Genomic DNA, 114,929 nt, shown 5'->3' with positions numbered 1-114,929 from the left:
ATTGGGATACCTGAATACTAATAGCTAGATGGATTTATAGTATATATATTTCTGTAGCAATGAAATGGAAGCGCACCTGAAGGAAGACAATTTACCTGTATTAAGGCAGTGATAAATTGTCATGGGCTGCTATGATCTAAATAGTGTCAAATTCAGAATGCACATACTCAGACAAGCTCAATTTTTGAAACATCAAGATTCCACAAACTACCTTTTGAATAAAACAGAAAAACATGCTAGTTGTGCCTTGCTGAAGATGTGGCACCAGACAGACATGCTTTGAAGTAGAGTTACCAGCCCAGATTTCTCCCATAATTATACACGATTGTCAGACTGGAGGAAATATTTTTCCTTGGGCAATATGGCACCTTCGAGGCCAGACACTATAGCCATAGACCCCTGGTGACCTCCCTGCCCTCCCCCGGGCACTACCTCCAACCCCCCCGGCATGTTACAAACTGGAGATGGCAGTTCTATTTTGTGAGATTTTTAAAAAGCGCAATTTTGTGAGATTTTTAAAAACCAACATATTTTATTATAAAATATATTTTAATATATTTTGTACGCTTAGTCTTGACCTTAGTTTCTAACTCCCTTGATTGGGACCACCACTCTGTTTCAGTGCCCAGACAATCCAGTGCTTTATTAATGGTTCCTGTCTATCTGCTGCCAAGAGACTCCACACAAAGGTTGCACTTGCTGGTAAGGATCTCTGAATGGTGTGCATCCAGCTCCGAAGTAGTATCGCAGGCATGCTTCCAAGCCACCAAAGGAATAACGAGCCCCCTGAATGAAAGTTTAGCCGTTAGTGTGCCCAGCAATGTGATTTTATTTATAACCAGGAGACAGTATTGGAAAACGACATTGTTGGAACAATTCTACCTTCCAAACCGAAGAACACGTCCCGCAATTCATCCTGAAGGTGCAGGCTGTACCTTGCCAGGTATGCTTCACAGCCTACTCTAATCCACGTTATATTCACGGGGCACCCCAGAGCTTTGCAAACTACAGTTACAAAACAGCTCTTCAGCAAATCCATTTGATCATGTAGCATGGGTGCCTGAAGACGCAGCAACTCCAATGGGAGTGCCGCTGAACACATGCTAAGAGGTGCTGCATTTATAAACATTTGCAATTTTATTTTAAAAAAAACATCACAACCATTAACATTGTTACATTTAGTTTTCCTCCTCCTGGTTTTCCACAGTTTTACTGAGCATGCTCACAACAACAGTTTCTCATTGGTTTTTTTTAGTTAAACAACCACTTTTTTAAAAAAGGAAAAAAGAAAAAGAATAACTCGGCACACTACCATTTGACTCTGCTTTAATGTTTCTCCACAAATGGTGAAAAATACTAAGTACAGACAAGGAATAATCATAATGTTGTGGTCAACATTATAAATATGGAATTATAAATTTAAAACATTTTCTGGTTTAAAAAATAAATCTGGTAGTAAATGCAGTCCTGCAGGGGGAAGGGGGTCGGCTGCCTCTAGTAGGGCCTGTCTCTGCGCTCCTGGCGATGCTCTCCCCTGCAGGGAAAAGAGAGACGGGGTCAGGCTCAGTTCATATTTCTGGGAAGGCCTTTCAACAAGACCGCCTAATGAGAAGGGGGGACGGCAGTCAACCACTGCAGCCACCCTCCCTGCCCCTTTGCTCTAGCTTTGAACATCCTCCTTCCTTCTCCCCTTTCTGTAAGCAGCCCTAATATACTTGCTATGCTACTCCATTGCCTCGCCCCCCCCAGGCATACTTGTCCATTTTTCCTGGTCCTCCGCGTCTGCCGCCTCTGCCTCCCATTTGCTCCATAAGGGGTCCGGGTGGGCCCCCAGGTCCTCCTCGGCGGCCCCCTCCAAAGCCTCCTCGATCCATGCCCCGGCCACCTCTGAATCCACCTCGGTCTCCACCGCGGCCGCCTCGGAACATTCCTCCAGGGCCACCACGATCCATGAGGCCTCCTCGGCCTCCTCTCATGCCACCAGGGCCACCCCTGCCACGGTCACCACCTAATGCAGAAAAACAGCATCATTCATTCGAGCAAAGGGTCACCAGCAGGGTGGCAGCACCAGAGGCTGCGGAAAACCTGCCCCCAAAGTATAGCAGAACTGAATTAGAGGGTTGCAGGCAAATTGGAGCCAAAAGTAGTGAAGCAGGCCGGCAGCCAACCACCTTAAGAAACAGGACATCTCTGTTCCATCATCCCATGACAGGGAGCAGTGGCAATGGACACAGCTGAAAAATAAACGTCAAGAACCAGAACGCCCAACTTTTGTGTTTACTCCCTTTATACACAGCCTCCACAAGGAAGATCCAAGAGGGAGAATATTTCAGTCTGGTTTCCCACAGATCTCTTGTAGCACTTAATTGCTCCTAATAGAAGCAAGTGCAGAAGGAGTGGCTCCTGGGAAGCAAATTCTTCCTTTGGTTGGAACCGGTACTCAGAATGCCCTACACAAATTACCACCTGCGCTACAGACATTTGCAGAGCCTCTTGCACTATCCTCCTCCTGGCACCTCCAAGTTAGGCACCGAAAGTCCATTAACGACTTGTGAAAGTAACTGAACATGGACAGTGTCTGTGTTCTATGAGGGCAACTTGTAGGTCAAAACCCCTCAGGAGAGTTTAACAATATGGCTTGGCACACAGACCTACTGTTAAATGAGCCCAAGGACAGAGGAGTGCAACCGGCTTTGGGCATGGGCTTGAAGGTGATATAAAGGCATGATCAGGCAGGCCTTAACTACAGCGCAAGGGGACCAATTTGTGTAACTCTTCCCCAGTCACAAGATTTTGTGGCACAGCAGCACCTAGGCCACACTGAACCATACCCTGACATTTCAAGCAGCCATCTCTACTCTGCTTGTTCAAGTCCCTGCACGGGGCTTCCTTCTTCCAACAGAAGGACCCAGTAATTGCCACAATTAACACCCAGGGACCAAGGTATCAACAAAGAAACTGACAAAGGAGGACAAAACCCCCATACAGTGGGCTATCAGAACGCACCATTTGATGCCAGGGAATGCACAGATTTTGAGGAACTGCACCACCAACTGAATGCATGAAACTCTTGAACGGCACTCTCAATGGAACAATCCAAGACAAGACCTTGAGGCCTGTTTGCTACTCCAGTTAGCAAGAGTGTTCGGCAAGAGCCACAGTGACACTGTAGGGTGAATTCCAACTTGACCAAGGCAGACACCCTTCAAGATGTTCTAAATTCTTTTAAAATATCTTCAATGTTTTAAGTTATATGAGCTGCTCTGACAGTGTGAAAATGACAAACAAGTGATTAACAAGACGCTCTCTTTGAATCAGTGCACCAAGCTGCCCTGGATGAGTGAATGGGACTGGAGCCAGGCAAGAGGAGGTGATGCGGGAGGGGAAGGAAGAGGCTGTTCCTGCTTACAAATGTTTAATATGCTTCCAATCCCATCCCCAGATCCCCCTATACCACTGATGAAGGGGGATCATCACGTGCTTGGCCAGGCCAAATTATTTTTCCAACTGTGGTCATATGCAAGATGGCTGCACAGAATTAATATTGCTGGCCCTGAAGCCTGCCAATAATAAGGTTTGCCAATGCGAAGCTCCTGGCTTAGAGGCTCACTCCTAATGCTACTGCCATGTAAGTGTCACAAGTGGTCTTGGGGGGTTAAGGTAGGACAAAGGTCACACACATGGTCAGGCCCCTGATGAATGCAGGTTCCTGCCCCCGAAGGCAACCAGTTGGGGCTGCTCTCCCTTCACCTCTCATCAGCCGCACCTTCCCCAGTCAGTCACATGAGTGTAGACCTTGTTCAGGGGTGAGGAGGACACATCACAAAAACCTGGAGCCTGCCCTGAGAACAGCATCACATTTCACCAAATGTAAGCTGCTGTTACCCCACCCCCCAGTACAAATTCCTGAAAAAGAACATGTCCATGGTCAGTGCTTCCAATCATCAAAATTGGCAGACTCACCTGCCCAATTATTCTTCCAGAAGTGTATACACAAACAAAGGAAAAATATACCACCTGTGCAATTCCCTTACCACTATAATTTGTCCCGGATAAGAGCCCTCTAAGTGGCAGCGGTTTTCCAAGCAAGAATCCAGGACCTTGTGAACATCACATAAGCAGAGATCAGTGTCAAATATTCCAACTCCCACCCCAGATCACTGACAACAGGTACATACCTGGAGGGGGAAAAGGTGGGGGAAGGAAGCCTTCCGGTTTAGGAGCCTTGCACTGGTTGCATTCTGTTCTCCAGGCAAAATTCTGGTTTCCACAGCCCCTAGAAAGAACCAGCAGTCAGTGAAGATGCCAAGCAGGTGCCTGAGCTGCACACACAAAAGCCAACAAGGAAAAAAAGAGCAAAAGATAGACAGGAACAGTTCCACTGGAGACAAAAGCACGTCTGATTATGGGCAACCAAAAACTGAGCTTGTTCCACTTGCAGAGGTGGTACTATGAAGAAATCCTTCCCTGCTAGGAAACACTGGATGCCAAGGGCATCCAGTAATAAAAACTGCCTTTAAGTCTTGAGGGCATTCCAGGCAACTCCGGATGAACTGACAGAAGATGAAGGAATGGGACAATAGTGTCATGTTGGTGAGGGAGCAAGCTTGTTTGCTGCTGCTCCAGAGACTAGAACCAAGCGTAATGGGTTCAAGGTGAAGGAAAAGTGATTCCACCTAAACTTCAGGAAAAACTTCCTGACAGCAAGGGCTGTTCAACAGTTTGTGGCACTATCTCGGAGTGTGGTGGAGTTTTTAAAGAAAGGCTGGATGGCCATTTGACAAGAGTGCTTTCATTGTGTGTTCCTGCATTGCAGGGGGTTGGACTTGATGGCCGTTGGGGTCTCTTCCAACTCTTATGTAGCAGAGAGCTGGACTAGATGGACTTTGGTCTGATCCAGCTGGCTTGTTCTCATGATAGTGGGTCTGACAAGAGAAACTTTACAAAATGTGGCTACCTGGAGCCACTCTCTCACTGGAAATAAATACCTTTGAAGTATCATGGGGTTCTAATGAATATAAACACAAGGGAACTGCTTATCCAGTTATGCAGTCACCCGTGTACATGAGTTTAAGGCAGAAATTAAGTGCATGACATACGGATTGGGGCACTGCCAATCTCCTGCTCGGTGTTGGACATTTCCTCCGCCAGAAGGGTTTCCTCTTGATCCTCGTGGTCCTCTTGGTGCAAAACCACCTCCTCTGTCACCTCTGCCTCCCATGCGGCCCATTGGACCGCCAGGACCCCCTGGACCTGTACAAATGAGATTAGTTATTCCACTGACACCATAGAGGCCCCTGGCTGATAACCAGTCAATGTTTTCAGACAAAGGAATATCATGCCCAATTGTTACCTCCACGAAGAGGAGGAGGCATGCCACGTGGCTCACGAGGCGGCATCCCTCCTCTGAGGCTGTTTAGTGGCATCTTCTTTCGAGCAAGAGAGACTTTCAGTTTGCTCCCCTGGAATTCTTTACCTGGGAACACATAAGGCAAAAATATTAGAAACAAAATCTTCAACAGGGGGTAGGACCTATATGGCATCTATAACAGGCTCATCTTTGAGAAGGGAGAAACCGACTTCAGTGTTTAAAGGGTGAAGAGTCAACAAATTATTAAATATAGAACTGAAATCATCATCCCAATGCAAAAGTTTTTATCAGGGAAAGAGCAAAGATTCTGAGGACTCACACCCCAACTGTTGGCACCCAAGATTTCAGCTGGCATTGCCCACATACATTCAGCCGCAATCACATTCTCATTCTCTCTCTCTCTCACTCACACTGTAGTGTTTTTGTAGAATCATGCCCGCACTCCCTGCCCAAGACCACCCATACATATCTATGCTTGCTGCATAATTACATCGATGTGGCACAACTATGCCTTTAGGTGTTTCTGACCTCTGAACCCTTCATTATCTCAGCCTCAGTTTAGTACACTCACCATCAAGCCATTCTACAGCTGCTTTGGCTGTGGGTGGGTCCTCATAGCACACATTAGCATCTCCTTTTGGCTTTCCTGTATCTTTGTCAAGGTAGATTGTTATCATTGGCTGTCCATTTCTTTTATTCATCTGTGTGGAAAACAGAAACACAAGCAACGATGGGACTGAATTCTGACTTGTGGCAAACCAGTCACCCCTTCTGCTACACACTTCAAGGGGAATGAAGCTGCAAAACTAAACTTAAAGATTACAAAAACATTCAAAGATCAAGTTTATGGCAAGACAGAACTGAACTGCCTAAAAAATTCACATTCCTTATTGCTGGCTTGGAGAAGAGAAGAAGAGTTTTAGATTTATATCCCCACTTTCTCTCCTGCAGGAGACTCAAAGGGGCTTACAATCTCCTTGCCCTTCCCCCCTCACAACAAACACCCTGTGAGGTAGGTGGGGCTGAGAGAGCTCCAAGAAGCTGTGACTAGCCCAAGGTCACCCAGCAGGCATGTGTGGGAGTGTACAGGCTAATCTGAATTCCCCAGATAAGCCTCCACAGCTCAGGCAGCAGAGCTGGGAATCAAACCCGGTTCCTCCAGATTAGATACACGAGCTCTTAACCTCCTACGCCACTGCTGCTTACATGGTTTTCAAATGCCTGAATGGAATGTAGTGCTGGAATGGTGAAAAAAGCAAAGAATAGCTGGTAAATAAAAATACAAACAGCTGCTTCAATATATACCAGCTCCACCCAACAGGCTCCATCTTAAATAGACCACAGCTGACAAGTCAAGCCATCACTTACTTTAACAACGCCACATTGTTTGAAGAAATCCGTTAGATCCTCCAGGGTCACACTGTCAGTCAGCCCCTGAACATACACTGAACTGTTGTCAGCATCATCATCTAGGTCTAAAGGTGGGCCTGTGGGCATAAAATTGATCAACACAGTTGAGTTATCACAAGGATATCCTTATGAGCCAAACACTCTTACAGCTCTTGGACATCGTTCCCAGCTTTTTCCTTAAAGTAATCCAACAGGCTGCTTCCCCACCTTCCCAAAGGGTATTCTGTATTTCCATGAAAGGCCCCAGCTAGACTAAAATAATCACAAAGCTAATGGAAGCAGCTGCCCTGACACTGAGGATCTGTGTGTGTGTATGTGACTATGATACAATAGTGTCAAAAAGCATTAAGACCAAAAAAGCCCTTCTGTTGCAGCTTAGCTGTTTGCAACACACCACTATCAGTGAGAAAAGAAATGTTATTTTTCTTTTTTTGGTTTATTAGTCCTGGAAATTTTAAAAAACCTTGAAAAATACATCTGCCTCTGAATTCCATGTGGGCTCGGGAAACAACAGGCAGTGCAGAGCTGAGCCCGCATCACCTGCTGTCCTGGAGACAGAACACAAAGTTTAAAGCTGAGCTGGCCAGGTCAAGCTCAGCATTGAAGTGTGTGCTTGGCCTAGCTGGATACAGCAATGAACTGCACACACCACCTCCGATATCCAAGTGGACTTTGAAGAAAGAGCCTGCAGTTGAATGTTGGATCCAGTCAGGCTGATGTGATGGAGGAAAGGGTTTTTCCCTTTCTTTTTTAAGGCAGCAGGCCAAACTGCCCAAAAAATGCCACCTAAAAAAATGGGGAATTTTCCAAGATCCATTTTATTATTGCTGCTTTTTTTCCCAGGTAAAACTCCCCCCAAAATACTAACAAGATATTTTTTCTGGTTCAAGTTTACTGAGCACCCCATGCAAACAACAACACCTCCTATTCTAAAAAAAAACCACTCCTGGAAGCTGGAGACCTTTCTGAATAGTACCTTATACAACATTGGGAACTGCAGACAGATGTGAATATAGGCAAATTGCCCAACATTAACTTTAGGCAGTTTGACATGGTCCCTCTCCAGTGAAAATACCATTGTTTTGAAAAGCAGTATTTACTACAAGCAAGGAATCATTGAGGCAAGCAGGAGAATTGGCTGTAGTCCACTAAGGGGGTTGAGATGGACAGCCCTTTCTCACTGTTGTAGCAATTTACCTAAATCGAGATCTGGTCCTTCATCCATGTGTCCTGCCGCCCAGGAAAAAAAAATCACAGAAGGTATTGTTAGTGCATGCCTTGCAGGCTATGTTACCAACATACAACAGCTACCTATTTACAACCACCACTTGATGGCATATGTTAAAACTCAAATTGACCTGCACTGCAAAAAAACTTGCAATGCACACCCTTTATTTGTTGCTGGGATCAGCTTGCTACTGTTAGCAGCCTTTTAAACCATGACCTGGTATTACACTTGGTTAAAGGGGCTTTCTTGGGCCAATCAGTGCACGTTTTTCCAACGTTATGTTATAAAAGTCCGAAACCTCTTAAGTGGTTCCTTCCCCAAATTACAGAAGTAGTTTCTTTCAAAACTTCATCACCCTTTGTTCTGTAACCGCAGGTTAAACCTCATAGACCCCTAGGCATTGCCGGCAGTACCCATTAAAAGTCATGTTGCATTATGGCATTTTAACCACTTATGAAAATAAATATTTATGGCTTTTATTTTCTGGCTGCATTTTTTTTTAACACTATCCCATTGTAATGCTCAAAAACTTACCACCAGGCTTATTGAAGCCACCTCGCTCTCCAGCGCTGCTGGGGGGATAAACGAAGAAATGAAGGCCTTTCCCTTTAATAAGCCAGTACCGCTCGGAGCCTCTGGGGCTCACTGGGAAGAAGGGCACTGGCTAAACATATCCAAACAACGCATCTGTCTGTCTCTGTCTTTCTGTCTCTCATCTCGTCACTAGGCCTTTCTTCAGGGCAGCTTGTTCAAATCTCCTTTACACACATAACCTTTGTTTGCCTGGGTTTGGATACCCCACTCTGGCAGTTGGACACTTTTGTTGGTATTAACAATGCAATATCTTGCCATGGAAAAGAAAAACTAAGCCTTTTAAAAAAATTTATTGTAAAAGCATGATTGCCCACTAGTCAACTCCCTCCTCATCATGCATACACAAAGTTGCACCCTCAGCCTCTCGGAAAAGCAAACCAAGTCCTTGGAGAACCTTTAAACATTTAACAGTTTGGAAAAAAACAAGTAGAAAACAGCAAGCCCTAGAACACAATTCTGATTGACAGTCGCTAAATTTTTCCATCTAACTCCATACATTCAGGTCTCACTACTGGATTTAACAGTGTCTGTGAATGAAGAGCTTACAAAATACACCAGGGTTCATTCAAAGGTCTGAGAGTGAAGCTTTGTGGATGCAACACACACAAAAAACACCACAAAAATCGGTGCCTTGAAATTAAATGCAGGATGATGTCACAATGTTTTAAATTTATGGGGAAAACCCAAGTCGGATTAGCACTGGGGAATGTGTGAAAAATAAACTATTTGTACAGAATTACGAGGATGGAGAAGAACAGCAATCAATGAGCAAGTATTGCACCTTTAATCCGTAAAAGATTTACTGTACACAATTCCAAGCTGTTGCATGCAGCTTTGCTTCTTTCGTTAAAGTATATTTACCATTATATGTAATGTTTCCCTTTAACAGATGTTTACACTTTAATGTTACACAATTCTAAAGTTTACACCTCCCCTCTAGTTTCATTACCAAACATCAAGTACTATATGCAGTTACCAAAGTTACAGAAGATTTCCATTTATACAATGAACACATTTGGTTAAAAATATTCTATGTATATTTTTTCCTCTCCATATGGACACCGTGTCTAGTCCCACTTTTCATTATGCTGCCGGCTGAGTATTGAGTACGGGTACTTTTTAAGTACTGAAGTGTATACAAGGCTCTCACTTTGTAACCTGTAGCATATAAATGCGACAAAGCATGTTAAAAAGTTTCCATGTTTAACAGCCAGTGAAAATATAAAAAATATTGAGGCAATGAAAAAGGGCAATGTTAAGAACATTGGGCTCCTTACCTGTAGGAGAGAGACACTGAAATGCATCACCACACCATGATGAAAGGGCAAAGTTCCTCACCCTGCCCCCCCAATGACTAATCTACTGCCTCACATAACAACTTGGGCAGTAGAAAAACGGCAGCCCCATAACAAAATGAGAACTCCCCACCCCAGTTAACAATCTAGACAATTGGCATTCATTCTACAGGAGCAGTTTTACTTCTAAATATGAAAATAGTGTTCCCTGGATTGTAAAGAGCTAAAGATGGTTTAAAATAAAGAGATGTGATGATGATCATTTCAAGTGTCTATGTCTACTTTAAACAATTCTAGGAATACCTTGCAGATGAAATCTTTATACACAACTATGGAGCCCTTTTCCATTCAAGCCAATCTGAAAGGGTTACTCTTCGACATGTTATAAAAAGGCTTGGTCATTAACTGAACAGGTTTTAAAATAAAAGCAGTTGGACTTCAGCAAAGATTGCAAACCATCTGGACGCATTTAGTCAAACTATGCAGAGTAGCTCCTTAGCAAATTTGTTAGCTAAAATGTGTTTGTGAGGCAAGCAAGAACTACCAGTTTCACTGCAAATTATCTTTCTTTACCCACACCCCTTCAACTGTTTTATTAAGTGAACACTCTGCATAGTTTAAAGCTATGTTATTTAGATGGATGGAACACACACACAAAGACACACTTCATTTAGTCCCCTTGACCACACCTTAACAAACCAGTAAAAGATAACTGACCTTGACCAAACAGGCTTCCCAAACCAGATTCTGCCAGTTACAATGGCCAAAATGGTTTAGAACACCCACGAGCTCCAATAGGGAGCTGAGTTCAGCTTGACAGATCTTTTGGCACCTCACTTGTTTCTCTTCTGGGTCTAAAGCAACCTGCATACACACAGTGGTCACACTAGAGTGCTGGGCTTCAAGAGAGTAATACACCACCATCCATTCAGCCTTGACACTAGCTCAAAGAGCTATTGCCAAGAACAAACACCATTAGGACAAGAAAATTCCTTATAAAAGCAATAGACACCATTGTACATACCTGCAATATCAATGCCGAGTGAAAGGGGGAGGGGGAGCATGACAGGTGGACTTCTTTGGAAGGGGTGTGTGTGTGTTCAATCCAAAGACTGTTAAACCAACAGAGGACTTCCCCTCTGTTTAACCATGAAGGGAGCTGAAAGCTTTGCAATTTTCATACCCAGAACTCTGCTCTCCAAGCCCCAATCGACTGCAGGCAAAATACATCCTGCTCCTAGTTCCCTTTGCAAGGCACTTCCATGGATTAAGTAGCAGTGTATTCTACTTGCTATTAATAAGATATTCTCCATGGAGTAGTGATTTTGCATTTACATCTTTCAGCCCTTCTTTGCTCTGCATGTCCTATAGGGTAAAACCAAATTAGGTGAGAAGAAGAAAAGGTTTGCTCTTACCCCATTCCGCCGCCACGGCCGCCTCCTCCCCGCCCACCTCTGCTCACGCCTCCACGGTCAAAGCCGCCCACTCTGCCCCTGCCCCGGCTATCGGGGCCGCTCATGCTCCGGCTTTCTCCTGGGCCTGAAAAGCCTCCAGAATCCTGGCCATACACACCCATGCTGCTGGGATGGTCCTGACGGAATGAACCTGAGGAATCGCAAATGTGGCAACGTTAGGGAAGATGCACCTGTTGTTTTTCACCCTGCACACCTCTTCAGACCAAGTTCTAGCTCAGGGGTCTGCAACCTGTGGCTCTCCAGATGTTCATGGACTACAATTCCCATCAGCCCCTGCAGGCATGGCCAAGCCGGCAGGGGCTGATGGGAATTATAGTCCATGAACATCTGGAGAGCCACAGGTTGCAGACCCCTGTTCTAGCTCTATTTATATTAGCTGCCTTGAATTCCACAAGGCAGAAACGCTTCAACCAAATAAATACACTTCAACGTGCACCTGCTACCAATGGTCCATAGTAAAAACAAGTTATTAAGACCATCACAAGATATGCAAAATGTCTAGAACTGGAAACCACCTGCAAAGTAACCACTTCAGCTATCTTTACATTCCTATACTTTGCTATGCCCACGGCTCTTCCTACAGATCAACCTGTTTAATACTATGACTAAGTTCAAACAATGGCACAAGCAGGCATCTTTTTATTTCCCCCCTCCCACAGTACCCTTCCCCCGAGGACTAAGTATTCCGGCAGACCAAACTTGAAGGTTATTTGTAAAATGCCTAGTTAGACACTACACAAAATTATAAATGGAAGGGTAAGGCTGGCAATTCAGCGGGACAAGCAGGGAAAAAAACAAAAATGCAAAAATTAAACACAGGCTAGCAGAAGTATGTGATCTTAATCACAAAAATACTGCAGGTTTTACCTGGAAGTACTACTTTGCGAAAGGGCCCGTTATGTACAGATTTAGAGGTTCTACCGGGCTCACTGTTAATACAAAGGACTGTTACAACTCACTTTGTTGCCCATAGCTGCTGCTCTGTTGGCTGTACTGGCTTGGAGCCTGGCTGTAGGATCCAGTTGGAGGTGGGTAACTTGTGGGGGGCTGCTGCCCGTAGCTACTTTGCTGCCCATAGGTGCTTTGTTGACCATAGGTGCTTTGTTGACCATAGCTGCTCTGCTGGGAGTAAGAGCTCTGATCGTAACTACTTGGCTGTGATGAGGAATAGCTGAAAAGACATTTCAAAGAATGAGGAAACAGCTCTCAATGAAACAAGAGACAGTTAAAACCATTTCAGCACGGGCAGGCACAAAACCTAAGTTGTTACCTAGGCTGATGAGACAACACAACACAGAAAACCAATTCATTAGCACCAGAGATTACACCATACAGAGATTACACCATACTGCCTTCATGAATCAACACAGAGCTTCAGAAAGAAAATCATTCCTCTGGTATGGCTACTGCAGTTGTTCAAACCGTGTGAAGAACTATTAATTGCTGGCTATACAAAGCAATGATCTTTTATGCGATCGTTTCAGTACCACAAACGGTATTGTTTGTATTTCAACATGGGATTTTGGGATTTTTTAACCAGTCTATTAACACAGCTATTTACCTCCAAGTTTTCCATATTGCTGAACATTTCTAAATACCTTATGATACCTTCCCACTTTGCTGCATTCGTCTAGTAACCAATTCCTTTATAACTTGGTTTCCCTTAATCTCAGCAAGCCTGAAGGCAGAAAAATGAGTGCTGAAGTATATCAGCTGACTGTAGCAGGCAACAGCTCTTTTTCACATCCAGAAGCCAAACTGTATCACACACTATAAGCCCTGAGACCCACTCCCTGAAAACCTCTCCACTGTCTGAGGTAAGAAACAAGGGGGGGGGGGGTGTCCAGAAGAGAGCATCATGGATACCAATAGATACTAAAAACAACTACAACTGATTAGCCTCCATACTGCCAAAGGGATATTAGATGTAAAAGAAGTTGGGTCATTTCTAATCAAGACTGTAAGCATCATCTGCATTTGACATAATGCTGGCCTACCGTATAAACTTGTGTATAAGCTGACTCGTGTATAAGCCGAGGCACCTAATTTTACTACCAAAACCTGGGGAAAGGTATTGACTCGCATTATAAGCCAAAGGTGGGAAGCAGGGCAGAGGGAGCTCCATATTTTGGGCAGTGACTCCCCTGATGTAATGGCCCAAATAAGGAGCTCCTCACCCTCCCTGGCTGGGTTTGAGGAAGCCCGGAGCAGCCAGGGAGGTGAGAGGGGCTCCTTATTTGGGCAATGACATCAGGGGAGTCACTGCCCAAATAAGGAGGCTCCCTGAGGCAGGTTTGAGAAGAGGAGGTGGAGGAGCTCCTTGCTTGGGCAGTGACATCAGGGGGAGTCACTGCCCAAATAAAAAGCTCCCTCTGCCTCCCGGGTTTGAGGAAGCCCAGCCAGCCAGGGTTCCCCTTCACCCTCCAAGGAGGGCAGCAACAAGTGGCTGCAGGGAGGTCGTCCCGGCCACGCCCCCAGCCTCGGCAGAGGCCTGAAGAGCTGGCTGGTAAGCAGGACTCGTGTATAAGCCGAGGGGGCATTTTTCAACCTTAAAACAGGGCTGAAAAATTCGGCTTATACGCGAGTATATATGGTATATCCTTTTCCACAAAGGAGCAGTGACCAATATTATATGTGGACAAAGTGAGAATTTAGGAAGACTTACCTGGTGGGAGGATAGGATGGTGGTGCAGTAACTGGCTGCATGGGATAACTGCCGGGCACCTGGTAACTGTAGTTACTCTGTCCATATCCTAGACTGGGTTGGCTGTAGCCTGTTGTGCTCGATTGAGGCTGGCTAGTCTCAGCAGGCTTACTGCCATCCTGGGGTCTAAAAATTAAAATTCAGGATTGAGACCACATCTTATACCAAGACTGGACATTCTGTTTATAGGTCTACCACAGTTTCACTTGCAGGTAGAATGTATGTCCCAAGTAGTAATCAAGTGCACATCAGGATTAGCTTTATAAATTATATAAAATCCATTAAGATTGTTTTGTAACAGTCAACACCCTGACTGCTAGTGAGCGACAAGGTAAAATTTTATCACCCTCTGAAATGCCTGTCTTAAGTGTCATTTAAATGACTTGATAAATCATAACACTAACAGTAAAACACAACACAATTTATTCACATTTATAACCTCCAGATAACTCAGGAATGGAAACTCATTTTAAATTAGATGTCCTGAGTGGGAGGGTTAGGCTGAGAGTGACTTCCTCAAAGCCACCCAGTGAGTGTCAAGGCACAGACAGATTATGCACTCACTATCTTCATCTAGTAAACCACACTGGCTCTCAGTTATTTCCTAGTTCTCTTTTTATATAGTATTAAGATATTCCAAAGGTTCAGCAATTCTAAACTGAGCCCTTCTGTACCTAGCAACATCTAATCTAGAGTATGATTCATCTAGAGTAATGCTCTTTTAACAATTTTTATAGGCAGATATAGGAAGTTAACAGGAAATGTCCCTACTGGCTGCAGTGCTTTAATTCTGTACCAATCATGTCAATCTAGAATTGTATGATGCACAGTAAAGAACCATTTTCCCACACTGCACTTAATAAAACTTCATATGTGGTTTATTACATCAATGCAATATTATGAGATGGAAGGCATTAAACTCCTTCATGAGAAAGCAGGTGGAATAGCAAAGCAGAAATAAAATAGAGGGGAACAAACTCAGAGAGGCATGTAATTGTTGGGAGATATATTTATCTCCCCGTGAGTAAAAACTTAATTGATGTTTGTTTATATGGTACCTTGCAGCTGTAGATGTTGCTGGCTGCTGTCCATAAGTGGGGTAGGCAGGTTGGGTCCCATAAGCAGATGGAGCAGCGTAAGATGCCTGGGTGGTAGTAACTGTGGCTGTGGTTGCATCATATGCAGCAGTTCCATACCCTTGGACAGGCTGACTGTAAGCTTGGGGGGCAGTTGGGGCAGTATAGCCTGGAAGACAGATAATAAATATACTTACATACTAGTACTTCTCTATACGCACAGATCAGATAAGATCCCCAATGGAACCTCCCCTCTGAAGTCAAGTAAGCCTGGAAACAAAGTATTTATGCTTTGGGTAGAAGGGGCAGCATCTTCCCTACTTTCAGTAAAAACAAAAATATCTAGCACAATTAATCAGAGAGATAACAGAGCCTCTAACTCCAAAGCAGAGCTATTTCAAAATGCTAACAAGACTCTTCCAAACTAGAAACCATGTAATGATAATCAGCCATTGCTGACACAGCAAGACTGGAGTCCTAGCAAACTGCAACCACCCAAAAACATATGGTTCCCAGGATGCCACATCCTCCACTTTTGCTGCACTGGAACAGTTTTAGCCAGTGCACAACACAATTTTCAATTATCTTACTAAATAGCACAGTGACTGAATTTTCAGCAGTTTGGCTTCGAACACAAAGTCGTAAAGTGTCCTTTGCCATTTTAAATGGAATTTCTGATTCATACTACTGGGCTCTATCAAACTGGGGTGGGCATGGGTTATTAATGAGCCAGTCCTCACCACGAGTTTAACAAAACACCCTTTCAAGTACTAAGAAAGCCAGAATTTGGCACAAGCATATCTTTGGTGCAACTGCATTCAAATTATGTATCACTTTAAAATGCATGCATGCAGGCGCAACAATCCAACTAAAACTGGCATGACTGCAGCCTAATGAAGTCCTTGCTATGTGGGTGGCAGCAGAACTATTGCAGGAGTAATGCAAAGACAACAATATCGTCTCTAAAAGACACTTTAGCCATTAAAACAGAAATGGGCACTTCCCTGCTTCTCTGAGAAGACCAACATGGAAGATGAAAAATCATATTATCAGAACCCCCACCCACAGTTCTCAGGTAAGGGCTGTAACATAGTCCTCATTAAAAGCACACTTAAAGCTGACTACCACTACATTATTGTGCAAAAACTATTCAAATCACAGTACTGTAAGCTACTGTCCCAAAGTAACTTCTTTGCTGAGGTGTGGTTTTAACCAGAGAACAAGTACAAAAAACATGGACTAGAAAATTCTAGAGGGGCCATTCATGCTGAGGGTAAAGATTTATGCAACACCGAACTCCAGAGAGAATTCTGACAAGATTACACAGAAAATTAAAAGATAAGCAACTGAAACAATTTCACCCACAAGACCCACCTCTATATGAAAACACTCTACTGAACATTTCTGTAAAGTAAATATCTTGAAAGGTTTACCCCAACTTCCAATATTATTTATATACAACATTAATATAATTCTTTAACCCACAATACATAAAACAAAGGTATAAATACTAAGAAAACTGAAACTATTAAATAAAATAGTTGCAAACACAAATGAAAAAAATTGAGCATGCATTAACTATCTAACTGCAATTTACTGTGATGTATTATAATGTTGCATACATTAATGATGTTTATAATGTTTTTTTCACCAAACAATTACCAATATTCTCAATATTAAAGAGATGATGCTAGAAGTGTTTATACCCTAAAAATGCTATAAGTAATTTGGCAAAAAAGGTTAAAATACAAACTATCCACATTGTGGAAAACACAAACAAAAAGGTTTATGACGTCTGAACTTAGAAACAGTGGCTGAAATACCAAGAACCACCATTCCCATACACCTGGGGGGGGGGGGGGGGGGGAGAGAGCTATCTCATATGCACCTAGCAGCAGGAAAAAGGACAAAAAATGCACTGTTTTTTAATATCCCAAAACGTGGATCTCAAAATTATCCTTCACAAATACTTGTCTTTCTAATGAAGCCTAAAATGTTCATATCCTTGCAATATATATTCTGCATTAAACATGGGTATCAAGCTTTATAGTACCACGGCAAAGGAAAGTGTGTCTCTGGACAAAGCTAAACCACTTCCCAACATTAAATAGTTTCCCACTAAATATCTCCATACTGGGTCCAAGACAAATGTTTTCCCAAATACTTTCACCCAGGGCTTTCATTCTCTGTGCATAAATTAAGGACTCTGGCACCTTTTGTTAGCAATTTAATTATTAAAAAAGGTAAACCACCTGTTTGAATCTTTTTAGAAAACGCAAGGTATTTCTTCGAAATATTTCACAGTTATCTTCGTGAACATTTAACCATCTTTCCTCCAGGCATACAAAAAAAGAGTCTGCACTGTGCCTGAGAATTTAGAAATCCCACTTCCTTATTCCTACATTATGTCTAGCAAGCATCCTTCCTTATGCAAATACAGCAGTAGACCATCAGGCCTATCCATCTCCACTTATTTGACAATATTCAGCCCTCTATTCACTTCGTCCCCTACTTTGGTTGACTTAGTGGGGGTGGGAAGGCACAATATTCTAAGAATCAAAGCCAACAGATATTCTATGCAGTAAATATCAGGAATTGTTTTGAAGGCACGATGCGGTCAAGACATCTCCCTGAATATTCTTCACATTCATCTCAGAACAAATTCCATTTCAGAGAACAGCCTTAGCAGGACTGAGGGTTTTTAAAAACTAAGCCTATTCAACTGCCTATATAAAATTAATAATAATAATAATAATAATAATAATAATAATAATAATAATAATAATAATAATAATAATAATAATAATTTTTGAAGACAAAAAAGTAAAGTAGTTTAAAATAATTATGTGATGGTGCAAGTTTCTGACTTAGTCCAAACTACCTCAGCCAATTCCATTTTTTTTTCAAAAAGTGCATGATCTCCTATACAGAAGTACTGGTATTAAGTACGAACGAACAGATGTGCTGTTTCAAACAGTAGCTGGATGTTATTAGCCAAAAATGTTCTGGCATGCATATTTAATTCAAACCATAGGGTCAAGTGGTGACTGCGCATCTTCAAAGTCTGGCTTTTTGTAGACATTAAAATGTTAGGATAAACAAAACTCCAATTTCAACAGCACAAGCAAAATAATTTACAGAACATTTATAATGACACTGAAATAGATGTCTGGAAGAGGAACCAACCACATGGAACATGCAGAAATGGTAGCAAGTGCTGAACATGTCTACTTATGCTGTTCACCCTTTAGGAAACTGCAAAGACCAGCAAGCTCGGTTAGGTTGAAAATCTTGGTCCACAATTGTCATTTTGATGGCACGAGTTATACTCATACGTATTCATAAAGAGGTCACGAATTGCATTCTTTACAAAGACAGCAAAACTGAATGGGCCTGCACAGAACACTATTACAAGATCTGCTACTAAAATAAAAACACCTAAAGGGTTAACATCATAAATTTAGACAGGAGGAACAGCATTTCCCATGCAAAAGTGAGCAGGATATTCAAACCTGTACTGGTCCCTTCTACTGTGGAAAGCACAAGACAAGAAGTAGAGGGCATTCCATCAAAACAGGCAAGCAATCCTCTGAACCACGCTATTCCTCAAGCAGTAGAAATATTTAGAAAACCACAGTACTTGCACAAAAGATAGCAGTACTCCATTCCCATTAGTCCAACTTCAGTATTTTGCCAGCAATGCGTCAATCTGCATGTGACTCCTCTTGCAACATTATTTACATTAAAGTGACATTTCCTTTCTAGCATAACTTTCCCACCCTTTCAAGAGTTTCACCTCCCCTACAATGAAATGGAACACAGGTTGTAAGGCAGGAAGCACAAACATACCAGTTGGAGGCTGCCCATAAGAACTTGCATATGCAGTCTGTCCATAAGTCGCAGTTGTCTGAGCCTGGGTGTAGCTGACATCAGTAGGCTGCCCATAAGTCCCATAACTTTGCTGCCCATAGGCCTGCCAGAAAGGAAAAGGATTTACTTGCTATTTCACACAAAACATTTTCAATGACAAACATCAAACCAAAAAGTCTGCAAGCACACGTAACAGGAAAGACATTGAGAAAATCCATTTCTATTTCACCTTGTCCAGGCAGATAGGTCAACAGCCCCATGAAAATACAAAGCCCCAGAAAGAACTACAAAACAGGTATATAGCATGAAGCCCGGCAAAAACTGAAAGTGCTCTTGGCCGACCCAATTCACTCTGTTTTGTCATTTACCAGCTGTACTGATCAACACCAAGTCATGTCATGCAAAAAAAGGCAAGAGTTGCATGCCAGGCACTGAATGTAAATGTAATAAAAAGACAATCTAGCCAGAGGTAACCTAGTTAGAGCTTAACAAACAAGCAAGCTGTAGTCCTTCAGTGGTTATAGGCTGCTCAACTTTAACTTCCCCAAAAACAAAATATTCTGGCTTTACAATAGTGTGTATCTTCTAAGGTATATAATTTATGCAGTGAAGTCTCTGTATGTTTTAATTTCCCATTTTGCATGGAAATGAGCATGCTGCAACTGGAAACAGATGTGACAGCAGTTACAGCAGCAGGGTGTTGTACTTCCAAAGATGAACAGTATGATGACTGTCACCGCTTTGCTTTGTTTCCCCCAAAGGACAGCCTTGAGGGCACCAAACCTTCCCCCTTTTAAAGATAGAAGAGCCAAGAGTGACAGCAATACCAGAGCAGCAACCTCAAGACTACAAAATACCATTTTTCAGAATGGCTACAAAAATGTACTTTTAAGCAGTTTTAATAATCCACATAATAAAATATTTTAGATTTGCAGGGACATTTTTAAAAATTTTAGATAGCAGTTTATGTTGCTTTCATGATGGAAACCGTGGACTGTTATATTTTACCTGGGTGGTCTGTGCATATCCTTGAGTTGGCTGAGCTGCATAGGCAGTGTAGCTGTAAAAAGAATACAAGAACTGTGAAGATGCAGAATGAATACAATGATGAAGATTTGCTTTCCAGACAGTGAAAACAAACAAAAAACCGTCTGTATCACGCACTCATAATTACATATCTACTGTGTCCTTAAAATGGGTATTACATTACAAGAAGCCTAAAGGTTTTCTTGTGGAACATGCTTTCATCCTCATAGAAGCCAACTTACCCCTGCTGGGCTGCTGCTGCTTGGCTGTAGGTACTATAATCTGTGGGTGATAAAACAGAAAAACCAAGCATAAGAGATTGGGGACGGGCGGGGAACACCAGTCAATATTTCCAAATGAGCTCAAAATCTTCTACACCCACCTTCTATTTTTCAACTGAAAAGCACCCCCCCATATTTGAAAATCTGTGTTATTTTTCAACAATAGAAGATGGACCAGGACCAATTAAAAATACCATTACCATAAAACTGAATTAAATCACAGAATCTTTAATCAAAGTATGAATATTAAAAACTGCATAAAAATCCATCCACCTTAGTTACACATATACTTTTCCCCAATGCAATTCTTTTTAACATGTATATGCATGAGGACGTTACACATTTACAAGCATCTTTCCTATGACCAGAAACGGTTGTTAATAAAATATATGTACACTAAATGGGTTTCAGCCATGAGGCCTTCTTCAGTGGTTTAAGTTTGTACAATGCATGCAATACAATGTATTTGTTAAAATTACAACATGCCTGACAAAAGCACTGGACATCCTGGGGGAAAAATAGACTGTGTGATTACTTTATAAAAATCAAAAGCAAAATATAGTTCTTTAGGTTATTAATTAAAAATAATTACACCTACCAGATATTAAAAAAACCTTTTACACTGAATGGGTATCTGTTGTTATAATTACCTATTAATTAGGTAATTCACATCCTTATATATAAATGTAATTCTACCAAAAATTCTACAAAATATTTATATATATGCAATTAAAGTGGATTTTTATGGACAGCTTTTAATATTCACAATATCATTAGGGAATTATTATAATTTTAGCTTTTTTGGAAATGACCTTTTTTAAACTTCTTTGTTTACCTGGTTTCTTTTCCCTCACCCCAATTCCTTTTTGCTAAACAATGTGACACAACCATAAAAATTATTTTTCAAGGCAAATATGTTTAATAGCACTCTAATCCTAGGTGTTGAGCTTTAAATTCCAAGAATTGCCAAAACTATTCTACACTCCCAACTCTGCTCAAAATGATACTACTGATTTTTCAACATTGAAGTTCAAAACTGGCACAGGAAAGACACAAAGGCACCAAAAGACAACACTAACTCATTTTCAAAAAACAAGAAGCTAGGAACTATTTAACCATGACCCCTTGCTAAACCATTTATTGAAATCCAAGGACACAGTGATGAGTGAGCAAATGTATTTTTCCATTTCTCAGTGAAAAATTGCCCAGCCAGTTTCTACTTTATTCTGTCGCCAACTGCAGAGACAGAGTTAATTATTTCTGTGTTGACAAAGCTCTAAGACAAACATTTTGATGTGTTTTCTTCTGGAAATGCTCTCCTGCAGAGATCCATTCTTTACCACATAGCTAAGACCTTGTACAAACTACACCTCTGAAAACCACTGCTATATCTATTGGGCTGAATCAAACCGATTGACTATTTGAATCTCAGGACAGAGAATAAATGCTTGAATGGAGGAAAAATGTTTATTGTTTTTAACGAAGCGGTTACACCAAGTTCGTCAAATATGAATTTCTGTTTATGCTTGTCGGTCATGCTTGGAACAACTTTTACCATTGAGAACTGTCAGTTCTGTACTACACAATTATAAACTGTTTGGGATTCAGTTAAGATTAACAAGACAGCACTTCAGCATATGACAGTGGCCCGCTTCTTAGAAAACCACTCCCTTTATTAAAGAAGTCTGGGGTTCTACTGATTAATTAGGAACAACCAATATAGTAATAAAAGCACGGAAGTCAAAAACTGCATTATGTCTGACTTGTTCTATTCGTCACTGGAGGTCTCGAAATTACACAGTTATTATCAAGTTGTCCATTTTACAATTATTGCACAACTGACCTATGGCACAGTCACATGCCAGAGGGTGCAATTTCCACCAACTTGAGCCAAGCATTGTGTGCAGTTTTCTAATGTGCTAGTTAACTGTTCAATGAGGCACCCGGCATGTTTAACTATGTTCTAATCCACTAGTATGTTTAACACAGAGACCATTTGTATAAGTGAGTCATAGGGCACCTTGATGAAGTATAATTGAATGAAATGGAATTACTTGGAAGTAAACAAGCTTAGGACATTTGCAAGGTGATCTTAATTGTAACCAGACTTTCACTTCAATATGAGAATGTTAGTTCCTCTATAATGTCTGCCTTTAGTTGCCACAAATTAAACAGAACTGAATTGGTTCATCTGGAACAAGCACCCCACAGCTCACATAAAATCAGCATCACATATATTCCCGTCTTTCCTGCCAACCATGCAGTTTAGAAATATTTGCACCCTTCCCCTAAAGGCCTAATCCAGGCCTGCCCAAATGGTGCCTATCAAGTCTTTTTAGGAAGTGGCCAAAGCCATGTAGGGCTTCTGTCCAGCAAAGTTTCTGATTGACTGGGCAAAATTTTTTCATGTTGCTTTGGCAGCAGTTGCCAACACAGCACAAGGATGTGTACTGTTTTACTGAAGTTAGACTGTGGCGGCCATTTTATTGTTGCACCTCCCCACAAATGCTACGTCAGAATTCAAAATGTGACCCCAGCCTAATCCATGCTTCCACAAAATGATCTACGTGACATGATTCCCCCCCCCACATCAGTTTTTCAGCTTATCCTCCAAGAAAGTCTCCTATCCTACATAACATTAGCAATCTTCAGTAAATATACACACAGAATGTATTTTGAACACTGTGACTCAACAGAGAATGATTGTTCAACAATAAAAACAAAACACCATGTCTATCTAGTGCAGGATATGTCAGGGGGCCTTTAAGGGACTGAAGTGTATTTGTGAGTGCAATAAAGGAGATGTCCACTTTCTGGTCAAGTGTTGCACGACAAAGGTCTCTCAAGCCAGCATGGTGTAGTGGGTAACAGCAGTGGACTCTAATCTGGAGAACCGGGTTTAGTTCCCCACTTCTCCACATGAGCAGCAGACTTCATCTGTTTCCTGTTTCTATACAGGCAGCCTGCTGGGTGACCTTGGGCTAGTCACAGTTCTTTGGAACTGTCTCAGCCCAAGGTGTCTGTTGTGGGGACAGGAAGGTAAAGGAGTTTGTAACCCCCTTTGTAAGTCTCCTTACAGGAGAGAAGGGGGGATACATATTTTATGCTCTTCTTTTAGGCAATACAGCAGTTAATATGCAAACATTTCAGATAAGAAGAGTTTGGATTTATACCCCACCTTTCTCTCCTGTAAGGAGACTCAAGGTGGCTTATAAGCTCCTTTCCCTTCCTCTCCCCACAACAGACAATTTGTGAGGTAGGTGGGGTTGAGAGAGCTCCGAAGAACTGTGATTAGCCCAAGGTCACCCAACAGAAATGTAGAAGTGCTGAAACACATCTGGTTCACCAGATAAGCCTCTGCCACTCAGGTGGAGGAGCGGGGAATCAAACCCAGTTCTCCAGATTAGAATCCACCTGCTCTTAAGCACTACACCAGGCTGGCTCTCATCTCCTATTCCACTGACATACCCTATTTAGCCAAAGCTACTTGGACGCACACGGATTCCCATCCACCTTTTGGTTTCTTCATCTTGCTGATCTGCTGTGTTGCATAACGTTTCATAACCAATGCGTCTATTACAATAAACATTACCAACGCTGAACAATTAAGACCTCTCTAAAGAAAGGTATATTGCGGCATCCGCACACAGTTATCCGTAAATTTCAAAAGGGGAGGAGAAACGAAAGAAAACACGTGCTTGACTTCGCCGCCAAGATCAATGGGGGCCTTTAGCACGCGGGCCACACATTGAGGCCGGGAAAAAGGTAACTGCGAATGGCGGCCTCCCACCATTGTAGCGCGGTAACCTTTATGATGATTAAGACTCACAAGGGGCCCCATCCAGCCCATTTTGGAGAGATTTCGAAACTTTTTTTTTTAAAGTCACATCTATTTTATTTAGCTCTTTCCTCTACAACCACATGGAAATAATGTGCGTCCAGGAAAACGAGCGGCGCGCACACACTTCACCCCCCACCCCCGCGCCCCAATTGATATTCTTAAAATGGGGGGTGGTGTCCCTTTGCGCTCTTTCTACGCCGCCTTTATGGGGAAAAGACAACACGGTCGTTGGATAAGAAAAATACATTGTTAAAAAAATGCCACGCGGGGACGCGAACCCACAGCCAGCAAATACATTGAGGGGAAATGAATAAGCTGTGATAACAAAGGAGGGCGGTGTGGGCGCCACCGCGAGGCCTCGGTTACGCGGCTCACGGGGGCGGGCGGCTCTGCAGGCCGCGGGCTTCCCGCCGCCTCGACCCCGCGAGGCCTTCAACGGCCGCCCGCCAACGACCTCCCGACGGGCTCCGTCTTTCTCCCTTCCCCGCCCTGGAAAGTATTTAGGGGCTCGCTATCGCTTTTCCCCTCCACCCCGGGAGGCTCATTGTGGCCCCACCACATCCCCGCGCCTCCCGGCCCGGCTTCGCCTCACCCGTCGACGCCATTTTCTCTCCCTCGCCACCGCCTCCTTCTTCCTCCTGCTCTTCAACGTCCTCCCGGTCTTTCTGCCGCCCGGCTCTGCGCATGCGCACAGCTTTCCCAGCTCGGTGCTGACCACTGTCGAAGTAGTAGGGGGTGACCGCAAATCCTTCTTGCTTCTTTTTTTAATTATCCTGCCCTTTGGGCCATTCCCTAAAAAGCACGGCATTGACAAAGAAAAGAAAAAAGCAAAGATGGGGGGAAAGAGCGCGAAGCGCCACCGGTTCTTTATAGAATAGGACGTGCCTTCACCACACCCCTGCCTTGCTGAGAGAATGGTTCTGGCCGAGGCACTTAGGGGTCCTCTGACAAGAAACTAGCAGTTTGAGAAACGTCCAATGTGTTGTTTTAAGGGACAGAAGACGAAGGTGACGGTTTAGTCGTGAGAGCGGCTTTATTTCATTTTTTTATTTCTACTCAGAAAGTTAATTGGGAGTTACTGCACTGCACATCATAAACGAGCCTCCCTTAGTATCTCAAAATGTTCTTATACTGCAAGCCTTGGATAATACACAACAAACACAAATTTAATGAATTGCTAAATTTTAATCAATTAGCTAAATGTTCTTCAATTGCTCCGGGATTCTGAGAAAGAACGGAAAAGACCTGCATGCAGTCCTGAACATACCCTACTAAAACTATGGGTTTCAGTGGATTAGAAGGGGGCAACTGGAGGACAACACAGCACTGCTCCAGGGCTACAAACACAGCAAGAATAAACAAAACAGCCCAGCCCTTTAAAAAAAGTCCTTCTGGGTTTAGTGACTCTCAATTAAAAAGCATGAAGTTTGCCCATCCAATCCTGTTTCACTTCTAAGCATGAAAAAACACGTGTCCTTGGGAAGATAATTCACTGCCTTCACTAATCAGAAACACACTGGGATTGGGGAAGCTTGCCGGGGCCCAGCTTTCTGTTTGGGGGAGTGGGGAGGATGAAATGGGGAGGCTTGGGCTGGGCAGGCATTGCGATAAAGGAGAAATGTGTTTTCTACTAGGAATGAGGAGATGAGTCATAAGGGAGGATGCTTGTGGCAGGATAAGATAAGACCACAAGATGACTAGACTGAAAGGCAAGGTTTGTATCAGATGGTACGTATTCAGCATGCTTAATTGGCTAATGCATATTAACTTCTCCTCCTGCTCTGGTGACAAACTGTATTATAATGAACATACAGGAAGAATATGGGAGGGGGCCACATATTAAGGAGGAACATGTAAATAGGCGGACCGGAAAGGTGTGACTCTAAATACCCTTAGCCAATGGAGGAACAGAGAGGGTGTGGCGAATTCGGGAGAAGGGAATACATGTGAGTGGATATACTGTTTCGGGGGAGTCTACCCATGTGGGGATGGCTCCCCTTTCTTTGCAAATAAAGCTACTTAACACTCTCTTCTGTTGGCTTGATATTTGGTAAAGCGGTGGGGCAGTGGATGGCAACTGGTGCTGCCCTGCCAGCTCAGCTTGCTGTTCGGGGGCTGGGAGAGGGTGGGCATGGAGTGGGGAGGCTTGGATCTGGCCAGCAGGGCAGCAGATGGCAACCCACCAATGACACACAGGGCCCGATTTACTCTGTGGGGGGTGGGAGACGGAAAGCAGGGGAATGGGGAGCAGGGGGAAGGCCAGTTTGCTCCTCAGTAACCGGGAAGGCAGTTGGAATGTGAGGGACTTACTTCTAACCCTCAGGCAATCATGTATTAGGATTTATGAAATGTACACGCCTATATAATAGATCAGTGAATGTGCACCTGTGTGGCATTCTGAAGCTCTCCAGTTCAATCTTGGAATCTTTTGTTAGATCTAAAAATGTCTGCAAAAGATTATCCTCTGCCGGAAGCTCTGGGGGGCCTGCTGCCAGTCAGTTTGGGAGGCCTACAGTCAAATAAGTCAGATTCATACCCATGATGTTAGCTGCAGATGTTTTGGTGGCTGTGAATCCATAGGGTTGTCATAAGTTCAAAACAACTTGGTTGCACACTGTTGTAGGTGGGAGCTCACAGACAGCACACTGACCTTAGCAAGGAAGGTGGTGAAGATCATAGACGCAGACCAACCTTGTGCGTGTGGGCAGAGATCTCCCATCCAAATTCTAACCAGGGCCAACGCTTCTTAGCTTCTGAGATCTGATAAGATCAGGCTAACACGGGGCTACCCAGTTCAGGGTAGAGATTCTCCACCACTGCCATGTTGACCATGTATACATTGCTAGGGGGCTTTGCTAAAACTGTATACAGTGCAAATACATTTAAAATACAGTCCCTGGCCACAAACTCACAATCTTCACTGTGCCACAATTTGGGGAAATAAAAAGCAAAGCTTTTACCCAGTTGTTGAATGTTTTGTGGAGAGGGGAGAATATAAGAAAAAATCAGCAGAATCATTTTCACTTTGGAAGCATGCTAAAATGCTCAGCTCTTCTGCACCTGCACCATTTCAGATGCTATTATGGGTTAACCGGCAACATTAAACAGGAACCCAGCAACACTCACAAAAGCTGCTTCAGTGTCACCTTCTTGTGAGTCAGAGCTCACTTCATCAGATGTCTGGAATGTTCATTGCTTCCATTTTCAGGATTTGGCTTTCTTCCCACAGATTAAAAAACTGGCAGGGCTAAAATCAAAAGGGGGCTCTTTTGCTCTGGCCTTCAGCTGTTCGCTCTGCCTCCCTCCATGGCTGCTCATGCAAGGACAGATGGTATCACTGAGCAACACCTTTTACCTACCTGGACCCAGGCCCCTTCCGCACATGCAGAACAATGCACTTTCAATCCACTTTCACAATTGTTTGCAAGCAAATTCTGCTATTCCCCACAGTAAAATTCAGCTGCAAAGTGCATTATTCTGCATATGCAGAAATGGCCAGTCCCTGATCTGTCAAGATCTTTTGCTTTCAAGGGTCACCCCATCTCAGGTTCTGTGCCTTAGTACACTGTTTTTCCTACTTGGTACAGATTGTCCTGTGCTCAAGGAAACAGAAAGGGCAGTGGTGGCACAGCAACGTGGCAACCACGCTCACCAGCCTGCTTCCCCCAAATACCAGAATTTTGGAAACCAGATGTTAGCAGCTCTATAATTAGACATCTCCAAACACAACCAGCGCTCTAGAAAACGTGCAACCGTTTGCAAGACCAGCGAGTCTCACCAATGCCATACATACTGTACATTATTAAGAACATGTTAAATAAATTTGGAAAAATATAAATTGCATTTTTCTGGATATGGGGGAAAGCGATCTTTTCCGACCTCCCCAAAACTCAGAGGAGTCTTTTTGCAGCGACGAAGCAGGCTCCGAGTTCGAATGCTCTGACGGGTTTATTCCCCACCCCCTGCCGCGGCCGCCACTCTGCAGCTTTCGTCCAGTTACACTTTAGCGACGCTCCCTCGCTCCTTGCAGGCTTGTGCAAGTTAATTTGCAAGCGGCCTTCATGGCAAAGCGGGCAAGTGCAAAATGGCTGAGCCGCGCACCGGTTCCTGTCGTGCAACTGCGGCCCGTCTCAGCGGACAGCCATCTTTGAACCGGGTAAAAGGAAGCGGCAGGTCGCAGGCTGCCGTCGGATCTTGCAGAAGTGAGAGGCTGCGGAGCAAGCGGAAGGGGGCGGAGGGAAGGAGCATCCATTTGGAAATAGTGACTCCCGTCATAGCATGCTTTGAAACCCCCCAATAGTTCTGCAGTGAGCGGAGTTGGTGTTCAAACGCTGCTTCGAAACTCTCTTGAGAATGTAAAAGGACTGGGTCAGAGCAAGGCCTGATGCTCTGGGAGAAGCTCCCAAGCAGGGCTCGAAGGCAACAACACTACCAGCCATTGTTTGTTCCTGGTGGTGTAGAGATAGAGTTCCCCTGAATGTGGAAGTTCTGAAGCTGGCTTGCCTTTGACATGCCCATTCTCCTGCATGAATATGTGAATCCCTTTTTAAAAGCCAGATGAGCCCTGGCTGCATAAGCTAGTTCCAGTGGCATGAAGTTCCAGTAGCAATTCAAAACAACCCTCCAATTGCCAGCCATCTTGCTTGGATGAACCTGAGATGTAGGAGAGGAGGATCTCCATCTTAGAAGCTCCGTCTGTTTATCTCCCAACATGGAGTCCATTCTTTGAGTGGTGTTAGAGGCACCTAAATATACTGAAATTAATACAGTTATTGGGTAAGATCATGCTGAACCTGACTTAATATGTTTTAGTTATTCTATAGCCACCTTTGAGAACCAGCGTGGTGTAGTGATTAAGAGTTACAGGCTCTTACTCTGGAGTACTGGGTTTGATTTCTCACTCCTACACATGAAGCCTGCTGGGTGATCTTGGACCAGTCACAGTTCTCTCAGGACTCTCAGCCCATGTGGAGGCAGGCAGTGGCAAACCACTTCTGAGCATCTCTTGCCTTGCAAACACTGCAGGGTTTCCATAAATCAGCAGTGATACAATGGCATGCATAGGCACATGTAGTCCCCTTTAAACTGCACTAAAACATGCTTCTAGGGACATAACGAGGGACAACTAGGTCACAGCTATCATGGTCTGCTGTAATGTTCCTGGTTCAAATCTCCCTTTAGCCATGGATTTAAGGAGTGGCCTTAGGTTTAATTAGATTCATATTTGTAATGTCAGAAATAAAAAGTCTGTGATATGGGTACAATCATTTTGGATCACCTTACGTTGCTGCTGTTAGAATTGCGTGTGTAAAGTGCCATCAAGTCAGAGCTGACTTACGATGACCCCAGCAAGGGGCTTTCAAAGCAAGCAAGAAGCAGAGGTGGTTTGCCATTGCCATCCTCTGCACAGCCTTCCTTGTTGATCTCCCAAGTATCAATCCAGCTTAGCTTCCAAGACCTAGTAAGATCAGGCTATACCATACTGCCTTACCTCCTGGGTGCTGTGAGAATTACTGAGACTCAAAAGGGTAAACAATCTGTTAAGTTTGATAGAAACTGGAAGGAAAACCCATTGTAATCCCCAATACCTTAACTTCGGATCACTATGAATAGAACACCTGCTTTCTAGAGGATCCTTCCAAATGATGTGAGTCTTGGGGAATCTTTGGTAGTTATAAGGTACCATTTATTCAAATGTGACCCTACTGGATCTGCAATTATAGCACCAATTCAAAGCAACCCTCGATCAATATGAATCTGGGGTCCAAATTTTCTCATCTTGTAGGGGGATGCGGCTCAGAAGGCTTCTGACCAGGCTGTGCGGGTTGCGGCATCCCCCAGTTGCTTCTTCCTCCCTCATGCTGCTTCTCTGCTTCATCTGGCTGATGGGCATTGCGGAAAGTCTGGCCTTAGTGCCTGGCCTGCTGCTCAAACCGTTCCATGGTAGGTATTTGGCTCCTCTGTGTTATTTTTTCCCTTACACATCTGGTGCTTTTGGGTCCAGGTGCTTAACAAGTTATATGTTAAAGGGAAGGTGGTAGTTGCAACGTGTTCAACTGGAGAGAGATTGAAAGGGCACAGAAGCAAGCACACAGGCAGACACACAAAACAACATCAGCACCGTGAGATCCAAAACTATCCTGAAAAATCTGTTAAGGGGTTTCAGTCCAAAGCCTTGTGGTGAGATGAAGTGACCAGAAAGCACTTCTACATGCAAATAGCAACCGTGTGTGTGTGTGTGTGTGCAAATCAGAGATGTAAACATGAACAGAGGAAGCCATGGGGAGGGGCAACAGTGGGTGGGTCAGTGGGAAAGAGTGGCCTTTTGAGAAAAGTTAAATAATTTCTTATTTTACTCCTTTAACAGCATAAAATGGTTAATTTATAATTTGGTTAGAATAAAAAGGGGACCATTTTGAACATTTAGAGAATGTAAAAATATTAATGCCTCATCTTTCTATATGCAACGTTGTGAATATACTTAATACGAAAGAGAGAGAAAGAGAGAGAAAGAGAGAGAGAGAACAAGAGAGATGCAAACTGCTATATTCTACGCTGCCAATTTTTGTATTTCTGAGAAATGAGCTTCCCTAGCCAATGAGGTTTCTGGAATGTCTATGCATATACCAAGTCCACAAAAAAGATTTTAACAAATCAGTACAAAAAACTCAGGTATAGTTTGCTGAGTTTACTGTTAGTAGGAAGGGGTGTGCAACAGAAACACAGACATGAATACATGAAGCTGCTTTATATTCAACCAGACCATTAATCTAACTATTATCTTCTCTGACTGGTGGCAGAGTCTCAGGTCAAGGTCTTTCACGTAACCTGCTACCTGATCCTCTTGGCGCTGCCAGGGATTAAACCTGGGTTCTTCTGTGTGCAAAGCAGATGCTCTGCTACTGTGCCATGACCCTTCTTCAAATAAAAGTGACCCCTGTGCTAACCTCCGACTTCTCATTGCAGCCTATCGCCTGGTGACCTACTGCCTGTGCCACACAGATGCCACCCACCTTTTCTTCAATTTGCTGCTCTTCCCGCTGCTGGGATGGCATCAGGAGCTGTGTCTGGGCACGCTTCGCTATCTCCATGCTTCACTTCTTGGAGCCACCTTTTCAGCCCTGCTGTACCTCCTGCTTGCTGGACTGTGGGGTGCCCAGCCTGCCGCTGCTATTGGTGGCTACACACCGGTGCACCTGGCTGTCCTGGGGCGACAGCAAAGGCAGCAGAAGCGGAGGGGAATCTCAGGAGCAATTTCCACAGCTTTTGTGGCTGGGTTGGTGCTCGGGCTCAGCCAGCTGCTGTCGGCCAACTCACCTTTCCTGCTGCGCACCAGTGGGCTGCTGATATGCCTGGCGTGTATCCTTTTGCTACCTCTTGAATTTACCCTGACATCTGAATAGCACCCATACAGTTCTAGCCATCGCTGTCCTCACTGGTGGTGAACTGCACAGTTTACAATGCAGTCTTCTGCAGAGTGGCTCCAACTGAAACCTGATGGTTTGTTTTTTGTCTGAAACGCACATACTTCAGCAAGGAAACATTACCTGCCAATCATGGGTTCTTGGCTTTAACTCTTTCCCAATAGCTAAGGCCCATTCAGAAAACATCCCCAACCTATAAGGAACACTGTTTTTATTTTTTTTCAGAGGCGCTATCTACCAGGTAGGCCACTTTGTTCATAGTAACCAGGGGCTAGTGAAAATAACCCCTCTAAAGAGACTCTGTGATGTTCTCAGGTGATCTAGTCACTCCTATGTTTTGTTGGGACCGTTTCCACGCAGCCTGATTTTCCAATGAATTCCAATTCAACAGCTGTGTGGTGGACTCTCCCTGAGAAGTTTTTCTTGGTGGAAGAGTGGCAGCTTTAAGGTCTGCCACAGAATGCGGCAATAATAAACTCTATTGTGGCCTAAACTGTTTGCAGTCAAGAACCTGCTTGGCCAAATCAATGCAGTATGCGTTTGCATGGGATTTCTACCATATTGCAAAATCTGGTACACCTTTCAGAGGGGCTGCTTCGTACTGGAGCAAGGTTGAGACACTTATGCAAGTTTTCCCCTCCTGGGCTTCACTGCAATCCTTGAGTGGCCAAGACAGCTTTCAGGACATTACAGTTACTCCATATTTCAGCTCTTGGCTGGCAGTTTTGCCAGATTCATGAGCAGACTGAGAACCCCTCTTCCTGAATATACTATTTTTTCATGAGTGGACAGTTACTTGTCTATGGCAGAACATTCCAAATGTAACCCTTCCACCACGAGTCTGAAGTAGACCAGTACACTCCAAGAGGGACTGACCCATTGGATCAGCTCCCAGTTTTCCATAACTGGATCAAGCATTTCTTCTGTGTATTTTTGAGATGGAAATAAGGATGAGGCAGATAGTTTACTGTAAAAGCCTGCCCTTAATTGTTACAGGCTTAGAAGGTCCTGGCTTTCCTGGGTAGGAATTGTTTTCCTTAACGAAAGGGGGAATACCTCAGACTGTGCCGGGATTTTCTCCCCACTAGAACTGTCAGAGAGAAGCCTGGAAAGGCTGCAGAGTGGAACCATCTGCAGGACACTGGCAGGGGGCTCTTTCCTCCACTTTGTCCTGCCTCCAGCAACTGGACTTCTTCCAATGGCCAACCCAGGAGCCAGAATGGAAAGGTAGATGTATATGGGAAATATCTTGGATGTTTTGCCTATCTGGCATGTGACTGGATCCTCTCCCCACCCTGGCTGGGCATTTGGTCAGCATCTTGGTTTAAATATCCAAGAATATCATGCCTCGCCAAAAAATGTTTAGAGTTGGGAAGTAGCACGAACAGCAGGAAGGCTACTTTGCTAGTGCTCCCATGACATTTTGTGAACTTTGTCCTTTAGTTCTATTTTTATTTATTTGAACCTATCAAAAATAACCAGTCAATTGCTCAACAGCATTTGCCTTGGAGTTACAGTTCAGTTCTGAAACTAGAACTGAACTGTTGGTATTGTATTTTTATCATTATCATGTGATTGTGTTTATGTTCATAGAAGTTTGTAACAAATATGTTTTTTAAAAGACCCTTTGGATTTAATTTCCAAGACCCAATAAGTGAATGGGCACCAGGGATTTCACATATACCATGCTGTGGATCACTGGTTTACATGCAAGAAATATTATCATTCTTATGTGATCGTGTTCATAGTCACAGAAGTTTGTAACAAAGATTTTTTAAAAAGACCCTTTGGATTTAATTCCTAAGACCCAAGAAGTGAATGGGTGCCAGGGTGGATCTCTAGTTTACATGCAAGAAATATACAATCAGACCAGTCTCTTTCCAGTAACTTGCCAAACTCTTATTAGGGCTATTTAACACAGCTAAGACAGTAAGCCTAGATCAGGGGTAGGGAACCTGTGGCTCAAGAGCCGCATGCGGCTCTTCTGCCCTTGCACTGCGGCTCCACGAGCTGAGCCGCAGGTCCCATCCTTGCCTGCCCTGCAGGCAGCAGGGTGGGCGCACCAACTGCCCGCGGCCGGCTGGGCCGCGCCATGGGCTTCCCCTCTCGCTTGCCCCATTGGAGCGGGGCGGGTGGTTTCCCGGCGGCCGGCAAGGCCGAGCCACTGGCCCCATCCTTGCCCACCCTGCAGGCAGCAGGGAGGACGCATCCATGCGCTTCTCAGAATGAGAGGAGTAAAAGGTTAAAAACCCCAATATATACAGTGTTATTTTTATTTTAAATGTCAAAAATTATTTGCGGCTCCAAGTGTTTTCTTTTCCCATGGAAAACGGGTCCAAATGGCTCTTTGAGCGTTAAAGGTTCCCTACCCCTGGCCTAGATGGTAACAAGAACCAGTTTTCTGAAGAGTGAACATATATGATATTATTTTTTCCAAAGCTCTTTCTATTCCATTCACGCCTTACCTTTTTATATACACACATACATTTTTAGCCATAGACCCCAAGTTTTTCATTTGTGAATAGGTCTAATGTATTGTCGAAGGAACAAAATCCACCAGACCACGGCCACACAGCTCGGAAAACCCACCAGAACCTGTGAATAGGTCACCTTTTCTGTCTTTTCTCTCCCAGGATTCCTTCTGCTCTGGAACCTCAAACCCAAGCAGTCTTCTCAAGAGTTTTTCCCACCCAACCTCTACCTCCAGCTTCACCATTTGTCTCTTACTGGAGAGAAGAAAACATCGAGCTGGGGAGAGAATCTGGGCTGACCTACATGTCTGGTTCTCCGCTTCCCTTCCTGGGCCCCTCTGGGACTTCAGACATTCCTTTTTCAGTCCTGCATGAATCCCTGGTTGATGAAGAGATGCTGCAGGCTGGAATCCAGGCTTCTTTGCAGGATGTGACCACTGAAGAAGTGAAGCTACCCAAGTCATCTGTCTCTTCTCTCCGGTAAGGACAGTTCTGAGAAAAAAGTAGTTGTATTCTTCCGTCTTCTCTGGGGCAGCACTTCCTTAGTCTGTGTGATAAGATGGTATAATGAGCCTTGGAGATTTATTATGTTTTTGAATTATGTGCTTTATTTACAAACAAGTTTTAGCAGAGGCAAAGAAGCACTCTGCAGGGCAACAGATCCGCTAGTCCAAGGGTCTGCAACCTGCGGCTCTCCAGATGTTCATGGACTACAATCCCTATCAGCCCCTGCCAGCATTGCCAATTGGCCATGCTGACAGGTGCTGATGGGAATTGTAGTCCATGAACATCTGGAGATCTGCAGGTTGCAGACCCCTGCGCTAGTCCAATTAGATCTCCTGTGGAAGAGAGCAATCTTGTAGCAAAAGGGCTACATCTGCGAGTACTATTCACAGTGCCTCTACAGCAAGGTTTTTCAAAACACCCACACAAAGTCATGGTTGTCCTGGTATCTTTGTTTCCTTCCATCATTTCTCCTCCTTTACACCAGTGTTGTGTAGTGGTTAAGAATGGTGGGCTCTAATCTGGAGAGCTGGGTTTGATTCCCTACTACTCCACAGGAGTGGTGGATGTTAATCTGGTGAACTGGACTGGTTTCCCTACACATGAAGCCTGATGGGTGACCTTGGGCTAGTCACAGTTCTCTCCGAACTTTCTCAGCCTCACCTATCTCACAAGATGTCTGCTGTGGGGGGAGGAAGGGAAGAAGATTGTAAGCTGCTTTGAGATTGAGAAAAGCGGAATATAAATCCAAACTCTTCTTCTTCAATGTTTCTGGAAACACTGGAGTCAAAGCAGTTTAGTCTTTATGTGAATGAAAAGGTGTGAGTCTCCTAACTTCCTGTTCCCTCATATCCACCAGTCCACCCCCATCACAGACTGTTTGCCAACTTCTTTAAATAATTGGCAGGAGATTTATTGCTATAACAGTATACCAGTATACCTATTCCCATTTTTAAAGACTGGCAAAAATGCCCCTTGCAGTGAGGAAAGTGGAGAACTGGCAGGAACACACGAAAGAGGAGGGGAAACCTGAGAACTGCTCAGTCTTTTGCCATGCAAATGTCTTTGCGTTTGTGATAGCTGTGAGTCCACAATGGAGAACCATCCCAATGTGAAAGCAGACGGTGTTTTGGTCAAGGAGGTGTCTCTTTCATTCTCTGAGAAACCCTTCGTGCACAGACTGGCCCTTTCCATTCAGTTTGGAGGGGTCATCTCCTGAACAGAGACATTTCCTAACAATTGTCACCCGCTGAGGAAACATCCACATTTGTCTTTGGAGGCAGAGCTGGGCCTTTGGACAGGAAATCAAAGCAGTTTAAATGGGTTCAGTCTAAGAACTTTAAATGAGTAATGCTAAATGCTTGAGAGGTTCTGATTAATAGTCTGATTGCCCAATATTGGGAAAGGCTCATTTTCTCCTTTATTCCTTCCCTGTAAGCATGATTCTGATAAGTGAGGCTCTATTCCCGCCAGCCCTTAATTCTCAAGAGGGGCTCTGGCCCAGAAATTCTGCTTCTTGGCTTAATTGATCACAGCAGGGATCCCCATTTCCTCATATGGGTCTCTGGGGCTAACCAGGAGAAAAGCAAAGTGGATGTCTAGGCCAGGAGGGGGAGACAGACCCCTCTCTTGAGGTTTCCACAAGGAAGAGCAAAAATTTTAAAGCGATTTAGAGAAACTTATTCCAGTTTGGTAATTATCTGCTCAAGCTTCTGTCCTTTAACATATGCCCTTCATCCCTTTCCCCCAAAGGCTCCAGCAGCTCCAAAAGATGGGCTTCCCAACAGAGCAGGCAGTGGTGGCTCTAGCAGCCACAGGCCACGTAGAGGGAGCTGTCTCTTTGTTGATTGGAGGCCACATTGGAGATGAAGCCGTGGTGACTACAGAAAGCCAGCTGGCCCACCACAGACTGATGGATACCAACCAGTGAGTCAGCAGAGGAAGGAAGGTCCTAACTTCTGATGCTGCTAACATCTGGGCAGAAACAAGCCTCACCTGAGATGAATATAGGCTCTTCATGGAATCTACTGAAGAAGTATGAAAGAAGATGAGCTAGAATCAAAACTGAGTTGAAAGCATCCCAGTTTACAGACAGACCCTACCTGAGGGGCAGAACAAGCTGGTGGCTGGGGGGCAGGATTCCAGGTGCTTCAAGCTGAGAGATCGTCCCAGGGGAGATACAGCTGCTTCCTCCCAACACCACTCATGAGACTGCAGGATCTGAGGTACAGATGCCAACTACCTATTAGTTTTCCAGCTGTAGCCTCTTTTCCCTTTTCCCAAGAACAAGCGTGTCCACTATCTTTTGTGCAACAGGGGAAAGAAGCTGCAATCTGGAAAACCCTTGAGGAAACAAAACAGAGTTGCCCCACGGAATCTGCATCCAGCTTCATTCAGCGTTGATTGCAGCAACCTTTGCGTTTGCTATATAACACACCCACCACCATCTGTTACTTCTTGAGTTGCTTGCAGGATCCAGTACCTGTTCTCTCAAATGAGTAATTCCACCATGGTCCCCTGGGAGAGACTGACGATTCTTGAATGGATTACCTGGAGGAATAAAATGTTTAAAATCCAGCTGCCTTGAATTAAAGGATTTCAGAGCATAAACTACTTCTGTGTAAAGTCTCTGGTAGTACAATGTGCTCTTTGCAAATAAACATCTCAATCCCCCGCCCCCCATCCCCTGCCACCAACCCAAGAACAGCATGTGGTTGTACAGTAGAAATTTTTCACGCGGGTGGGAAAATCAGGCTCATTTTAGTTCTACGTTGATCATATCTCTCTCTGTGTGTTCATTTTATTGTAGCGCACACACAAATATCCAGTAATAGAATAGGAATAAAACTGAATGTTCTCAAGCTGCTCTTAGTAAGTTACCAACATGTCAGTCAGCAGGCTCCAAACATCCATTTTGCAAAGAGCTTTGGTGCAAGGATTCAATAGCTCCGAATTCAGGTTCTCCCCAACAGTAGCTTTGAGAGCAGCTGGTCTACTCTTCCTCGCATAGACAGGGATGTTTAATGAACTGAAATGAAACACACTTACAATGTCATCATAACTCAGTTTGGAGGCAGGATGCTCTGAATTCTCTTCTATGAAAACACACACATTGCTCAAGATTAGTGTTTTGAGATGTTTTATTGACCTCGATAGAACTGGTTCCCACATCTGCTGAATTCCCAAAGTGTGTATGATACAAAAGTTGTTCTCTCCACGCTCTCCAGAGTGCCTGCAGGGCACATTTTCCGTTCAGCTGTGCAAAGGTCTCAAGGGGCTATCGTGAGAACGAGGGCAGACTGGTGGTCTTCCGGCATGTACGGAACCCCCCTCCCCATCTTACAGTTGGCACAGATTTCTGAAAATCTTAGCTGAAAACAGTTCTTTAGCCCCCAGAATCTATGGCTCATTCCGCACATGCAGAATAATGCACTTTCAAACTGCTTTCAGTGCTCTTTGAAGCTGTGCGGAATGGCAAAATCCACTTGCAAACAGTTGTGAAAGTGGTTTGAAAACGCATTATTTTGCGTGTGCGGGCCTATGAAAGGGGGATCTTCATCTCCCAAAGGATCTCTGCTTCTGTGCCCTCTATGATTACTATCCCCTACCGTAGAGCCTTATATGAGTTACCCTTATTTATCTAGGGTAGTCAGGTGAGTATACTTCATAAGCCTTACTGTCCAAACAATGGAAGGATTGTGTGTGTGTGTAAAATTTTGCTGCAAATGGTTATGGGGATACACTTGTCTTTTGTGTGTGTGTGTTTCTTTTCTTTCATCTTGATTTTTGAACAGAGTAGGTGAGCATTGGAAGTGCACAGAAACCATATTTTTTAAGAGGGGAAACAAATAAGTTCACAGTGCTAGGTAGCATGAGGTTGCTTTGCAAAGTCTGCTGGTTTCATCCTTCCCCCAAATTAAAAAAAAAACCCACATTACCACTTTCTGTCGAGTGGTTCAACAGGGAATACTCAACCTCCTGAACTGAGGGAAGGGAAATGACGAACAGGGTCATGGTCCAAATGGCATGGGTATGTGTTGCTGATCACACCACTGAAATCACAAGTACTAACCAACAGCAGTGGCGTAGCTACAACGGGGTCATCCGGGGACAACTGCCCCAGGCAGCCCCTGTTGAGTCATGTGCGGGGGTTGGAAAATCGCCCTCCCCATTCTTCTGGCCTGGCTGAACCTCGGCCTGTCGGCCAGCCTGGTGGACCGTGTGTGTGTGGTGGGGCCCATGGGGGGGCGGGGTGGAAAACTTGGAGTCTTCCCCGGGCTCCATTTTCCCTGGCTACGCACCTGACCAACAGGTACCTATGACACTCAGTCTGCAAGGCACTCCAGCCATATAGAAGAGGATAAGGAATGAGGTGGTGAATTTTTTTTCTCAGTGAGAAAGTATTGTGGTTGGACTGGCAGATACATAGATGGTCTGGCTGTGGATTCCCACAAGAACTGGATAACCATTGTACATGCTTTGCATCCTGAACCAATCATCTGGAAAGGCCTGGAGGTTCTTTCCCCCATACCCTTGCCTTGGCTAGGCTATGGGGGAAGAGGAGCAACCAGGCAGGAGGAGCCAATGAGGGCTGTGAGGCTGCGGCAGAGACATGCTGTTCTAGTTCAGAGAAGAACTTGCAAGGCAACATCCACTCCCAAAGTGGCGGGAAAGTATCAGCATCTAGGGAAGGTGGAAACACATCCCTGCAAAATAGCACCAAGGGATGGAGAGTTCCCCTTGCAGGATGGCCGGGAAATCACAAAAGGTGCACACAGACTTGGTTCTGGCAACAGTTAAGCCGGGCACACGACAACAGATTGGTTACAGACTCCTTGCACAAAAGGAACAGACCAAATAAATATGAAGCAGGGCTGTTAGCAAGCAAGTATTCTCCTAGGCGCAGTGGTGATGCATCCCTTTCTGCTTCTTCTCCTTGTGGACGGTCAAAAGCAGGCAGAGGGCTGGAGGTCACCCCAAATGTCGAATGCCACATTTGCAATCACAAATGCGCTTTCCTTCTGCACTCAGCAGGCAAGCTAGTCAGTCGCGCTTCATTTCTTCTCTTCCTCTTTCCTCTGGGCATGCTGCTGCGAGGTCACCCTGTAGGCTGCCAGACTCTCATCGCGTTTCCCCCGGTAGTAGCTGGGGGTGATAGCAGAGGCAGGGCCAATGCCCGATCCCAGTTCTGGCTCTGTCGGTGATTGGGGGAGGGAAAAACAGAGTCAGGTTCAAAATGTCCTTCCACGTACTTGTAATCATGGACTTTTAAGCATTTCAACTTTCATTTGTTTTGTGTCTGTTTTTAAGAAAGGCAGGGTTCTTGTCTTTAGGGACAGCAACGTATAGGCCATGTCTGGTGCAATTCCAAGTGTCTGAGATGGATGAGCAAGACTTTTCACTAGTCAGCTTAAGGAGACATGCTCGAGGGAAAGAACAGAAGGAGCGACCAGCAAGTGAGCTGCTCATTATGTCCTGCTCTCCCAGGTAGTTTGGCACTTAGAGAATATTTAGTAGTCCCTACTATTTGTAGCAACCAAATGGAACCTCCATGTACATAGGAAGTATACCTCTAAATATCATAAACAGCAGGGGAAGCCACCATCTTTAGGCCTGGCTTGTGAGCTTCTTGTAGGCATCTGGACAGCGGCTGTTGAAACTGGCATGTTCGTAAAACAGACCTCGATCTTATCTGGCAATTGATTCCATTTGTTCTTACCTAGAGGTTACCTCAGTGTGAACAGAAGCCAGACACCCCCAGCTTCTGCTCCAGGTCCTTGCTACACTGCTTCCTAGAGTGCTGTTATACTTTGTACTTATGCTATAGGGATAGATGATGGTTGACCCACCAGCTCCCTGGTGGGCCAAAAATGCATTTTCCCCAGCCCGTTCAGGCTTGCTTAACAATAGTGGCATTGAGCACATACAGGGTGGGGCACGTGCACACATGCTTTGGAATAGCAGGCCCCCGTGCTCCTCGGTTTCAGCTGCCCCATAGCATTTTACAGATGAAACACCACCATTCTACAAAAATACTGATACCCTTCTGCAAAAGTGGACCATCTGCTATGCTGGCTTCCCTTCAGATTCATGCTGGAGTGACAGAGAAGGGGCCAGAGCTTCCCCCTGAGTTTTGTAACCGGAGGATGTGCCCTTCCCCATGGGTAGCCATGGATCAAGAAGGGCCAAACAAACTGCCATGCTGGAATTGAAACAAAAACAAAAAACGTCGTCTCTATGAGGATCTGAATACACAGGAGAAAGCGGCCTTGCATGCAAAAGTTTAGGGGAAAGGAGAAAGCCCAGGCTACAGTGGGAACCTCCGGGCCACGGGCTCGCAATCCAGCAGCTCTGTGGTGAATGCATCATGCCAAAGAAGAACAGAAGGACAGGTAGGAAAGGTGAAGCCTCTTGTTTTTTGTTACCTGGCCAGATGATAGCTTCCAGCAAGGTGACCCTCCTAGCCAGGAGCTCCAGCTGGGCCTGCTGCTCTAGGAAGCTTTGTAAGCTAATGGCCTAGTGGAGATTGAGAAGAGCAGAGTGCGAATTCATTCACCCTCAATATGGGAAAAGAAAAGTGGGGATAAAAGGGGGGGATCTTTTGCTGACAGCAGAATCAGGACACCACCAGGGCTCTTGAGAGGGGATGGCAGGGAGGGAGAATGCTGCTGAATTTGGAGGGAGAAGAAAGGAAAATGTCGCCCAGGTCTCCAGGCCAGTCCCGTTCTCCGAAGGAGAGCAGTATCTGAGCAGTCACTGGCTTCTCCATCCCAGACTGCTGTGGAATCCAGGATAACAGGAGTTCAAAAGCTCTTGCAGTTCACGTCCTGGCATCATCTACATTGCCCTATCGAAATGCATTCAGAAATAACTGGTCCACAACTATGAAACCTTCATTGGCTCCCAGCTGGTATCCAGGCCCTAATTCCCTGTGCTGTTTTCAACCTTCAAAGATAGACTCCTTTTTAAAGATTGTTTGAGTGTAACTTACATAACATAAAATTATAGGTTGGGTCACTGAATTGCATAAGAGAGTCACATCAGAAGTCGTTGCACCTCCAGGGTACACAGCATGCAAAAGCGTCAGGTACATGCATAGATGCTTGTGTAGACACTAAGAAATGCTGAACCATTTTTTTCTTTTGCCTGTGCGAGATTCTCCACAATTGCTTATTTTCCCCCAATGTTCCTGACCTCCTTCATCAGCTCAAGCTTTCTGAAGAAGCAACTACTACTCCTGTCTCCAGCTCAGCCTTCTCTGCTAGCCAAATGACCAAAACTTGACAATAGCTCATAGCAGCTGGGTAGCATCGCTTAGGACTTATTTTCTTAAAGAATGCATCGATCAGGATAGAGATGTGACTCCTGATAGTGCTCGTGCTTGTAAATGTGCATGTACTCTGGTCCACTTACATACAGGGATGAAGCCAGTCAGATGTCTTACAAGCCAGCTTAAACCCCTTGGCATGTTGGGCCAACATGCCCAGTTAAAGAGGATCAAAAATCTGGGCACTGAGTGAACTGTAACAGGAACTGACTTGGCATATGGTGGGGAGGAGGGGGGGTGCTTTAGAATTGTCATTCTTCTCACCGGCTGCTGCTCCTATGCTTTCAACAACAGACTTTTGTGCAAACACGGATCAGTTAATTACATGTATCTCCAAGGTTTGGGAGGCTCCCCCTGCCGTTTCTTGCAGGCTCATTTGTTGACCAATTTGGATCAGGCTTCAGGTCTGGTTCTGGGATCTAAACAGAACTGATTGCTTCAGGGGATTATCTCCATTTACTGCTTGTGTTATTCAGCTTTTCAACTACAGCTTTCAACCCTGTGGACCATTCAGACGGAAGAGGCGAGAAGGTGGGCTCTCAGGGGTTTTGGGGACTTGAATCACATGGGCTAAGGCTAGCCTCTCACTTAAAGAGCACTGCCTGAGTTCTGACCTTCAGACGCCTCTAGAGACACAGTAGGGGAGCAGGGTTGATATGGACAGAAGTCGGGGCATTGGTCCTTGCCTGGTCAACAAAGCCTTTGTGGCTGCTGCACTTCAGGATCTAGGCATGCTCTTGGCCTCAGATGCTTACAGAGACCAGAACATGCTTTCCTACTGGGAGCAATACAGCCATCTTTGATCTCCACTTATCCTAGACTAGAGGTGTCCAACTCTGGTGCTTCAGATGTTAATGGACTACATTTCCCATCAACCCCATGCCAGCAGGGGCTGATGGGAATTTCAGTCCATGAACATCTGAAGTGCCAGAGTTGGACACCCCGTTCTAGTCACTTATCCTAGGAATACTCAGTAGGATAACTACTGTGATGAGGGTGGGATTTGCCAGGTACATCTGCGCTAAAAGCTCTGCCATGCTCACTCTGCCCAGCACAGCCCAAGAAACTAAGCAGAAGCACAAGAGAATTCTTGGCATGCCCTGATTCTTCCTGGTGAAGGGAATTCACTGACAGTGCCAAGCCAGAACCTCCCCCAAATCCTGGCGGTGGTGCTGTTATCTGCCCTTCTGGGTCCCCACTTGTAACATATACAACTCAAAGCTTCTCGGAGGATGGGCGGAATAAAAATGAAATAAAGGAAGGAACATTGACATCAGTGGGTTCTGAATGGCCCCAATGAAACTATTCCACTATTAAGTTAACTGGCTAGTTGTTATCCAGAGTTATTTGCATTTAAACATGATTTCTGTGTTAAGAGTGTGAGCAAGCATTATCTTCTCCTGCCACCAGAGGGCATCCTGTAAGACACAGATACCTCCAGGAATGGGTAGCAATCTTTCCCATAGTCCTGCCAAAACCAGACCAACATCTTTTCCACTGTTTTTGTTGCGAGTTGGCCACACTGTCTTCAGGGCACAAAGCAGGTCCAGGACACCATCCCCATCCTGGCAGCCTGGCAAAAACTGGAGTCCGCTGTCGTGTGCCCCAACACTGCCATTATCATGCCAGTGTCTAATCGCATGGCTGGTGCTCAGAGAAATACCGAGGGAGAAAGTTTGGTTCTGGAACAGATCTGCATCCATAAAGTTCATCAGAGCAGATGGATCTGATGATATCAGGGCCTAGGCTTATGCAGCAGGACTACGTGGCAATGATGTTGTTGCTCACACATGCTGCTCTCCGTGCATAACCATGCAGTAAAACTGCTCACCTTGCGACCCACCAATCTGACCTTTGAGACCACCTGCAACAGAACCTTGACATGCATCCTGTTTTTTTGCAATCTGCTACAGCCCACAAAAGGGCTGAAGAAGCACATGGCCAGCCAATATTTATTTCTTGTAGGTTGCGTTCAGCATGGGGTCGTTGTATTTTTTTTTTGCCACCCATAGGGTGACCCCCTTTTCCCTAAGCCACCTGGCCTGGGGATTCTGTCCTTCTGTCTGTCTCTACTCACCATGGAGCCCAATCATTGTTTCCAAGATTAAAACCCTCTCAGCTAAAATCTTCAAAGCCTCTCGGAGCTGGTGTAACCCCTCCCCCTGTGGACGAAAGAGACAGATACAGCCGTGAAGGGAATGCACAAGGGGGTGTATGCAGGCAGGAGGGGCTGAGAAAGAAGGTGGGGTTGAAGCCATGCCTTTTCCCTCCCTCCCATCCTTACTTGTTCGAGCCAACTGAGCCCTCATCCAGGGACAGGGTGCAAAGGGGTGCCGATGCAAATATCAAGACGGACAGGGAGAGCAACCAATCCTTGCAAGGAAGTGCATCAAGGTGCTGAAGTTATAATCAACATGCATGTACAATTCACTGGCAGGAGGAAGTAGTCAGCTGATCCAGCTCGCAGGGAATTTTTTGGCATGGGGAAGGAAGGAACGTAACAGGGAACACTGAAAAAGCATGCACGCCCACATTGCCTTTCCCGGCTGCACTTGTTCTGCCTAATGGAATCCCTCCTATGGGACTCAGCCTGTCCCTTAGGAGGTTTGGGAAGATTATCCCTAACCTGTCCAAACCCTGAGGCAGTTGCTTTCCGTTACCTAGGAATGCAAGCCATTGAGAACTGACTAGACTTTTACCCACATCTCAGTTTTATGCATGTTCTCGTGCGGAGGTGTACCGGAAGCAACACCTGCTCAAGCGCCCCCCGCACCTTACTGCAGCCAGCGCATCTCCCTTGGGCTCCATCTCCCTGTTCCGCTGCCCTTTCAAGCCTGGGGGGGGGGGAAGGAGGGTCAGCCTTGGACCAAGCTCAAGCCCCTCATCATTGGCGGGATGGACTATGGGGGGGAGGGAGAGGGCTGCTCCTTCAGCTGGTGGAGGAGAAAGACAGCAGTCCTGGCCAGTGGAGGGGGAGTGCCAGGCAAAGGCGCCTCTCCATAGGAGGGACACGTGATCTAATGGGTGGCGCCCAGGAACATGTGACCCTCTATGTCACTCTGGCAGATACGCCTCTGTTCCTGTGCAAGTCGGCCCCATTGTGTCCAATAGCACATTCCCAAGCAGACATGCAGTGTTTGGAGCCAGAATATAATCCATCCTGCAGGCTGGAGCAGGCCCCAATGGCTCCCACCCAGTTTGACTTCTTTCTCATCCTGGCTGTAGTGAGAGGGACGAGTTATGTGGATTGCAATTTCCCCTTGAAATTCCACCTTCGAAGTCAAGGGGTTTTCCCCTCACTCGCCAGGGGCAGAAGGGGCAAGTCAAGCCAATGTCTCAGGTACAGGCAGACATCAAGGCAGGAAGTTCCTTCAAGTAGCAGGCTATGGATAGTGCAAAGGAGGCTCAGAGTATACCTGTCATCAACATCGCTATACCTACCCCAAATGGGTCACGACCCCCAGGTTGAGAACCACTGTGCTAAGACAAAGCCCACTTGTGAGTCTTGACTCATTAAAAATCAGTACTCTATAACGCATAGCTATGCCACTGAAGAAACCACTGTAACACCACAGGGAAGGCTGTATACCTCAATTTCCAATGATTCCCCTCTTTTCCCCACAGTGCAAAAAAGTAAGTAAGAAAGAAAAGAATATAAATTACCAAAGGATTAATTGCAGATGAGGGCCTTATATACAGGAAAAAAAATTCTGGCTTTCTGTCTGTATTTCAGGAGGAATGGAGCGAGGGGAAGTGCGTCCGGTGCATGCACACCACGCGCTGCATGCCCCTCCAAGCCCCCGGAACGCCCCACCCCTGGAATGCCCCGCCCCCAGAACGCCTCCGCAGGGGCACCCGCCCGGTGCATCATGCCCCCCCTTGGCGCTACGCCTCTGATTTCAGGAAATGTAAAGAGCACTTCAAATCAGTGGTGGGATTCAGCAGGTTCGCACCACTTCGGCAGAACCGGTTGTTAAAATGGTGCTTATAAACAACCAGTTGTTAAATTATTTGAATCCCACCACCCAAACTGGTTGTTAAATCATTTGAATCCTACCACTGCTTCAAATATATTGTATGTAAATACACTCTGCTATGATGGGGCCAGAACCTGTCCTTCCCAGAGGGAAAGACATGATGCAGAAGCATTAAGTATTAGCATACCAATCCTGAGCACCAAATCCCCCGGCATGGGGATGCAATGAGGAAAAAGGACGGCAGGGAGTGAAGAAGCAAGAGAAGAGACGGACGGGCAGAAAGAGAGAATCAGACAAGGCTACCTAACCGCCTCTCCCCACCTCTAAGGATCCTCAGTGTCTCCTCCTTAAAAGTCCCTCTAAGCAGGACACTACAACTGAAGCTTGTGTTTTGCCTTTTTGTTTGCTGTCTTTCTAGCCTGAAGCATACAGCACTGCAAGGATAGCACTCAACTGTACCTTCTTTCTGGGGGTAACCAGGCTGCTAACACATCATCTTCCAAAGGTGGGCCCATGCCTTTAAGAGCATGAGGAGCCATTTCTCACCCCTCTGGGTGAGACCCATGTGGCAGAGGGAGATGCAGACCCATGTGGCAGAGGGAGATGCAGTTCATTGCTAACAAGGGCTGCAACACCTGTCCTCGCTCCAAAGCCTTTGTTATCCTCTCCCACCTATTATTCCCTTGCTGCTGTCAATTATACTTCTTAAGGCTGTGTTCTTGTTTCCTGTTTTCACTAGCAGTGGCATCAGGTCATGTCAATTTATGAAGACAGGTCCAGACCTTTACCTGAGATCTATTTCACTAGACCATAGGTGTCAAACTCGTAGCCTGCCAGATATTATGGACTACAGTCCCCATCATCCCCTGCCAGCATCATGCTGGAAGGGGATGATGGGAACTGTAGTCCATAACATCTGGAGGACTGCAAGTTTGACACCTGTGCACTAGAGACTGAACCTGAGACATTCTGGTAAAAAGCACAGACTCTTCCCAGTTCATAGTCCTATATCTGTGGATCAAAAATTGCATGGGAGTGGGGAGGGGTCATGTTCAAGGCAAGGGGCTATCTGGTCATGGCAAGAGCTACTCAGAAGAACAGCTCTGAAAAGACAGCTGGAGCATTGATGTGTGGGATGAGATTCAAAACCTACAATGGTTGTTTTGATGGGGTCAGACAGGGGTGGTGGTGTTTATAGAGCATAAACATTCCTTGAAAAGTCCTCTCAGATGGCGAATTCCTTCTCCAGACAACTTTCACCCTAGGTAAGACTTTTTCATGAGAGAGGCTCTGTGATTTCAACAGTTGGACCATAGGAAACTATTCCACAGATGAGGTTTTTCCTAGCATGGAAATGTGGCGATTGGAAGAGCTGTTGAATTTCTCCCTATAATGAGACTGTTGAAAGCACAGAACCACTATGGTAGTAGAGTGGGTTCAAAGTCCTTGTAATAGTGAGCTTCTCCAAATGTATGTCCAGGTGGCATGCAGGATCAGTCCCACAACAGAGGCAATCTAGAAATATCTTTGGGGATACAATGTTTTAAGGGGACCGATGAAGCAATCGCATGTGTTCCATGGAAGACAGTGTATCTCAAGACCACAGTCAAAGGATCCTGGGAACAAGGCCACGAACTGGTTAGAAATAAACAACCTGGTCTCTTCCTATGCCTTTAATAGCAGTTTTATCAACAGAAATCAGCAGGTGAGACTTTTTCTTGTATGGAGTTAAGGATTCTGCCTTGTTAATTTTGGCACATCAAACTGCCGTTGAGGCCCTACTACAGGAGCTGGTTGAAAAGTCAGTAACTCCAGCTGAGATATAGCTCTTGGATTACATATGAGTGGACCCATGGCTAGCCATTATGACTGTGGAGATATGTTTGACAGTGTGTTGACAATGGCTAGTTCATGTCAGAAGCTGAGTGGAGCACCTTATATTGCACTTTGTCCTCCCTCTGGTTTGCAACATCAAAATAAACTAAGGAACACCAGCAAATACATGCAAAGGTACTGTACTATGCTCTAATTTAATTTAGACTTTCTTATAAAAGAATTTAAAAGCAAAATAGTGATTGTGAGTATATGCAGAGGTATAGAATAACACATCTCTTCACAATAAATTGCCACAGCATCAGACAAAAGTGGATTTTGGCCCACGAGAGCTGATGCCCAAATAGACCTGTTGGTAAGTCTGGTGCCACAAGAGTCATTTATTTGTGTGTGCATGTGTGGTGCAACACAAACGTGTCTATCTCTTTGAAACAGCGATGGAAAACCACAAGGGAAAGGGACCCCCATTTACGGAGTGAAAACAGCTGAAGAAATTGGGAAGTGCGAGAAAGCAAAGGTGCTGCTGTCCAGAACTTACCCAGGTGCCTTTCTCTCCTGGTTCACCTTTTGGGCCTTGTTCACCCTGAAACAGAACAGAGATGGCATTAAAGGAAACAAGATAAACAGTGGATGATTTTGCAAGTGAATAAGGCACAGCCACCAGGAGAAAGGCAGCCCCTTCCTTGTGGTGATATGGCATGAGTCTTGGTTGGCCCAGCAACAGAGATACACTAAGCTTCCAGCTGGGCTATCAAAATGTGAGGGGTGCCCACAAGAACTATATCCAGGTCTCAGAGAGGGAGATGCTACCTGCATTTCTGAAAGGGGGATGCAGGGGAATATATCTCCTGTGCTCCAGGGACACAATCTAGACCTTGTGATTACTGCTGGCTGCCCGCCCACACTCACAGCTGTAAAAGGGAAAGGGAAAGATCAAAAGTGGAAGGCTTTACATGAAAATGAGGAACTGGCATCCTGGCCTACTCTTGGTGCTCAGTTAACGCAGACTTGTGAGTGACACCTGGGGTGTAAGAGTGGAAGACAGGCACTTGACATCCCACTGGGCACAGGAAGTTGGGTTTTTTTGGTGAAAGCCAAAATGAAACAAAATTTTCAATTCAGCATGTACAGGAGGATTTCCAGAAAATGCAGGGACTTGCCACTAAGTGACCAAATGTCTTTTGACTTGATGACAGTATACTTCTCCTCCCCTGGCTCCACTCAACTCACTTACACGTTCTCCGTCCAGACCTCTGTGGCCAGGATATCCAGGTAGTCCCTGGCAAAGAGAAAACAGGCGAGTCTGATTGTGTCCTGCTGTGGTCTTGTCCGTCACCTCTGGCTTCCAAAGACAGCACCCCAAACATTTTGTGCCTTGACAACAAAGCCCGGTAGAGTGACCCCAAAATTTATTCTAGGTCCTTGAGCCACACATATAGGCAAGAAAGACCATTGTAGTTGCCCTATGCTATCTTGGAGGGATGTGCTTGCTGCTTTAATAGCACTGATTCAGGAAGAAGGATACTCATCAAATCATAGCTGGCTTATGGTGACCTTCTAAGAAGAAGAAGAGTTTGGATTTATATCCCTCCTTTCTCTCCTGCAGGAGACTCAAAGGGGCTGACAATCTCCTTGCCCTTCCCCCCTCACAACAAACACCCTGTGAGGTGGGTGGGGCTGGGAGAGCTCCGAGAAGCTGTGACTAGCCCAAGGTCACCCAGCTGGCATGTGTGGGAGTGTACAGGCTAATCTGAATTCCCCAGATAAGCCTCCACAGCTCAGGTGGCAGAGCTGGGAATCAAACCCGGTTCCTCCAGATTAGATACACGAGCTCTTAACCTCCTACGCCACTGCTGCTCTAAGGTTTTCAAGGCAAAAGAGCTCTCAGGTGGTTTGCTGTTGCTTGCCTCCACATGAGTTGAGAGTGTTCTGAGAGAACTGACTGGCCTAAGGTCAACCAGCAGGCTTCATGTAGAGGAGTGGGGAATCAAATCTTATACCAATTTTATACCAATTCTCTCTTCATATTTGACAGTCTGTCAACCAGCCCTTCCATGTAGCCTGATATGAGAGGATACTCACTCTCTCCCCTTTCTCCCCGGGGATACCAGCTGCTCCGTCAATTCCAGGCCTTCCGGGGATTCCCTGATTGAAATCACAACTTCATTATCAAATAAGATGTGTCCCACCACCTACCCACTCCAGCCAAGAAGTTGCCATCTACTTTTACTGACCCTGCTCTGGTCTCCCTCTGATGAAGTCTCCTACCAAGCAAGTACAAGCCAACCAGTCATTCATCACAGCCCTCCAACTCTGCCCACTTCCGTATCTGACAGGTTTTGCAGCCTTAGGTATACATGAAGAACAGGAGCTTTACTGAGCCCCAGGTGGGATGAAGAGACTTCAGTCAGTTGGGAAGCTCTTATGTTACAGTTCATGAGTTCTTTTACACCATCACCTCTGCTTGTCACCCAAACTCAGGCTAGTCTATCTAGTTCTGAACACAGCAAGGAACTGGATCCAAGTGGCAAAGAACAGGCTGTCCTCAAACGTAAGAGTAATCAGCACCTCCTGATATGATCCACAGTTCAGTTCCTCAAACACTGCCAACTCCAGTGCCTAGAAAAACCCATATCCCTTCTAAAAGACTAGCCTGAAATTGAACCACCACAACTGCTTCAGCCACACTGGTACCCTCAGAAACCCAGCAGCCGTCTCAGAAATGAGGTATACTTACATCAAGCCCTGGTGATCCTGCCTTCCCAGCTGGCCCTGGAGGACCTAGATGGAGAAAAACAACTTATAAACTCCGTTGGTGATTCGTTTTGCTAGAGACAGGTTTGGATGAGAAAGAGAGGTGTCGATAGCCAAGAACTCCAGCTTAAACTTCCCACAGTAGCTCGTCTGCAAATTCCATTTCTGCAATCCTTTTGCAGGTCTGTTGGTAGCTTTGAGTGTGTGCATTAGACATCATTGAACCAGGGTTAGACTGGGGCCACGAGCTCCCTCTTGCTGATCCTAGTGCGCACAGGTTCTCTCATTCCTGGTATTCATATGATTTGAATACAGCACAGAGAAATTTTACCTCTGATTGGTCAGAGCAAAACAAGCTAATAGCCCAAACAGTGCGGCAAGATGACTTGGCATCTTGGGGGACTTCCCAGTAACTACTCAACCTCTGTTCTGTCATCCAGACCAGACCATGCATTTTAGACATCTCTCTACCCTGTTACCTTATTATGCTCACATTATGCTGGCAGGGGCTGATGAGTATCATAGTCCATGAACATCTGGAGGGCCAGAATTGGACACCACTGCCTTAAATGCTCCCTTATGTGTATCACCCCTCACCCACCCACACAGGATCCCAGGTTTTCTCCCACACTGCATGAGCCTCAGTAGCCTACGGCTGCAATCTTAAGAGCAATTTCATGGGAGCAAACTCCACTGAATACAATGAGGTTTAGTTCTGCGTAAACCTGCTTAAGGTTGCTCCCTCTGTCTCACACCAAGTGCAGGACAAGGGCTGTGTTTATGCCTCTACTCTGGAGTAGCAAAAGTAAGGCACAGAGTGCAGAACTCATCTTCCTCAGAATCTCTATCGTCTTCTCTCCTCTTAAAAGCAAGTTTCTAGCTGTTATGGCTGCAAATGTATATTAGAAAGAGTATATAGGCCAGTGGTGGCGAACCTATGGCACTCCAGATGTTCATTGACTACAATTCCCATCAGCCCCTGCCAGCATGGCCAATTGGCCATGCTGGCAGGGGCTGATGGGAATTGTAGTCCATGAGCATCTGGAGTGCCATAGGTTCGCCACCACGGATATAGGCAATGTGTTGAAAGCTCAGAAACCAGACTGGGCTGCTGAGTGAGATCAGATTGCTCTGGGCTAGATGAATCAATGGTCTGACTCAATAGCAAACGCTTCTGATAGTCATTAAAGTATGATAAAACTGCAGGAATTCCTCATTACAACCCTGTAATGATCCGAACCTTCCCACATCCCCTGGACTTCCAGCCAGTTTTCTTGTAAAAAGTGCAGTTGCTTCAACTGGCACTAGAGGTCTCTGTAACCTCAATTATTTTATGTAGAGGTCTGCAACCTGTGGCTCTCCAGATGTTCATGGACTACAATTCCCATTAGCCCCTGCCAGCATGGCCAATTGGGGGCTGATGGGAATTGTAGTCCATGAACATCTGGAGAGCCACAGGTTGCAGACCCCTGATCTAATGGGCTCTGGAGAAACATTTTGCCCCCCCTCCCCCACTGTTGTGACTACCCACTTTCCCACTGTATGCCACTTGAGTGCACTGGATCCTTGCTGGGTTGTTTGAATCTGTCTAGGGCTCTATGTACTTTCCTTGGTAGTTTTTTTTTTTTTACAAAGAAGTAGGTTAGCATGAGGCAAGATCTTGAAATTAAGTATATTTTCTAGGCTGGATAAGACCAAACATCCAACTAGTCCAGAATTCTGTTGAAGATTTTTTTTAAAAAAATTGTTATTTATTTTATAATAAGAATATACAAAAACTGCAAATGGCAAGCATGGTCTCAGAAGAGTCCTTTTCTTTTCTCTTACACACACACACACACACAGAGGGGAATGCCTCTTCCAAGAGGGTAGCCACCACGGCCTGCAGGTGCGTTATCTAAAACTAAGCACTGTTTACACACGTGCCAATTAATGCAGATTTAAGCAACTGATTTGAATTCCTATAAATAACATGCACATACAAAAATCATGCAGATTTAATAAACTGACCAAAACATATAAATAATGGCATGCAATCAACTATCCACTTAGCAGAGCGGGGCGTTCCCAGTTCTCTTTCTGGCTACAGCTCACTGAGCACCCCTGCTATTTTATTTTGGGGAGGGGTGTCAGCAGATACTCAGGAACAGCAGAGGGTAAAGTGGGGTTTTCCAGTGACCGGGAAGATTGGTAGAAATCACCACCCTCTCTTCCACAGATGGAAGTAATGTTGTGTTGTTGGTGGAACGAGATGCTTGGATATATGCCACTACTTAATATTATTACGGTATGACTGTATCTAATAGTAAACTGTTCGGCTTCTGTGCAGATAAGAAAAGCCGCACAACTGGATTATCCACAAGCAAGGAAGGATTTTCATACATATGCCTGGGAGAATTCCTAAGGCATGAAAAAAAAATGACTTTGTAAGTTAATGAATAAAAACAGAAGGAAGAAACCCCTACCAGAAAAAAAAGGGGGGGGGGGAGAGGAACCACCAGCTTTATGAAGACTGAAAATGCCTCAGAAGAGATGGAATGCTGACATTGGCTGAGCATCAATCAAAGCAGAAAACAACAAGGGGGGGTCGGGGGGGGGAGAGGAGAAAAATCAACCTGTTCAAGCCCATGAGAATTAGGTAATCTGGAGGGGGGGGAGATTAGCAAATTATTCCCACTCCCACATTTCCTCATGAGATCCCAACTTGCAAATAGGAATAACAGACAAATAATTATTTCAATCAGAGAGATGATGCCTCTTAATTAAAAGATTCCATGTTCAACTTATTAGCAAATGGTTCTAGACAGACGGTTTCTCCCTGAATTTATCTAATCAAAGCCACTTCTCAGCTGGTGCCTTGTGGTAATGAATTCCCTAACACTATGTGTTAAGAAAGACTGCCTTTTGTCTGCCCTGATACTACTGGCAATCGCTTTCTCAGGACAACTCAGTTTTCTACGGTTCTGAGAAAAAGAGAAAGGTAGGATTTAAATGTGTGTACTTTCTTCACACTGTTTGTGCTAACTTAACCAGTTAACAAGCAAATGATCTTGCTGCCCACTACCCCAATGAAAATCTAAGATAAGAGAGGGGAAGGTACTTACTTACCCATTGGCCCTGGAAGGCCAGGAGGGCCAGCTGGCCCTGTGATACCCGTTTCAATGAAAGTATTTGACAGAAGAGGGTCCCCTGTGACAAACAGCAAGAGAGATCAGTGTGTGGAGCATGTTCCTTTGGAAACCAGGCAGGTTGTGGAAGAAGCCCATTCTGAGATGATCACAGGGGCATAACACAGTGCACAGGCACAAAGGAAAACTCCATTCCAGTAGCTTAAACTCACACTGTGCCAATCTCCTCAGCTGAGGATCAATACATACCATGGTGTACTTGAGCATACATAACAAGGCATTTATTATTTTATATAATTAAAATATTATATAATTAAAGAGCTGATCAAAATTCAGATCAACAGAGAACCAATACTGAAGAAGGCCCATTTTCATAACCAAAAATACTCAAATTCACATTAGTTAACTGACATGTTGATTAATGATCCATAAAGTTACTGCAGTCCAAACAATATTTGTTGCCTGCCCTTTATTGGGAAGTAGCATGTGAAATCTCACAATAAGTAGTACATATTCACAGAAGTGTGCACAATTGTTTTAGTGCACCAGCATAAATTTATGCATGGTTCAAATATGAATTACAGAAATTGTTCATCTCTCTAATTTTTCTTTTCATAGAGGATGTCTGAAAAATCCTTTTGTGCCATAACTGTTTTCCCGGCCATTCCCTCCATGTACTGGTTATTCTAGCGACAAACCTATCCTTCCAATATACCTTGACTTAGAGATACTTCTTTCAAAAAGAGCCATATTTGCACTCAATCATATTAGGCTGTAGAACCATAGGTTGCAAATCCCCAGGCTAAGATATGAAATGGTGGACGTTACAGGTAGATAAGTTCTCAAGAACTTTCATGATTAAGAGTTGAGTCTGTGAAAATATTAGGAGTTATCTGGGCTAGAACCATGAACCCACGGACCTGAATGATGATAGTAGTAAGCCATCTGAGGTTACAGGTCAATGCATTTTCTAGTTCCTAGATTCTGCAGTGACTATATACACTCATGCTGGATCCTCCTGACCTGAAAGGACTATAAAAGTTTGTGTTGTTGTGACTTTCTAGAGTAACAACAGCTGACTCTTGGCGTGCAATTTCTGGCTTCTGACTCTCGCTCTGAAGCAGAACAGGGATTCTTTAATACACTTTTTTGTTTGCCCATACTTTTTTCTCCAGTTATATGCTTACTACATTATACTGATTCAGAAATATTAGATTCAGGGCTGCTACTCTGGCCAACAATTCTTATTTAGATAGGAAGGGAGTCTCTAATTTCTTGGCTTTGCTTTCCTGAATACTTTGCTTCCATTACTTCTGCAGATTTATATTATGGCTACTTTATTCCAAAATAAAGAGGTGAAGCAGTGACTGAAGAAAGTGAAAGTAAAGGGAAATAGTTTCTGTTTTACAAGGGAGTCTTTTTGTTTCAGTTCAACTGGAGATGTTCCCTAATTTTCAACTTCAGCTATCGCTCAATCCATTCAGCATGAAACAAGTGAACTGAAGAGATGTTATAAGTCCTTGTGGGACTTATTATCTCAATTCTGCTGGGCCTGGAAAACATAGCTATTCTGCTAGACCTATAGTTGAAGGCAGGGATAGCTCAAGTCACTGACCTCCCACACTTTCCCCTTTCCTTCCCTTCTTTTCATTTTGTGGATGTTTCATTGGATTTATATTATACTGCACTGGTATGAATGTGTTGGTAGCCACCCTGAGCGAATAAACAATAAACAAATATGTCCCAGTTAAAACAATCACATCTTTTAAAAGGTAGCAGGGCCTCTTCTCTTTTCCACATAGCTACTTACTTTGGTCAGGGATGTGTGATATCTTGGGCCCTACTGGGGCTGGTGGACCTGGTGGGCCGGGGGGACCTGGTAGGCCAGGTAAGCCCTTCTCTCCAGGGAAGCCCCTTCCACCATCCTTTCCTGGAGGACCCGGAGGGCCTGGAGGACCTAGAGGAGAAGCAGGAAAACATAGGCATGAAAGATGGGCCAGGAAAGGGGGCTTTATGCAGTGCCTGTTGGCAGTACACAGGCATGGCTGGAATGAGAGAAGCCACAAAGGCACCACCCAGGTTGTGTCTATGCCAGGGCAGTAATGGAGCACAGGAAAAGCACTGATTTAAGGGTGAGCACAGAAACCACCTTCCTGAGAATCTCAGCTTTCAAAGAGATCAAGTTTCTAGCCCTCATGGCTGTGAATGAAGCAAAATAGATTGCTGAAATGTCAGACATCAGGGAAGGTGGTGAATCAGATTCCCAGTGGTTACTCATATAAATATTATTAATAATAATAATCCAATTGTCTGAATGTAAATGTCAATGATAGAGCAGGGACTTCCAGTCTCAAATTTCAATACGTGGACACAGTAGAGGGAACACAGGAAGAAGGAGACAAGGATAAACTGTGGAAATGAGGGAGGATGTCCGTGAAGGATCCATGTCTTTGTCCTGGCCATGATCTGGTAAACACCAGAACAAATCATGCAAAATAATACAAATTGGCCAACGTGCAAAATTTAGAGAAGTTGTAGAATTTCCCCTTTCTCTGCAAATAATGTGGACCGCTTAGCTGCAAAAAAATTAATTTTTCTTTTAGTACAGAGAATGCCAGAGTTCACTCAGGCCATTCATCAGCTTCATGGCCACATACGGCACCCAGGAGCTGAGCATCCCATAGCCAGTTCTCACCACCAGTGGGATGATGCGGTGAGCCTGGAAGGAGAACTCCATGGAATAAGGAAACATCACCCTAGAGACATCACAAAGTCATCCTCCACTACCCCTCCTACTTGACTCAGAGTCGGTACAATTAAGATATCAGCGCTCCAGTTGATCTCTTCGGGATGCAAAACTTCTTTTAGCTTTTAAAAAGTTAAGAGCAGGTGTGCTCTAATCTGGAGAACCGGGTTTGATTCCCTGCTCTGCCACTTGAGCCCCTTTGAGTCTCCTTCAGGACAGAAAGGGGGGATATAAATCCTCCTCCTCCACCTCCTCCACCTCCTCCTCCTCCTCCTCCTCCTCCTCCTCCTCCTCTTCCTCTTCTTCTTCTTCTTCTTCTTCTTCTTCTTCTTCTTCTTCTTCTTCTTCTTCTTCTTCTTCTTCTTCTTCTTCTTCTTCTTCTTCTTCTTCTTCTTCTTCTTCTTCTTCTTCTTCTTCAATAGAGCAGCTCAGAAGAGAGACTGCTTCCCATAACAGAAAAGACAGAAATAAAAGCAGAAACAGGGAGAGTTGCCGGGATTGCCTCCTTCCCTTTCTTTACCAGTGTGAAGCAAAATCAAAACTCAATTCCTCAACTACCCTATTTTACATTCACAGAAATCCTGTGAGGTAGGTTAGACTGAGAGCATGGGACTAGCCCAAGGTCACTCAGCAATCTTCCACAGCAGAAGGGGATTCAAGCTTTGATCTCCTTGATTCCTGTCTGATACTAAATATCAACTGGGATCAAGAATTCCTTTCTAGACTATAAGGTGGCCAATTTTGGATTGCATAAGCATGGGTTAGGCATAACATTTCTGGAACCTGCCAGCCGGGGTTTTATATATTGCTAAGACTGGGATATATACTTCGTCCTTTAATATTTTTGCTGCCTTTAATACAGATCAAGATCATGACAGGGTAGTCTTCAGTTATGTACTTGCCACTTATCCCCCCCAAATGGCCCTTGCAGTGATATGTGCCCAGAAAGTGCCATTCTCAGAAGGCAGGCCAAAATATCAATGAATGCAACTTTTAAAAGTTACAGCTGGGCCTTTCTTTTTTCCGTGTACTAGTATATAAGAGATTGAAGCAAACAGCCACCCTTTTACACCTCATTGATTTCAGGGCCAAGATTTCTTAGGTTACTGATGCTGGCAACCCTATAAAGGAGTAGAGGCAATGGAGATCTCGTGGAAGCGCAGGAAGCCTCACTTCTCAGAGTTCTGGAGCAAGACCAAAACGACTTTTGAGGCTGGGACTGAATAGGTCTGACCCCTGTTCCCAATACACAAGCTCTTAACACCAACTCCCTTCCAGGAAGGACTGGTCCCGCCTCCCAATTTTTTTCTGGACCCCAGGAACAAATCCCGCCTTCTGGTCTTGTACCTCACTATATGCCAGCTGAATGCCAGCGGCCCCCTGAACACTCAAGAGATGTCCATTTTCTTCTTTTCATTATCAATGTCTGTCATTTCTTTACTTCCCCTGCTTTAGAACTATGTCTATGCTCCAGGCAGCCAGTGGAGATCAGAAAGCTCTCTATTGTGCCTGCTGGGATGCTGGGGATACCCCCCTCTCTCAATAAGCTGCCTCTGTATGCTTCATTCAGAAATTCAGACAGCCCTTCTTTCTTTCTGTCTCCCCGCCAAGACTTTTACATAGCTGAGAACACCTGGAATCTTGGCACCTCAGGCTATTGGTTAGACCAACCTTGGTTTCAAGGAAGAGACTGGAAATAAAAAACAGATAACCAAGACACTTTCATATTCCGTTGCTTATACATCTGATTGCTGCCCGCTCTCCATAGCAAAATACAATTAATAGTCTGCTGGATTAGAAAATAGAAAAGGTGTTATAAAACATAGCACTGAGATTTTTCTGCATACAAATTCAGCTAACTTGGCAAACTGAAAAGGCAGTCACTCATCCTGGGCTCTCCTTTGGTCTCTGGGCCTTGTGTATCTGTAAAACTCTTTTATGGGAAAAGTGTTCTTCAATTTCATTCGGAAGTTCTATCTTGCACACTCACTTTTGAAACAGGGGAGGATAAAAACTCAAAATAAATGGGCATTAAAAACCCCTTTGATAATATCAAACAAAAATGAAATTGAGTTTAGCTTTCAAAAGATCTGACTGCAGATCTTTATGGAGGGCCGTTTCTGCATGGCCTTTTTATGGCGCCCTGGGGACGGGATAAACGCCGTCCCCAGGGAGCCATTCGCACAGGCGGCAACGCAGCAGCGCCGACCTGACTGCGCTCCCCCTCCCCCAGGGCGGCGTCAGGCCGCCCTAAAAAACAACCCTTTAAAGGGTTGTTTTTGCCGCAACAGCGTGTTCCCGGTGGCGCGGTGCGAACCGCACCGCCGGGAACACGCTGTTTCCCTTCCCCGTCCCACTCACCTTGTCCCCGTCGTCGGCCTGCTGGCCTTGCAGCCCCTCCCTCACTGTCCTCCAACCCCTGGAGGTCGGAGGGCAGCGTGGGCGGGGCTTCAGAGGCCAGCAGGCCGGCAACGGGGACAAGGTGAGTGGGACGGGGAAGGGGGCAGAGGCGGCTCCATGCGGAGCTGCCTGTCCTCCACCAGCCTCCCCTGAGGCCGCACGCACGCTTGCGTGCGAACGGCCTCCGCCCCCATGCCGGCAGAATTCTTGCCGGCGTGGGGGCGCCTCGGGGGCCGTGCAGAAACAGCCGAGGTTTTAGTAGAAGAAGAGTTGGATTTATACCCTCCCTTTGAGACTTACAAGGGGCTTACAAACACCTTTCCCTTCTCCCCTCACAACAAACACCCTGTGAGGTAGGTGGGGTTGAGAGGGCTCAGAAGAACTGTGACTAGCCCAAGGTCACCCAGCTGGCGTGTGTTGGAGTGCACATGCTAATCTGGTTCACCAGATAAGCTTCCACAGCTCAAGCGGCAGAGCGGGGAATCAAATCCAGTTCTCCAGATTAGAGTGCACCTGCTCTTAACCTTGCTGCCTCAGCCACAGGGTGTTTGTTCCATAACGGTTTGGAAAGTTGGCAATGGCCCTACTGTGGAACAGCAAGTGTTCTGAGACATGTCACATCTCTTCACAAATCTCACAGTACTCCTTGAGAGATGATATATTGTCACAGCTTGCTCTTCATTTATGCCAAACACTTCACCCCTTAGATTTGGCATAGCCTAAAGTGTGTGGGGTGGGCTATTGCAAGTCTAGTGGGAGACGAACAGTAGTTGGGTTGTTGGTCTGAAAAAAACAAGAAGCATGTGTTGCTTAGAGGATGGAGAGAAATGTTTCGGAGGTGCCTGCTTTTGCACTTATTTGCTGCCTAATCAGCCTGTGTTTTTGAAGGTAAACAGACCAAGGTTTAGACATGCATTTTTCCAACAAGAGAATGCTATAGAGGAAAAAAGAAGGAAAAGAAATGTGCAGAGAAAATGCAGTTTCCTCCTAATGGATGCAGCACTATGTATGCTATTTTTTTTGCTGGGGGGGGGACACAACAGCAACTGAATAACAATTGTGTCTTTCTTGTACAATTATCTAAAAATAAAAAGCAAAGATCTGAAAGACAGTCAACCTCAGATCCTGCAACGAACGATGTGCATGTAGATGCATAGAACACAAATGTCTCTTTCACAGCCATTTGATGCTAGAAAAGCAGTTGTCCGCCTCCTGGACCACTGGGACTGAGTGCCCTCAGGGCAGCAATCAAAGCTGGGATACGACTTAGCTGGAACAGGAGTCATCCAGTGCACTCAGTAAGTACCAGACAACACGTCACCAGAGATGTCAAGCTTCTACAGGACCTGGGAGAGCTCCCAGGCAAAAGAGATGTTGCTTCAAGATAACCTGAGCTCTGCCAAGCACCTAAATAGCAAAGCGGCCTGTCTAATGCTGAGGAGGCATGAGAATTGTTAAAAATTATTGGTAAATTTGTGTGTGTGTGTGTGTGGGGGGGGTTAACCCAGAAATCTTTGGTAAAGTCAAATAAACCTGGTATCCATCACTTCCTTCAGGCTGGAGTTCAGTTTTAGCTTGTTCTCCTTCACCTGCTCAGCCACATCACCCAGGCCCTGGCCTAGGACCAAGACAGCTACTTCTGGAAGCTTATTTAAAGAAATACAGAAGTGTGTGTCATTGACATACTGAAGAGGACCTATTAGCAGCCGAACATAGGTATTAAAAGGCAATGGGGACATCATTAGATCACTGAGGAGCCGTCTGTCAATAGCTATCAGTTGTGACAGCTAATCTGGACCGCCAGCCTCATGTACCTCTAAAGACCAATTGCTGGGAAGAGCTGTTGCCTTCATGCCCTACTTGAGGACTTCCTGGAAGCATCTGGCTGGCCACAGCTGGAAACCGGATGCTGAAGTAAATGGACCCTGGATCTGATCCAGCTGAGCTCTTTGTATAATTCTTACATTATGAAGGGTAGAGAGTGTATTTCTGGTTTTGCGTGTCTCGCAGCTGAAGACCAGGAGCATGCAGAGATAGGAAGGAAAGGTTTGGGTCTTCGCACGCACTCCCCAAAAGTCCAGGGAGGTCCTGAACAAAGAAGTGGGACAAGAGAGAAAAGCTCAGCCTGGCAGGGAGGGAGGAACATGGGGAGGGAGCTAATGGGTCCTCCGTAGGATATGGCTGGCTGGTTAATGTTTAACTCCAAATGGCCAGAGGCAACTTTCTCTGGGATGCATTCCAAACGCAATAAACATTAAGCAGACCCACAGAGACGGCAGACACTCTGCCAAAAATAATCACAGTTCCATGTTAGCTCCTTCCCCCCGCCAGGACCTTGGCCTAGTTTGCATAGGGAAGCCATCTCCCTCTCTCTCCTTGCCTCAGTAAACCCAAAGCTACAGGGACTTATCCCTAGTTTTGTCTGGGCAGTCAGTCAACTTCCTAAGATATTCTAGTCCAGAGAAACTTCTGATAGTTGAGGCACGCTTTCCTCCTGAATTTCAATTGGAGGCACGCTTCACTTTTGCATCCGAAATGGTGTACTTTTGGAATGTGAGCAAGCAAGACTGGTTTGCCCTCGGAGGAGTCCACCAACCTTGCATTTCTGTAGAAGTCATTGTTCTGAGTGGCTCTCCTTAGAAAGTAGATGGACTAGAACAGAAACTTGTGCAGAGATGGGAAAGGGTGCATAACTGATTACATTGGGCACGACTGAATGATCCAATCATAACAGATGCAGAAACACAGCAGATTTGCTCAAGCACTTCCCACTGATTGTAAGAAAGCAAGGCCAGAACAACAAATGGTGCAGAGCAGAGCAGGATCACAGAAGCCAACCAGCCAGCCAGTCATCCTTCCTTCCTGTGCAATTGTATCCTACCATATACTGAAGGTCTCGTAAAATCTGACAACCTAAAAACAATGAAAATCTTGGACAATAAAACCTGTTTAAAATTAATAAAACCTACTAAAATGCATTTTGGAAAAGAATCTCCAATTTGGTGATTTTTGAATTCCTCGGGAGAAGGGTAATATTGCAGGGCAAATCTACTTGAGGACCAGGAACCACGCAAAATTCTTTTACGGAACGGGGTATTTTTCTTGCTCAACCTAGGACTGTGCGGAAATGGCCCAAGTTTACCAAATCTGGTACCTGAGATTATTTAACTGAATATTCGACAGGGTTTTTCAGCATGCAAGGCACTGAGCTTTATCTCTTCTTTAAAAAGGGGCATATACAACATTATGAGTCAGAACATAAGTCCATCAATCCCTGCATAGTCTGCGCCAGGGGTCTGCAACCTGCGGCTCTCCAGATGTTCATGGACTACAATTCTAATTGGCCATAGTGGCAGGGGCTGATGGGAATTGTAGTCCATGAACATCTGGAGAGCCGCAGGTTGCAGACCCCTGGTCTACGCCAACCATCAGCAGTTTTTGAGGGTCTTAGGATGAGAAAGGTGTTTTCTAACTATGCTGTCCTTTTATCAGGTGGAATGGAATCTGAGACCTGCATGCACATCATGTTCTCTGCCACGGTTGCCCAAGGCTTACCTTGTGGTCCAGCAGGACCCTTGACACCAGGAATACCAGAAGGCCCCCGGATGCCAGTATCTCCTTTTGGACCTGCTGGGCCTGGGGGCCCCTGTGAGGCCAGTCTTCCTGAAATGGAAGCAGGAGGCACTCAAGGAGAGGTTCACACATTCATAAGTTCATGGAAAAGAAATAACAATGAACACCAACAAATGTGGTTGACTTGAACAAAAAGGGAGCTATCAAGGTTTGAGCCTTCATGGAAGATATGTTCCTTCCAGATCCAGCTGTGTGCTGTGTGGATAAAATAACATTCTTATTTACCATTTCTGTTTTGTTTCTGTTATGTTGCTTTGTCTGAGTTCTTGGTTATTTTCACTATAGTGCTGGGAGATAGGTTGATAGCATTCCCACTGTACCATTTGGAAAAGGGAAGACTGCTTAAGGTCTTCTAAAGAGCTGATCAACAGTGGCGTAGTGCCCACGGGATAGGGGGCACTCGACGCCCAGGGCAGAGCTGTGGTGGAGGCGTGGCCAGGTCGTGGAGGGGACGTTCTGGAGCAGGGCGGGGGCGGGCAGCACTGCGGCAGGGGTGCAGGGCGCACACAAAATGGCGGGCACAACTGTGAAACTGACAGCTCCATGCGACAGGTGAAAAAAAGATCAATTTCAGCTGGCAATGCTTTTGGCTGGTTGTTTTTGGCAGGCTGTGCCAAAAAGGCTCTAACTGATCTTTTAAAAATGTCTGCAGGACATTTTATTTCTGCTGTGCAGAAATCACCACTGTGCAGAGGCATATCCAAATTTGCTGTCAGGCAAAATTATGCTGTCCCAGCGTAACTTGCCCAGAAGAAAGTTGTCGCCCACTTTGGGGTGTCAACCCACAGTTTGAGAAGCTTAGACTTACTGGATACATCCCCTTGGTGGATGGATGAAGTCCAGCAGGTACCTGAATATGATACTAGTGGGGAGGTTGCTTTTTCTTTCTCAGAGGATATCACCACAAATCCATTTAATGCTGGAAAATTACACATTGTGTTTTTTTAAGCTCACTAGATTGCTTTGAATTTAAATGACCCTACATCTGTACCTACCATCCCGTCCCGGAATGGTTGTCCTCAGTCTGTCTCTGGGACCTGGAAAACCTGCTGAAAACAGAGGGTATAAGTCACAGGGTAGAGTCTTTGCAAACAGGGTGGAATAACTGCCCATACCTTTTTCCCTACTGACCCAGGACTTGCCACTCTTTTATGCTCCTTAGAATGAAGGCAGAAACAAATAGTCACTTAATGGGAGTTTGAATGCTGATTCAGTAGGGGTTGACTGTACCAAAATAATACAGAGAAGCAAGTTATTTGTCCCAGTGCTTCCATCATTCATAGTGGGCCCATTCTCCCCATCCTTTTTGATAGTCAGCAGTCTGGAATAGGCAATGCCAAGGGGGGGAAACTCAGGCCTGGGACATTTAAATACCACCCTATTGCTAACAGGGCACAGAGTACTGAAGTTAACCGGAGCTGCTTGTCAGGAGTAGCACCTGCCCCCTCCTGGCATTAGACAATGGGGATGACACCTAGGCAATGGAGTACTGGTTCCACCGGGGTGGGGGCCCTGCGCACTGACCTTCCATGTAACCACATCTGTCATATGTTAATGGATCTTTTGTTTCTTTAATCTGCTTCTATGCGTTTGGAAATGTAACTAGCCAGGCTGACCCTGCAAATGCACTCTGGATGGAAGGAGGTGATGGTGAAGGCTGCAGGCACAGCCCAGCAGGAGACTATCGCTTGGCCTTGGGATACTTGCAGAGGTGGGATCCAACCAGTTCTCACCACTTCTCTACAAGTGGTTACTAATTTTTTTCTGAGTGCCAAGAAGGGGTTACTAAAGCAACCTCCCTGCCCAATAGAGACTGGAGGTGCGTGTGTGCGGCGGCACCACTGTTTGAATCCCACCACCATCGGAACCTGTTATTAACATTTTTGGATCCCACCACTGGATACTTGTCTTCGTTTTCTCCCATTCTTTGGGAAATTGAGAGGGGGGAGTTCAGAGGAGTCAAAGGGGAATAAATATGACTGTAAAAGCCAGGATGGCCAGAACCGGCTTTTTGAAGCCTGAATCCTTGATGCCAACTCAATAAAGACTACTGATCCTGCATCTAGAGTCTGCTTTTTGATTATTGGTCCAAGACCTGACATTGCTGTTGTATTTTGTCTGGGGACACGGACGCATCTTTAAGGCACTGGCTGCAACGTCTCAAATGTGTTTCCTCCATCCTCTACCACCAGCAGCCTCAACCATGAAGGCTAGCAACTTTGGATTTAAAAAATGAAGCTGAAGGTTGAAGTCTGTGTCTGCTTTTCAATATTCCCATCATCTTCCCCCAAAATGTGGCAAGCCGCTCTCTTGATGTTGGGGAAATGGCATCCTAGCAGTCACAATGCTAGTCACTGTGCCAAACCCATCATTTGGTGGTTCTTTCGCCACATAGTCACCACATAAATATAGCTGTGTTGTCATCCATCAATGGAGTTTTTAGAAATCTGATTCTTGTGCCCAAAATGCTGCATGATGCACAACATGTTGTGTGTGCAGAAGCGTAAATGAGGAACAGCACTGGCTTGTCTCACAACATGGCCAAAGATTGCAACACCTTTTTTTTTTTTGCATAATGTGGGCAGCCTGGATCGCTCTGTCCGCTTTGGGCATGGTGAAGAATATCTTCCATTTGATTCCGTCACCCTGCAGACTGTCCCTATTTTGACCACCATCATATTCTTTGTGCAAAGAGAAACCAAAGCGACTTTCTTAATAATTCTGCCCACCCCCCGCCTTCTCTCTCTCTCTCCTACCCTTGTGCACCAAACCAGAAACACATGTTCCATCAGGGCAAGGGAAGGCCTGATAAATCTTTCCAGCTGCATAAAGTTTAAGCCAAAGCTGGAACTACTGCCAGACCCTAGAACGGTCCCGGCATCCAGCTGCTTTCAATTTAAACCTACCCTCTGCCGGGTGTACTTCTAACCAGCTCAGCTGCAATGCTGGCGGGAGCCTGGCGGAGGCGAGGTCGGATGGCTGCAGTTGACAGTCAGAAGCAAAACTCCACTGACCCCATTTCTTTCCAGGGAAGACACAGCCAGTCTGAGGATGTTCCTGCATTCTTCATGTGAACTCGACAAACTTACTGGACACATGCTGGCACTCGCCAACCAGAGCAACGTGTGTTAGGGGCTGTCTATGTGTGCCACAGTGCTGTGAGAGCACAGAATGTGGGACTGGCAAAGCTTTGATTGAGCTTCAAGATTGCTCCAAAATTGCTATCACTGTCAAGGATCAAACTCATTGATGAAGAGAAGAAGAAGAGTTTGGATTTATATCCCCCCTTTCTCTCCTGCAAGAGACTCAAAGGGGCTTACAATCTCCTTGCCCTTCCCCCCTCACAACAAACACCCTGTGAGGTAGGTGGGGCTGAGAGAGCTCCGAGAAGCTGTGACTAGCCCAAGGTCACCCAGCTGGCGTGTGTGGGAGTGTACAGGCTAATCTGAATTCCCCAGATAAGCCTCCACAGCTCGGGCGGCAGAGCTGGGAATCAAACCCGGTTCCTCCAGATTAGATACACGAGCTCTTAACCTCCTACGCCACTGCTGCTCATTGATGAATGAGAAGCTAGAGCAGGGAGCAGGCCCCAATCCTACCCTACCCCACTCCCAGAGGTGTAGCGAGGGCAAATGGCACCGGGGGAAACACCTGAAGGAGCAGCTTGGCGGGGCTGCTGGGCACCCCTCAGTCTGGCCCCACCAGGTCTGGCCCCGCCGCCACCTAAGGTAAGTGGGGCGCAGGGGTAGGGTGTGCCTACGACATGGGGGAAAGAGGAGGGGTGTGGGGGCGATTTTCCGCCCCCACGTGATCAAATGTGGCCGCCTGGGTACATATTATGACCCCATATGTCCCCATGGGCCCTTTGCCACTCCCCTTATTCCTTTCAAGTTGTTCAGGAAAGAGGAAATGGAATGAAAAACTAGTGCTTTCCCTTCCCAGAGAACCTGATCGGGATTTCTGCAAATTTAGGGATTATGTTCGCACTTCTGAGTAGGTGACTTTCTAGATTTTATGTATTTCATTTCCCCATGCCCAGTAATCCTAGCATTTTTCTCCCTGTTCGCTTACCTTTTATGCTCTCATCCCCTGGGCTCCCCTGAGCAGCCAGAGAGCCCCACAGAGCTTGAGAGTCTGCGGAGGCATCTCCCTTAAAGGATTGTCGTCTGCCAGGTACCAGGGAAGTCACAGACTCAGCTGCTGAGAGGGTTGCTACCTGGGAACAAGAGCAAGCATTTTCAATTATGAAATCCTCAGTGAGGAATGTAAATGATATTCTCATTACATGATGATGATGGAAACACAGGTCCACAAGGATACATTATATTTACCTGGGCTGCACCTAAAATGGTTCAGGGCCTTGGTCAGAACATCCAAATGGCACCTGCTCTTTCACTAACTAACATGGGTCAATCTATTGGGAAGTTCTCTTGCATAGGTCCCCAGTTTGCAAGTTCTTGTGCAGTGGCAATTCATAGAATCATAGAGTTGGAGGAGACCCCAAGGGCCATCAAGTCCAACCCCTTGCAATGCAGGAACACACAATCAAAGCAACACACAACCAAATACACATCCATTTTAATGGGAGATTACACAGGAGAACATCTCAGTAGACTGTGCCATCTGTTGCACCAGATCCACCAGCTTCCCACTTGGCCTCCTTTAATGGTGCCCAGAATCCACCTCGTGATTTCTAAGCACAGAAATACAGCCTTGGGGAAATGTGGCCTGAGGGCAGGCAGCAAATTAGAATCCATTTGCACATTTGTGCACCACAAATTACCACTGGAAAAGCACCCCCGGGGTGGGAGTCCTTTCTCTGATGAGCCAAGATCAGACTTGTTTCAAATTAAGGAGATCCTGAAGGTGGCCTGTTGCCAGAAGGAGCAGAATCTCATCACAGCTTTAACTTGCTCTCAGTGAGGCCAAGGATTTTTACCTGCTCTGACCTATTATAGTCAAGAGGCTTCCTGGATAAGGGCTTATGGGGTAAGAGGGAAATATCACATCCAGTAGCAAAGCTGAGACACGTGCACACATGCATGGACACACACACACACACACACACACACACACACTCTCTCTCCAAATTAAGAGAGACACTGACCTTGGTTTCCAAGAAACTGAGGCGCTCAAACAGCTCTGACATTTTGCTGCAATTTAAGCAACCTGGGGAGGTAATTGAGAGAAGAATGTGTGAAGGGCAGAGGTGTATCAAGGAGAAATGGAGTTCGGAGACAAAATCTGAAATTTCCGCCACCCTCCCCCCACCACCACCACACACACACAGGCGCCCAGGTCTATTGCCCAGAGCCCAGGTCTGCCACTTGGAGCCCACACTGACATCCAGGTCTACTGTCTGGAGTCACCACCGGCATCCAGGTCTACTGCCTGGGGCTGGTGCTGGTGCCCAGGTCTATGTGCGCCTGGGGACATGTCCCCATAGGCAGTACACCCCTGGTGGAGGGGAGGGCTTACAGGGAATACCTGTTTGCTTGTTTGTTTAATTTATCCTGCCTTTTCAACAAATGGTCTGCAGAAATAGCTTACATCAAAATTTAAATGAGCATATGACACTGCCATGGGTCCTGCTAGTTCAGTATTATTTATTGGCAGCACATCTCCCAGATCTCAAGAAAAGAAAAATCTTTCTATAGATCCTTTTTTGATGAAGACACCAGTTGCTGAACCTTGACGGGGCTGCTGGGAGGGTGAAAATGAAGGTACAAAATTCAGGGTGTCAGGAAGCCAGGCAAGGTGTCCCTGGAAAAGAATAGTAGCATCCCTGTTCCGATTCAGTATGTTATGCATCTTCTTTAAGGGATGCAGGTGTGGAATGGAGGGGAGTACAGAGGCGTAGCGCCAAGGGGACGGGGGTGCATGCGACGGACTGGGTGGACGCCCCTGTGGAGGTGTTCTGGGGGTGTGATGGGGGTGTGATGGGGTGTTCCGGGGTGGGGCGTTCCAGGGGCTTGGAGGGGTGCGCACCGGGCGCATTTCCCCCTCACTTCATCTCTGGGAGAGCATAGAGGAAATTTTATCGGGGGGGGGGGGGGGTGATTGTGGTGCTTCCTGGCAGCTCTGGATCTGCTACCTGTGAACCAAAGCTCTTGCTCAGGATTTCTGTTAAAAGCATCACCACAACACAATCACAGAACGGGAAGAACAATGGGAAATCATGACAACAAAGAAGAAAAAGCCGAACATCCATTTCCCCTGAAGGTCCTAAAACAACTGAAGATTTAAGTTTGCTGCTTATAAGCCGTCAACAAGGCATATGAAAACAGGACAGAGTTCTTGAGACCTGAAGAATTACGTAAAAGGAGTAATTCAGGGAGATGCAGCTTTTCTCAGTCCTTCACAACAACATGCTCTTTTTCTTGACTGCTAAGGTAGATGAGCTGTTCTTCTCTTATGCCTCTGCTTAACCTAACCAGGGCTGAGACATGAAACCTTTGGACGCCAAGAGGCAAGACTCTCACATTGTCTATTTTGCAAGGAGTCTTGGGAATACCATCAGTGATTCCAAGCACTGCTGTCAACCATCACACATTTTCAGTTCAAGACCTTTACTGTCTATTCAACCCAAAATGAGATTACTGTTTGTAAAAACGTGGGAGGACAGGGTCTGCTTACACTACTTGCCTGCTATATGTGCTGAAGTCATTGGGTTGGGTGAGCAGATGGCTAAGTTCCAGTACTATGGCTTGCTAGTTTGGCCTCAGCCTGTGAGTTTCGAACAGCGCAATCCTAAGCAGAGATACACCCTTCTAGGTCAGCCGAGTCAGTCTTGGCTTTCCTCACAGAATCCAGACCACAGAATACAGCAAAAACGCTGAGAATGCATTTAAGGTGACTCTTTTGCCACCCTCTGCTATTCCTTAAAGAGAACCTCCAAAATCAGAAGTCATGACCCAAGGATGGGGGTGGGGAGAACAGAACTGGGGAGGCATTTGGAGGAACTAGCTGGTAGGAGCACATGGTTAAGCACTTCTTCCTGCTAATTCTTCTTTGCAAATTCCTCCCTCGCCTGCACCTTTGCAAATATAGGTAATAATTGGTTTGAAGTCTGTGGTGTAGAGATTGTTTTTGGTACCTGCCAAGTTGTCAAGGAATTGCCTTTTTTATATATGTCCAGAGCTGCAGGAAGAGAAAGGTCTCTCCCAAACTCTGAGATACAGGTGATCTCTCAGTGACTTGAGGCCTCTCCCCAGATTTATGGAGTTACAGACTAAAAATTTGTTTTTCCTTCAAACAAACTTTCTTTGTGCTCAGATGAGTGAAGATCACACACCACAGTTCATTCATAAAATGTAAACTGTGGGCTTGTGCAGTTTCCTCAATTTGCCTCTGGGCCATGTAGGAAAGGGACAGTGGGTTCAACCCTTCAGTTTGCACTTTGTTCCTCTATTCAAAATTGGCCCTAATAGTGAAACTGAGTGAGGACTGATAGGTGAACCCCGTCCCCCTTCTCTGCACAGACCCAAGGCAAATTGAGGCTGCACAGCCATTTTGTCCTTCATTCTTGGAATGCTGAATTACCTGTGTGACACTATCACATTAAAGACACACCTCATTTAGACCAACTGAAAAGACAGAATGCTGGGGGATTATCTTCTGCTTTGTTTTGTCTTCACAAACTTCACTGAACTGTGCTTTCATTGACACCCCAAATTACCTTGTTTTACAAAAATATTTTGATTGATCAAAAAAGAGATTCTCCTCCCTCATTAACCAGGTACCAGCTTTTAAAAATAGTTGAAATTAGGTTGTTGGTTTTTTTTAAAAAATGCAGCTACCTAAAAAACCAAGAAACAGCAGCCACCACTGCAGAAGAGATAACGCCTCTTCTAAAGGTGAAAACAGACGTAACAGTTTTGAATGCTGGGGCTGATCTGGAGGAACCTTGACCACATATCAAAATATATCTGTCCTTCTCCCGCAAAATAATGCACTTTCAAACTGCTTTCAGTGCTCTTTGAAGCTGTGCGGAATGGCAAAATCCACTTGCAAACAGTTGTGAAAGTGGTTTGAAAATGCATTATTTTGTGTGTGCGGAAGGGGCCTATGAAGCAGGGGCGGGGATTGTGATCTGCAACGTGTTTCCCACTTATTGATTTGGAATCCTCATCAGTGTCTCCAAATTCTCAGGTTTGGTTCAGAACTTTTGTATGCTGCAGGAGGTACAGAGGTGGGCTGTTCTTCTGTTTCTCTTAATCAGCAGCAATTTGCATTTTCAGTCACCTTTACAACTAATAAAGCTTAAAGGGGTCTTTGGGTTCTCCTATTTGTTCTCTTCTCTCCATCTATTTCCTTGCCAAAGTCTTTCCCACTGAAGCAATCCCTACAGCCAAAATAAAAAGCAAGAGTGTTTAACTAAACCTTCTCCCACACACTGGGGAGTGGGGGGGCGGGGGAGGTGCAGAGCTCTCCTTAGCCCTTGGGTTAGAGCAACAACTACAGGAAACCTCCCAACTCTCAAGCCTAAGGTGAAGACAAGCATAGCATTCTAAGCGTGTTGGGGGTGTGAATACACTTTGGCTGCCCTGCAATGAAATGAAAATGCTGTGGAACGCAGTGGACGTTTGTTAAAAGTTCTTCCATCAGTTTTAAAATACAATTTCTGTCTTCACCCACCCCTCTTGCCTGGCCGCACGAGGACCTGCTCCCCGGCAACCACAGCAGGGCTGCCATAATTTTCATTCACTTATGCACAAGAATACAAAAGGCAAGAATGGTTGCGTGTGGAGGCCCGGCATTCTCATTCGTGTATGAAAAGTTTTGTACATCTGGCAAAACTGTCTGCAAGTTTGAAGCAGAAACCAACTGTGCATGAATTCAGCTGGCGAGACTCCTCCTGAGGTCACCAACAGGCCTTCCCCACCCCCCACCCCAATCCTGAAGCAATTTTTACTTTTAAAACCAGTTTCTTTTCTTTTTTAAAAAAAAGTCCAAGGGAGACAACAAATAATTGAGAAATCCATGGCCATTCACGGAGGACTTTAACAGTTTTGTTTTTAAAGAAAATTAAGGCAGACCAACAGCGGTTGGACCGTGGCAGACAGGTCAGAACCGAGGGCGGAATCAGCATCGCGAAATAGCTTCTGCTAGGAAAACGTGTGCATATCGTCTAAAAACAAGAGGTTGCTGTTTTTCTCCTTCTGCACTATTGTTTTTATTTGCATGCAAAGCTATGCAGATTTAATCAGTTAAAACTAATATGAATAAGAATGCTTTGACTGTGTGAGGGTGAACATCTGTGTTTTTGTGATGGGTGGTACTTTTCCCATAAAACTATAGGGAAGGTAAGCACATGGGAAACTACAACCAACTTTTAGGAAAGTTTCCAGGATTCTTCTTGTAGCTCTTTTTGCTGCGGCAAATGCACAGATACACAACACTCTATCCACATGGCAGTTTTCCCTGCATTTTCCTTGACTCTGCCCCCCCCCCAACCATTCCCTTCTACTTTACTGCTAGATTTTTTTTTCCAGCTTCCAATCAGCAACTGCTAGATTGCTAATGCATTGTTACTATCTACTGTCATAATCAACTGGTTCCTTTGAATCCCCGGATTTCATTTTTTATAAGTAAATCTCTAACCCTTTTCTTTCTGGAGCGATAAGAAGAAAGGTACGTTTCCACAACAAAAAATAGCTAGTGACTGACTAAAAAAATTAAAGCTTGAAATTCAGAGGAACTCATAGATAGTGGCAATAGATCATTATAACATTATAACACTATAGAGATATAGTTATTATTTAAAAAAACTGAAAATAGTCCTCCTCTGTTACAATGGGGAGAAAGGCGCCCAGGAGGGGATGAGACAAGGAAAACGGCAACGATGCAAGTGAGACTTTGTACACATTCCTGTGCAAAAAAATAGTCCTCTGGTGTTATGATGGGGAAAACGAAGGTGAGGAGGGACTAAGGAAAACTGTGCTGTTGTATGTAAGGCCTTATATAATGTACACTTTCCTGTCCAGAAAATAGCCCCCTGGTGTCATCATGAATGGAGGCGGGAAAGGGTTGAGAGAGAAAAACGGAGCCATCTGAATCTGGTTAGGGTGTCTCTGAATGTGTGCATCTCTGCAAAGCTGGGCCCAACAGAGGCAGAATAGAAGAGGATAGTTCTATAAGTGCTTGTGACGCACCATTTCATTTCATTTCATTTATTGAAGTTAATAGCCCTTCCCTGAAGGACTCAGGGAAGTGAACAACAACAAATATAAAATATAACTTTAAACACAGTATAAAATAACTTTAAAATATTATATAAAACCAGCTCAAACCCCACTTAATAAAATCAGGAACCATGTAATATCAGATGGCAGCATTTTCTTCCCCCCTCCCCCCCTTCCACTGTGATCCACCTAAGAGTTCTGATCCATGGGGTAAAGACCACTGAGCTGGAAAGTTAATGGATAACATTGCAAACGTAAGGCAAAACAGAGAATCATAGTACCATGTGTTTAATTAGCATGCAGATTGACTGCGCTTATAACGCCAGCCCAGCACAGCCAATTCCCACAATGCATGGATGAGTGTCTTATGCTGTAGAACCAATTCTATTAACCCTTGGCAAGTTGCAGGCGTGACAAACCCGTCCGCAGCCACTGTTGCCGCATTGGAGGGAAAATTGACACTCAGCATTTCACCCTTGCCAAGATTCCCCAAATTGTATATGAACGTCCTGCTGCCCATTACAGGCAGTTTCGACTGGTCATGGAGCAAAAGAGCCAGAGCTAACAGAGCCAAAACAAATGTTCAAAGAGAACTATAAAGAATTACAATGTGCTGCCTACTGCATATATGAATTAGATCAAAGAGACTAGAGCAGGGCAATCAATCACCCCCTGAATTTTATGTGGCTGACATGGTGAATTCACATTCCCTAGCTGGTTGCAAATCCGTTTGGGTTTTTACAGCGAGTTTTATGAAAATGTTCACATGGTCACAACCCACTCTTGAGTTTTGTGTTTCAAGAAGAAAGGTGGGATATAAATTTAAAGAACAAATAAGTAATGAATACATATCTCTATGACTCTGTGTTGTATACTAAAGGTCAAACTATACTTGGTGTCTAACATATGGTCCCGAAAGGGACTTGCTGCAAGATGCCAACTGCACGCTCTCTATGGCAACTCAATTTAGCGTTGTTACAGGGGTCCAATTCTGGTCGAGACTGCCGTGCAGGTGGGGGTGGACGCAGTGGCACTGTACCCCCCTGAGAGGTCCCCATCCTCCTCAGGTTCCATCTCCAAATCTCCAGGAGTTTCCTAACCTGGATCTGGCAACCCTCCCCCCTCCCCCATCACCTGCTAGTGGTCAGGAGGGACATATTTCTTCGAGAATGCACCTGAATAGGTTGTAGGTCGGACAGGTAATCTACGCAAAGGAGCACTTCCATGCCCAGCATCCTGAGTATCCAGGTAACTGACACTCTCTGAAAAGACAAAAGAGAAAAAAAAGACATGTATGAATCAGTGAACAATCCACTAGGCTGTAGTGTGCCTGAAGGACTAGACCAGTGGTTCTCTACCTGTGGGTCGGGACCCCTCTGGGGGTCGAACGACCCTTTCACAGAGGTCGCCTAAGACTCTCTGCATCAGTGTTCTCCATCTGTAAAATGTATAAATGTTAGGGTTGGGGGTCACCACAACATGAGGAGCTGTATTAAAGGATTGCGGCATTAGGGAGGTTGAGAACCACTGGACTAGACAGGCAGGTTGAGCCACCTTCTGCACGTGCAGAATAATGCACTTTTAATCCACTTTCAGAATTGTTTGCAAGTTGATTTTGCTATTCCGCACAGCAAAATCCAGCTGCAAGGTGCACTGAAAGTGGATTGAAAGTGCATTTTCTGCATGTGCAGGCCTGAAAATATTCCTAGTCCTATTACATTGTTTATTGGAGATCCTTGCCATTTGGTTGAACTGTTTTTAAAATCTTGTAATCTGCCTTGAATCTCAGCGAGAAAGATGGATTATAAATGAGACAAATAATTAAAATTATAATTAGAAATAAAATAAATATTCTTGGGCTCTTCATTGTCCCTGCATAAACAGGTAGTAGAAACAGTGAGGAAGTTAATCTAGCCAATGCCTTGGTGTCATACAGATTACTCTAAAGTACTCTTCATTGAGCTGCCTTGGAGGCAACCTGGCAACTTCAGCATGTATGAAATGTAGCAGCCACAATGCTCAAGGAATCTGATGAAATGAGAAGCCAGCTGAATTGGCTTCCAGTTTGTTTCTGGGGTCAATTCAAAATGGTGAGTCTTCAGCTGTAAAAAATTTGGGTTCAAATTACCTGAAGGATGGCTTCCCGTGTTCAATCAAGCCTTGAATTCAGATAACCGGGACACATCCCCAGGATAGAGTTAACTCGGCCCTCCAGATGTTACACGAACAGCCTTCCTTATCATCCCCTGCCAGCATGATGCTGGCAGGGGATGATGGGAACTGTAGCTCTTAACATCTGGAGGGCCGCGAGTTTGACACCTATGCCCTAGGGTAATCCAGGTTAGCTGAGATTTGAATGCTGGCAATTCATAAGAGAGTTTTCTCAGCTGCAGTCCCTAACCAGTGGAACTCCCTCCTCCAGGAAATATGATGCACCCTCATTGTAGGCTTTGAGGAATAACCCGAAAGAATGTTTATTCTGGAAAGCCTTTGAAAGGATGCGATTAAAATCATAAGAAACAAGCCTTGCACTTCTACTGAGGTTTTATTATTTTTTTAAGCATTCTTATGTTATGGTTTCATTCTAGGAGCTGCTTTGATTATTTGTTTTGGCATAAAAATTCAGTCAATAAATAAAATAAATAACTGCGTAGGATCCAAATCGGTTAGTAATACTGCATCAGAGCTCACATCATTATATATCTGTGTATTTTTTTGCCCCAACTTCTGAATTTTTATTGTTGTTCTAACAGATAACTATTTCTTTAGTGTAGTGCTCATTCTTTTGCAGCCAATTCTAAGGGGAGATGGAGCGGGCCTTACATCGTATGCCTCCAGGATATGATGGAGAAGGGGCCAGTTACACCAGCATAGGACTCTAGCGCTGCTACACCATTCTTTGGCACAGGTGCACACTGAGAGACTGTGGGGACTCCAGCACTGGGGTGAGGGAGAGCACCCAGACTCCAGATGGACTGGACTAATTTCCATCAGTTCTGCCAGCATGGCCAATTGGCCATGCTGGCAGGGGCTGATGGGAATTGTAGTCCATAACATCTGGAGTGCCAAAGGTTTGCCACCACGGTGTTAGAGGCACTTCACCCCCCACACCACACCCCGTCACAGTGCCCCCTCTTCTGCTCTGTCACCAGCAAGGATGGTGTGGAGGTTGGCGCAGGGGTGCCCTCAGCAGCGTGGGAATCCTGCTAGAAGGCGCTATCACTGATGAGCAGAAAGCACATCCTTCCGGGGTGGAGACCATTGCTGCTCTGGGTGGGCAAGGAACTGGCTTAAGGTGTATGTAGGGGGGGAATGCTGGGGCCCATGCCAACACTGGCAGGTGCCCAAGTACCTGTGACAGAACTTGAACTCTTTAAGTGAGAAGGGGTGGCCAGGGATGCTATGAGCAGACAAACGGATCTGACACACAGTAACACAATTCAACGGAAAATGTTCCTACATAAACCATCCTCCCCCAAAGAACGGGGAGCTGTGCAAGAGTCCGGACTAGGGGGATTTTCTCTTCTCATGTTCCAAAACATTTCACCTGGCCCTCGCTCATACCTTGGTGCAGGCCTCTAGAATCCGCCTTCACAGGTATACTTACAAAATATATAAAAAACTGGCCTGCAGCATGAAAATGTTTGCATAGTTACTGGCATGTTTTAACAGGGATAGTTTCAAGTTTGAGGCCACATCATGATTTTATTGCAGATAAGAGGATGTGAAAACTCAGACCCTAGTCAGCAACTTATATTGTCAGCCATCAGACATTTGCCAACTCCCTTTCAGCATTTTCTTCTTGTTCAGTGTTTTGCTGTAGTAATTGGGATTCCCCCCAGCACTTTAACTCCATAGTTCTGCTCTCCTCTAGGCCCAGTTCCCCGACATGCCAAAAAACTGCTAGACTTCAAATCCGGGATAAACCCCACCTTAAGGGTCCACCACCCCTTGATCCAGCAAAAATAATAATTCACCACTCCTTCTAGAGTCAGAAAAAATTGGCAGGATATCTGACACATATTGGAGCAAAAAAGCAGAGTTCTGACTTCTATTCATACCAGCTTTCTCCATTCCCTGGCTTTGCCTACAGTCCTCCTATTTTTAAATTCACAAATTGGCAACCATATTTGGACTTCAGCAAGAACTGAAAGGCCACCGACTCACCCCTGGGCAAGCCAAAACAATGGGGTAGGAGATCACAGCTAAGTGATAGACCCTGGGTTTGAGATTCCAGGTTCAATCCCAGCCATTGCCCGCTAAAAGGATTTCAGGTAGCAGGTGTTAGAAAAGACCCTTGCTACACACTGTCATAAGCCATTACTGGCCTAGACAATAGGGTTGCCAGATCCCTCCTGCACACTGCTGGGAGCTTTGGGGAGGCGGGCACAGGGGGCACCAATCGGGATCCCCATGCAATGATGTCACTTCCAGTATGATGTAGAAGTACAGACATGGGGCTGGGGGGATGCTGTTTGGACAAGTGCTATAGCACCACCACCCCCCAGGCGCAATGCTTTCGCGTTGTACCAGAAGTGACATCATTGTAAGTGAGGATATGGGAACATTCATCTCCCCTTCCAAATGGCCCTACTTCCACCTGGGCTACGACCAGTGGAGAGTTGGTGCAGGCAGCGGCAGGAACTGGTGGGCAATTGCCCACCATTTGCAAGCCCCTGGGAACCCTATCTCATTGGAAGTGATTGGAACTTGTTGGAGTTGAATGAGGAAAGGCAGTGGGAAGTGGTTCTCAGCAAAAGGCACACACCCAGGTGTGTGTAGGTCCCAGATTTCAAATAACCACATTTTCCACAGAAGGGAAAGGTCTGTGTACATTTTGTCTGAGGTGAAAGAAGCAATGACTCAGGATGATCCAGAAGGGCACATTCCATCCCACCCCTTCACTTAAGCTAGAAAATTAATGAAAATGGACCTGACAGCAATGCCAGATAGACTTTGGCCTCTTCCGCACTTGCAGAATAATGCACTTTCAATGCACTTTGCAGCTGTGCGGAATAGCAAAATCCACTTACAAACAATTGTAAAAGCGGATTGAAAGTGTATTATTCTTGCATGTGTGGAAGGGGCCTTTGAGCGTGAAATGTCTCCTGTCTATTGTGGGAGATGGGATGGAAGGAACTATGGGAAAGAGCTAGGACATCTGGAAAGGAAAGTGGGGAGAGTTTTGCAATGTCACATTTGTAAAATCAGAAGAGGCCCAAGTAGTGCAAAGAAATACTAACTTCCATGTGGATTTTTTTCTGATTCCATGATGAAAAGAATTTTCACATGCTTAAAAGCACCTACTTCTTTAATGTAACACTTGCGTGAAAACACATGTCCGGTGGTCTACGTAAGAGTGAACTGAGTCTTCATTGTTTGTGCGTCCATATGCTGTGATCGCACTGAAGCGAAGAAAAATTCCAGGCTTGCTACTAGCTATTGCATTCAGTTTCCTGTTCAAACTTCTAGCTCCTGTGGTTGCAGAGATCATGTTCGAAAGCTTGTGGGAAATGCCTACTAAAATCTCAGAAGCTGCTGAGTAACATTTCCAGTGTTCTAAGGACAAAACTTTTAATATCCCGTATTCTATCGTTTCCCTCCCTGCACCACTAACAGAAACAGAACACGCGATGCAACTTCATTTTTTCCTTTAAAAAATGAAAAGTAAGAGAATTCATGCAAATATGTTCAATTTGCTTGATTAAAGCTGGTTGCATAATATGCATATACTTGGACAGAATTTTGGAATGGAATGAGCAGGCTAGCAATTGTCCTGAATAGTGGCCCTTTCAGCTCAACCAAAATAAAATGTCACTATATGGTACACAGAAATAAAAACATTTCCCTCTGAAGGAGTTCTGAATGGTTTTTAGCCCAAAATATTTTATTTCCAGCCTCAAAATGTTTTATATGCATTCTGGATTTTAACAATTCTTTTTGGGAAAACATTTTCAAAACATTTTCACTTGCTGTGTGGATGTCTTCAAAATGTTTCCCATGCCTCTCTGCAGTCCCCAGACTTCCTCTTCAGCACCATTTTCCTAGCTCGCTCCTTCATCTCGCCTGTTTATTTTCATCAGGTTTTTTTTTTAATTTGGGGAAGTTATATCTTCAAAGCTGCAAAGACATGACCCGAGGAGAATTGCAGCGCAAGGCTTTTAAACATTGAAGCTACGAATTCACAGCAAAGTCAAAATAAAACGGAAAAAATCACAGAACGGCAGCCAGGAAGCTGCCGGAGGGCTTTGTGTGTGTGTGTGTGAATGTTTTGCAAACGTTTTGCAAACGTTTTCAGTGATTTGCGTGGAAATGACCAGTATGTAGGTGTAGCAGAGGTCGTTTCCCCACTTACCTGGGTGAGTGGTTGCTGCGCGCTACTCCCAGTGCGCCAATTATTTCTGACGCCTTCCTCGGTTTCTCAAAAAAGGGCACCATTTCAAAAGGTGCCAGGAATGTCATGCGCTGAGGGCGCGCTGGATGACAGCGGTAGCCGCCTATAGGGCGGCGTTGTCACGACTCTTGTAATGGGACTGTCAGGGACCCCGCCACTTGGGAGAGTAGCCACAGCAGCAGTGGGTAAGTGGGGGGAACGCCTTGTGATCTGAGGAGATGGAATCAAAAGTACATTGTTTGAAAACTCTGGGATAGATATGGGACGAAAAAGCAAGGAGAAAACGAGGATCCACTGCTGGTTATTCTGGAAGGATTAATGGTGCCGGAGGTGCAGTGCTCTCAAGCCATACCCACTGCTTAAGTTTGGTTCACACATGCAGGAGAAATAAGTGGCAAGGGACCTGAGGCAGTCAAATGGACAGTATCCCTTCAGTGGGGAGATCCCATTTTGGAACACAAATACTCCCTGTAAAAAGAAAACCCAGCACAGCAGGCAAAGAGTGAGGTTAGTATCTTTCTCCCTGCTTTACTAATTTTCTGTCTGCAGTTATTTTTTTAAAAAATGTGAAAGAACTTTCAAAGCTGAGATCCAGCACCGGGTTTCTGGAGCGTTACAATCCATTCTCACTGTCAACTCACTGCCACTTCATTTCCCAGTCTTTGTGAGCCAGGCCTTGGGGACAGGCTAAGCGCCATAGGAAAATGCTGTGCATAACTGCGTGAAAGAGAGAGCACAATAAACCGCAGGCACAAGTCATAATAGATGATGGCTAGCTGTGCCAGGAGGCGCAGGGGCCATTCCGCAATTAAAGAGCGGACACTACCTGGTGTGAAAATCCCACACAGTGAAATCCTAGCCTGTAGATAGATACTCCCTACATTGAACTTGGCAGAGTTCAGTGGGAAATGAGAGACGATGGGGGGGGGAGGGGGGAAGAGGCTATGCAATAAGGGATAAGACAGCAAAGGACCAGGAAGAAGGGTGGGTGGGGGAGATGTGGAAGGAGAGATTTAACAGGGGAAGAGTACCTGGACATGAAAAAGTCATCGTGGTGTGGCTTCCACGTTAATAAGCGTGGAACATTCTCTTTTTACCAGCATCTTTCAACCTTCTCATGCCATTTCAACATGCATGAATGTTGCCAACAGACAGTAGAGGAGAATAATGTCGAAGGCTTTCACGGTTGAGCTTACGCTAGGAGCTTCTCGGAAGTATGGCCGTGTTCTAGCAGAATGTTGCTAGAACACGGCATACAAGCAGCCCGGAAACCACCACAGCGCCCAGAGGAGAATAATCTTTTTTTTCAATGTATTTATATTTTAGAAATGAAACCATGTGGGGTCTGAATGTGGCTTCAAAGTCTCATCCAAGTTTCGGGGGCCATTCAAGTACTTGGGATCGTCCAGTCATCCTAGAAGAAGATGCCTCCAAAAGATTACATATTTGGAGCCTTGTGGGGAGGAACAATAGCTCTGCGGATAAAGGGTCTCTGTTCAAGCCTCCATGGAGACCTTGTAAGAGCGACGGGTATCAGCACAGGGCCAGCAGGGCCCAGATTAACCTCCTAGTGGGAAAAGTAGTTCAGGCATTGTCAAGGGCCCCACACTAAGCCACTTTGTGCTCTTCCTGTTTGCAGTGTGGCTGTATGCTTCACAGTAGGGTTTCCCCACAGCTTTCCAAAGAAAAGGTAGGTCTTCCACCGTGAAGTGTCCCTGGATGAGATGATCAGATCCACCATTTTGCCCACCCACTACTGCCATGCTTGCTCCCCTCCAAACCCTTTTTGATGCCTTTTTTCTCTTTCCCAGGCTATTTTGTTGGACTAAAGATAGAACTTCTCACCAAGCTAATGTCTCTTTAAAAAGTCTTCAGATCATCATGATTAATGTAAAAGGTTGGAACTACAAATCAGCCTGTCACTCTTGTTTCCATTTTCCTGTTGCCTTTTTTCTTTAGTTTCCATTGGACTTTTTTTTTTTTTGCTTTTAAAAATGACTTTAAAAATAAAATAAGCCCTTCTGAACAATTTCAAATGGTGGAACTAGGGCAGGGGAAGGCAGGGGGAGCAAGAAAATCCAAAGAGAAAGACTAATGCAGACCATTTCATTCACTTTCCCTATAAAGGCAGGGGGGGAAAGTTGCATTTTTCCCACTTTTGGAAAATGTGGGGATTCTCTCATTTGCGCTGTGGTTTGTTTGGGAGTGGGGAAACAATGTGCTTAATCAGGAATCTAACCCAAAAGGTCAGAGTACCCCTACTGCAGAGTACAGACCTCACCCTTACTGCAGAAAGAGCAGACTAGAGTAGACTCCTGGTCGCAGAGCAGACCACAGTGCACAGATGGCCTAAATGTCTGGTGAAATCTAGAAAATGTAACTTTTAAATTGTAGGATTTTGGTGTGGCTTTGACATTTGAAACTGATACCTACATGCAAGTAGTAGTATTTCTGAAGTATTAGACATTTGTCATATTATCTAGCTGTATAGCAAATGAGAAAATGGAATTACTTTACTATGTACTTTACTGTGTAAAGTAATTTATACTTTACTGTGTACTTTACTGTAATTTATACTTACTGTGTACTTTACTGTGTAAAGTAATTTATGTGTTAATATTTTTGTGCATTTTTAAACATTTAGGGCCCCGTTATAACATATTCTATAGGTCCCGTAGTAAAGCATTAATCCAACCCAGGGCTACATGTTTCCAAACTGCCTTAGCTCAGAGAGTGCATAACTGATGAAATATGGGAGATTGGGATTTTTTCCGCCATACTTCTTGGCAAGATTAAAAGCCTGCTGAGGAAGGGAGTGCTGATTTGCACTGAGGTAAGGGTGTGGAGGGAGGAGCAGTCCTACCAACCTTAAAGTGGGGCTCGGAGCCATTCTGAAGTTACAAGTGATCTCCAAATTACTTCTTTTGAAGGAAACAGCAGCTTTACAATGGAGATTCCATGGGATATCATAGGGGTAGAGCGGTAACCTTGGTATCTCCTGATGTTAAGGGACTACACATTTCCAGCATCTCCTTCGCCAGCATGGCCAATTAGCCATGCTGGCAGGGGCTGATGGGAATTGTAGTCCATAACATCTGGAGTGCCAAAGGTTCGCCACCACTGTCATAGGGCTTTTATGCCTGCCTTACTTACCTCGTGGCAGTGTGCTTCGTAATGGAGTTTTCCTGAGTTATTTTTTGTTTGTTTGTTTGTTTGTTTGAATGGGATTCTCCCCCTGCAAATTTTTCACAGCCAGGCAGATTTGCCACCCCCACCCCCCTTCTGTCTGATTGGAAGAAACTGTTTTTGTGTGAGTGGGGAAAGCCAGGAGGAGCGAGGAAACCCAAAGAAAGCAAAACACATGTTGATTCCCCTCACTTTCCCTTCGCCTTTCTTTGTAAAGTCACACTTTAATCGGTCTTTGCTTGGAACACTTAGGTCGAGCCTGTTCTGTGCATAATGGACTTCTAGTGGGCTCTCCTCCCATTGCTCTGTTTACACGTGAGGAGGCAGCCCACAGCTGGCAACTCAGTTTGAAATGTCTGCAGCATTTTTAAAAGTGCCACCTTTTTATTTTCCTGTACATTTCTAGTATATTTTAATCCAGTTTTTAAAAAAATGATGCAAATTTTCAATATAATGCTGTATTGCTATTAGGGGTGTGCATTTTGCAAAGCTGAACCAAACAAACAAACTCCCAAACATTTTCTAAGGCTGGTTCCGCATGGGCCAAAAACAGCAGTGTGAAAACAGTATGAAAATGGTGTAAAAGGGTTTAAAATGGTGTAAAAGGGTTTATACTGTTTTCACACCATTTTCACACCGCTGTTTTTGGCCCATGCGGAATCAACCTTACTTTTTAAAGCCAAACAATGGCTTTTTGAGATGTAGCTAGCAATCTTGATCCTAAAAAAGCTGAAAAAATATAGGATTTTTTTTCTGGGATCATTACAGGATCACTGGCTACAGAAACCCCTTTTAAAAGGAAAAAAAACCTCTTTGGCACATTTGCTCCAGGCGCTTTAAAGTTTCAATCTGCCCTCTCTTCTGCTCTGGTAGAGCCTATGGGGATCTTTCTAGGGCTCTGGGAGACCTGGTTTTTAAGGCAGAGGCATCATATTTTCAGCACAGCTGCTAGTGACTTTCTGTATTGGAACCCCCCCAAGTTTGGTAAAGTGACTTTCTGTATTGGAACCCCCCCAAGTTTGGTAAAGATTGGGTCAGGGGTCCAATTTTATGAGCCTCCAAATGAGGGGAAATGGGGGCCAGTAAAATTAGACTCCCTGACCCAATCTTTACAAAATTTTGATGATTTTTCTAAGATGTTTAAAATTTGGTGTCTCTGTGTTAAAAAAAAAACAAGCCCCCAAGCCCTGGAAAGATTCCCCATGGGCTATAACGAAGTCAATTTTTTTCAGATTCCTGAACCCCTCCTCTCCCCCCCCCCCCAAATCGTAACAGTATGAAAACTCGGGAATATTCAGAAATCCCAAAATTTTTGGGATCCAATATACCATAATCCAAATTTTCCAGAAATTTTAAAAAATACTCCTAATCACTATACCTGTATATCGCAAAAGTGGAACCATTGTTTTAAAAGCGTGGTGCCAGAGAAAGCGGTTTTGAAAATGATATAGTGCTTTACATCCTGTTCACAAATAGATGTAAGTGCTGTTTGGAACGGCCCTCTCCACACCACTTTACATTGAGTTGAGGCAGCAATTAATTTTTTTAAAAAAAGATTAAAATGAAAATGTGAAAGGGCCCCGTGTCAGGTGATCAGAGGCCATGAGTGATATCATGCCAAAATCATAGTCTGGTTTGCTGATGGGATGTGAAAATGCCAAAGCTAATACACAGTATGAACATGTGGAATCTTGCACGGCATTACACTCTCTTAAATCTCTACAACCATAACAGTGGCAACAAACCAATCTCTTTTTTAAAAGTGAAAGCTGAGAAATCCTAGGAACGACAAGATCATAGCAACAGTTCATGATAACAAATTCAAAGAAGCTACTTTTTTTTTTTTAAGTCCAGAAAAGCGTATGGTGGCGCATTGGGGAGAAATGCAGGAAAAAAAGGGAGCTGACAGACCACAGAGCAGACAAAACTCCTGTGTGGATGTTCCATAATATTGCCAGTGCGCATGCTTCTGCATTTAAAGCTGCAGTGACAGGGAAATACAGAACCCTTGGATGTAGCCCAGCTTTTCTGACCACTCTGCAGCCATCATATCAACATTAGCCCTAAATTAAACTGAAAGCAAGCAGAAAAGAATTAAGTGTTAGAAGGGGGACTGGCTCCTCACCCCCTCTCCCTTTTAACAGGTTTTCCCTGCCTGGCCAGGAATCTGCTTTCCTAGTCCGGCTGCCTCCCTCTCTATGACACTATTCTTTCATCCCCCACCTAGTGATCCATTAAGGTGATGGCAAGAGGAAACCATCCATCCTTCCTGTTTATAGAGTCTCCCTTGCTAGGTCAGCATCGCTGCCCTCCTCTAGATCCTGTCCGCCCCATTACCTTGCAGTGTTTTTCTGACTCCTGCTGTTATCTGACTCTTTCCAGCTTCACATTACTGAAGACTTCTGGGCAGAGGGGAGGCCAGGATTCCTGTTAATTCTGGCTCTTGCAATAAGTTTGAAACAGCCAATGAAAAACACATTATGCTTTAAAAAATAATTATTAAGCCATCTTTTCTCCTCGCTGCAATTAGTTACCCCCTACTCCAAAAGTAAGTTACACATCATGATATGTCCTACTCATATTTTTAATGCCTTTAACACATGTCTGGTTGGGGCCCAAAGGGTTTTTCTGCCGAGCTTATTTTCTACCCCCGTTTCTGCTTTTACAGGAGGGAAAGGAGCCCAATCTTGTTGGAAGTTAAGCAGGGTCAGATTTGGAAGGGAGACCACCAAGGAAGGCTCTGCAGAGGAAGGGAATGGCAAACTACCTCTGCTTTTTTACTTGCCTTGAAAGTTCCTTGCTGGAGTCTCCATCAGTCAGTTGTGCAAGGAGGCACTTGTGTACATTGACTTCTTCACACCATATGGACTAGGGAATTTGGATTTGAAAGAGAACTAAAGTAAAGACTTAAGAATGGGGGGCTTTGGGGCAGGGGCTCATGTAGGCGCCATTGTTAATTTTACTCTGGACACCCATCTGTGTGTACCATGCAATCTTTTTCTTTCTGTTCTGCTCACCAGGGAACAAAGCATGACATTTTCACATCTACAACTCTTCTGTAGCTCACTGTATCTCTTCTTGTTTGCAAGCTGAATAAACAAACTTTCCTTCTTCCATCTCCCTCCTTTCAGAAGCAAATATTTACAATGAGTTTGTCAAATGCATCCCAGGGAAGGGGGAGACATTTCTCCGGAGGGCTTCAGCATGAGTGGTCAAGAGATCAACAATTCCTTCTTGACTTTGTCTGGGCTAATGACCCGTCCTGACATGACTTCAAATCAGAGAAGAGGAGTGGAAGGGGAGGGGGGGGGGGTGATGACAGATCTCTGACCAGCCCAGGTGCAGTTCCTTTTTTGCTGCACATTTTGTTGGCACAGAAACAAGAAAACCAAGGGGGGCTGGTTTCCCATATTCAAGAGGATTCTTGCACGCTGGGGTGCAGTTCCAGTGAGCTCAAAGTGAACATGGCTACTGGCCATTGTGCTTGTCTTTGGGGCTTTAGAGCACATTGATGCACAAGAGCAGGCAAAGGGGCATCTATCACTCATATTTCCAGAATTTAAAATGCTGTTTCTAAGTTAATAAAGAAAAAAAGATCCCTGATTGTTGCGGATTTTCCGGGCTGTGTGGCCGTGGTCTGGTGGATCTTGTTCCTAACGTTTCACCTGCATCTGTGGCTGGCATCTTCAGAGGTGTATCACAGAGGGAAGTCTGCTACACACTGTGTTACACACTTCTTTGTCCAGCAGTCTAATTATTATTAATAAAGCATAACAAAGCTAAAAGATGAACTTCTTACGGGGCTACCTTTCCAACCACAAAAAAGAAAGGGAAGCAATTGGACCCTTGGTTTAACAAAGGGCACATTTTGCATCCTTTCCTGTTCCTCCGCCCTCCCCCCAACCAGTGACTGAGCTGCCCTCTGGCATATGGGAGTCTCTGAGGAAATCCGCTGTCTGAATCAGCTGGGATTGTGGTTGGGAAAGAAGTCAATTTCCTCCAGATGGGATCTGTCTCCTGTGTGGGTCCTCAGGACTCCTCTCACTGGGATGGCAAAGACATCAGAAGGGAAAGAACAAGCTTGTTGCTATTCCTTTTAGCAGGGCTGTCTTAACAGCACTACAGGCCCCAGGGCACAGCAGTCTGTGGGACACACACACACACACATGCACATGTGGTTGCAGAAGTGATTGCAATACTAAATCAGAGGCGAATGCAATTGCCCACCAATTCCTGCCACTGCCCTCTGACCAGGGGCGTACCACTCAGGGAGACATATGGGGTCAAAGGTCCCAAGGCTGTGGCCATTTAGTCAAGTGGGGGTGGAAAATGCCCCCCCCCCCCCCAGTCCATACACTGACTTTAAGATCTGGTACAAAAAAAGTTGTTTGGTCATGGGGGGGGGGGGGGCAGCGAAAAACTCAGATTTAGCACTGAGCTACATTTTCCCTAGATACACCTCTGCCTCTGACACTTAGCTGATCGGTGGGTGGAAGCAGGCTGGCAGAACAGGGGTGAGCACTCCATTCCCTACATAATGACATCACTTCCAGCACAACATGGAAGCGCCAACATTGCCACCACTGAATTCCATGCCAGATAGAAGAGTCTCTCCTTTGGAATAAACACAGCTCTGGGTATTAACAAAATTCTGCTGAGTTACAATATTTGGCATTTTCGATAACAGTTTCCAATCTGTACTGATCTCTCCAAGCACTATGGAAAATGGGACCTACACAATTGTCTGGGACTAACCAGGAAACTAACCACAAAAGAGGCTTGCCTATGAAACCACTGCTCACAGTGATACCCCAGGGTCGGACACGACTGAAGGGGAAACTTTACTTTTACACAGGAAACAGGTTTCCAAACAGGCAATATTCACTCTTTACCAGAAAAAGAAATGCCTGAACTCTGATCTAAGGTAAATAATAGATAGCTTACAGGTGGAACTTTTATTTTCACTATATTTAGAAGTACACATTCCTCTCCTAGATCAAGCTCTGAAAAATAAAGCTTCTGCAAGTTGTAGCAGATAACAGCTCTGCATAGGACAGACTGGCTAGTGCCTTTATCATCATCATCAAGAAACCTCCTTCTCAAATCCCACATGCAATTTTGCATATTTAAGATTTCTTTTTTAAAAAACTAATAAAACAGCAAATGAACAAACAAATGTATGGATCGCATTTTTACAAATAAAAGAACTCCGGGCATATTTGAAAATAAAAACACAGCTCCCTTGAAGCATACGAAGAAGGGAAAGACTTTTATTTCATTTGCAAACTGGATGAAGACAGGCTGAGACAGGAGATGCGGGATGCACTTTGTGTTCCCTTTAGATATCACGTGCTGAAGAACATCTTTAAATGTCAAGCCAAAATATGTCCACTTCTGCAAGCTGTTGGAAGCTGCACAGAGACCTTTAAGTCTGAACAATGATGGCAAGGAACAGAACATATTCGGTTCCTGCACCTCCGTTATGAAACAACCTCCTTGAAGAAGTAAGGAAAAAGTCTCTGCTGAACATCTAGGATGCAAAACCTTTGAACTGGTCTTTTAAGTTTATATGATTTGGATGCTGTTCTACAGTGGACTTTTAAAGATAAAGCTAATGGCTTTTTTTATTGGAATGTTTTGATATTCCTGCAAATATAACTTTGAATTATTTCATTTACTGATACTATTATTGATTTGTTGTCTGGCTAATTTACCGTTATCTGCCTTGAATGCAGAAAAAGTAGGGCCAATAAGCATTTAAATACACAGACAAGCTACTGGAAGTTTAGACGAAGGCTTTTCCTGCACAGCACAAATAAAATGTTTTGAGGACATGAAAAGAAGCATTTTGGGGAGGAACTCTGCACAGCTCCTCCCCACCCCCCACCCCCAAAACATCTTCAGGACATTTTATTTCAGCTCAACCCACTGTAATTAGAAAGCACTAAACTAGCGACCTTTTTCCCCAAGAGGGCTTCAAGACATCTCTGGCTTGTTGTGCGGAGCTTAGGAAATGTCTGATTTCTCCCGGCCAGTTTCGAAGCTCTCGCTTTCGTTATCTGTGCCACTCATGCCTGCCATTTTCTGCTTCTGCGGTGATTCTCTGTGCTGCCTACCATTTGCTGAAGGTTTCCCATGGATGTTTTCTCTGCTTGCATCGCAGCTGCCTGCCATTTCAGCATTTAAAGCACACGAATAAACATAAATAAACTTAGTTTTGGCTGGTGATTTCACAAACATGTCTTGTTTCCATTTTTTGTTTTGTTCTGTTTTCAATGAGGTGTCTTCAAAGTTACAAAGACACAATATAAGAATCCGTGCCAACTGTCATATCGTGTCTTTGTGGCTCCAAAGACACCTCATTGAAAACAATAACAACAACAAGGGGGAAAAAATGACATGTTCGCAGAATTGCCAGCCCAAACTAAGTTTATTCTTGTGCTTTAAATGCTGAAATAACAGGCAGCTGAGATGCAAGAGGAAGAGTCAGCATGGCTTTTGTAGAGGCAAGTCCTGTCTTACAAACTTACTAGAGTTCTTTGAGGGTGTAAACAGACATGTGGATAAGGGGGAACCAGTGGACACTGTCTACTTGGATTTCCAAAAGGCTTTTGACAAAGTTCCTCATCAGAGACTGTTGAGAAAACTCAGCAATGAAGGAATAAGAGGGGAAGTCCTCCTATGGATTAAAAACTGGTTAAGGAACAGGAAACAAAGGGTGGGTATAAATGGGAAGTTCTCACAATGGAGAGATGTAGGGAGTGGTGTCCCCCAAGGATCCGTTTTGGGACCAGTGCTCTTTAACTTATTCATAAATGACCTGGAAGTAGGGGTGGGTAGTGTGGTGGCCAAGTTTGCAGATGATACCAAATTATGTAGGGTGGTGAGAACCACAAAGGATTGCGAAGAGCTCCAAGCGGACCTTGATAAATTAGGTGAGTGGGCTCAGAAATGGCAAATGCAGTTCAATGTAGCAAAATGTAAGAAGTGATGCACATAGGGCAAAAAATCCAAACTTCACACTTTACAGCTACAGGGGTCAGTGCTATCAGTCACAGACCAGGAAAGGGATTTGGGCCGTCTTAGTTGATAAGTCTGCCATGGGAATGTCAACTCCAATGCATGGCAGCTGTGAAAAAAGGCAAACTCTATGCTGGGGATCATTAGGAAAGGAGTTGATAATAAAACTGCAAAGGATTGTCATGCCCTTTATATAAAGCCCAGTTGGTGCGACCACACTAATTGGAAAGTGCACTGTGTCCAGTTCTGGTCGCCACATCTCAAAAGGATATTGAAGAGATAGAAAAAGTGCAGAGAAGGGCAACGAGGATGATTGAAGGATTGGAGCACCTTCCTTATGAGGGAGAGGCTGCAGCGTTTGGGACTCTTTAGTTTGGAGAGGAGACGTCTGGGGGGGGGGAATATGATTGAAGTCTATAAAATTATGCATGGGGTAGAAAATGTTGACAGAGAGAAATTTTTCTCTCTTTCTCACAATACTGGAACCAGGGGGCATTCATTGAAAATGCTGGGGGGAAGAATTAGGACTAATAAAAGGAAACACTTCTTCACGCAATGTGTGATTGGTGTTTGGAATATGCTGCCACAGGAGGTGGTGATGGCCACTAACCTGGATAGCTTTAAAAAGGGCTTGGACAGATTTATGGAGGAGAAGTCAATCTATGGCTACCAATCTTGATCCTCCTTGATCTCAGACTGCAAATGCCTTAGCAGACCAGGTGCTCAGGAGCAGCAGCAGCAGAAGGCCATTGCTTTCACCTCCTGCATGTGAGCTCCCAAAGGCACCTGGTGGGCCACTGCGAGTAGCAGAATGCTGGACTAGAGGGACTCTGGTCTGATCCAGCAGGCTAGTTCTTATGTTCTTATGCAAGCAGAGAAAACGTCCGTGGCAAACTTTCAGCAAATGGTGGGCAGCATGGAATACAAAGAAGAAGAGTTTGGATTTATACCCCACCTTTCTCTCCTGTAAGAAGACTTAAGGTGGCTTGCAAGCTCCATTCCCTTCCTCTCTCCACAACAGACAACTTGTGAGGTAGGTGGGGCTGAGAGTTCCGAAGAACTGTGACTAGCCTTAGGTCATCCAGCAGGAATGTAGGAGTGTGGAAACACATCTGGTTCACCAGCAGTAGCGTAGCACCAAGGGGACAGGGGGTGCGCGACACACTGAGCATGCACCCCCGCAGGGGGCATGGCAGGGGCGTTCCAGGGTGTAGCAGCAGCAGACGGGGGCGTGGCAGGAGTGCAGGTGCACACGTGCCCTGAGCGCAGTTCTCCCTCGCTCTGCCCCTGTTCACCAGATAAGTCTCTGCCACTCAAGCGGAGGAATGGGGAATCAAACCGGTTCTCCAGATTAGAATCCACCTGCTCTTAACCACTACACCATGCTGGAGCGGGTGCAGAAAATGGCAGGAAAAGAACCATTTTTACTGGCAATGCTTAATTTTTCTGCACAGACAAATAAAGGGAAAGGAATTCTTTTTATGTCTGCAAGATGTTTTATTTGTGCTGTGCAGAAAAAGCAAAATTTCTCTTGAATAGGTCATGCTGTCATTATTAAAGATGCTGAGGATAGTCTCTGTTTATCTGTATACTTTTGAGTTTTGCATCACAATCCAGGCCTTTTGACCTACCAATTTTGCATTTTTTCCCTTCACTTGTGTGAATTAACTTTGCTGTCTGAGAACTCATTTAACTGCATCAGAAAAAGTGCATTCAAGCCCACAAAAACTTCTGCTACAATAAATCCAGTAGCCTTTAAATTGCCACAGAACTATTCATTTGTTTTTGAATAGATCTAAAAGAGTTCGAGACAAACTGGCTCTCAAAAAGACAGTATCAGACACCTTTATTTTTCTAGTCCTTTCCAATTTAAACTGTAATCTCATTGAGACAGAGCTCTGTTATATAACTCAGCAAAATATCATGAGCATGGCACTATATAAATGATAACCTCACATTCTGCAGACCTAAAAAATAAAAATGGTCAGGGTGATCCCAAGCCCCATAAATCCTGCCCCTAGAAGCCCCTCCGCCACCAGGAAAAAAATGCTTTCCTTAGTTTTCCCAGCTCCCAACACACCTGCCAGCTCTCAAAACAGTTATCCTGATCTTTTGTTTCTGCATAAATCTGAAGAATATTTGGGACAACCAGCTTCTCAAAAGATGGTGGTGGAAAATGTCATCAAGCATCCACTAACTCATCGCAATGCTATAGGGTTTTAAAAGCAAGAGATGAACAGAATCGTTTGTCACCATTCTATGTAGCCATTCCTTGGGGTCTCCTACCCAAATACTAACCAGGGCCAACCAGGCTTAATTTCTGAGATGGAGTAGCCTGGGCCATCTGGGTCAAGATCAAAAGATGGTATTGTGTTCAAAGGTTAAAATTAGGAAGGACTGGGAACATAATTTCCTTAAACAGAGCTGCACCTGTCTTGATTTGTGGTCCCATACCTGCTTCGCAGTTTGCTCCTGTGTGTCCTGGGCAGCATTTCCACTCCAGAGCTGTGACCGTCTTGTACGCTTGCTTGTACGTTGGTCTGACAATTGTTCGATAACTGGTGGGAGAAAAAAACCAGAAGTAAGTACTTCAGAAGAAAGCAACAGCAGGTCCATCTGGCATGGTGAGCTAGTGGACAGTACAGCAGGAAATAAGAGTTGGAGCCTGGAGGGAAAAGAATAGGATGGGGCGGAAACACTGACCCTTAGAGGGAACATCCGGGAAAGGAGCGTGACAAAATGGGATCAATCTTATTGGTACTGGCATCCCAAACAGAGACAACAGTAAGGCCCCTTTCACACACGCAAAATAATGCGTTTTCAAACCACTTTCACAACTGTTTGCAAGTGGATTTTGCTGTTCCGCACAGCTTAAAAGAGCACTGAAAGCAGTTTGAAGGTGCATTATTCTGTATGTGCGGAATGAGCCTCAGACTTGTCAAGTACCCAGCACCCCAGACTCAAGAAGCAGAGACTGGTGGTATCATACTGAAAAGCAGTACTGTCTTTGATACCCATTAGGGATTGCATTACATGTCTCTGTGAATCTGTGTAGTCACAGCCATGTGGCTTTGGAGAGGTAGACTATTCACCACACACACACAAAGTCAATAGAAAATGACCTGTGCTCTAAATGTAACTTGCAGCTGAGCAGTCTGAGCCAAATTATTGTCTTCCATCTCCAGTTTACATGTTCAGTGGTTATACTGCAAGCAGGCCTGTACCAAAGTCTTCAAAGGAGCCATTAAGTGCCTGAGCTAACTCCTAGCCCTAAGAATAAATTCCCAGGTATGAGTCAGTGACCTGGCAACTCTGTCATGACGGGAGCCAGGGGCGATCCTGACTGTACTTGATAAGTACTACCACCTCACTTGGGTTTCCATGGTAACATAGATCCCAGCCGTGTATGTTTGTACTCAGAAGGGAGGGGAAAGGGTGCACATGGAAAGCAGAGAGGGGAGTGTAAAGTATAGTTTCCTCACCTGCCACCCGTGCAACCCATGGGCCACCGGCAGCTCTGAAAGATTCTCTGAAGATAGGTGCCATTCTGGACATGGCAGGAAACCGTCTTGGTGACAGTGTATGAACACCAGTTCCTGAAAGATACCAATACACACAGGATAGGACAACCAGTTATCAAGCAGAAATGTCACCATCAGCAGCCATTTTATTGGGCTGCATCCAAGGGGAGCTGACACACTCTTTCATTCATTGATTGATTAGATATTTACCGTATATCCTGCTTTTATCGCTGCTGAGGAAACAAAGTGTCTTACAATATCATTCTCCCCTCCCCTATTTTATCAGCCCCATAACAGCCCTGTGAGGTAGATTAGACTGAGAGAGAATGACTAGCTTAAGGTCACCCAGAAAGTTTGCTGGGTAGACTGGGGGTTCAAACCTGGGTGCCGTAGTCCATGAACATGGGGTCCCCAAACTTTTTAAACAGGGGGCCAGTTCACTGTCCCTCAGACTGTTGGAGGGCCGGACTAAAAAAAACTATGAACAAATTCCTATGCACAAATGATTGTAAAATGTTTGATTTCACCTTTCAGCCTTTCTGTCATGGTCTATTTTTAGAACAGTGACCAAAATATGTCAAGTATAGGGTGGGCTCCAAATATTGTTGGGGAGGCTGTGGAATACCTTCCCCTGTAAAAAAAAAAAGCAGAACTTTACCAATGAAGCATTCCATCTAACCCAGGATCAGGTATCTTCCTGGGTTCTTTCCTCCCTAGCAGCCAGCGAGCGATTCGCCAGCCTGGCTGATGCCAATGGGAGTGAGGCGGAACAGAAAGCCTGAGAGCAACACATGTTGTAGCTGAGAGGGAAGGGCGGAGCAGGCGTTGCCACATGTAAGGTTTCCAACTCTGGGTCAGAAAATGCATGGAGATTTGGGGGTGCCATCATGTAACTGCAATCAACAGCCGTTGGGGCCGGTTCCTCCTCTCCCTCGAGCCCCCACTGTGTAGTCGACCCACGCGGTCAGCGTAAGAACGAGACGAGACGCGGAGATAACATCTGGTGGAGATCGCCAGCAGCGGGAGACCGGAGGTCCGTGTTCCTAGCGAGTCTCCCGCATGCCGGTTCCTGGCACCTTTTATTGTTATTCTATCGGGGGCGTGTAGGAGGGAGGACCGGGGGGAGTTCCGGGAGAGCGGGAGGCGGGAGGTCGGGAGATCACCATGTGATGCATGATCTCACCTGGCTACGTGCGGAGAGGAGCGTACGCGTCTGAGCCTAATCCTCACCTGGGGGCAAGACCATTGTCCCTGCGCCCGGTGATTGAGCCAGACAGTTCATGACCCGTGACTCATGGGGGAATGAGGAGTGGGGGTGCGGTGCGACCGGCAAGGCCGTAGGTCCGTTGGCGTCCCAACGTTCTACCACGGCGCTGCTGGGTCGGCAGTGCATTACTACATCTCCTCCTTTTTTACATTTTAGAAAAAGGGGGACCGAAATGCTAAGGGGCGATTTAAAGGGACGCTTGTCTCCTCCGCCGTTTGGTCAAGCTGACCAAGCTGCTTGTGTAACATTAGAACTTGGTCGCGGGGTAAGGGAAATTCGAGGGGCTTCTTACACGTTACAGGCAATATTAGACACGATTGAACGAAACAAGATCCGATAACGAGGCACACAATTAAACCAATGCAGAGCTGTACAATAGCACTCAACCATCCTCCCGGCAGCCAGCTCCAGAGGGCTGACCACCAATGGGACAAAACATCATACTTCAGATTAGATACAACTTCTTGCAGCTCACGCACTTTCATGTGAATCAACTGGGAATTATCAGAAAGATTAAAACAACACATATTATGTACATTCTCACAACCTTGGTGATGTAACAACAACAAGTAATCAATAGCGGCACGATTGTCTAGGGTCGCTGATCAGCCAGTTCCTGCTGCTCGAGGCCAGGGCATCCAGAGCGGTGGAGGTAGAGCTGATCGACTTCGCAAGGGCACCGGCCAGCCGCCAATAGTCTTAGCATTGTAAGAAGCGCAGTCCGGGGACTCCCACTAGGGAAGTTGCGAGGGAGGCGAACTCCCGCTTGGGAGAGGGCGACCGCGTCAGCTCCGGCTGGAGGGGTCGAAAGGCAGAGCCGGAGCGGCGGCGGCGGCGGCCGGGCTCCCGGGGTGGAGCCTGGGGTAGGGCGATGTTGAGTCGTCTGAGGCGACAAAGAGTTCCGCAGAGAGTCGGGCGGAATATAATTAAACGTTCTCTCCCCGCAGGTCCAGAACCAGCCCCTGGGGAGCAGGATGTTTCCGAACATGGGGGGGAATGTCCTCCGTGTGTGTGCAGTTCCAACTGGCCGAGCCGATGAATGGGCCCGGGCGGGTTCCCCGCGGCTGCGCCGGTGATGCGGGCGCAGGTGTTAGATTCGTGGTTAGCGACAGTCTTGGTGACAAGGGAGAGAGCGCCAGCCGGGAGGGTTTGGACGACAGGTCCCCAGTCGGCGCTCATAGAGTACCTGATGGATGAGGCATTCATGAAGGGGCTTAGCCCAGACTCCGCTAGGAAGTCTCCGGGCGCTTTGCAGACGGGGAGCAGGCAGGAGCTTAGCAGGCTCCCGACTCCTAGGTACTGGCCCAGGCAGAAGGATGAGACGTTGGCAGCGGCAGCAAACTGCTCCCAGATGTTGGTCTGGTGAAAGCTTCGTCAGGGGTGGCCGATCGCCATCGGCAGGAGGCAGCAGAGCAGGCAAAAGGACGGTGGCCGCCGAGTTGGCGGTGATGATCGCAAAGAGAGCGGCACAGAGGTTCTCGGGTGTCTCGGGGTGGTCTTGCTGGCGCAGCAGCTCTAGGGCGTGGCTGGTGGTCGCCTTGACGCCTCCCCAGGTCATTCGGGTCTTTGGGCATTGGCGACGGCGTTCCTGTTGAGATCGCTGGGCGGGATCCTCTAGAGAGATGTGTTCCATCTCCGGGATGGGGTTGGTTTCCTCCTGGCGCCATTCCATGGGTTGGCCTGTCATGGCGAATCGGAGTCCACAGGGACCTGTAGGAAGAGGGACTGAAACACACCCCTTTTTCCCAGGTTATGGGGCGGGTCCCGCCAGGCTCAGTTCTAGAGCCGGATGGCGGGATATCGGGATCGGGTTTAGAGTTTAGAATTTAATATAAGAAGGCTTGTTTTGCAGCCTGTGAAGGTTGCTTTTAATGCAATCCTCCTGGGGGCCGCTGGGCCGCCTACACCCTCTTTCTTTAGTTGTTTGACAGGGAGGGCAGGAGGTAGGCGACCCTGGTGGGAATTGGCTTCAGAGCGTCATCAGGGTGCGCCAAGGCGTGGGTCCGAGCCTCGAGGAGGGAACAGGCGGGTCCTGGGGATTGTGGGTATGCATGCTTAATCAGCAACACAAAAGGGGCTTTTGGAAGCGCTTTTTTGGGGGGATGGGTGCATCCGGGGAATGAAGCAATCAGACAATTAGAGGCAAATTCCTCGCACACACAAAGGAAAAAGAGGGGGGGTTCTTTGCAAGGGAGTTGCACTTACCGTGACCTTGGTGGCTAATGCAGGAAGCTGGATGGTGCTAAAATTTTTGATCGAATTGTCTTGGGAATTGCCGCCGCCGAGACCGCTCCTTATAAGGCGCGCTCGGCTGGGCCTGGCCTTTAACGTGGTACTGATAAAGTTGCAGGCGCTGCGATAGCCATAACCCAAACGGGTTTGGGTATTAGGGGAATAACGGCGGCAGCCCTTTTTTAAGCTGGGGCCTGTCCTGACAGTGCCGCGGTATCAGGACGGGCCCAGATTTTAATCCAGGGAGGGCCAGTCAGCCAATTGGCCCTCCCGCCTCTACTGGTCGAAAAACAGAAAGAGAAAAGGAGGGGAGAGGGAAACAGTTTCCTTACGGAGATAGAGAGTGAACTTCTGAAGTCACAGTTGGGATCAATGATCGTGATGGCCTTACCCATCCCAGACCAAAGTCGTTTTGACCTGACTCATGAGGTCCCTTCCCCAGAGATTGACGTGGGATGTCTAAGACGATGGGCGGACTGTGAGCTGCCGCCGAGCCCTGGGCTGTTAACCGTGGCCGGGCGGATGCTCCCGTCTCCCGGTTTGTCTCCCCTCCTCAGATGTGCGGGCAAGCCTCGGTCGGCCACTGGTCGGGCCACTCGGCTGCTCTGATGACGGTAACATCAGCGCCGGTGTCCACCAGGCCCTTGAACTTACATCCTTCTATGGCGAGCCCCAGGTATGGACGGGAGCTCCCGATAGGCGTCTCCACCGCTGCGACGGTGGTGTAGGCTGCGCCATGTTGGCTGCTGGGGCTTGTAGCCTTTATTGGGTCGGCAGCGGGCAGCGCATGGGGCAAAAGAATCAACTGAGCGCAGCTGGCTCCGGCAGGCAATTCCTGTGGGATGTTTGTCCAGACCTGGAGATGGATGGGTCCTGGGTGCGTGGAGTCGATCACTCCGGGGACGATGAACAGTCCCTGTTCAGCGGCAGAGGCCTTTGGCAGCACCAGCCCAATAGTCCCGGTAGGGATGGGCTCGTCATACTGGGTTGGGGCGACAAGAACCTCGTGGGGGAACTTAAAGGAGATGGGCTGGGTGCATGCGGCGAGATGCCACGCAGAGGGGTGGGGGTGGTTTTGGCAGGGCCTTGGTGTTTGGGTCTGCTCTAGTACTCTCCTCCTTGGTCCTGGGCTGGGGAGACGCCCGGGCGGGAGTTTCCCGACGGGCAGTCGTTTCTCCAGTGGAAGCCTTTCTGGCAACGCGGGCACCGGGTCTTAGGTGGCCTTCTCCTCCTGGGGGAGGACCCTCCTCCATCGGGGTTGTAGGCCCCCCCACCGGGCTGCCTACACTCCCTTCGGAGTGTCCGGTCTGCCGCAGTTAAAGCAGTCATCCTGAGGCTGCCTCCCTCCGGTTGATATTGTTGCGGCGATGAGGCCACCGTGTTGGGCGGATGATCTGCTGTCCTGGCAAGCCTTAAGCATGTCGGCCAGTTCAGGATTTTTGCCCAGGCCCGTGATTGCCCTGCGGCACTCCGTGGAGGCGTTCTCCTTTGCAGGCGCATGAGGAGCTCGTTTTGGGCCTCCTCGCTATCTACCTGCCTCTTGAGCTTCCTGGAGCCTGTTCACAAACTTCGGCATAGGGCTCTTGGGGTTTTGCCGGATGGAGGAGAAACTCTGGGTTGGCTGGCCGGCCGTTGGGGACCTTAACAAATGCCTTATAGGCGCGACTCAGAGGCGACCGTAAGGGTGGCCTCGGGCAGGACTAATCTGATCGCTAGGGTTGGCGAAAAGCATCGGCCGTGAAAGCTGGGCGCTGGCGGTGTAGGCGCCGCCAGAGGTGGCTGCTCTGTTGAAGCACTGCTGGCGGAACTCACTTTCCCAGACCACAAATTGTGCAGGGCTCAGGAGCATGCGAAAGGTGGTCTTCCAGTCGCCCTGGAACCATTAGGTGGTTCCTTGCGATGGCCTCCAGCATGCCTCTCACGTAGGGGCTAGTGACCCCTACGTCCCGCATTGCTTTGCGGAGCTCAGTGAGGATGTTATAGCTTAAAGGGCGGTACTCGACAACTCCGCCCGAATGACGCCACCCTCCCCTCAGTATCTGTGAAGTGGACGGGCACAATGCAAGAATCTCGGCATCGTCTTCCGTCAGGGTTTCTTTCTTCTGCAGATCGCGGGCTAATACGTTCTGCGAGAGTTTTGAAACCCGCGCCATTATGTGGCGCTGACGGAGGTGCAGTGGCTTCGGAAAATGAAGGCGGAGCAGGAGGCGGCTGAGCCGCGGGAGAGTTTGAATTGGGTGAAGGAGCGAGGGGGGCAGAAGGAGGACAGGCGTCCAATTTAGTGGATAGAGAAAATTCCGGGGTTGAAATTGAAGGTGAAAGATTGAACGGAGGGCGGCCTACAGCAAGGGGGCCATAGGTCTGCAGGCTGATGGCGACAAAACATTGTCTCCACGTCAGTAGCAGCGACATCGGCGCGCGAGGCTCTGTGCGAAGAGTGCGTCCGATGTTTTCCCAGTCCTTAAGATTCAATGTCCCCCCTCTGGGTACCATGGACACTGAGCTTCAATCTCCTCAACCAATTTGCGCAGCTCCCTTCTCTTTACGGGGACCCTGCCGCATTTCGCTAACGCTTTCAGTTCGTCAACGTGCTTGTCATAAGCCCTGCTTTTGCAAGCTCCCATACTCACCGGTGTTCCGTCGGACGAGAGAGTGTCCTAGGACGCGTGTCTCTGGATGCGCCGATCCAGAGGACAGGCGATACCGCAACGGTGGTCCCTGGATGCGCCGATCCAGCCGGACTTCGGTACCGCATGACCCTTCCCCAGGCGACGGTGAGCAGGGTGGAGGTTCGAGATTCCCGGGTTTCGCACCAGCTTGTAGTCCACCCACGGTCAGCGAAGAACGAGACGACGCTGAGATAACATCTGGTGGAGATCGCCAGCAGCGAGAGACCCGGAGGTCCAGTTCCTAGCGAGTCTCCCGCATGCGGTTCCTGGCACCTTTGGCTGTTATTCTATCGGGGCGTAGGAGGGAGGACCGGGGAGTTCCGAGAGCGGGAGGCGGGAGGACGGGAGATCACCATGTGATGCATGAACTTACCTGGCTACGTGCGGAGAGGAGCGTACGCGTCTGAGCCTAATCCTCACCTGGGGGCAAGACCATTGTCCCTGCGCCCGGTGATTGAGCCAGACAGTTCATGACCCGTGACTCATGGGGGAATGAGGAGTGGGGGTGCGGTGCGACCGGCAAGGCCGTAGGTCCGTTGGCGTCCCAACGTTCTACCACGGCGCTGCTGGGTCGGCAGTGCATTACTACACCACTGCACATGAATGGAGCCATCGCCGCCATGCCTGGCGGGCTGGATAAATGCTTTCAGGGGGCCACATTTGGCCCCCGGGCCGTAGTTTGGGGACCCCTGATCTGGAGGGACAGAATTGGACAACCCTGATCCAGAGGAATAATCAATCACATGCTGTCTGACTGCCAGATCCCTACCTCAGTTTGATTCCCATCAGTAACCCTTGGCTTTGAGAGCTCCCTGTTTTCACAACTGACACCTCACCCAGGCTAAAAAGCAAGTTGTCACCCACATACCCCACTATACACCCTCTCCTTATTCTTTGCAGAGACACCAGAGTGTGTGAGAGAGTCCAGTGCTTTCCAATGAGCTATAGACCTGTCCTCCACGATCTCAATGCTTTTCAGCGGGAGTCCTCCAAGATTGTCTTATGCCTGTCTGCGTATCTTCAAAAATAGCTCCTCCCCCTCCCCCCAAAAATAGGGAAACAATATATTGCCAGAATCGGCAGGACCAGCTGAGTACAATTATGTAGTTTTTGGGCAGAAAAGGTGCCCAGGATCAGAGCCTTCAGAGCAAACGTGCTGGGGAAGCCTTCAGCAAACATCCTGTGGAGAATCCCTTCAGCTGCACACAAAACGTCAGGTGCAAGGAGGATGAAACTGACGGAGTAAAATTGGCAGAGGGAAAGCAGCCTCTTTCCCCCTCTGACATAGTTGCTGTCTGGAAAGCACACCAGAAGCTGCGTCTTTTTAAGAGGTCCCCTGGACGCCTCGTTTTGGACGTGCGGAGTGAAAAGAGGCAGTTGCCTCTTTTTAAGACGTCCCACAGATGCCTTTCTTGTGCTGTATGGAACGGGCCTGTGTGCGCGTGCGTGTGTGCGTGCATGTGTGCGTGTGCACATGCAAACATAATATGGAGGGGGAGAAAAGAAAACTTGAAAAGGCCTGGAAAAGGGCCCTTGAGAGGTGATTAAAGATTCTGGCAAGCTAACAGGAAGGGAAATTCCCTCCAGCCCTGAAAACTTGGTGCCAAGTCTTGATCTTGAGAAGTCTGTAATTTTCCATGCCAGAGTAATAAATCTCTGAATGGCAGGTCACTCTCTAACCCTGCAGGGGGCTTGCATGACCTAGCAGTGCTACCCTGCCTGTCCATCTGGCACAATATTTTAATATATGTTTACATATATTGGTCCTTTCAGATGGGACTGCAGCAGGAGGCTCCAGCCTTCTCCAGTACAGCCTGTGAACAATTAATCAGGTAATACGAGACTCTGATGATGCCCAAGGATATGCAACTTAAGGATTTGGTGTCAAGCCATTCTCCCCACTAAATGGAAGCCCTTTGGTAGAGCCAGGAGTTTACCATAGCCAGAGTCAGATTAAATTAGGAGTGCATTCCAGTGGCCTCTGTTTATCAGAGTTAGTCCCAGTTTTCTGATACAAGTCCCTGGTAGATGGTTTTCACTGTTTTTGTCTTTTAGTATATTTCCCTGTACCCTTTACCACTCAAAATCCATTTAGTAAATTCCCCACTGTACCTCTTTTACTCCTGCATACCACCCTCACTCCCTCCCCTCCCTCTCCTTCCCTTGCATGCCTCCTCCTCTCCCTCCGCTAGGTTGGGTGGGCCATGTCCAGATGCCGGGCCTCCTCCCTCCCCTCCCTTGCATGCCACCCCTCCCTCTGCTTCCCTTGAATGCTTCCTCTCCCTCCACTAGGGGATGGGCCATGTCTAAGTGTGGTCAGTAGTGACGCGGAGGAAGAGTAGTGTGCTCAAGCAGAAAAAAAATAGCTCCCGCCAGTCAGCAGCAATTGCGTTTGTGTTGGGGAATTGGGAGGCTGTTGGAATGCTGCTGCTGAGCCACCTGGCCTGATTGGCTGGGGTTTTTTTTTGGGGGGGGGGGGCGGACACTAGGCACTAGAACCCAAATGGGAGCATTCTGCAAGGAAGAAGTTCCAGAGCTTTTTCAGTATGGTTTTTTAAAAACCCAACAATTAAATATTGTTATAATAATCTGTGTATCAGGTTCCCTGAATCCCCAGCTTTCATTTTGTTAAGCCTCTTTTATTACATAGACGTACCTTTCTCCTTAGAGTTCTACAACAAAAGGGGCTGGAGAGTTACACTTTTTTAAATGAATGCTGGGTATTGAGGGAACCTGATAGACACATTGTTATGTTGGTTTAACAATATAATGGCTTTCGATTGCTAATTTTAAAAACTTCCCCAGTAGTGGTGGCAAGTGGGGTGGGGTGGGGGGCAATAGCCACGGCAGGCACATGAGCAAGAAAAATGGCCTTTGAGACATTGGCAGCCAAAAGGGGAGGATTGCCAGGAAATCTCACGCCATAGCAGGAGACCTGGCCCCCCAACCCCATAGAATAAAATGGACATACCTCTGAGGAAGCTTGTTTAGGATTACTCTCTTAAGTTTACGAAACTGACAAAGACAGAGAGATCATTTCCCTGCAATTAGTAATAACAGTCTGGACCAGGGGTAGGGAACCTGCGGCTCTCCAGATGTTCAGGAACTACAATTCCCATCAGCCCCTACCAGCATGGCCAATTGGCCATGCTGACAGAGGCTGATGGGAATTGTAGTTCCTGAACATCTGGAGAGCCGCAGGTTCCCTACCCCTGGTCTGGACCAAAAGTTTAAAGGGGATCCCCCCTATGAGGTTATAAAACAAATTTCAGAGAAGGGAAATGACTGCTGTGATCCTAATGCCTCTACTTAACCATACAGAACTGTAAGCAAGCTTGAACTGCTACAGCCAAAGTCACTGTATCACATGTGGGCATGTTCTCTTTAATGTGTTAATCAGCTAGGCAGACCCTATAACAAATTATATGGGAGCAATAATAGAGACAAAACACCACAAGAAAAGAGGCAAGCTGGAACTGCTGTATTCAGTATAGGTAGGTAGGTAGGTAGGTAGGAAGGAAGGAAGGAAGGAAGGAAGGAAGGAAGGAAGGAAGGAAGGAAGCTCACTCTATGAAAAAGGACCCCATTTCTTGCCTCAGTCAAATATGCTATATTTTGATATTATACCCAAGAAATGTCAGCTAGCCGGTTATTTAAACATACTGTCTGATTCTACGCTGAGATGGGTGGTTACTAGAGCGAGAACCAACACATTTCCTCATACACTACCTCTAGGGAGATTTTTGAAATCTATACACCAGAAGTGCGCTTGTACTTATTGTCGAACTCTTGAAGTGTCGCTCGAGCACATTTTGTTTGTTTGTCCAAAATTCAGGGAATTTCGACCCAACTTTTCTTTCTTGAGGCCCCAACTTTGGCAGGCCCTTGCTCTCTTAACTCCAAATTGAATTATCTCCTGAATAATCAGGATCCTATACTCTGAATTAACCTTCTGGGCTCTCTTTCTGCTTATATTATATTTGTATATTTTTTTGATATTCTTTTTAGTTCTCTTATCCTGTATAATTCTATTTGCTGATTTTTGATGCCTAATAAAGATTTCTGACTGAAATATGCTGCATACATTGTTGGGGATTTTCCCCCCCTGTTTTTTTACTAAAAGACCTTCTCCTACCTCATGCCATAACCTCTTTTCCTGACGATCAAACATAAGGCCACTTATGTCCTCCCCAGTTTACACAACCCCAGAGGCCCCAAGCCTGCATCTCAACAGGGGCTAATTGTAGAGCAGAGCCACCAACATAGGAGGATCAAAGGCATTATCATTAAGGCAAATACTAACCAAGGGAAAAGTCCTAGAGCTGAGTTCAGAAAAAAAAAGCCACACAAACACACCCAGTGCCCCACATCATCCAACCACATAGCATGAAACGCAAGGCCTGAGACACTCTACAGTCTCCCTAGCCAGCAGCAAGCTCAGCCAGATCAGATCAGACCACCTACAAACAGAGCATCATTTGTTCCGAAAAGGAGAAGAAACAGATTTAGGTCCAACTAGGTGTTACGGAAGGGCCATTTTGGTGGCAGAGATGCACCTGGTTCTCTCCTCTATCTTTAAACCTTCCCTACATCAGCTAATGTTGAGTTGGATTGAAGATCTTCCAAACAGCCCCTGTAGTCCAGGACATCTGTAGTTCATGTTGCCTCACGCTGTCTCTGTCTGGAGTGGTCTTCGTAATTTTATGGCCTTGAGCACGAAGCTAGGATAGGGGTCCAGCATTTACCACCCCAGCACTGGCCCCCATACCAGGGCCAAGCAAAACGTGGGCCTTGGGACCTTGACCTATTTAAGGTGGCCAGTAACCACACATCACCACAAGCTCATGCCTCTCAGATGTGGTGGGCATGAGAAGCAGCAGAAGCCTTCTCCTGCTCTCCTCTCCTTTAGGGCTGTGGGGCTGTGGGTGGTCAGAGCCCTTCCCAGCATGGAGCTGCTGTCCCTATTATCCACCCTGGTCTCTGTACTCTTGGGACCATCCCTCCAAATACCCCTACTGACATTTAACCCTTTATCAGTCTTCAATCTGAGTCTAATAGAAACCTAAAAGGTAGACTACAATGGTATATTTGGGGGCATCAAGGATAGCACTGCAGGAGTCACACATGAGGTGTTACCCACCAGGGTGTGTCCCCACCCCCGTGCAGGCCTCAGTGAAATGCAGAATCCAAATGGTGAGTCGTGTGTGCAGGAGACAAAAGAGATTTGGATTTTCTGCCTTAAACTATCAGCCCAATCCACATGGAAGGGAGCTCGGTGGCAGTGGCTGAGGACGGTGTGACTCAGTGGCTGAGGACGGTGTGATAAAGGCAGTGCCACGCCTCCACCAATGAAACTCCAGGGGGTGCAGCAAATAGCAAGGAGAAAAACCCTGCTGCCTCCCAGTCAACTCCATTGGGGAAACAGGTTTATACCACATGCTATCACAATGGATAACTTTAATCGGCTCCGCACCCAGGAATGGCCCTCGCCTGCCACCAGCTGCTCCAGGGTCTGCATTTAGGCCATACGGCTCTGCAGGCAGCAGGCTCTTCCACACTGAGTGCCATTGAACATTCACCCACTGCCCTATTTGCCCTCTCTGCCAGCATAGGTGCCACTTATGATGGCAGGGTGGGCAAGCATGCCAGTGGAGCCCTATGCCAGTTCCAGGAGCTACTTCACACACTCACACACACACACTCTCACACCCAAATTGGGCTGCCTGTTCCTTATCAAGCACACTTACAGGACATTCCAACAGCCTGTTTACAATACTGCACTTACGAAATCTGCAAAGGTGGGTGCCAGGCTGACTGCAGAACTTTGGAATGGGGGCTCCATTTACAAAATGGGAATTTCTAAGACAGAAACCGAGATGTGCCTACACTTGTGTCACAGCACAAACAGAATCACTGTAGAGTAGGGCGGCCCATGTATTCAGTGCAGGCTTCCCCACAATGGCACTGCTCCCAGAGTGACTCCCCCAGTTCTCACATTCTTCCTGCATTCCTAGTCAACTCTGGCCACATCACACCACCCTCTCTGCTCCTCCTGGACAGGGGCCACGGCCTATCACTCTCGACTGTTCTGGAGGCCATCACAAAAGTTTCTTTATGCAACACTTCTCCCCTCTAAAGTGGCTCTGTGCTACCGGCTTGGGGGTGTCTGGCTGGGTGGGTGGCCCCCTGTTCAGGGCTGGCTGGAGCTCCTTATGATGTGAAGGGTCTGTTGATTTAAGTGGCTGTCACCGTGGCACGTGGAATGTGAGCTCTCAGCATGGAGGCCGAGGCCATTCCCTGTCCCACATAGAGATGGGCGCCAGTGGCCGAGCAGAGCTAACAGCACAGCTGTCCCCCTGCAGGGCCCACGACAAGGCCACAGGAGAAGAACTGCTCCTCGGCTGCCTCTCTTTCGCTCTCCAGCTGCAAGACCTCCCCATTCACAGTTCCCATGACGCTTGGAGGCAGCCTGCCTGGTCTTGGGAGTAACGTCATCTGGCAGGACTAGCTGCTGATGCTGCTGAAATTCGTGACCTCCTGAAGGCAGAATTTCCTAAACAGATCCCAAAGAACAGGGCAGTTCTCCATGGCAGGGTTTGCTACAGGAAACACCCACGTTGCAAGGGTCTTTCCTGCACCCAACTTGTAATGTGCAGACATCACACACACACACACAAGGACTGTGCACCTGGGAAACGGGAGCCAATACCAGTTTTCCCAGGAATGTAAACTCTGGTGTTAAAGATGCATCCACACTCCTAAATGACACCCATAAAATACAAGTTTGCTTTGTAAAACACCAGTTTGCTTTCTCACACCACTTATGCTACTCTTGGTTGCTTAGAATGGTTCCCTCCTTCAAATAGCAATCATATCTACTACAAATATACGTGTTCAGCCAGGTGATGTGTAAAATTTGAATGACAGACATGCAATCTTACTTGTCTATTTCTATATGACAGGAAGACACAGCTCAGTCAGGGTTCACAGACAGATGTACAGAGAGGTTTGGGCCAGCGGGTACCGCTCTGCAATTACACTGGCCAAACTGAACAGTAATGGGACACAAACCAGATATTAAATATTAATAAATATTAAACCATGTATTAAATCCAGAAAGCCATCCAGTGGTACCTTAAAGGTTAACATTTCTTCCAGCATAAGCTTTCATGAGTCAGAGCTCAGCATCAGATGCATGAATAAGTTTAAGACGCCTGTAAGATGCCACTGGAGTCCTGTTTTATTTTTGCCACAATAAATGTGTTAATCTTCAAGGAGCCACAAGTTGCTTTGTTATTTTAGCTGCAGCAGACTAAAACAATGATCCCTCTGGATGTATTATAGCAGAAGGTTTCAGGTGCTTCATAAACACTTTGTCAAATGCATGAGATATAAGGAAAAGAGAAAGATATCAAGAACTACAAAGAGAAGTTTAAGCATATACCTGTGCCCCTCATTTTATGTGTGAGCTGTAAGAATCATACAAGAGAGTGTCGCTGAGACAAACACAAATGTCACGTTTAGTGTGTAGCTGCTTTAAGGGTCACAGTGGTACAAACATGGTGCTTTCAATTGAAGCAGCAGCATGCTGGCTTTTGGATTAAACAGAGCTATTCACCATACAGAGCAGACTTAAAAAGAAGAAAACCTTGTTCTAAACCAGGGGTAGGGAACCTGCGGCTCTCCAGATGTTCAGGAACTACAATTCCCATCAGCCCCTACCAGCATGGCCAATTGGCCATGCTGGTAGCCATGTAATTGTAGTTCCTGAACATCTGGAGAGCCGCAGGTTCCCTACCCCTGTTCTAAACTGACGGAGTGACTCTTTCACTCTCTTTTTTGCACATGCATTTCTTCAAAGCATAAGTCCAGTAAAATGAACTGTATTGTCAAAGACTTTCAAAGCCTGAATCCACTGGCTGTTGTGTTTTTTTTTGGGTTGTGTGGCCAGGATCTAGTAGCAAAAACTACCAGACCACAGCCACACAGCCAGTTAAAGCCAAAAAAGAACATTTTCTATCCATCCAACTGTTCAGGAAAATTCACTCTGTACGTGCTAAGTGGTATTCTTTTTATTATTTCTTCTGGCATTTTGCAATGCTACAAAACAGAAAAATCCTGTGAAGTTTAGTACCGGGGCAACTCAGCCTGGCCTTATGGCCACAGCTAGTGAGCCTGCAACATGAGCAACTACCAAGCTCAATAGTCCATCAGTCATGCATTGTGGTCGACCAGGTAGGCAAGGATTTCCTCCCTGCCCTGATTCTGTGGTGCACTCCTCATGACATCAACAAAACCAAGCATTCAACATCAAACTCACATGGCTGATGGGCTGCCTCAGTGTGGTGAGTCAGAAGATATACAGCCCTGTCTAGACCTTATGCCTCCATTTTATGTCTGCGTTCCAAATATAGGCTAGTGGGCAATCCACCCATTCTCCCTTTACTACCACTGTTGTGCCTATAATTAGAGGGTTGTCATTCAAAGAGAAGGAAATCCTATGAACTTCCTTTTCCTCCCAATAATTTCCCCCTCTTTCTTAACCTTGGAGACACAGACCTTACAGCCTTGAGGCCTCAGACTGCCCGTGCTTGGAGGACAGGATACTTGCTTCTAAACATAGCATGGCTATAAAGTAGTCACAGATGATGTCACCAGAGACCTTGGAGGGAGCCTTTCCCAAAGAAACACAGTGTGTAGTTGAGGTTCTTATCAAAACCATAATTTATCACAGCTTTGACACAAAAAGATAGAGGTACTTGTTTAGGTTTAACAAGACATTAGCAGCACGGTAAATAAGAGAGATCCGTCCTTGTAGTCTGGTAGCATGCACGGCTCAAGATTGCCAAATGTTTACCACATCTGGCTTCTGTGCCTTTAAGTGCCAGAGTGATCTTCTGTGCCTTTAAGTGCCAGAGTGACCTTCAGACATTCATAAGTGATAATGATTCTCTCCAACTGGTCCTTAAAGGGGACAGGAGAAGGGAAGAGGGTTTTTTTTCCAACTCAGTTGGTATTACTAGCATTGCTAATATGAAGCTGTCTTGGGTCATGTCAGACCAAAGGCCTGGCTAGCTCAATGGACTGGCAGGAATTCTACAAGTGCTCTGGCCAAGAAGGATTTTTCCCAACATCTGCTGCTTAAGATCCTTTTATCCAGAAACTAGGGTTTTATCCTGAACATTTTTTGCACACCAAGCATATGCACAAGCTCTGAGTCATAGCCATTCCCTAAAAGGAGTGCCAACTTCTTGTGAACAGTTCCTTTAATAATTACACAACAGGTAGGGATCTATTTGCTCTCACGGAGATCCAGCAAGAGCAACAACTGTTATTTACATCTCAATGGTGTACATGAAAACAACAGATTCATGCGCCATGTTAAAAAACTGGCTAACTCATTGTGACAATAGCTTTGGTGAGCCAGAATCCACTTCATCAGATGCATGACAGGTTATGCTCCATACACACCATATATACACAGGAGAACTGCGCCCCCCCCCCCAAATGATGGATAAGTAGAGAATAAATAGCTAGACAGAGTCAGTGTAGCTAATAGGTTAGAGTACTGAACTAAGCTCAAGAAGACCTGGATTCAAGTCCCAACTCTATCATGAAGGTCACCTGGTAACTGTTGACTGGTCAGCCTCACCCTTCATGGAGGTTGTTGTGAGTAGCAGGGGGTAAATAGACCATAGAGAGGGGGGTATATAGTTTCAGGGTTCAGACCTGGGAGCTCTCAGATGTTTCATGGACTCATTGTTTCATCAGCCCCTGCCACCATGATCAATTGACCATGATGGCAGGGGCTGATGGGAATTGTAGTCCATGAACATCTGGAGAGCCGCAGGTTGCAGACCCCTGGTATAGCCCTCAACAGATCTCAGAAGCTAAGCAGAGTCAGTAATTGGAAGGGAGACTATCAAGGAAGACAGCGCAGAGGAAAGCAATGTCAAACCACCTCTGCTTCTCACGTTCCTTGAAAGTCCCTTGCCAGGGTCACCAAATGTCAGTGTAACTTGATGGCACTTTACATAGACCTCAGACCATGCATGCTGCTCTGAGATCTTCATAGAAAGGGGCAGGTTAAAAAATATAATAAAATTATAAAACTGAGCTTTGGCTCAAAAAGAATCCTCCACAGTAATGGCGCCTGGAATGATGATTATTTCAATTTTATTGAAAAGATACGTTTCAAAGCAGCCCTCTGTTAAGGCACACTAATGTGGCCAGCAGAGGCAGCAGATAGGAAGTGTCATTAAAGGTTGGGCAAAGTGAGCAGGAGACAAGTCCAGCCCCAAAAATCACCAGGATATTTGGTCATTGACCGTAAATAAAGTCTTCTGCTTCCTCCTCCTGCTCCTCTTCCACCACCAGGTACTTACTTCTGCACAAGCTCACTGAAATGAAGACTCACGTCTCCAACTTATTAACTTATAATTATAATTAACTTATAATTTTGACTTAGTGCATTTAAAACACTTATAAGCCACTTCTCCTAAGCCCAATGGGATTTACATGGAAATAGTTTAAAATCAACAGGATTTGAAGATCTCCTGCCTTGGGCACCAGACTGACTTGGCCACCCATGTCTAAACTTGTTTTATTAGTTAATGCTACAGGAATCTAATAAAGTTGATGAAGGCTTATTTTTCTTTTTTTTAAAAAAAAACCTTTTAAAAGGATGTTAATTAACACTGCTAGTCAATTAAACCACTTTAATTAATTAACTGTCTGGTTTTTAATCATATTGTGGATTAAATGCATTACATTATCTCAACGCACCGGATCATTCAGAACAGAATATAAAGAAAATCTAAGGAATACTGACACAGTAATCTTTAAAAAAAATAATACTTGTAGACCCTGAATCAAGGAATACATCATCGATTGCTCCTTAAAAGTCAAACAGCTGTTTAATTTTTTAAAAAATCAACACTTCATATCTGTCTTAAGCCTCGTGTTTCATCAGTGAATGCTTGGGGTACCATAAACTGGGGTACCATTACTGATGCACAAAAATACATTATGTTCATGGGTCACATTCAGTACTGAGTGTGTGATGGATGCCTCCAGATACAAGGCTGAGTTCAACAGACTTTGTGAAATATCCCCTGGAACCTTGCTGGGTCCTCACTCCAGCCTTGACTGGTACCTCAGGTCTCAAGTGCTCAGATGTGAAAGTTGGAATGGCCCAGGAACAAGCCATACTATGTGGCCTCCGTAAGCCAGTCCTGTAGGGCTTGGTCTGTTCAGACCTCAGTCTGGCTTCCCCATTGCCTCCAGTGATATCATGCAGGAGGGAGGCAACCAGTAAGCCGACACTAACCACTGTTGTTGCTCAGACACCTGAGTAAAGCAGCGCCTGTAGCACTGGTGGATCTAGTGGGATTTGACTCTGTCTGTATCTGGCTGCTAGTGGGTCTCCAGGGCAGCAGCCCATCAGGAACTTTCCCATTCAGATAAATGGCTAGTCTACCCCTAACCAGAACACAAACCCACCAAGCGCAAAGGTTAAGGTCTCTCCGTGTCTCCATCAAAGTAGAACAGCATATTTGGCACCAGGGTATACCCTGCTGCTGCGGTGTCTATGTTTCTCTTGTATTATTCGCCAGAAGTAAATGTTACTGTAGGCATTTCTTCAGAATCAGGAGATGGTCGACTGACAGCTCTCCTGTTCAAGAACCTGTCGGAGCCTGAAGAGTTACACCCTCCAGAGAGGGGAGGAGACAGGTGTGAGCACATATGAAGATATGGACAGTTCCAGTTTGGAATGGAGACTGAGACAAATGGGAAAGCTGTTCACTAGCTGATATAATAGTGAAGCACAATGGGGTGTAAAGACTTATCTGAGAAATCTGATGTGGGGCAAGGGATCTACATGTGCCTAACTGTATTTTACCCCCATGGCCATGCATGGGCCCTATTTAGATTGGGACTGCAGAGCACTGAGTAAGGGAGTTTAGATCTTCATCTACACTATCCCAAACAGCCCTGGGGGGGGGGGGCTGTTTGCTCAGCAGGGGGTTGCGCATGCCCTGATGAGCTAGAGGTAATATTTCCCAATAGAACAAATAGGTCATAATATGGGAAAGTTCTAAGCCCACTTTCAATCCAAACTTCACAAGCTCAGGGAGTGCTGTACTTCAGCAGATTCCTCTCCACCTCACCCAGGGATGTCTCCCCCAGGGGCGGAGCAAGATGGAACTGAGCCCAGGGCATGCGTGTGCCCTGCACCCCTGCCACGCCCCCACCATGCCCCCGCCACGGCACGTCCCTGGGGCATTGTCCTCCCCCTGCCCCATTAGTGCTACACCAATGTAGCGGGGGGAATAAGAACATACAATTAAGCTCTAAGTGTGCTCTGCTCACATATTACAATTACAATGATGCTGTAAGTCTCCAATGTGCCCTCATTCAAAGGAAACCAAACCCAAAGAAGTAATGTTCCAAAAACTTCGTAGGAAAGTGGGAAATCATATAAGTATATGAAATAATCAATACACACACACACATAGAGAGACTATATGATATCGATCATACAGATATTAATATAACTATCATATATAATACATAAATAATAAAACTATCATATGTACATAACTATATATGTACATAATAATGTGTACCTTTTCCATGCACGCTCCTTTATACACACATAAATATGGATGCAAACCAACTTATAGGCAATGAAATGCAAAAAGCCCAGACAATCTATTCTATGACATTTCTGTGGAAACTTCAAATAAGGGTAGCTGTTCAGAGTAGCAAATGACTGCAGACAATATTTTCTTAGCGCATATTCAAAATCTGTGGTGTGAGAAAAAGCTATCTTAGAGAATCTCATTTTCACATTCCTGATCAGCACTTTGGAAGCTCTTAAGCAGTCTTCCCTAGCATTCCCCGGGAATGCTATCAACCTATCTCCCAGCACTATAGTGAAATAACCAAGAACCCAGGCAAAGCAACATAACAGAAACAAAACAGAAATGGTAAATAAGAATGTTATTTTATCCACCCAGCAGCCCTGCGATGAAGACTAAGCAGAATAATAAGTATTAGCGGATTCCCTGAAGCCTACCCAGAATGCTCTGAAACTTCCTCATCTACACCCCACACATCACTCGGGATGCAGGAGTGACCAAAAGAACAATCTAATTCATCTAAGCTCTAGTGTAATGCGCTAACCACTGGCCAGTGCTGCTTACCCAATAACAGCACATTAACTGGGTCTGACCGCATTTCATCCATAGTGTCTTCAGCAGCTGTGCAGAGGGCAGAAATTCAGCCACTGAAACATTCCCCAGTTCTGTGCTAAGAACAGCTTCACTTGTTGAATGTTTTCAGCAACCTGTATTAAGCAACTTTTGGAAGCAAAGCTTCCACCAGGTCAAAATGCTCAGCCATCGACAAGGATTAGGATCCAGTTTAAAGGTGGAGGAGAAGCATTTTATCTCACATAATATACTTTAAAAATGGAATTCATTGTCACACAAAATCTGGTGCAGTCCAGTAGCGGCTTTTAAAAGGGGTCAGACAAATTTATTCTCCCGCACAGCTGAGAATGGATCTATCAAGTATTAGCCACAAATTTTAGATGGAACTTCCATGCACAGAGGCAAAATATCTCTCAGTAGCAGAATAGTGAGAAGGCTGCTGCTAGGGAGTTTGCTGAACTGATCTTGCAAGGCAATTATTATGTCCTTATGGAATTCACAGCCACAAAATGGGGGTGGGAGAGATACTCATCATGAACTTGTATGGCTTCTTTAAAAAAAGGATTAGGTACATTGCTAGGGGATAGATTTGTCAATGTCAATTAACTCTGACAAAAAATGGAGCCTCTGCTTTCAGACACACTCTACCAGATGTGAGTGGAGGTGATAACAGAGAGCTGTTGCTTCTGCTGTATCTGGGAAACTTCCCAAAGGGTCTGGCTGACTCCTGTTGAAACAAGGATGCTGAACCACATGGTGATTCTTGGTCTGAGGCTGCAAGGCGATTCTGAAGTTCTTGAGGCACTCACAAGCACAAGATATGATCAGGATAACCTAACTTATATGATTAGACAAACTTCCGGAGGTTAGTTCTATCAAAGATCACACAATCCAATAACGAAAGGAAACCTAATGTTGCTAACAGGCTAGGAGAACAATGTCCTGTCCTTTATTGAAGTCTTGTTGGCTGGAAATGGGCATCAGAAGCTTTCCATGGCATGGAGGTAGAAGAAGCAAAGAGTTTGGATTCATATTCCACCTTTCTCTCCTATAAGGAGACTCAAGGTGGCTTACAAGCTCCTTTCCCTTCCTCCCCCCACAACAGACACCTTGTGAGGTAGGTGGGGCTGAGAGAGTTCCAAGAGAACTGTGACTAGCCCAAGGTCACTCAGCAGGAATGTAGAGTGCGGAAACACATCTGGTTCACCAGATAAGCCTCCGCCACTCAGGTGGAGGAGTTGGGAATCAAACCCGGCTCACCAGACTAGAATGTCCTGCTCTTAACCACTTCACCACGCTGACATCACCTGGTCAATAGCGTCCCATCAAGCTTCTGTTCAAGGGGCAGACCCTTTCGCCCCTCCCAATGGAACCTCCAAGTCCCCCAGCAGTATACCAGGACGGAGGAGAAACCCGGGGTTGTTGCCTGTCCTGCTTTTGGATTCCGCCTGGTTGCTGAGGGAAACAGGATGCGGCATCAGGGCGAGAATGCAGTAAAACCAGCCCTGATGCAAAACGAGGGGGGAAAAGATCCGCATCGAGCGCTGCCCTGTGCGGAATCCGCCTCCCCGCGCCGCTCACCTACCTTCGACTGGGGTAGTGGAGGCCGGCGGGGCTCCAGGTGCCGCTGCCCGAGTCCGGGAGGAAGCAGCAGAGCCACAGCGTGGCCCGGAGGCACCGGGGCCAGCCGCGTCTCCGGGCTGCCTCCATGAGGGTCGGCCGAAGGGACGTGGGGCGCAGCCGGCCCTTCCCCTCCAGCCAGCCCCGCTCGCCTCCTCCTCCTCCCCGACGCGCGAAGCTCAGCGAGGCGCTCTCATTGAGAAAAAGGCAGGGAGAGCGAAGCCTCTCAGTGCCTGCCTCCCTCCTCCCACCCCCTCCCCTGTCCGCCTTGGCAAAGGAGCTGGCTTCGCGGTGGGGGGTGGGGGGTGGCGCCGTGCCAGGCGCAGCCGGGATCAATCCAGGGTTTAGTCGGGGGCAGGGAAGGGGCCAGGCCGCCTGGGCTGCGGGGTCGCAATCCCCAAGACCTACAGGCACTGGAGTCTCCTTGGGGCTTCATTTCTCCCTCTCTCTTTCTCTTTTGGCTCCTTTGATGTGCTTCAGCTTGGAGCCAAAATGAAGTACATCAAAGGAGCCAAAAGAGAAAGAGAGGGGGAGAAATGAAGCCCCAAGGAGACTCCAGCGTTTGCAGGCTTGAGGTGTGTGTGTGCCTTGGCTTCCCAGGGAGTGGGGCAGACCCAAGGAGAATATCCCCCCCCCACTTTTGGCCTTGGACTGAGGTCTGGAGCTCTTTCCTTTCCGGTGGCACCTTAGGGGTGGCACCTTAGGAGTCTGCAGTAGCCTTCGTTTATGACTCAACCAGTAAGATCCCATCTGGGATCTTTTCCCTTTCCTCACTCTCTCCCCCCCCCCCCCCCCCCCCCCCCCCGCCCATTGAGAGGAACAAGCCCCACAAAAAGAGCACAGGCTCTCCCTCCTCACTTCCTTCCCTCACTGCCTTTCATGTGCAAACCATGCAGAGGTTTCTTATTTTCTCTCGCTCTAAAGGAGGGGAGGGGGCAGAATTTAATCTCTTGGGCCCCTTCCGCACATGCAGAATAATGCGCTTTCAATCCACTTTCACAATTGTTTGCAAGTGGATTTTGCTATTCTGCACAGTGAAATCTAGCTGCAAAGTGGATTGAAAGTGTGTTATTCTTCATGTGCGGAAGAGGCCTATCTCAAGACATAGATGCTGCACATAGCCGGAGATGCAGATTCTGGTGAGAAACAATCCTATGTGGTTTGAAACAAGATAGGAAGTAGACAGTTGCTCCTAGACCTGGCTTAACAGTGATAATCCTGCTTGATTACAGGAAGGTGATACTTGGGAAC

The 114,929-nt window shown here is 46.0% G+C and overlaps 3 protein-coding genes across 13 annotated transcripts; 1 reads left to right on the top strand and 2 right to left on the bottom strand.

Annotated features, from left to right (window-relative positions):
• Window positions 1-809: 809 nt before the first annotated feature.
• EWSR1 (EWS RNA binding protein 1) lies at window positions 810-24,893 on the bottom strand. 4 transcript variants are annotated; one of them, XM_048513901.1, is made up of 18 exons: window positions 24,764-24,893; window positions 20,292-20,331; window positions 20,032-20,083; window positions 19,003-19,126; window positions 15,136-15,322; window positions 14,039-14,203; window positions 12,333-12,544; window positions 11,314-11,503; window positions 8,544-8,581; window positions 7,979-8,011; window positions 6,740-6,858; window positions 5,943-6,072; window positions 5,354-5,476; window positions 5,100-5,253; window positions 4,179-4,276; window positions 4,035-4,100; window positions 1,756-2,008; window positions 810-1,534 (listed from the first exon to the last, which is right to left on the bottom strand). In XM_048513901.1, the coding sequence occupies exons 1-18, from the start codon at window positions 24,855-24,857 to the stop codon at window positions 1,495-1,497; spliced, it is 2,118 nt and encodes a 705-aa protein (XP_048369858.1). In that variant the 5' UTR covers window positions 24,858-24,893; the 3' UTR covers window positions 810-1,494. The 4 variants fall into 4 exon arrangements, with proteins under 4 accessions (XP_048369858.1, XP_048369859.1, XP_048369860.1 ...); XM_048513902.1 differs by having other exon boundaries at window positions 8,544-8,578; window positions 24,764-24,892; XM_048513903.1 differs by lacking the exon at window positions 4,035-4,100 and having other exon boundaries at window positions 24,764-24,891.
• A 3,228-nt stretch (window positions 24,894-28,121) lies between these two features.
• On the top strand, window positions 28,122-37,180 carry RHBDD3 (rhomboid domain containing 3). Of its 4 annotated transcripts, XM_048514088.1 has the most exons (7): window positions 28,176-28,373; window positions 29,801-29,818; window positions 29,957-30,114; window positions 31,138-31,530; window positions 32,657-32,822; window positions 34,229-34,546; window positions 36,323-37,180. In XM_048514088.1, exons 2-7 carry the CDS (start codon window positions 29,814-29,816, stop codon window positions 36,498-36,500), a joined length of 1,218 nt encoding a protein of 405 aa, XP_048370045.1. In that variant the 5' UTR covers window positions 28,176-28,373; window positions 29,801-29,813; the 3' UTR covers window positions 36,501-37,180. The 4 variants fall into 4 exon arrangements, with proteins under 4 accessions (XP_048370043.1, XP_048370045.1, XP_048370047.1 ...); XM_048514086.1 differs by lacking the exon at window positions 29,801-29,818 and having other exon boundaries at window positions 28,122-28,327; window positions 29,958-30,114; XM_048514090.1 differs by lacking the exon at window positions 29,801-29,818 and having other exon boundaries at window positions 28,177-28,373; window positions 29,958-30,114.
• Window positions 37,181-37,692: 512 nt separating this feature from the next.
• Window positions 37,693-114,076, bottom strand: EMID1 (EMI domain containing 1). 5 transcript variants are annotated; one of them, XM_048514083.1, is made up of 16 exons: window positions 113,644-114,076; window positions 92,635-92,748; window positions 91,607-91,710; window positions 73,728-73,814; window positions 67,476-67,537; window positions 66,440-66,584; window positions 63,364-63,417; window positions 62,291-62,398; window positions 55,400-55,546; window positions 53,570-53,650; window positions 50,445-50,488; window positions 49,790-49,852; window positions 48,942-48,986; window positions 48,246-48,290; window positions 43,975-44,059; window positions 37,693-39,764 (listed from the first exon to the last, which is right to left on the bottom strand). In XM_048514083.1, the coding sequence occupies exons 1-16, from the start codon at window positions 113,766-113,768 to the stop codon at window positions 39,625-39,627; spliced, it is 1,449 nt and encodes a 482-aa protein (XP_048370040.1). In that variant the 5' UTR covers window positions 113,769-114,076; the 3' UTR covers window positions 37,693-39,624. The 5 variants fall into 5 exon arrangements, with proteins under 5 accessions (XP_048370040.1, XP_048370038.1, XP_048370039.1 ...); XM_048514081.1 differs by lacking the exon at window positions 43,975-44,059 and adding an exon at window positions 40,996-41,086; XM_048514082.1 differs by lacking the exon at window positions 43,975-44,059 and adding an exon at window positions 40,996-41,086 and having other exon boundaries at window positions 63,364-63,414.
• Window positions 114,077-114,929: the final 853 nt, after the last annotated feature.

This window comes from Sphaerodactylus townsendi, linkage group LG13 (genome assembly GCF_021028975.2).
Source record: "Sphaerodactylus townsendi isolate TG3544 linkage group LG13, MPM_Stown_v2.3, whole genome shotgun sequence".
NCBI lineage: Eukaryota > Metazoa > Chordata > Lepidosauria > Squamata > Sphaerodactylidae > Sphaerodactylus > Sphaerodactylus townsendi.
The sequence above is the reverse complement of the archived record's forward strand: the minus strand, read 5'-3'. Positions and strand labels throughout refer to the sequence as shown.

Excerpts from the sequence above, each read along its gene's own strand:
- EMID1 (XM_048514081.1), bottom strand. The coding sequence starts at position 113,768 with ATGGAGGCAGCCCGGAGACGCGGCTGGCCCCGGTGCCTCCGGGCCACG. Across the intron at positions 92,749-113,643 it reads CTCCACTACCCCAGTCGAAG|GAACTGGTGTTCATACACTG; the intron begins GTAGGTGAGCGG and ends GGTATCTTTCAG. Across the intron at positions 55,547-62,290 it reads GGGTCCTGCTGGACCACAAG|GTCCTCCAGGCCCTCCGGGT; the intron begins GTAAGCCTTGGG and ends CTTCTCCTCTAG.
- EWSR1 (XM_048513901.1), bottom strand. The coding sequence starts at position 24,857 with ATGCGCAGAGCCGGGCGGCAGAAAGACCGGGAGGACGTTGAAGAGCAG. Across the intron at positions 6,073-6,739 it reads AACAATGTGGCGTTGTTAAA|ATGAATAAAAGAAATGGACA; the intron begins GTAAGTGATGGC and ends TTTTCCACACAG. Across the intron at positions 5,477-5,942 it reads AGCTGTAGAATGGCTTGATG|GTAAAGAATTCCAGGGGAGC; the intron begins GTGAGTGTACTA and ends ATGTGTTCCCAG.
- RHBDD3 (XM_048514086.1), top strand. The coding sequence starts at position 28,256 with ATGGCTGAGCCGCGCACCGGTTCCTGTCGTGCAACTGCGGCCCGTCTC. Across the intron at positions 28,328-29,957 it reads GACAGCCATCTTTGAACCGG|GGGATGCGGCTCAGAAGGCT; the intron begins GTAAAAGGAAGC and ends TCATCTTGTAGG. Across the intron at positions 30,115-31,137 it reads GCTGCTCAAACCGTTCCATG|CCTATCGCCTGGTGACCTAC; the intron begins GTAGGTATTTGG and ends TTCTCATTGCAG.